This window comes from Rosa rugosa, chromosome 2 (assembly GCF_958449725.1).
Source record: "Rosa rugosa chromosome 2, drRosRugo1.1, whole genome shotgun sequence".
Classification (NCBI taxonomy): Eukaryota; Viridiplantae; Streptophyta; class Magnoliopsida; order Rosales; family Rosaceae; genus Rosa; species Rosa rugosa.
Window position 1 is genome coordinate 25,856,905 of NC_084821.1, and position 144,179 is coordinate 26,001,083.

Sequence of the window (144,179 nt, forward strand, 5' to 3'; positions counted from 1 at the left end):
GGGGGAGTCATATGGTTTTGGTGATCTATCTTCAACCAAACTTTATTGCCTTTTTTTTTTCTATAAGTAAGCCAACCACTCGATGATTATAGGATTTGATGCACACTTTAGTTCAATGACTGGTGGAGCCAATGCCTTCTCCAACATTCATGAGTCTACCTAGCACTCTAAGATTGTCTCTGAGCTCACTCATTTTTAGACCCGCATGACACTTGAATCACTTATTCACTTGTAAACTTGCCTTCATTGTGAAGATTAGCCAACAATTAAACCGAAATATTGTTCTTTATTTGTTTATCATATAACAGCTAAAAAAATATAAAATTAATTTATGGGTCGAATTTAGGACGTACTTATTACTTACAAAAAAGAGACTAATCTAACTTATCAAATTATAGCTAAACAATGGTTAAATTCATAAAATTAAATGCTTAAACTTTTTCCATTCTAAACCCTAAATCCTATGCTTCAACTTTATCCATAATAATCATTCAAAATGCGATTGAAACTGTCCACAAAGGATCGATGTCTTTTTATAAGGCTCATGGCTAAGCAGTTTTGCAAGCATGAACGACGTACATCGTCGTTCCCTTTATAACACCTCGAGCCACCAGTCCTAGATCCACAACGACTCCTTCCTCTTCCCATCAAGTTTCATAGTTCCATCCTGAGTAAATATTTTCATATTTTCACATCAAATTAATAAAGTATTTCAGAGTCATGTCTAAATAACACATTTAATTTGAAAAATACAAAAATACCTTGATGTGCCTAGCATGGTAGGTGAGACGTCAAGAGGTAAATCGACTGAAATTAGAAAAACTAAGGTGCAATTTTCCAACCTTAAAATCAAGGTGATAAATTAACATACCCGAAACCACTACATATAGTTGAGTTGGTAAGAGCCTTCAAATATAGAATCCCAACACCCGAGTTCGAATCCCGCCGACATTGATCGGAGTTTAGATCCCTATCTATTCTTGGTGGTGGCCACTAGCCATGGAGAGGAAGACGTGAGTCAGTCTCTGAATCCAGAGAGTCTTTAAAGATTCAGTGTGATATCGATGAGATAAAAAAAAAAAAAAAAAGCCGGAAGCAATTTGACTATTTTACCAAAAAGAAAAAGGACAATGAGTGGACAAGTGGAGAGAGAAGACGAAAGAAAGGAAGGGGTAAAGCGGTAAACTGTTCGTTTAGCATAGGACGCGTGACAGGCGATCCCAATCCCCCTCATCCAACGGATTTCGCGTGTCACTGAAACCACTGCATTTCATAAAGCTATGGCGACACACACTCCTCTCTCTCCTCTCTCCTCTCTCCCCATATAAGTGATGCTATAACTAAAGGACAATAGAGACATGGAGAAAGGAGCATAGAAACCCCAAGCTGCTCCAGCTACCAAAAAGCCATTTCTTTCTTCTTTCCCATACACAAGCCTCAGCCTCAGCCTCAGCCTCAGCCTCAACCTCAACCTCAACCTGAAGAAGAAGAAGAAGAAGAAGAAGAAGAAGAAGAAGAAGAAGAAGAAGAAGAAGAAGAAGAAGCGCTTCTCTGCAGAAAAGCCTGCAATGTCTGTTCTTCTCTCTCTCTCATTTTCCGCAGTGTTTCTCTGATTTTTTTTTTTTTGTTTTGTTTTGGTTGATACGGTGCGATTGGAGATCAATGCGGTGTGATTAGGTTAGATTTGGCGTATGGATTCCTTTTCGGTTTGATTGTTGAGAGAGTTGAGAGTAGAGCAAACGAAATTAGACGGCTGTTTTGGATCAAATGCTTCATGATCTCATTTCTACAGCCGTTTCTGTTGAATTTCTTTCCAATCGCAATCGGCATTTTGTTTTCCTAGTTTTTCGTTTGGTTTCTGAATGACTGTGTTTATTTTTGCGGAGAAAACTATTCCATTAGAGATTTGTGTGGTGAATATAAGGAACAAAAAAAAAATTGAAGGCAGTAGTGATTTGGTGACAAGGAAAAATGTAGGAGTAGGTGACTGGAGGCTTCGTTATTACGCATCTTAGATCTAACAATGACATTTGGATGTAGGAATCTGGCTTTTAATTTTCTCTTTTCGTCTAAGTTTCGTCAATGTGTCTTGATTTATTTGCTATTTTGATGTGATTTGATTGTTTGTGAAGTCTTAAATTTATGTCTGGGGTGATTTTGATTTTCAGGACTCTCTCGCAAAACTGACTGGCCTGGAATTGGAACCACATGCTATTGGGAGCTGTAATTTGTCGAAATATCAGGTTGTTTACATCTGCTGATTTCATGTTATGCTTATTTGTTCATTTCATTGTGTCCGCATCGCTGGCTCATTCCTTGTGTTCTCTATTTGTGCTATTTAGATTATTCGTCTGACTTGTAGTAGCTGAAGATGAGTTGGAACCCGCATATGGGAGTTCATTACCCCTACAACAGCTGTCCCTACAGCACGGTGGGTAGCTTTATGGACTATGTTGAAGGCCTCACCTACGAACATGTGAACTTTATTTTTTCAGGGGATTCACATGCTCAGGTACTGTAGTCAAGTATCTATTCATTTTCAGCTGTCCAAACATGGTGATTTAATTTTATTTTTTTTGGCAAGCGGTGATTCTTTTATTTAGTGTTTAAATAGTTGCCAAAAATAATATATAAATAGGTTGAGAATGGAAATCAGATTCAAATATCCTAGTTTGTGGTATTGATTGTTATTATGCTTCCCAGATGTAATTGTTGTTGGATTGCAGTTCCAGTTCTACATTGAAATATGAATGGTTATATGGACTGCCATGATAATCACTCACAGATGGTGTTGCCTTATTACTTACTTTCCTACTGTTAATAATGCAAATCTTTGGACATTGTATGGTCATCTGTGATATAGACTCTGTATAATCTGTTCGTTTCTTGCTTGTAATCAGAAATCACTTCAGATATTTCAATTTCATTGCACATTAGATTTTATTCCTTCTTACATGTGTAGGAGAGCACTTACCCATCAATGAATACGAACTATTACAAGTTTGGGTTAACTGAACCTGGGAATACTTCATATTATGATCTTGGTTTTCGTCATGCCTATGAGTTCAATGATCCTGTCTCAAGAAGTGGTGAAGAAACAAGGCCTTTGCAGTACTCGTCAACTATTCCTAATGAACAGAATGTGGCAAGGGATCCAGCATGCGAAGGAAGTGCAAACACTTCCACATGTGACAACCCCAGAGAATGTATGTTCTATGTGCTTTTCTTTTTGTGATGGGAGATGGGGTTCCGGGAGGTGATATATAATTATAGTCTACTTGTTTTCTTTCTGGCTCCTAACTAAATGAGTGGCCCTGTAGAAGAGTAAAAATATGATTTAGAAGATAAAACAATGAAACATTGACTAAATATGTTCAATGGTCATGAGTTTCCAAACATGGATAGTCAGGTTGCATTCTCGAAAGTAGTTCTTTGCTTGAATTCTACAGAAAAGTTTAATATGTTCTCTCCTGTAAAATAAACTTTCTTTGAATAGAGCGTTGCCTTATAAATTGATCATATACTTGGATCTCTTATTTCAAAGGTTGGAACGATTTCTTCAATTTTATATTTCAACTATGTATATGATTTTGAACTATGAATTGGTTGAATATTGTCCTATTTTTTCAGTCATGTCTCTTCTTTAGTTTGGGTCTACTGGTTGTGGCTGCTATTGTCTCTTCTGCTTGGGTCCTTGTTCGATCCTAATATCATTAGGTGTTCTCATCAATGTAATATATGTTTGACATTTGACAACTTTTCATTCATGCTGAAGTATCCTCTTATATTTCAGCCCCTCGAAGATATCAGAACTCCCATGATTATCAGGTAATGTAGCTTATCCACTGTGTTTGTAATCATAGCTTTCGTTACTAGAAATTTTGCTCTCGCTATTATTGCCTTAAAACTATTTTTATACGTTTGTGTTTATCTAAGAAGCATCACGATAGTTTAAAATGTTAATAAATATGCAGGTTATTTTGGAAGACAACATTGATCCTGATAGCATGACTTATGAGGTTAGAGCTAGTAGTTCCACACTTTCTCTTAGGAACCAATTAGATGATACAATTCTATTATCAATTCATCTGATCTGAATCTATTGATCTATTTGTTTCACTACATTCTCTATTCCATAGGATACTATGGTTCCAATAATAAAAAAAAAGGATATTATGGTAACAAGGGAATGTTTTAGCTAAGGTTTGTACTGGAACGAATTGATCTATCATTCAAGAAACCTTGGAATTTAACTGTGTGCTGCGGTACCTTCTGTTGATGGTACAGATTAGCTTCATTGGTAGCAGCATTTCTTGTTTGCTAAACAATCATAGAATGAGTCTATCAAATTTATTGGTTTGTGCTAATGAGGGAACTCTTCCAGATTTCATGAACTCTAATTCTCCAGATGCCTGGAACTGGGAATATCCTTGAGTTCAAATTTTATTTTGTTATTTTAAGTGCAGTTTTGTTTTCTTACATGCTACATTCCATGCATAACATTGTAGGAGGTTCAGTTTCTTGCTTGATACCCAATTACGTGATGCTTGAACATCTCATTAGCGTCTTTCCTCCCACTCCTCAAAATCATGTTAGAATTGATGGAATAGTTTATGGTGATCATGATACAAATAATATGTAGTCATTTCTGACTTTAGATGTTTAGTTCTTTTATAAATTGGATTGTATCAATTTATCTAGTGTCTGCTGGAATAGAAGTTTGAGTGAGTAATTTATATACCTGGCTAGTCTCATCAGATTTTACTCAAGACTTTGAGTTTGGATCTGGTGTAGTGTTAATCCATGGGAGGGATCTGACTCCATTATCATTAGTGAGTGAATTGTCAAAAGATAAGACTTACATTCTGTAGTACTTGTTTGCGGTGGACGTATCGTATGGTTACATCTAGTACTTGTTATGAAAATTTATTTGATGCTTATATTTATCAATGCTGCATATACTTTGAATGAATATCTGACAATAATTTTCTGTTCAGGAGTTACTAGAATTAGGTGAGGCAGTTGGAACTGAAAGCCGAGGTCTTTCCCAAGATATGCTTTCTTTGCTTCCAATCTCGAAGTACAAGTGCAGCTTTTTCTCAAGAAAGAAATCACGGAGTGAGAGGTATAATTGCCCTTATTTATTGTTCTTTTGCGGAAATGTGATAACTTTCTCTCTCTCTCTCTCTAATAATTGAAAATCAATGGTACATTTATGGTTTGTTTTACAGGAATAGCTTGCTCTTTTATCTATTTTTGAATAAATTTACCTGTAAAAGACAAGGAAAATGGTTTTTCATTGTTTTCATTCACACAAGATACTGTAGGGAATTATTTGGGGAATCATAATATTTTGTATTAGTCCGGAATCCCCTTCTTGCACAACGGTATACATTTTTATTTTTCTAAAATGTTTCTGCAATAGAAGAAAGATGTAACGTAGAAAGTTGGAAATCACATACTTGTAGTTCATATTGCTGGCAATGTGTATCAATGTCAAGTGTTAAAAGTATGGACATGTTATAATTAACATTCTTTGTTGCGCCCCTGCTTGGGTTTACGCAATCTTGAGCTTTTCCATCTGTGGTAGGATTCTATGTCCAGCCACTCATCACTACAGTAGACTATTCTTTCGTTGTTAGAGGTGAGAAGGTATAAGAATACGTTGGTCATGTTTACTTGTTACTAGGACAAGCCTTAAGCTGCAAGACCAAAATGTCCTTTTTACTTTTCTTGTAAATATGCATATCGTATAACTCATGTCTGACATTTCATGACACCTTTTAATATTTTTAAGATAGCTTTTTATCATTCCTCAAGAAGCTAATTAATCCATCCTTGCATCAGATCAAGTTAGTTTAGATTGCAAAACTCTATTAGTTGGATTGAAATTTTTTCCCTAAAATGTAATGGTTTCAAATCTATCAACACTATTAATTTAGTACTGATTAGTACTTTTATTTACTTAGCTTCTATCCCCTACTAGAAGTTTTTTGGATCCATCTCTGTTTACAGCAAGAGGCTTTCTACATGCATGAATTGCAAAAATCTATGTCTGTAACTTTCCATTTCATGTATGTGGTAGATTTTTGTGCTGTCTGTTTTTGTTTATTTGTTTATTTTGGTTTTTGTTTTCTTTTCTTTTCATCGGCTTAACTACTATTCTTGTTGGTTGCAGGTGTGTTATTTGCCAGATGGAATATAAACGAGGGGATCGGCAGATCACTCTACCGTGCAAACACCTCTATCATGCTGGATGTGGAACCAGATGGCTTAGCATGAACAAGGCAAGCTGTTTTTAAGACAAATATGTTTACAATCATTTTGGCTTATTGACCCAAGTTTGGCTGACACTATCTTTCCTTGCCAGGCTTGCCCAATATGCTACACCGAGGTATTTGGTAATGGATCGACGAGCAAGAAGTAGTTCTGATTTTTAAGAAGAGGAGCCTTCATATACTGTTCTTTTCTCTTCAAATTTGGTTTATATAGAGATGTTTTTCTTTTATTGTCCACGCTGTTTTTAGAAGCACTTGGTTAGGGTAGTGTTTGGAAGCATGAAATGACTTCTTTCATAATTTGTCTGATTTCTATGGTGCTGATCCTAGAAACAAAAAGCTTAGCTTCCGATTTCGAACATATTACTAAAATAGGAAGATTATCTTTTTCAGAAATCTGGTGTACTATAATGCCAGATTATCTGAACTGTTATTCAGATGATATCTTATAGCATTGGCTTTGGAGCTCTAGCATGTTGGAAGGCATTTGGGCAATACGGAAAACAGTGGCCTGGCCAAAATACTATAGTATCGATTCGCATCCTTAGGGTTTAATTCAAAAAGTTAGCTGATCTTTGTACCGAAAAAAAAAGAAGAAAAGTTAGCTGATCTGCATCCCCAAGTTATTGTTGCTTGAGCTTCGTCAACCTGATTCATCTAGCAACAAGTATAGTGTGTTTGATTTCTTTAACTGACTTTATACATCCATTCTTTTTTTCTTGGGTTCGGTGGTAGTGGGAGGACTAGAGGTTCATTATCAATTGAATTTTTTGTTCCTCTCTATTCAATCTCTTTGACGCTGGTGATTGTGCGGAGGAGGGCAACCTTGGAAGTTAAGTTTGATGTGACAAATTAGGAGAGGTCCAAGTGTTTGGCCGCGGAGGAGGGCAACCTTGGAAGTTTGATGTGACAAATTAGGAGAGGTCCCAGTGTTTGGCCGAAGAGTTAGGAGAGTTCCAAGTGTTTGGCCGAAGAGTTAGGAGAGGTCCAAGGTCCACCTGTATTCTGCGTACTATTCAGGCCCTGCTTACTATTCATGCTCCGAATTACACTGTGGTTCATGTGCACCTTGGTCCATACTAGAATTTTCAGTGTTTGCGGTTTTGAATAGAATTACTCTTAATGTAATGAAAAGACTACAAATCTAAGATAGTAAAGTTAGGGGAGCTCCCTCAGAAGTCTAACAGGTTTGTTAATGGATTGAATTTGGAGCGGATCAACTTAAATCTAAATTTGTTTACTAAAAAAGAAAAGACATAATTGTCAATTTGCTATCTTAGATTTCACCGTAGTGTTAATTTGCTATCTTAGATTTTATTTCAACCAATTTACTACCCTAGATTTGCTATCCTAGGTTTTATATTAGCCAATTCGCTACCCTTCCGTCAAATTGACACCAAGATGAAACTTAGGGTAGCAAATTTGCTATTAAACTTAAAGAAAATTCAGTCCAACTCGACTTGATAATCCGGTAGATCATTCGTAGTCAAATTCAAATCCGTATCCAGCGAATTAATAAGATGTTTAGTATACTAATTTGACCCCGTTTAGTATGTTAAGTATTAAATAAGAAATATTAAATTTTTATCATGATAGGCAATAACACAATGAGCTACAATTAAATATTCAAACAATTTTACAATTTTATATTAAAAAAAGAATAACTATGTATAAAAAAATACAAATTTATATTATTACTGTATAGTGAATGATTGGGTTATTATTGAATTGGATATGTTGATTTCTATTTAATCTATTAAACGATCCGAATCATTAACAGATTAATGATTAACAAATTGAATTATTAAATCCAAACATCTTAATTAACAACGAATTAGACGTGCGTGTCTAAATATGAAATATATGAGTGCACATGAACTATTTGGACATTGGAGTACGTTAGAGTGATCTCGTATTACTCGGCTATCAATTTGATGATATGATTTTTTTGAATTTGTCAAGAGGAACCCAAAGGCTTCCTAGGCCCAAGATGTCCCTTTAGCGCATGTGAAATGGTCCAATTATGCATTGCAGCACAGTGTCTGGCCACTTTGACAGCTTCGGGATTCGAACATAGGTTGGGGAGCACACCCAACTAGGCAAGAACCACTAAACCACTTGCAGTGGTTTTTGATGATATGATTTGATAGACGGCCAATTTCTAGTTCCTTGCAAATGTTGATTTACAATATGTCAACTTGCACTCTACTACCAGACCTCAAGAATTTGGTACCCACCCACCACTGGAGAATTCATCCTCCTCTAACTTGCACAGCCTAAAAATAAAATTACATATCTTAGAACTTAATTAAGAAAAGTAACACAAACTGAGGACCTATAGTTCATCTGACATCCTTAAATCCTCCACGGGTAGCAGCTGAGCTAGTGCACCACAAAAAGAAACACATTACGTTTGTTCTTAATCGGACCACGTGCAAACCAACTCCAAGCTCTAACTGGCTGACCAGCACGCCACAAACTCGAAGACTCGAAAGGTGTTGGAGACGGCCAAAGCGAAAACTGAGATAATCAGACTCGAGCCCTGCGCAATAAATCAATAGCATATATATAATTGTTTCAAGCATTTGCATTTGCATCATTTCACATTTTCACATTCAACTTCTTAACCGGCTTTCTCTTCATATATATAATTGTTTGAGACAAGTTTAAACCTTCATTTTCTTCCCACACGCTTTTACATCTTCACTCCCCTAAATATATACAAATGGATATTACCCAGCCGTACGACACCTACTTACCTACCGTATATGAACCTTGACTCATTTATGGCCTCCACTAAATAATAAACAACCTTGACTCAACCTATAAGAAAGTGGGCGTTAAAGTATACCACATTTAATTCATTATCTTCCAACAATATTATTTGGAAAAATTGCAACAGTCCAGCCTGTTATTATTATTATTATTTTTTGGTAATACAGCTTGTTATGTTGAATAAACAAACATGACCAAATTATCAAGGACGAGTAATATCTATACTATTATTAAGAGAAGAGACTTTGTTAGTCAAAGTGGTTGTGAAAGTACAATAAAATCCTTAGACCTTATATTAATTTTAAATAATTTTTAATAACTTAGTGGTAGTATAGTAAATAGCAAAATAAAAAATCCTATAAAAAAGAAGTTAAATAATTTTCAGAAAGTTAACTACCCATGTCTGCAATAACCACCTACAATTCAGATAACCTCCCACTTTCTTTTTTCTCAAAATTTTTTTTTCCTCAGTGTAATAATTATAAAAATTTTACACATGCTCTACACATGCATGTGAGCAGAAAACTAGTTTCTCTATATAAGAGCTGAGCTCTCACCCTTTCTCAAACACAACTACTGCTGCTTACTTCTCACTACCTACAAGTTCTTAGAAATGGGAGCCTTGGGACAGCCAAGGCCTTATTGGCTCATTTCAGTGTTTTATGGTTTGGCATTGTGCTTCTTAGCAAGTACTACTGTTCTTGCTAACAATCCTTACACTTATTTTTCACCACTACTTCCTCTATACCCTCTTCCCAAGTATCAATTACCACCACCAAATTATCCTACCCACCCTCCACAGCAATACAAGTCACCACCACCCCCGCCACCGCTAAAGCATGTGATACATCCCCCGCCACCCTCACCTTCACCTCCACCTCCTTATGTCTACAAGTTACCACCACCCCCATCACCTTCACCGCCACCTCCATATGTATACAAGTCTCCACCACCCCCATCACCTTCACCACCACCTCCGTCACCTTCACCTCCTCCTCCCTATGTCTACAAGTCTCCTCCACCCCCACCCCCATCACCTTCACCGCCACCTCCCTATGTCTACAAGTCGCCACCACCCCCATCACCTTCACCACCACCTCCATCACCTTCACCTCCTCCTCCCTATGTCTACAAGTCTCCTCCACCCCCATCACCTTCACCGCCACCTCCCTATGTCTACAAGTCGCCACCACCCCCATCACCTTCACCACCACCTCCATCACCTTCACCTCCTCCTCCCTATGTCTACAAGTCTCCTCCACCCCCATCACCTTCACCGCCACCTCCCTATGTCTACAAGTCGCCACCACCCCCATCACCTTCACCACCACCTCCGTCACCTTCACCTCCTCCTCCCTATGTCTACAAGTCTCCTCCACCCCCACCCCCATCACCTTCACCGCCACCTCCCTATGTCTACAAGTCGCCACCACCCCCATCACCTTCACCACCACCTCCATCACCTTCACCGCCACCTCCCTATGTCTACAAGTCGCCACCACCCCCATCACCTTCACCACCACCTCCATCACCTTCACCTCCTCCTCCCTATGTCTACAAGTCTCCTCCACCCCCATCACCTTCACCGCCACCTCCCTATGTCTACAAGTCGCCACCACCCCCATCACCTTCACCTCCTCCTCCTCCGTATGTTTACAAGTCTCCACCACCCCCATCACCTTCACCACCACCACCATACATTTATAAATCACCACCACCACCATCTCCGTCACCACCTCCTCCTTATGTTTACAAGTCTCCACCATCACCATCTCCATCACCTCCTCCTCCTTACGTCTACAAGTCTCCACCCCCACCATCACCCTCACCACCTCCACCATATGTATACAAGTCCCCGCCACCTCCTTCTCCATCACCGCCACCTCCTTATGTTTACAAATCTCCACCACCACCTTCTCCATCACCGCCTCCACCATACGTCTACAGGTCCCCACCTCCTCCATCTCCATCACCGCCTCCTCCATACGTCTACAAGTCACCACCACCTCCTCCTCCCTATATTTATAAGTCACCTCCACCACCCTCACCGTCACCTCCTCCTCCTTATGTATACAAGTCCCCACCTCCACCTTCCCCATCACCGCCACCTCCATATGTCTCTAAGTCTCCCCCTCCACCATCTCCCTCACCTCCTCCACCATACTACTACAAGTCCCCTCCATCTCCAAAGCACTACTAAGCTTACGTACGGCTACAGTTACGTAAAAAACTTGAATCCGTTGGAATAACTTCTTCGCTTTTGGATGTGGGTTTACAATTTATTCGCTTTTTTAGTTTTGTTTCTCTTACCAAAACAAAAAGTGTTTACTAATGAATGGTTATGAGGGTACGTGTAGCTCGACCCCTCGTGTAATATCATATATATTTGTTGTAACCTCACTGTATTACTTTTTTAAATAAATGAAAGCGAAGCAGATGAATCTTTGTGTGTGTACTTGTTTCATGTTTACTTGTTACATATGATCTTTAGGTTTTCAATTATGTATTGTGGTGCCTAATTAAGTGCAAGTGAATGATGTTGCATCCTCCTCTACAATCTTTGGTATCAAAATTTATTTTAGGAGAATTTGATTCTACACCCAAATTCACACACACCTTTTAGATTAAACCCATCTATAAGATTGTTTTAATATACACCCAAACCTATTAATTAGGTTTATCTAAAAAAAAAAAACTATTAAATAGGATAAATATTAAAACTCATTGTTGTTAAGAATTACTAAAGCTGCCACTATCCCCAAACTTTTTGCAGATGCAACTCTTGAAACGGTTGCGCAAAGACATCGCCCAGAATAAATCAACTCTTGATTCCAGCAATTGAAATCAATACCTGGGTTGGAGGTTATGTAATCTCCATATTCAAAAGCTGGAATTATAGGTGCCTAAGTCATTCTCGAAATAATTTAGGTACAAATTGTGAACTCCCTGAATGATAGGTACCTAAATCATTTGCTTATGTTAAAACCCACACGATGTTTAACACCTGAATGATAGACAAAATTATGCAATTTTACCTATGGTTCATTCTACCTAAGTTATTCCCTGATTGATAGGTACAAAATGTGAACTCCTAAATGATAGGTACCTAAATTATTTGCTTATGTTAAAACTCACATGATATTTAACACCTCTACGATAGGAAAAATTATACAGTTATACTTATGGTTCATCTAGAAATACCAAAATTAGCAAGTGAAAGTTAATGACAAGGGTGTTGGATTATTCTATTGGGTTAAATATTGTTTACTCCTTGAACTTTTGCCCGAAAAACACTTCAGTCCCTCACATTCTAATTTCACACGTTTACTCCTTGTACTTCAGAATTTCGAAAAAATAGGTCTTTTCCGTTAGTCTCCGTAAAAAAACTCTGTTAAATCGATGACGTGGCAATTCTTCCGCACCAAAATGTCTATTCTACCCTCACTTTCTTTTTTTTATTTATTATTATTTTATTTTTTATTTTTTTTCTGTTTATATCTTCTTCTTCCCCATCTCTCTCCTCCTTCTGCTTATCCCTTCTCTCTCCTTTTGTTTATCTCCCTCCTCTCTCAAATGATCATCCCGAAGCTCTATTTATTGCTACTTCTTCGATTTCGCCGCCATGAGGCCGCCTCCGCCTCCGCCCCTACACTATTCGTTCTCCGACTTCGCCATTCGCTACACATTCTCTGATATGGTACTGAACCCTTCGAGAGCAAAGATAGAGAGCAATAAAAGAAATGAAGAAGAAATAAATTAAAACTGGATTTTCATTCCTCGTTGCTGCCGGCAATACAAGGTTCCTAATATAGCCAATCCAAGATGGATACGATCTTGACATTTGGCAACCATCTAACTAGTTAACTAAACCCTAGGAAACCAGAACAAAACACGTGCAAAGCATGTGCACGCCTAAGCATAATAGGAGACTAATTCTGGTCAAACAAAGATAAAGTAAGGTGGATTCATAACATTGCACCCTGCTGCACGTGAAACTTGTCCTCAAGTTTCAGAATCAAAGTCTGGGAACCTGAGAAGAATATCATCAGCATATTCCCACGTTGCTTCTTCGGGGGTGGTGCCAAACCACTGCACAAGCCACTGAGTGGCAGCTGCTCCATGCCTTTTAACAATTCTTCTCTCAAGGACAGCAGAAGGTGTCCACTTGGGGTTGGCTGGATCAACAATAGGAGGGAGCTGGGTGGCCACACAAGCATTATCTCCGATCTTTTTCTTAAGTAATGACACGTGAAACACATTGTGGATTTTTGCATTAGCTGGCAGTTTAAGTCGATAAGCCACTGATCCTATCCTCTTAGTCACAACAAAGGGGCCATAATACTTGGCTGAGAGCTTGTGAAAGGCACCTTGATGCAGAGTTTGTTGTCTGTATGGTTGCAGCTTGAGATAGACCATATCCCCGACTGCAAACGTTCTTTCCGAATGCTTCCTGTCATGAAACCCTTTCATTCTGGCTTGAGCCTTTACTAAATTCCTTTTAAGTAAGGCCAATAGCTCATCTCGACTTCTTAACTGCTGATCAATCTGAGCAAGTGTGGAGGACCCTGGTGAATATGGACAGATAGGAGGAGGAGCATATCCATAAAGAGCCTCAAAAGGGGACATCATAATGGCAGAGTGGTAGGCAGTGTTATACCACCACTCAGCCCAAGGTAAAGCCTGCACCCAGCTCTGTGGCTTTTCCCCCACAACACATCTTAGATACTGCTCCAGAGTTCGGTTTAAATTTTCAGTTTGGCCATCAGACTGAGGGTGGTAAGCAGAGGACCTGCTGAGTTTGGTTCCTTGTAACTTGAAGAAAGCTTCCCAAAACAAACTTAGAAACACAGGGTCCCTATCTGATATGATGTTTGCTGGCATCCCATGTAGCTTGAAAAAATTATGCACAAACACTTGAGCTAGAGTAGAGGCCGTGTAGGGATGTGCTAAGGGAATAAAGTGAGCATACTTGGTTAGCTTGTCCACTATCACCCATATTGTTGTCTTACCTTCAGACCTAGGTAAAGCATCAATGAAGTCCATGGAAATGTCACTCCATGCTTTATCAGGTATTGCCAATGGTTGCAGTAAGCCTGGAGGTCTGATTGTTTCATAATGGTTTCGCTGACAAACTTCGCATTCTGCCACAAATGCCTTAATATCTTTTTGCATCCCAGACCATGCAAAATTTCTGCAGATTCTCTTGTAAGTTCTAGATCTGCCAGCATGGCCTCCAGTTAGCCCTTCATGAAACTCAGCAATAATCTTTTTTCTCCAGCCATCAATCTGAGGAACAAAAATTTTGTTTTTGTAAAATAATTGGGAATTGATGATGGAGAAGTGCTTCTTACCATTAGGGTCCTGCTGTAAAGTTTGCAAAATGCTTTGAGCCTCTGCATCTTTCAAACAAGCCTGTTGTACTTCAGATACATACGTATGAACCGGTTGTGATACCCCAGTAAGTGTGAAAATTGAGGGGTTTCTGGAAAGAGCATCGGGTGCCGCATTATTCATGCCAGACTTGTACTGAATAGTGTAGTCATACCCTAGCAACTTCAACAGCCACTTTTGTTGAGCAGGTGTGGTTACCTTTTGAGTCAAAAAATACTCAATAGTCCTGTGATCTGTAAAAATTTTAAAATGATGTCCGAGGAGATATGGCCTCCAATGTTGAACTGCAGCAACAACTGCCAACATTTCCTTATCATAGACTGATAAAGCAAGATGCTTTTGTGCCAGGGCCTTGCTCATGAACGCAATCGGATGGCCCTCTTGTGACAACACAGCCCCAATGCCCAAATCTGATGCATCACACTCTATAACAAACTCCTTAGAAAATCAGGCACAGCCAGGACAGGTGTAGAGGTTAGTGCCTTCTTTAGCTCCTCAAAGGCAGATATGGCTTGTGCGGTCCAGTGAAACGCATCCTTTTTTAACATGTCAGTTAAAGGTTTGGCAATAATCCCAAAACCTCTAACATACTTCCTATAATACCCTGCTAAGCCAAGAAATCCTCTAAGCTCCTTGAGTGTTTCAGGTTTTGGCCATTTACTGATGCTCTCAATTTTTGTAGGATCAACTGCCACTCCTTCTGCACTTATGATATGGCCTAGGTATTCCACTTGAGGCACCCCAAACTTACACTTACTTCCTTTGATTTTTAGAGTGTTGTTGTAGTCTCTGAAAAACTTGTTCTAGATGATGCACATGGTCAGACATAGAGGAGCTATAAATCAGGATGTCATCAAAAAAAACTAAAGCAGACTTTCTGAGGAAATCTCTGAGAATGTCATTCATTACTGATTGGAATGTGGACGGTGCATTGGTGAGGCCAAACGGCATCACTAGGAACTCATAATGGCCTGAGTGAGTCCTAAATGCAGTCTTCCTGACGTCATCTTCACTCATTCTTATCTGATGGTAGCCTGATCTTAAGTCTAACTTAGTGAAGATCACTGCTCCCTTGACTTCATCCAGAAGTTCATCCACCACTGGGATTGGGTACTTATCTTTCACAGTGGCTGCATTTAAAGCTCTATAATCTACACAAAGTCTCCATGTCCCATCTTTTTTTTTTACTAACAGCACAGGGGAGGAAAATGGGCTCACACTAGGTCTGATCACCCCATTGTCTAGTAGTTCTTGAATGATTTTCTCAATTTCACCCTTTTGGAAGTGAGGGTACCTATAGGGCCTCACATTAATCGGGGCAGTATTAGGCAGCAGCTCTATCTTGTGGTCTTGTTTTCTAGCAGGGGGAGATGTTGTGGAGCTTCAAAAATCTCAGGGTACTTGGATATCACTTCTTGGATTTCTGGAGGGGCTGCCATGTCAGGTTGAAGGATATTGCTACTACATAATTGCACCAACACTGCTTCTCTTTCCTTCTTCAGTAATCTTGTCATTGCTTTACACCCAATCAAAGTGGCTTGAGTTTCAGTCTCACCATGTAATGAATAAATGTGTTCTCCAATATAAAATTTCATAGTCATGAATTCAAAGTTCCAGATGATATCCCCAAGTGTTTTTAACCAGCTTGCTCCCAAGATAAGCTCACAGCCAGAAACCGGCAGTACATAATAATCTGCAGTAAAAGTGTAGCCTTGCAGGTTGAGTTCAAGCTGTGCCAACTTGGAAGTTTGCCTAATTTCCCCACTGGCTAGTCTTACCTGCAATGGTTTGATGACCTGTGTACAAGATTTCACATTTTTTAATACTGTGGGATGGACAAAATTATGGGATGCACCTGAGTCTATCAAGACATGTAAGTTTTTCTTCTTATTGCATGATCCCTTTAGCTGCATAGTGGAGTTGCAACCACCATCTCCCACTGCATTGAGGTGGATATTTGGGGCCTCATTTTCCTCTAACCTACCAACATGGTCTCCGGCTTCCTCCTGGAGGTTGGGGTCGAGGATGTCCATTTCTTCCTGCATTACTTCCATGACCATCATAGCCTGGCCTCTCCTACAATTATGGCCAGGTCTGAAAATCTCATCACAGAAAAAACATTGGTTCCTGGCCCTCCTTTCTTGATACTCAGCCTGAGTCAGTCTTCTGTTACCTCCCCCCATATTATTCCCAATAGCTGGCTGTGGATTGTGTGGTGGCCTAGCTTGAGCAGCTGGTTGAGGAGGTCGAAAAGGAGCTGGATTATGGACTGGAGGGGTTGGCTGCCTAGGAACTAGGCCTGTGTTTTGCCTGTTCCCAAAGGTGTTCCTGGCATAACTTCGATGTTGTAGCTCCTTTTCCTCATAAATCTTTGCTAGTTCACATGCCTCATACAGGGTCCTAGGCTTTTGAGCCTTGACATCAGCTCGAATGCTGTCTTTCAATCCCCCAAGAAAACAAGACAAAAGCACCTGTTGTGGGAAACCTGGGGCCCTCCTAGAAAGTTTGGTGAACTGGTCCTTGTACTGTTCAACAGAACCGGTTTGGGACATCCTGGCTAAGGCAGCTTGGTAGTCTAGTACATTGTAGCCACTGAATTCCCGCATCAGAAGATCAGCTAATCCTGGCCAAGAGTTAGGAAATTCATGTTTAAACATGAACCATCTGTCCGAGGCCTTCTCTGTGAGATGCATAGTGGCAATGGCTAGCTTTCTGTTAGGTGATGGATTGTGAAGGATTTTAGGACCCTCGGTATAAATAGCAAACCCTTTCAGAAATCTGCTCTCTAGAGCTGAGCTTTCGACGTCTTCCTTTTTTTTTTTCTTCCTCTCTCTCTTTCTCTCTCTCTCTCTCATTGAGAAGATGAAAATACGAACGACAATATGGAGAAGACGATCAGATATGTCCAGCTCTGCCGCAGTTGACCGTGTCGCAGCTACCGCGCTCTGCTCAATTTTCTACCCCATCCATCTCAGCAGAAAAATCCAGTCGTCGCGCCGACGAGATCCGAGTGGTGGCAGTGAGCAAGACGAATCTGGCCGTTGTCCTCTACCAAGTATATGACGCCGGCCACCGCTGCTTCGGCGAGAACTACGTCCATGGAATCGTCGAGAAAGCTCCTCAAGTTTCTGCTTTGAGCAAGATAATTGAAATAGGTATGATTTTGATGACTATTGGTTTTGGGTTTTTCAGCTCTCTGAAGATTTAGAGAGGCCTTTTGTTGGGAATTTGCAGAGCAATAAAGTAAAGCCTCTTCTGAGTATAATTTTTCATATGTAACAATGAATTATAGTTGATGTTGATTATTCAGTATCATACATAAAGTTTGTGTATTAAGCATTGGTTTCCAGCGAAGGTAGGAGCTTTTTGGTCTTGTGTGATTGCAATGGTGCTTTTGAGAATATCCCATTTAAATTTCATCTCAATGCTTGACAGTTTTAAGTGTTCAGGACTTTTATTGTACTACGTTATCTTGTTTGAATCATTTTTTTTTTCAAGTGCAGTGTCTACTTGCTAGACTTGATTAGCTTGAGTTGAGGTTCTATCAAGGTCTTTCTCGACAAACTGTTTGCTTCTCCCTTTTTTCTTTAAGCACTTTGCCAGATGCTTCTATTGTGCAGCTTAATGTGTTTATGGATAATGTGTAATCTTTCAGTTGAAAAGGAAAAGCATGGTTTGTTATGAGTAATGACTTTGTATTTGCCAATAACGTAATTGTTTATAGAAGTATTTGAGTTTGCAGACAGGGTATGCTTGCCTTGTTAATTTGAAAGATGCTAAAAAAAAAGTAATAGGTATTTTGCCACCAATGTTTGTTATCAACAGAAGCTCTACTATCTTTATTCTAATGTTACTTGGTTGTTTTTTGCCGCCCCCTCCATATAATCTTTTGTTAATATTGCACAAGATAGTTATAGCTTGATTTACTGATGCAATGATGCTTATTTGCATTTTGATGTATTTGTAGAATAGTTCTTGCACCAGTTCTGTTATTCTCATACTTGTTCGCGAAAGCAGAAACTCTTTTCTATAGGAGGACATGTAAAGCTCTAGATGCTTAGTGCAGTAGATTTTGCAAATGACTGGTTACTATAGTCTTTTTGTGCCATTTTAGTATCTTCTGCCTAATTCTCCAATGCAGTGCTATTTCCATATTGACTCTGATGTTGCTCCCAATTTTCTATGTGATACTTTATTTGCATCAGAGGTATCACTTCGAGCCACTTAGAATTCTCATCTAGATTATGTGGAACAATTTCTTGATTTATATGCAATTTGTAGAAAGGGAACCCAACAGCTCATAGTTGGTTATCTTTGTGCCAAGTTTATTTATTTGTAGTTCATGACAATCATGGATATAACATTACAAAATAAGGAGAAGCATTAACCAGTTCGAGTGTAATTAAAAAGGTAAATAGCTGGGTTGAAATGCTAATACATGTTGTCCAACAAATCTCATCAAGCTATATTGTTTATCTCAATCTCATCATGTTCAATTGTTTATCTGCTTCAAAATTTTCTTTTAGTCGAGCAAAAAAATGCAGGAGTTGAATTCTCTTTTGATGCTATGCAACATGTAAATTAGGAAAGCCCTTCAAAGTAACAATCCATGAATTTATCAAAATTCAAACAAATCTTGCAAAATACAATACATTAGAATCTGTTTAAATCCATATGGAATAAAAACAATCCACGAATTCTGCAAAATCCATGATATATAATCCACGGATTATAAAAAATCAAACAGAATCATTTAAAATCTAGATTGAATACACCCCCTAAAATCTACCTAATGGAGTTCTATAAGGAGAGAAGCAGTAACTATTGGTGTATCCATAACACAATTTACTCTCACACTAGTTTAGTGTATTCAAAATACAATTTTACATTATATTTGACTGTGAACTACATAGACCGATATCTTTCACGGAATCCTATGAATAGACAACGGTTACAGTTACTTGGTGTTGCTTGGATGATGATTGCATCAAAATATGAGGAGATCTGTGCACGCCAGGTTGAAGAGTTTTGTTACATTACTGATAACACATATTTCAAGGAAGAGGTCTTGGAAATGGAATCTTCTGTTTTGAATTACTTGAAGTTTGAAATGACAGCCGCAACAACTAAATATTTCTTAAGGCGATTTGTTCGTGCTGCTCAAGGGGCCAATGAGCTTCCATCAATGCAGTTGGAGTGCTTGGCAAACTACCTTGCAGAACTATCTCTTCTAGATTATAGCATGCTTTCTTATGCTCCGTCACTTCAACTATTCCTAATGAACAGAATGTGGCAAGGGATCCACCATGCGAAGGAAGTGCAAACACTTCCACATGTGACAACCCCAGAGAGTGTATGTTCTATGTGCTTTTCTTTTTGTGATGGGAGATGGGGTTCCGGGAGGTGATATATATAATTATAGTCTACTTGTTTTCTTTCTGGGTCCTAACTAAATGAGTGGCCCTGTAGAAGAGTAAAAATATGATTTAGAAGATAAAACAATGAAACATTGACTAAATATGTTCAATGGTCATGAGTTTCCAAACATGGATAGTCAGGTTGCATTCTTGAAAGTAGTTCTTTGCTTGAATTCTACAGAAAAATTTAATATGTTCTCTCTTGTAAAATAAACTTTCTTTGAATAGAGCGTTGCCTTTAAATTGATCATATACTCTTTTTTTTTTTTGGCAAAGAAATTGATCATATACTTGGATATCTTATTTCAAAGGTTGGAACGATTTCTTCAATTTTATATTTCAACTATGTATATGATTTTGAGCTATGAATTGGTTGAATATTGTCCTATTTTTTCAGTCATGTCTCTTCTTTAGTTTGGGTCTACTGGTCGTGGCTGCTATGGTCTCTTCTGCTTGGGTCCTTGTTCGATCCTAATATCATTTGGTGTTCTCATCAATGTAATAGATGTTTGACATTTGACAACTTTTCATTCATACTGAAGTATCCTCTTATATTTCAGCCCCTCGAAGATATCAGAACTCCCATGATTATCAGGTAATTTAGCTTATCCACGGTGTTGGTAATCATAGCTTCCGTTACCAGAAATTTTGCTCTCGCTATTATTGCACTACAACAAAACTGAGCTATAAACACCATTCACAACGGTGTGGATTGAAGTAAAAGACAAATATGATTGGTGTGTAATGGCAATAGCCACCATCTTAGACACCAAAATTTGAAGGGTTGCCATTGCTGGCGTGACAAAGACTCAAAAAGGCACTATCATATTTTTTGGTGACTTTCAAACTGTGGGCCCCATGACCAGAAAACACACTATTCTAGCAATGGTGACTGCAATATTTCATATTAAAAAAAAATTAAAATTAATATACAAATTCAATTCTCTGAAAAGAACAATTCTTGGCAGCCTTAATTCTAGGCATGGTATCTGCAATTTCCTCTTCTCCTCCATGGATGACTACATCAAATAAAATGAAAGGAATATTTAGAATATATAACACTTACAAAGCCATAATATGAAATATCAACTAAAATTTTTTGTTGTGGAACAATTGAAATTCCGAAAACACAAGCTTAAGGAAATGGGTATATGATTACCTTATATACGTCTGATATCCAGAAGAAACTGTCAAGCAAAGTAATATTCTGCCATACCATTTGGTGGAGAAAGTATGTCACGCAAGTAATATTCTGCCACACCAAAGGCCAAGATATGTAGTCAATGTCACAAAGTATGCTGCCATACCATTTGCCTGCACCTGCAAAATTCACAGGTTATATTAGACAGGAAACTTCGAATATACAAGTGCAACTATAGTACTAAAATATAGCAGTCTAGTCAAACAAAGGAGACCTCAAAACAAAAATCAGTCTCCTTGATTTTCCTGCACTACCAAATCACTAAACTGCTCAAGCTTCCAATAAAACACCAACTTCAATACACAGCTCCACTGGATTAAATAGAACGCAATAGAATGATAGGTTAACTAAAAACATTAGAATGAGCTTCCACCTTCAGTTTCGATGTGGACAAGAGAACCAACCATTGTAAGATGATCAAATATTGCATATTCAACCATTGTAAGATGATCAGATCATGCATAAATAAAATAAACTAAACATTAGACTATTGTTTCAGGGGAAGCTTTCATTGCTGAGATAAGACATAAACACTAGGCTAGCTTTTATTTACTATATTTATTCACAAAGCATGTGTACTATTCCAGAAGTATGTTGATTCACAGGTGCAGTATAGAACCTAAACCCACGAGAGCTAAACAGAAGACTGCAAAAAGTAAAGAATAAAAAGGTGAAGGTAGTGTCATGCACACCTTGAGAGAGAAGCTTAGAAGCAGACCCAGCAGAGAGAGAGTGGGAGAGTAAGGAGGAGAGTCTCCAAGCTGCCATGTCCACAGAGAATAATAATTCTTCAGAGGCCCTTATCCTACTCCTCCTTTGTTATATTACAAAGCCTCAGTTTCTGCGCAAAAAGAAAAATGTTATTGCTGCTTACATAATGAAATCCTAATTTCATTCTCGTCTAACTCAATACCTAGAAAATATATTGTAGAGGGTTCTCTAGTTTTATTGACACAAAGAAATAGAATGAGATGCCTGCTAGACTGCTACCAGGTACAAGTACTGAAAACTACAAGTTTTGTTGAATCATATGCAATGGTTGTAATAGCAATTCGTATTTGCACCAATTACTAAATATAAACCCCATATAAGTTTCATATAAATAGATGATTCAACGTAAAACTTACAATGCGCGCTGCAGCAAGTCGTGCAAAACTGTCTGAGGAGTGGCCCACAAGTGTCATCTCCGAAAACTGTCCAAGGGAACCACGGATTTGATGAGGTAATATACCAAGAGGTTGCTCACTGGTTCCATTATTACTAGAGTTTGCAAATATCCTGAACACATGCAGTTTAACACAAGAATTCCAGGTGAACCATTGAGAAAAACTAAAAAGCAATAATAAAATATAATGCCAAAGACAGTTTATAACTCAGAAGATTACATACCTGTACTGATTGCCTGGAACTGAAATATGCATGTATCTGAAAAGAATATATGGGCGGTCAGATACCAGTATACCAGAAGATCTTGGATAACCAACATGAAAGAAGCCAATAGTGATGAACAACACTGAAAAACTAGTAAAGAAATGAGCTTTTCTGCAAACAAAAAGTGAGCATCAAGGCACATGCATATAGAATCTGCAATACATAGATTTAAGGGATGTATGAGTAAGTTAAGGATTTATGATCCATCCAAGATAAGGGTTTCACATTAATGCGGGCACACTAAGTGGCAGGGAAACTTTACCCAAATTGGTTCAAATCTTTCAAGCCCGGATACCTTGAGCAATCTAATGAGCACTTCACTTGAGAAATTAAATATTTACAATGATCGGAAAACTAAAAGCAGTAAATCTGAATCAAATCAATTTAATAGAAATTGACTTAAGACCAGTAAGCTAACTATTCAAATGTTAATTTGTATCACACAAATACATCTTTGACTCCTAAGTCACAAATGCTATACGTACTTCACATCATGGAAACCTTATCTAGAGAGTTATGAGTTGCAACGAATATAGCTGATCAAATTATAAAATCATTAAAAGATTCGTTATTTTAATAAACCCAAAATTTAGATCTGCCATGAAGAAGGAAGCATGCAACAGCACAAACCAGAATACCAACCAAACATCATCCTAAAATTCAAAAAGAGAGATAATTTGCTGTACGTTTTGGGCGGATCTGAGATTCATTACAAAGATTTTATATGGGTATGAAATTCTCGCCATAGTTTACAATCGATGAAGCCGAACTCTTAAAAGAGGTAGAGAGCAACCCAAATGACGCAAACACTCATCCTAGGAAAGACTTTAGTTCATTCCTCAACTACAAAGTGAAGTTTGTCACATTTGTAATAATCAAAATCATTCCAATTTCAACACAAAGTAGTCGAAACAAAGAGAAAAGGTAAAATGTATAGTACCCATCCGCGGCGGGTGTATACTCCGGCAATCTTCTTCTCGCAATGAACGGCCCAGCAAGACCCGTCTAATATCCCACACCCAGATTTCTCCAAATGCTCCAGCAGAAACTTCACCATCGGAGCAGATCCAAAATCGATAGTGGGGGATCTGCATGGATTTTGGATCTACTACCTTGTTCATGATTGAGAGATCGAGAGATACAGGAAGGAGAAGGAGGACGAGAGAGAGAGATCCAAACAGGAATTAGCGTTTTGTTTCTGAGGAGAGGGCTTTGCCCTTGATTGATATACACAAAGACGCGTTTGGTGAGTTGTGAATAGTTAGACAAATATTTGTTTTAGATTGCAGGGACACGTTTGTGGGCTTTGGTGAGTGTCGGACCAAAGAAAAAAAAGGAATGGTGAGTATTTTTTGGGTGCTGTCACCATTGATGTAATTGTGGGGATTGAATGGTATCTATAGGCCATATTTGTTGTAGTGTTGCCTTAAAACTATTTTATAAGTTTGTGTTTATCTAAGAAGCATCACGATAGTTTAAAATGTTAATAAATAGAAGCTTTTGTGCTGTGAAATATGCAGGTTATTTTGGAAGACAACATTGACCCTGATAGCATGACTTACGAGGTTAGAGCTAGTAGTTCCACACTTTCTCTTAGGAACCAATTAGATGATACAATTCTATTATCAATTCATCTGATCTGAATCTATTGATCTATTTGTTTCACTACATTCTCTATTCCATAGGATACTATGGTTCCAATAAAAAAAAAAATGATATTATGGTGGTAACAAGGGAATGTTTTAGCTAAGGTTTATACTGGAACGAACTAATCTATCATTCAAGAAACCTTGGAATTTAACTGTGTGCTGCGGTACCGTCTGTTGATGGTACAGATTACAGTATAGTGTGCAAGTACGGGGTCGTTCCAACAGAGGATTGATAATTAATTTAAATCCTAACCTAATTAATCCAAACACATAAACAATCAAACTAAAGAAGATATGGTTTTAAGGTTTTCGACTAAACAAATAATGTGAAAATTAAAGAAAGAAAGAAACAAACAAATAATGATAAAACCTAAGGTTTCAGAATCAACCACTAACAATCTTATTTATGTTTCAATGCAATTAACAGATTCTTGTGTTTCTCTAGATGATAATTCCTGTATCTAAGTCCTTCTCAGGTACTCTAGACCATAGTTTTCCTTAATGCCCCGTTCGGTTGGCCGGAATGTCGAAACAGGAAAATGATTTATTTTCCTTTCCAAACTGATATGGAATGGAATAGGTTTTGGAATTTCCATGTGGGTGTTTGGAACATATTGGAAATTAAATTCTGGAATTAATTTTTGGGGAAATGATCATTTACCCAATTTTGGGGTTAATTAACCCCATTTACCCAAACACTCTAAGAGATTGCCCACTTACACAACAATTTTTATTTTTAAACTCCACTTACCCAAAACTCTAAGAGTTGGACCTGTTTTCTTCATATTTTTGGACTGTTTTGCCCTGATCAATCTCTCTCCTCTCAGTCTCTCTCTCTCCCCCACCGATTTCTCTCTCCTCCCCCCCTCACTGATTTCTCTATCTCTCTCTCTCTCTCTCTCCAGACGACGTCGGATCTCTCTCTCCCTCCCTCCATCCCTCCAGCTGGTCGCCCACGACGCCGGCTCTCACCATCGCCGCGCCGAAACTCGTCGTCGTGCTCTTCGCGGCCAGGCTCGACGCCAAACCGACGGTCCTCGTCGCTGAGAAGCTCGGCGAGGCCGGGTTGGACCTTCTGAAGGAATCTACGACCGCCAGTAGAATCGGGTACGTATTCGATTTGCTTCTGTCTCTCTCGCCGGCGACTGATCATCTCGGAAATCGCAACTTGATTGTATCTCCGGTCCCGGGCTGCAACCAGAGTCGTTACAATCGGAGTCAAATGACAGGACCCGCCCCGGATTTCACCCTGAAATCCGAAGAGGCCCTGCGGGGCCCACTTTAGAAGAAATTCTACCAAAAATTTGACAGAACTTCCCCTAAAAATGGACAACCCAAAACCTGTAGAAAAACATCCACACTTCTAAATCATCCATCCTTATTCTCCTGGAGCCACCCTGCTCCCTATATCACAACATCTCACATATCTCATTTCATAAACAATTCTGAATTTAAGAATATTAATCTCATAGGTTATCAGAGCAATCTAATGTACAGGCGAACAAGAGAATAGAAAGCAAGATAAATGACCGATGCTTTTATAATGCGGAAGCTATGACAGCTATGCCTCAACCCCAAGTACGCTCGACCTCAAGCTAAACTGGCCTGCAAACTGGGCATTTAAAACCGAAGGGCCCAGGGGAAAACATTTAAAATCCGTTAGAGTGAGTGGACGAAAAATAAGTAATTTCGAATGAATAAGTAAAACTTAATGTTTTCCCAAGTTATTCTCTAAAATCTCGCATGCAGTAACAATCTTGAAAAATACTTTTAATCATCATCTTTACTGCAATCTAATCGCGTAGAAATAAAACATCTTAAAATCTCATCCTCAATCCTTATAAAAACATCCTTTTCAAGAGGCTTGCTTGATAACTCGAAAGGACTGCTGTCTAGTCATCTCATGCCATCTGGGAGGGACTGCCACCCAGATGACGCATCGGAAGGGACTGCCAACCGGAATAGGAGGCGGTGGTAGAAGGGACTGCCAACTAACCACAGGTAGTAGACGGGACTGCCGACTAACTACCTCATGTCATCTGGAAGGGACTGCCACCCAAATAACGCATCGGAAGGGACTGCCAACCGGAATAGGAGGCGGTGGATAGAAGGGACTGCCAACTAACCATCTCATGCCATTTGGGAGGGACTGCCACCCAAATGACGCATCGGAAGGGACTGCCAACCGGAATATAGTCTGGAAGGGACTGCCAACCAGATTATTACCTAGAAGGGACTGCCAACTAGGTAATATGCGCATGCGCCGTAAATAACCTCCTCAATAAACTGAATAGCCTCCTCAATAAACTGGAAACAGCCTCTTACAATTACCTGCTTTCGGAAATAAACTCGATAATACTTCAATAAATCATTAATAATCCACTGAAAGCATAACTCAGGATTATCCCGCTAACTCATACATCAATATCTCAATAAATCCTCGAAAGCATAAATCAAATACTCTGTAAATCAATAAATGCTTTCGGAAAGAAAACTCAATCTTACTTCAAGGCTGAAAAGCTCAAAACTCAATAAATCTCGATAATTCAACTATGCTCAAATATTTACTAAATCCTTCGTACTCGTATATCATCGTATCAACTGATATTCGAAATCAATAATTCTCATAATATTTTCTTAATCAGTCACTTCCCGAAAATCATTTCTCAACTCAATAACTCCTGAATAACTATCTCAAAAATCTACTAAAAGCCCTCGGGAAGGAATTTCAATACTAATCTCGTAATTCATGAATAAATCCCGATAAATCAACGCTCAATAAACCATAAAACCCAATAATTCAAAACATAATTTAAATCTCAATTGGAAGGAAATAATAATACTGCATGCATAATTAATTTAAAAACAAATGTCCACTCACAGTACTATTTAGGCGATCACGCATACGAGTTCCTTCATCGAGCAATAGTTCGGTATATCGCCCTGTACACAATTATAATTCGTGAATAACTATTCAACAATTAAATACGATTCTCAAAATCAAATCCTCATAAATCATCTCGCCACTTCTTCTCTGATTCAACCCAAATTTTACCACTAATACCATTTCGTTAATTTAAAGGTTCCAAGGCAGAACCGAGAGATATCCGACGGCCGGATTCTCGTAATTCGATAATCGAAACCCTAAACTTCAAAAATTCATAATTAATTCCAAGCTTCTCCAAAATTCACCAAATTTCATATACAAGCTCTACAATATTTATAGGATTTAACTAGCTAAAAAAAACAGAATATAAATCACTGTTCATACACCGCACTATTCACCGTCGCACTATTCATGCAGCTACACTGTTCATGCGGCGGCCAACTCCTCCTCCGGCCACCAGATTTCAACCACAGAATCATCTCAACATTAACTGTGACCAAGTGAGAAAATACCTTGAAATGCTCCAATTTTGCCGATGAACACAAACCCGGAAATCTCCAAACCCACAAATTTGGAAATCCTTCAAATTCACCTTCCAAACGTGGAAATTCCAACTAGAAGTCTTGAGGGAAGATGATCAGTGACCCGAGGCGCTCCTAATAGAGCCAATTTCACCGCCGAAGATAGCCGGAAACTGGAGAATTTCGCCGGAGAAACAAACTGCTACAGTAACAATGCTTGCATAAATTCGGGGTTTGCCGGCCGAATCGCCGATACCCACTGGTACCATCGTGTAGAGGAGGAAGAGACGGTCCAAGGACAACTGGAATCACGTCAATCGGACGCCGGACGGTGAAGAAATCGGAAAAAGAAGGAGAGAGGGCGACGCGGGGGAAGAGGGAGAGAAAATCGGGGAGAGAGAAAATGACGAGTTACCACAGTAACTCGTCCTATTTATAGAAAGTTACCATGAACAGTAATTTTACCTTTTCGCTTATAACTTTCGCATACGAACTCCGATTTTTACGTACCACATATGCACGCGCTCGGTTTAACGTTCTCTACAACTTTCATGAAGAACATTTTCTCAAATTTTGACCCGAACAAAAAGCCAACTTTTAGGGCCTCTAAAATGTCGAAACGGAGCCAAAAAAGTAAATGTAAATGTCGTTTACCCATCGAAAGACTCGTAAACTGGTAAATTTAGGTTCGGGACGTCACATCAAATCAGTGTGAAGGCAAATGGTCAACCAGAATTGTTGCAAAATGACTGGAATTGTGGGCAAAATCGTCAACCGGAGTCAAGATTATTGGGGGGCAATATTATTGGGGGCAATAATCTTCCTATTGAGAGGCAATAATGTGTCTTAATTGTTATAAAGTCTCTATAATTGTGTTCAGTGATATTTTCCTTTGTGATTAAAGACTGCTTCTAATGTGTTTTGGTATTTCTGATATATTATTGGGGGGAATAATCTGTTTATTGCGGGGCAATAATATATTTATTTTGTTATTTTTTGTAGGAATATGGGTGATCCTTTTGTTGTTAGGTGCATTTATTCTTGTTAAGAGGCCACCCGGGAGGCCTAGGGTGAAGCGGTTCAAGTCAAGTGGTGAGTGTGAAAAAAAAGCCAATTCGTTGTGGTCGTTGTGCCAAAATGGGCGCTCATAACCTGATTGTTTGGGGACTTAAATTCACCAAGTATTGAATTTGAATACCTGTACTTTTGTAAACTAATTTAAAACCAAACTGAGTTACTTCTGACCATCTATAAAAAAATTATTGGGGGGCAATAAACTTTTTATGACCCCCCAATAAACCTAATTATTTTGGTTAATGAATCTAGCAGCTTTTTGTTGAAATGACCTGTAATAAATGAACCACAGTTAAGACATTATTGCAGGGCAATAATCTGTCTATTGCCTCCCAATAGACCACCCCAAAAATCACCAGTTTCTATCATTGACAGATTATTGTACTTTAATAAACTCAAAACAACATAAGACTTATCAAAACTCTAATTTCAATGATTAATTAACCACAATTAAGAAATTATTGGGGGGCAATAATCTGTCTATTGCCCCCCAATAGACCACAGTTTTGACGTCGTCAGAGACCTGCAAGCGAAGCCCAGACCCGATTCCGGCGTGGAGCTTCGTTGCTTCCCGGACATCTGACAAACAAAACCGGCGAAGCCCAGACCCGATTCAAGCGTGGAGCTTCGGAGCTTCCCGGACATCTGACGAACAAAACCGGCGAAGCCCAGACCCGATTCAAGCGTGGAGCTTCGGAGCTTCCCGGACATCTGATGAACAAAACTGGCGAAGCCCAGAGGGGTTGGGATCGTGGAGTTGGATTGCGTCATCCTCTAGTGGTTCGACGGTGGGACAGAGCGGCGGCGGTGGAGGCCGACATTGACGGTGGAGTGGTGGGCGTGGTGGCTTAGAGAGAGAGAGAGCCTGAGACGAGGTTAGAGAAAGAGAGAGAGAGAAATCAATGAGGGGGAGGAGAGAGAGATATGAGTGTAATTTGTTAATTAAAATGAGGGCAATACTGTCAAACACTGTTAGATTGGGTAAATGAGGTTAAAAAACTCTTGGTGGAGTAAGTGGGCAATTTTTGGGCTAAAATTGGGTAAGTGGTCACGGCCCCTTAATTTTTCCATTCCTATCGTCGTGTTTGGTAAGTCATAAGAATGAAATAGAAAATTGTAATTTCCAATAACACCCTTTTACTAATTTAAAGTACAAATATAACATCAAAACAAAAAACCACAGAAATTGCTTACGTCTATCATATTGTATATAGGGACTTGACCCAATTGTATGAGCTGAAAGTTTGGAACACAATCAAACTCTCATACAAGAGATTAACTACATAAGCAAGTCATCAAGCCATCTCGATATCAACTCATCAACTTCATCATATATTGAACTTGTCACGTAAAAACAGAAAGATAAATATGCCAAGTAAACATTATTTTATTAAACAGCAAAAGCAATACATTTGTGTTCAATCCAAGTGGAAATAAGAATGATCTCAATTATAAATAACTAAAACCAACCAAAACTTCATGTCTTGGTGGCTTGAACCCAGCAAGAGGCTTTATTCAAAACTCAAAATAATTTATTGAAGCAATTCTTCCACCCATTCTTTTTTAACATCTCCAGCTAGGAAGACTAAGAAGAAGACTCACTTTCATTGGATCAGCCATGATAATCTGACTTACTTTCAATTTAGAAGAGGTACTTAAACCTTCAACTTTGGATACTTACTTTCAATATTTTCTATAATGTCTTTCTACGGCAAGACACATCATACACATATATAATATTGAATACATTGATCATGAATGTTAATGCAAGCTTAACTTTTTCCCTTCTTTGCATAATTCTACGTGCCATGCTGCAAGGTTAGAAAACATAATTGTAAATAATAGGAAATCAAGATTAGCTGGGCATTACATGATTCACATTCTGATAAACATAAAGAACAAACAAATTAAACACAATAGATAGCCCAATGCAGCTGAAACTAAAGTAATTATAAACACTAGATTATTTCCTCAAAAAGCAAATCATATCACTTTCAGAAACAACAGATTGATGATTTGATGTATATACCAGAAAACCCATATTCTAGTAACTAAGCCCTTAGATTTTGAGATCCCTACGGGCCTAAACAGATGATTCATGTTATATAAACATAATAGTGTTTCTAATCTTGTAATCAAATGAACGTCCAACTCAAATGATAAAGAACAAAAAAAATAGGTACAATTACTCCAAATGAACAGATAAAACAGAGAGAAGACCTTTGACCTCACTTTTCACTAGACACAATAACTAATAAGAACTCATATTCACTGAAACAAGTATTCTATCATTCGTAATCCAATAACAATCCCACAAAATTGATCGAAACATACATAAAACAATAGATAATCATAAATGAAAAAACTTGTATCTTGTTTGCTCAGATCTGAAGAAGAAAATCATATTCTTGATGTATCATCTTCTTCCTTCAGGAGCAGAAGAAAGGAATTCGAAGAGAATATATTAAAAAATAAAAAATAACAAAAATAATTTTGTAGAAGATTACCTTTGTTAGTAGAAGACTTCGACAATTTGCTTAAAGAAGATGACGGCAGTTGTCGGGAGAAGAAGGGTTATGCGATATCTTATATGCTGATCCAATAGCGAGAACTATGATCCCGAAAAGAATAATGGTGGGGGAATTTAATTTTTTTAGAGGGGCAATTTATGTAATTTTGCCCTTGACAGGGAGAAATGGAATTAGAATACCACCCCTAACTAGGTAATTCAATTCAGGCTTTATGAGGGAGTCAATTTCCAGTCAAATCTCATTTTTTATTTCCTTTCCAATCTCTATTTACAACCAAACAACACCTCTGAATGGAAAATGAAATTAATTCTCATTCCATACCATGATATCCTGTCATCCAAACGGGGCCTAAGTGTATGATGCTCTCCCTCTCGGGTAAAGATCTTATATCCTAACTATGCAGTTTATCCTTCTCAGGTATAAATTTAACATGCAAGACTCATTATGCTTTAGAAAACAAGGGAATCAAGCAAACCATTAGTCTTTCTCAAGTAATAATGTAATTTACCACACTTAATCACAAGAAGCTAATCAAATTATGTTGCATCTCTGCTTCAAATTTGTCTTCCAATTACTATATGCAAACCATTTGTCTTCCAATTACTATATGCAAAGAACTTAAACATAAAGCATCAATTCAAATAGTGATTAAGCATTCAGCATAAAGAAACTATAAATCCATCAATAAAACATCAAAGTACATAAACAATTATGATAGAGCATCATCCTAACCCTAGAAAAAGGTTTAGCAAAAAATAACTAAATAAAACAGAGGAAAAACATGAAAAGAATGGAAAGGGAAAAGAAGGGGAAGATGGGTGAGTCGTCTCCGCTCCTTAGGCGTCTTCAATGTGCTCCAGAGACCCCCTTTTCATGTAAAATTCGTGCTCCCTTATATAGGGAAGATTTCTGCCCATCTTAGGCTTCATGTTCCTTGTAAAACTTGGGTTTAGATTCCTTTCTTCATTTGGAATGGGAAAACCTTGAAATATCTCTTGTACAAGTAGGAATAAGTTCCTCATTGAATCCTCATATGAATTAACTTCCTTGAAACATTAGGATTGACGATCTTGTGCCACGGAACTTGAGTTCTCCACGAATGGTTGTAAATTCCCGAGCAGATTTCCTTTCCGACCTATCTTCACTCAAATAATCATAACTTTCTCCAGAAGTATCGAAATCAAGATCCGTAAAATTCTACAGAAAGTAGACATCCATAGCTTTCCAATGATATAAAGCTAATTGTCTGATTAGATCTGGAACTTTCCCAGTAATTCGGAAAAGTTGGATGTTCTGCAGAGACAGATTCCCAGTCTCAGATTGCACATTGCCTTTCAATCCTACTTAGCTCATTTTGGCCTCTTTTCTTCTTTCTATGGAACAAACCTACAAAAACACTAAAAGATGTAAATGAATCATATATTAGGAGAATTAAACATAAATATCAAGATTAAGAGGCATAGAAATATAGGATAATATGAGCACATCAAATACCCCCACACTTAGACTTTGTTAGTCCTTGAGCAAAACAAACTAAAACAAAGACTAACTAGAACAAACACACAAGAATAAAAGCAAAGTTCCTAATCCTTCCAATTGGATTTGACTATGCTAGAGAGTTTACATCGAAGACTTTCAATGGTTATTGCAATGGGACTGATGTTGGACATCATATTCCCATGTACACACCCAAATGGTCTTGCGGAAACGACTACGATGGTAGTCAGGACATTGGTAATGCGCACCAATCTCCTTATATCCGCTTGAGGTGATGCAATATCGCATGCAGCTATGCTAATTCGTCTACGACCCACCGCCACTCAATCTACCTTTGCGTTACAGCTAGTGACTGGGTACGATCACATACTTACGCATCTTTGAGTGTGCCATTTATGTGCCAATTACGCCGCCACAGCGCTTGATGAAGGGTCCTTATAGACGAATGGGAAACTACGTTGGATTTGAGATTCCAACAATCATCCGCCACTTAATGCCCTTGCTAGGCGATCTCCTTACCGCTAGATTTGCGGATTGTCACTTTGATGAGACAGTCTTCCCGTCGTTAGGGAGAGATAAGAACACTAATGTTTAGCAGGAACGACAGGAATTGTTGTGGTCTGTCCCCACTATGTCTCATCTCGATCCCCACTAAAGTGATGAGATCACACATATCTTCTGCAAATATGCCTGCAAGGATGAATGTCCCTACAAGAGGACGTAGAGCCATGCCACCCTACAAGGAGGTAGGCATGGCGCCAACGCCAAAGAGAGTGGCACTCTGGCATTACAGGTCATGGCCCCAGCTAGGATGCGTGGGAGGCCCGTGGATTGCCCGTGGATTTGAAGGATACTTTGGCACAACCCAATCCTTGGATCATCGACACTCAAAATCCATCTCATGAGAATCTTCCGGATTCTGGTTATCGTTGGGGGACGCCTCAACATCAGAACCTATTCCTGAGAATATAGAGCTCTTTGAAAATTACACTAGTGTACATGAGACGTGGGATAGAAACTTCGTCATAATTGATGATGTAGTTGCTCATTTCGTTGCGCATGAGTTTGTTGAGTCCGATGATATCGAACCACGCTCCGTTGATGAATGAATTCCAACATAGAGAAATCTTGCCTAAATGGAAAGATGCGATCTAGGTTAAGATGGATTCTCTAACGAAGAGGAAGGTTTTCGAGCCAGTGAAGCCAACACATCCTAACCTAAAACCTATTGACGAATGGGTCTTCATTAGAAAGCGTGATGAGAAAAAGAGATGGCAATCTCGCCTTATGGCGCAAGGCTTCTCACAAAACACCCTGGAATCGATTACGATGAGACATATTCTCTCGTAATTGGATGTCATTGCACTCCACTACCCTGTCAGTTTGGTAGTTTCCAAATAACTGAACTTGAAGCTTACAAATGTGGTCATTACATATCTCTATGGGGATCTAGATACGGAATATATATGAAGGTTCATGGTGAACTTCATTTACCAAAGTCAAGAGGCTCTAGACCACGGAGCGCGTTTACAATAAGGTTGAAACGCTCACTAAAGTGACTACTTGATTGGGAAGGGATATGCCCGCGCGTTTCCAAAACAAGTTCTGGATTCTATCCCGGTTCATGTTGGACATGTTTGGTCTACTGGTCATGGCTGCTATGGTCTCTTCTGCTTGGGTCCTTGTTCGATCCTAATTTCATTTGGTGTTCTCATCAATGTAATATATGTTTGACATTTGACAACTTTTCATTCATATTGAAGTATCCTCTTATATTTCAGCCCCTCGAAGATATCAGAACTCCCATAATTATCAGGTAATGTAGCTTATCCACGGTGTTGGTAATCATAGCTTCCGTTACCAGAAATTTTGCTCTCGCTATTATTGCCTTAAAACTATTTTTATAAGTTTGTGTTTATCTAAGAAGCATCACGATAGTTTAAAATGTTAATAAATAGAAGCTTTTGTAATGTGAAATATGCAGGTTATTTTGGAAGACAACATTGACCCTGATAGCATGACTTATGAGGTTAGAGCTAGTAGTTCCACACTTTCTCTTAGGAACCAATTAGATGATACAATTCTATTATCAATTCATCTGATCTGAATCTATTGATCTATTTGTTTCACTACATTCTCTATTCCATAGGATACTATGGTTCCAATAAAAAAAAAATGATATTATGGTAACAAGGGAATGTTTTAGCTAAGGTTTATACTGGAACCAATTGATCTTTCATTCAAGAAACCTTGGAATTTAACTGTGTGCTGCGGTACCTTCTGTTGATGGTACAGATTAGCTTCATTGGTAGCAGCATTTCTTGTTTGCTAAACAATCATAGAATGAGTCTATCAAATTTATTGGTTTGTACTAATGAGGGAACTTGAAAATACTTGGATGAAACATTTTTCTGGGTTTAAGGGTAGGCACGTTTCAATCCTTACTGGGTAGAAATCAAAAATTCAAACAGAACACAGAATTTTGGTTGCGTAGTGAAAACCTCAAATATGAGATTAAAAACACTGCGGGGCTCTTACTCTAGAGAACCCAAATAAAATCAATTACTTATGATGAAGGATATGTTCTTTACAAACACAAGTAGCACTAGCTCAGCTACAATCACTATACTCAACTAATGAGAAGTTTGTCTTCAACCTTGAAATCCTTCTTCACTTGAACGATCTGCAAATATCGCTCCTCTTGTAACACCAATCTTCTCTACTAATCTCGAGAGAATCAATGCATGTATATGAATGTTGAATGAGACACTTTTACATGGAACAAGTGTTTTGAACTTCTATGAAACTCGATCTTAAGCAAGCTAGACTCTCAAAATAATTCTTGCGTCTCTAGTCACCAACTATGACCATTTTCTGAATATATGAGAGACCAACGCAATACTCAATCAACCAAGATTCTACCCTAATTATATTCCTATTAGGAAAAGATCTTTTTGATTAAAGATAACCAATTAAAATAAATAAATCCTAAATCACTTAGGACTTCAAAAGCACGATATTATCAGTTAGAAAATATCTTTATAATATAACATCTAAAAACCAAAAGATACTTTCCAAAATCGGACTGCAAAAAACGTAGGGTTGACTAGGACTGATCAGTTTTGATGAACTTTGTAAGCTTCTTCAGTGTTTTGTATAGGGATGCCAACACATCAAGTGTAAACCTGCTTGTACTTACAGAACTCTTCCAGATTCCATGAACTCTAATTCTCCAGATGCCTGGAACTGGTAATATCCTTGAGTTCAAATTTTATTTTGTTATTTTAAGTGCATTTTTGTTTTCTTACATGCTACATTCCATGCATAACATTGTAGATCGAAGGTTCAGTTTCTTGCTTGATGCCCAATTACATGATGCTTGAACATCTCATTAGCGTCTTTCCTCCCACTCCTCAAAATCATGTGATGTAGGACGAGATTTTAGCCAATTTCAACAAAAAATCTCGAAAAGAAAAAAGCGTCTTCACATTAAGAAGAATAATTTGAATATTGGAAATTGGTATTCAAATAGGCTTCTTAATGATGAAATTAATCATAAATTACTCTTTTAGATATATCAGGATTCTCGAGCAAAATCTTGATTGAAATTTCAGGCGTAATATTCTTTAATATCTAGGATTCTATTTCTGATTTTTATTTAATCAGGTTTAATTAGGTTTTCTAGTTTTAGTCTACAATAAATTGTTCTTTATGTTTTCTAGTTGTATTAGGTTTATGCTATGTGCCTTATATAAGGCACCTCTTAGATTGTAATATTCATTCAAGTTATCAATAAAAAAAAACTAAATATTAGAGAAGTTTCTCTATGTTTCTTACGGCTGTGCCCGTAATTGCTAGTGGATTCTAGCTCATCTTATATGGCTTTCGACGCTTGACCGAGCCTCTTACTATCGTGTTCACGCTTCCCGCATCATCATGTTAGAATTGATGGAATAGTTTATGGTGATCATGATACAAATAATATGGAGTCATTTCTGACTTTAGATGTTTAGTTCTTTTATAAATTGGATTGTATCAATTTATCTAGTGTCTGCTCGAATAGAAGTTTGAGCGAGTAATTTATATACCTGGCTAGTCGGATCAGATTTTACTCAAGACTTTGAGTTTGGATCTGGTGTAGTGTTCTATCCATGGGAGGGATCTGACTCCATTATCATTAGTGAGTGAATTGTCAAAAGATAAGACTTACATTCTGCAGTACTTGTTTGCGGTGGACGTATCATATGGTTACATCTGATACTTGTTATGAAAATTTATTTGATGCTTATATTTATCCGAGAAGTATTCTATGCACCGCCGGTGTGCCAACACCAGCGTTTTGACCGTTGACCATGTGGTCCCGTTGGCTTGTCCGTTATTATTTATTGTTCTTTTGCGGAAATGTGATAACTCCTTCTCTCTCTCTCTCTCTCTCTCTCTCTTTCTAATAATTGAAAATCAATGGTACATTTATGGTTTGTTTTGCAGGAATAACTTGCTCTTTTATCTATTTTTGAATAAATTTACCTGTAAAGGACAAGGAAAATGGTTTTTCATTGTTTTCATTCACACAAGATACTGTAGGGAATTATTTGGGGAATCATAATATTTTGTATTAGTCCGGAATCCCCTTCTTGCACAAGGGTATACATTTTTATTTTTCTAAAATGTTTCTGCAATAGAAGAAAGATGTAATGTAGAAAGTTGGAAATCACATGCTTGTAGTTCATATTGCTGGCAATGTGTGTCAATGTCAAGTGTTAAAAGTATGGACATGTTATAATCAACATTCTTTGTTGCGCCCCTGCTTGGGTTTACGCAATCTTGAGCTTTTCCATCTGTGGTAAGATTCTATGTCCAGCCACTCATCACTACAGTAGACTATTCTTTCGTTGTAAGAGGTGAGAAGGTATAAGAAAACGTTGGTCATTTTTACTTGTTACTAGGACAAGACTTAAGCTGCAAGACCAAAAGGTCCTTTTTACTTTTCTTGTAAATATGCATATCGTATAACTCATGTCTGACATTTCATGACACCTTTTAATATTTTTAAGATGGCTTTTTATCATTCCTCAAGAAGCTAATTAATCCGTCCTTACATCAGATCAAATTAGTTTAGATTGCAAAACTCTATTAGTTCGATTGAAATTTTTTCCCTAAAATTTAATGGTTTCAATATCAACACTACTAATTTAGTACTGATTAGTATTTTTATTTACTTAGCTTCTATCCCCTACTCGAAGTTTTTTGGATCCATCTCTGTTACAGCAAGAGGCTTTCTACATGCATGAATTGCAAAAATCTTTATGTCTGTAACTTTCCATTTCATGTATGTGGTAGATTTTTAATTTAGTACTGATTAGTATTTTTATTTAGGATTAAATTCTGCTTACTACCCTGTACTTTTAAGGGTTCATCAATTCAGTCCATGCACTTCTAATTTAATCATAAAAGTCCTTCTACTCTCCAATTTCATCAAATCGATCTAATCTGTCACCACTCCGTCAATTTTTGCTATTAAAATGCTGACGTGGGACCTTCTCACAGGGAAAATTCCCAAACTACTCACCGCTAGGCAGCCCGCCGACGCGTCAGTGTTGTGAATGCAGATGGGTAGGTTGGGAATTATCAACAAAAATTGACGGAGTGGTGACAGATTGGATCGATTTGATGAAATTGGAGAGCGCAAAGACTTTTCTAATTAAATTAGAAATGCAGGGACTGAACTGATGAACACTTAAAAGTACAGGGTAGTAAGCATAATTTTTTCCTTTTATTTACTTAGCTTCTATCCCCTACTCGAAGTTTTTTGGATCCATCTCTGTTACAGCAAGAGGCTTTCTACATGCATGAATTGCAAAAATCTTTATGTCTGTAACTTTCCATTTCATGTATGTGGTAGATTTTTGTGCTGTCTGTTTTTGTTTATTTGTTTTTATTTGTTTTTTTTTCTTTTTCTTTTCATCGGCTTTACTACTATTCTTGTTGGTTGCAGGTGTGTGATTTGCCAGATGGAATATAAACGAGGGGATCGGCAGATCACTCTACCTTGCAAACACCTCTATCATGCTGGATGTGGAACCAGATGGCTTAGCATGAACAAGGCAAGCTGTTTTTAAGACGAATATGTTTACAATCATTTTGGGTTATTGACCCAAGTTTGGCTGACACTATCTTTCCTTGCCAGGCTTGCTCAATATGCTACACCGAGGTATTTGGTAATGGATCGACGAGCAAGAAGTAGTTCTGATTTTTAAGAAGAGGAGCCTTCATATACTGTTATCTTCTCTTCAAATTTGGTTTATACTTTATATAGAGATGTTTTTCTTTTATTGTCCACGCTGACTTGGTTAGGGTAGTGTTTGGAAGCATGAAATGACTTCTTAATTTCATAAGTTGTCTGATTTCTATGGTGCTGATCCTAGAAACAAAAAGCTTAGCTTCTGATTTCGAACATATTACTAAAATAGGAAGATTATCTTTTCCAGAAATCTGGTGTACTATAATGCGAGATTGTCTATCTGAACTGTTGATCAGATGATATCTTATAGCATTGGCTTTGGAGCTCTGGCATGTTGGAAGGCATTTGGGCAATACGGAAAACAGTGGCCTGGCCAAAATACTATAGTATCGATTCGTATCCTTAGGGTTTAATTCAAAAAGTTAAAACTGATCTGCATCCCGAAGTTATTGTTGCTTGAGCTTCGTCAACCTGATTCATCTAGCAACAATTATGGTGTGTTAGATTTCTTTAATTGACGTCATACATCCATTCTTTTATTCTTGGGTTCAGTGGTAGTGGGAGTGAAAGCAAGCATGAAGAAAATGAAGAGTAGAGAGAACAAACAGATTTCTGTTATTGATTTTTGGACGTAATGAATTTATTACAGCTGTGTAGGTATTTATAGTAAGAGAGATAGCTAATCTAACGTACAGAAATACGACACTTGTCACTTATCTGGAAAATAGCTAACAACCATTCTAACTAACTGTAGCTACTTTATTTTCACTAACACCCCCCTTCAGCTGGATGGGTGGTGAAACAACCATCAAGCTGCTGCACAAGTATGAATGTTGAGGAGAGCAGAGGCCTTTAGTGAAAAGATCTGCAGGTTGTTCTTGAGTGGAGACAAACTGAAGTGTGATAGAACCATCCTTGACTTTATCTCTAGTAAAGTGAATATCAACTTCAACGTGTTTCATCTTGGAATGATGTACTGGATTAGAAGCAAGTGCTAAGGCAGATATATTGTCACAATGCAATGTAGGTACTTGAGAAAGAGGAATTTGTAAATCAGTAAGTAGGTGTTTGAGCCATTGTAATTCTGATGTTGTGTCAGCCATGCTTCGATACTCGGCCTCAGTAGAAGACCTGGAGACAGCAGTTTGTTTCTTACTGCACCATGAAACTGGAGAATTATTAAGAAGAATAACAAATCCAGTTGTGGATTTTCTATCATTTGGATCCCCTGCCCAATCAGCATCACAGTAGGCTTGTAGACACATAGGCACAGTCGATGATTGTTTTCTGAACAAAATGCCATGATTCATAGTACCTTTGACATATCTAAGTATACGTTTAGCAGCATTGAGATGAACATCTGTAGGATTGTGTAAGAATTGACACACAGTATTGACACTATATGCAATGTCAGGTCGTGTAAAGGTCAAATATTGCAAGCAACCAACTAAACTTCTGAAATGAGGAATATCACTAGAAGATAAAGGTGTACCAGCATCTTTGAGCAATTTGACTCCAGATTGGCAGGGTGTAAGATGAGAATGACATGCATCCATTCCTGCTTTGTGTAACAAGTCTTTAGCATATTTATGTTGAGAAAGAAAGAGACCCTCTGCAACATATTGAATTTCTAAACCAAGAAAGAAGTGTAAATCCCCCAAGTCTTTCATATCAAATTCTTGTTGTAGAGCTTCTTTGACCTCTGAGATTAATTGTTCATTGTCTCCAGTAATTATAATATCATCAACATAAAGTAAGAGATAAACCTTTGAGAGAGATGATGTTTTAATGAACAAGGATGGATCAGCATGGGATGATTTGAATCCAATGGATGGCAAGAAAGCAGTAAACCTCTCATTCCATGCCCTTGGTGCTTGCTTTAATCCATAGAGTGATTTCTGTAATTTGCAAACATGTGAAGGAAATTCAGAACTTTCAAAACCACCAGGCTGAGACATATACACTTCTTCATTAAGTTGGCCATGTAAAAAAGCATTTTTAACATCCATTTGATGTAACCTCCAACCATGATGAGCAGCCAAATTGAGAAGTAGCCTAACAGTTGTATGTCTAACCACTGGAGAAAAAGTTTCTTCATAGTCGACACCATATTCTTGACTAAACCCCCTTGCAACTAACCTGGCCTTGTGCCTAGATATAGATCCATCAGCATTTCTCTTTAGTTTGAAAATCCATTTGCATGATACTAAGTTTCTATGAGGAGGTAAGGGCACAAGAGTCCAAGTTTGTTGTTGTTGCAGTGCATCAAACTCTTCCTGCATGGCTTGCTTCCATTGGGGTATGGTCAGGGCTACTTTATAGCTGATGGGTTCAGTCTAAGATGCATCTACATAATCTGTAGAATCAGAAGACATGATAGACAGAAAACATTTTTTCTTGGAGATGCCTCTTTTCCCCCTTGTGAGCATATGGTGAGCATTGTGAAGAGGATTAGTTAGGCCTGCTACTGGATGTAAAACATTAGCCTCTGAAACTTGAGATTGAGATCTAGAGGGACTACGCTCTAGCACAACTGATATGCTGCCTGCACCAGGTTGAGTAGTAATAGCTAGTGAACCATCATCTTCATCAAAGTGAACACATGTATTGGAAGTTGGACTAAAGGCAGGAACTTGAGTTGGATTGGCTGATGTATGTGTGGCAGGTGAATGAGACTGTGTATCACTAGTGGAAGTAGCAGTTGAGACATTGTGATGTTGATGTTGATCTTGGATGTGTGACTCAGTTGGTAAATTAAGAATATTAATATTTTGAGTTTGAGGAACAGAGGACTGACCTGGATTGACGGATGTAGGTGTGACAGGTGCAGGCATCTGATACTGTGTGATAGACTGAGTTTGAGTAAAGCAAGGTGTTGTAGGTGTACTTGAATCTGAGTGAGTGATCATGGAAGTAGACTGAAGAGGCCTACAGACTGTAGCATATGGAAAAGTCTCTTCATCAAACAGTACATGTCGAGAGATTATATACTTTCTGGTATGCATATTATAGCAAATGTACCCTTTGTATCCTGATGCAAAACCCAGAAAAATGCATTTGACTGTTTTTGGTTGCAATTTATCTGATCTGGCAGTAAGTAAAGGGTAGCATGCACATCCAAATACTCTGAGTATGTCAAGAGAGGGCTGAGATTTATATAATTTCTCAAAGGGAGATTGCATGTGAAGCACTGGTGTTGGCATCCGATTGATGAGGTATGCACTTAGAGCACATGCATGGTACCAAAATTGGTTTGGAAGTGATGCAGTTTGCAATAAAGTGACAGCAGTTTCTCTCAAATGTCTATTCTTCCTTTCTGAGATCCCATTTTGTTCAGGGGTATAAGGACATGAGAGCTGATGATTTATTCCTTTTTGATTGAGAAACTTTTTGAAGGCATTGTTAACATACTCACCTCCACCATCTGATCTGAATGTTTTAATATGCAGAGAGAATTGAGTATCCACAAAGGCACAGAAGGATTGAAAGTAAGAAAACACTTCATTCTTATGCTTCATTGGAAACATCCAAGTATACCTTGTACAATCATCAATGAAGAGGACAAAATACCTATATCCATCAATTGACAAACAAGGAGAAGGCCCCCATACATCTGAATGAACAAGTTCAAAAGGAGCTACACTTCTGCTTTGTGACTCTGAAAAAGGTAATTTCTTAAACTTGCCTAAAAGACACCCTTCACACATTGAGGTTCCTGACTCAGTTTTGGAGGGAATATTACACTTATTTAACATTTTATTTACTATATCAGCAGCTGGATGCCCAAACCTTTGATGCCAAATGGACTGTTTGATACACTTTCCCAGAAATGCAGTAGCTGAAGCATTACCAGAAACAGTAGCAGTGGCTGAAACATTACCAGGAACAGTAGAAGTTTTGAGTGATGGCAGATCAAAAGGAATGGGATACAACCCTTGCTTACTCAGTCCTTTGTACAGTATCTTGCCCAGCACCTTGTCCTGAATCACACACATGAATTCATCAAACCAGACTGAGCAATTATTGTCTTTACATAATTGATAAATTGACAAAAGATGAGCAGCTAGCTCAGGTATGAGTAACACATTTTGCAACTTTAAAAATCCCAGCATAGCATTACCAATATGAGAAATATTCATTTGTTTACCATTACCAACTTGAACAGTGTCAACATGTGGGTATGGAGCAATGTTGTTGAGCAGTTGGACTTCATTGGTCATGTGGTTAGTAGCACCTGTATCAGCTAACCAGTACTGAGGTGCTTGAGTAGCTGCTGCCATCATTGCATTCATTGCATTACCAGCCAACATGCCATTGCCTCCATTGGATTGAAACTGAGCTGGTTGAGCCTGTTGCTGTTGTTGATTGGGAAAAGCAGCTTGTTGTTGATTTGGAAATCCAATGATGTGATAACACCTCTCAGCTGTGTGATTGAATCTGCCACACACTTGGCAGCCACCATTGACATTTTGTTGTTGGTTTATTAAATTTGGCAAGATATTTGATAGGGACCTGCAAGTTCTGGCTCCATGCCCATTTCTGCCACATAGTTGACATGAAATTCCACTAGCATTGTTTCTGTAGTTGTTGAATCCCAGATTGATGGGTGGTCCAGCAGTATTTCCAGCATTGGGGTTGAAACCATTGATGAGACCAATGTTGCCTGCATTCCCCCTTGGTCCAAAGTTATTTCTGCCAGTATTAAACCTTGGTGAGCCTCTGCCAGCATAAAAGCCTCCCATGTTGATGTTTGGATCAAAAGTATTAAAGGGATTGAACAAGTTGAAGCCATATGGCATAGCTGGAATTGGAATGTATGGTGTCTGAGATGAGACAGGTGTAAAACCAGGAGGAATAGCAGGAGATGGTGTACTGGAGGATGCAGCTGGAGTAACAGCATAGCTAGCAGGAGATGGTGGACTGGAGGATGCAGCTGGAGTAACAGAATAGCTAGTGCTAGCAGAAGAGCTAGCTTGAGATTGTTTTGGTGCAGACGAGTTGGCAGTAGCCATCATTGCAGAGAGAGGAGTTGATAAAATAGCAGATGATTCATTTTCTATGTCAATTTCTGCAGCTTTGAGTAAAGTCTTTAATTCTCCCACAGAACAGCTAACAAACTGAGCTCTTATGACTGTTTTGATTGCAGCATACTCAGATGGAAGCCCCCTCAACATAGTAACAACTATATCTTCATCATCTAGAAACACACCAACTGTTTCCAAAGCATCTCTAGCTGCCTTAATCTTGTCAAGGTAAGTCTCAATACTATCATGTCCTTTCTTTAGATTCTGTAGATTAGACTTGAGTTGTAAGATATTCTGCCTATTTGGAGCTGCAAACTTATTCTTGAGGTTTGTCCACATTTCTTGAGCAGAGCGACTACCAACAGCACAGGACATGGCAATAGGACTCAAGGTTTGACCAATCATATTTACAATGCTTTGATCCTGAGTTTTCCAAGCTACATATTCACTTGATACAGATCTATTAGAGCCATCAGAGGATGTGACATACTGAGCAGGACAAGGTGTAGTACCATCAACAAATCCATACAGATTCTGACCTTTCAAGAATGATTCAAGTCTAAACAACCAGGTAGGGTAATTAGACTCATCAAGAAGAATATTTGGTAGGTAAACTGTGGTCTGAGTAACAGTAGTGGAAGCCATGAGTAGATCTAGAGAGTATGAGTAAATTTGCAGGAAAATTCACAGTAAATTCTGAGTTGAGTTGAAAATTCTTCAAGAAACTGAATCTTGTAGTACTTTCAAAGTAATCTGAGGCAAGAATGAAGAACGAGACTAACAGTAGCTAAGCTTGAGCTAATTCTTCAATTTTCCCAAAAAAAACTAGGGTTTCTGAGTATGAATCAACAACTTTTTCCTCTACAATTGCTCTATATGTAAATCCAAGTCTTCGACAATGATATTAACAACAAATCTCAACGAATTTGTACTGCTAGATCTGAAAAATTTGATGAACAGCTTTACTTATCTTGTATGATTTGCAGAGATGAAGTAGAAATCAACACTGGAAAAGCTTCAAGAACGAAGAACTGAACTGCTAGAGAGGATGACTGAGCTTTGTGCATGAGATCACCGATCAACCTGAGCTCTTGATACCATGAAAGCAAGCATGAAGAAAATGAAGAGTAGAGAGAACAAACAGATTTCTGTTATTGATTTTTGGACGTAATGAATTTATTACAGCTGTGTAGGTATTTATAGTAAGAGAGATAGCTAATCTAACGTACAGAAATACGACACTTGTCACTTATCTGGAAAATAGCTAACAACCATTCTAACTAACTGTAGCTACTTTATTTTCACTAACAGGGAGGACTCGGGAAGTACTGGAGGTTCATTATCAGTTGAATTTTTTGTTCCTCTCTATTCAATCTCTTTGACGCTGGTTATTGTGCGGAGTGCAACCGTAGAAGTTTGACGTGACAAATTAGGAGAGGTCCAAGTGTTAAGTTTGGTGGTTCTGGATAGAAGTACTCTTAATGTAATGAATTAGAATAGTAAACTTGGGGGAGCTCCCTCAGAAATCTATTAAGTAGACTTGTTAATGGATTGAATTTGGAGCAGATTAACCTAACTCTATATCCGCTTAGTAATAAAGAAAATGCATAATTGTCAATTTGGTATCTTAGATTTCACCGTAGTGTTAATTTGCTATCCTAGATTTTATTTCAACCAATTGATGTAAGGGTGAATTAGCTAACATAAACCTTGAGTAGCAAATTGGCTAATTCTGACACTAAGATGAAACTTAGGGTAGTAAATTGGCTATAAAGCCTAAAGAAAATTTAGCCCAACGCAACTTGATAATCCGGTAGATCATTAGTAGTCAAATTCAAATCTATATCCAGCAAATTAACGAGATGTTTGGTCTACTAATTTGACCCGTTTATTATGTTAAGTATTAAATAAAAAATATCAAATTTCTATCACAATAGATAATAACACAATGAACTACAATTAAATATTCAAACAATTTAAAAATTTTATATTAAAAGAATAATTATGTATAAAAAAATATAAATTTCTATTATTACGGTATAGTGAATGATTGGGTTATTAATGAATCGGATTAATGTTGATTTGTATTTAATCTATTAACGGATCTGAATCGTTAACGAATTAACGATTAACAAATTGAATTATCAAATCCAATATCTAAACCAACAACGGATCAGACGTGTAAATATGAAATATGTGAGTGCAGATGCACTATTTGGACATTGGAGTACGTTAGAGTGATCTCATATTACTTCAGTTAATTTTTTTTTTTTTTTTGAAAGAAGGGCTGGTGCAGCTGCCCTCAAGCCTTGATTAACGAAACTGTTGAATACAAGGGGGGGGGACATTGAGCCTAAACCCCTGATTACAATAAGCAACTAGAGTATGTCCAGAAATAATATCAGGAATCTCTACACAATACTTGTATTCTAACAAGCACCAACTAGCAAAGAGCGCACTACTGGCTGCTCCATTTGCTTTGAAATATATAGCAGTGACATAACGGAAAGATAACTCGATATGTAACACGATTACAACGTAGCATAATTGCCAGCTTTAGCACAGCTTTCCTACTATGTTGCCGCCAGATGACGAATCCGACGACACTTAGTTTCATCCTGCCACTAGGTGGTAGCGACCATTTGACAAAGCAAACAACTCGTTGCCAACCTAGAGCAACTAAGGCACATTGAGTGCATACACTGGCACAAGGCCCTATGAGTCCTACACAACACGTGTAGACACTTATTTCCCGCCAAAGATGCGACCAAAATAAAAAACTGCAGTAAATAAAAGTAAAAACAGAAAAAACATAGCTAGACCAAGCCAGGCCCAAGGGGGCCCAAGCCCAAGCCACAATCTGAGGAAAAAGAGCCCACAAACTACTAGCCAGGTCGGGCCCAACTTCACCACAGCCACTGTCGCCGGAACCCGCACAGCGCCGCCCCTTTGCCTTCGCCGGAACACCGTCGACGACCGGGTATCTCTGACGCACCTAGGGAACCTATGATCACAGCCTTGCAGCAACGCCATCTCCGTCGCATGGAGAAACCACCTTCGTCGCCCAACCGGATCGAGATCTGAAGATGATTTGATAGGCGGCCAATCATGTTGATTTACAATATGTCAACTTGCTCTCTACTACCAAACCTCAAGAATTTGGTACCTACGAACTTTCTCGTCAAGTACGGTTTAGAGAACTCGATCAGCTTCTCTAGAATTTGGTACCCACCCACCAATGGAGAATTCATTCTCCTCTAACTACCTCATCTAGACTAGACTTCACCATATCCACTAAGTCAGGATTACCGTGGGAAGGAACCAATTAAGTCCGGTATGCCGGCCATACAACTCCTCACAAAAAAATACCGAACATTATCTGAATGTACGTATCGAGTCAAATGAACTCCATAATTCTATCAATTACAAGCTGTTAGAAATAATTCCCAAATTCCACAAAAAAAAATTGTCATATGCACTATTCAAGGAATTGTACCATAAGGTGTCCTGATCCTAGGACTTCCACATTTGCTTTGTAGGTTATCATTAGCATACCTTTGACTTTACCTCACAGCTTACCGACCTTCGATCTCAGCTCGCTTCACTCCTCGATTACTCACCAGATCCCTACAATTATTGATTAACAATGTGAAATGTATTGACGTTGGAACATCAAAAAGGAACACATTACGTTTGTTCTTAATCGGACCACGTTCAAACCAAGCTTTAACTGGCTGACCAGCACGCCACAAACTCCAAGACTCGAAGGAGCTGGAGACGGCCAAAGCCAAACTGAGATAATCAGACTCAAGCGAACCAGACTCGAGCCCTGTTCAATAAGTCAATAACATATTTAGGGTTTACTCATTCTCACGCCCATGTTGTTATTATTAATATTTCGTTGTATCGGGGGGGGGGGGGGGGGGGGGGGGGGACTGTTAATACAATAGGGATTCTACTCTGTCAATTCAAATCAATTATATGAATTACTAGCTTCAAAATTAGAATTTTTGTTTCAAATTGAGCTACTACAATGCTACTAATTACTCACCAAAATTTTGATATTTTATCATTTATACCAAATTTATTATTTTGTTTTTCAGTGTTACTAATTTTATCACAAATTTTCTTGCACCATATTGGAGATTGGCCTCTCAGCATTCAAACTCAGTGGCCGTGGGTTGGCCGTGGGTTATACTATGCAACTCATGGCCTTGGATTAATTGACGTTAGGGAGAACTAATCGGTTAGTAAAAGGCAAAATTGATTAACTTTTTACTATGCAATTAACGGATTAGTTTTACAGCATTACATGTATCATAGATGCTCCTTCTAGAGAAGTATCCGTACTGAACTACTCATGCATTGGTAAGAGCAAAAGAAAAGGACTATAAACGCACAAGTCTTTAGTTACATTCAAGCTATTGTTCAAGCATGTGCATTTTGACCACATATGTATTAATTGCATCATTTCACATTCAACTTCTTAACCAGCTTTCTCTTCACATATATATAATTGCTCGAGACAGTCCAAACCTTCATTTTCTTCCCATAGGCTTTTACATCTTCACTCCCCCAAAATATATACAAATGGATATTATCCAGCCGTTCAACACATACTTACCTACCGTATATGCACCTTGACTCATTCATGGCCTCCACTAAACAACCCAGTCGTTGAAGTATACCACATTTAATTCATTATCTTCCAACAATATTATTTGGAAGAATTGTTCCAGTCCAGCCTGTTATGTTCAATAAACAAACATGACCAAATTATCACAGACGAGTGATATTTCTCAATAAAATGGCAGAGCTCTCTCCCTTCTCAAACACAACTACTACTGCTTACTTCTCACTACCGACAAGTTTTTAGAAATGGGAGCCTTGGGACAGCCAAGGCCTTATTGGCTCATTTCAGTGTTTTATGGTTTGGCATTGTGCTTCTTAGCTAGTACTACTGTTCTTGCTAACAGTCCTTACACTTATTCTTCACCACCACCTCCTCACCATGCCCCTCAATACCCTCCTCCCCAGTATCAATCACCACCACCAAAATATCCTGAGCACCCTCCACACCATTACAAGTCACCACCACCCCCGCCACCGCCGAAGCATGTGATACATCCTCCGTATCACTACAAGTCTCCCCCGCCACCCTCACCTTCACCTCCACCTCCTTATGTCTACAAGTCTCCACCACCCCCATCACCTTCACCGCCACCTCCATATGTATACAAGTCTCCACCACCTCCATCACCTTCACCTCCTCCTCCCTATGTCTACAAGTCTCCTCCACCCCCATCACCTTCACCGCCACCTCCCTATGTCTACAAGTCTCCACCACCCCCATCACCTTCACCACCACCGCCATACATTTATAAATCACCACCACCACCATCTCCATCACCACCTCCTCCTTACGTTTACAAGTCTCCACCACCACCATCTCCATCACCTCCTCCTCCTTATGTCTACAAGTCTCCACCCCCACCATCACCGTCACCGCCTCCACCATATGTATACAAGTCCCCACCTCCTCCCTCTCCATCACCGCCACCTCCTTATGTTTACAAATCTCCACCACCACCTTCTCCATCACCGCCTCCACCATATGTCTACAAGTCCCCACCTCCTCCTTCTCCATCACCGCCACCTCCTTATGTTTACAAATCTCCACCACCACCTTCTCCATCACCGCCTCCACCATACGTCTACAAGTCCCCACCTCCTCCATCTCCATCACCGCCTCCTCCATACGTCTACAAGTCACCACCACCTCCTCCCTATATTTATAAGTCACCTCCACCACCCTCACCGTCACCTCCTCCTCCTTATCTATACAAGTCCCCACCTCCACCTTCCCCATCACCGCCACCTCCATATGTCTATAAGTCTCCCCCTCCACCATCTCCCTCACCTCCTCCTCCTTATCTCTACAAGTCTCCTCCTCCCCCATCTCACTCTCCACCACCATACTACTACAAGTCCCCTCCACCTCCAAACCACTACTAAGCCTACGTACGGCTACAGTTACGTAAAACAACTTGAATCAATTGGAATAACTTCTTCGCTTTTGGATGTGGGTATTCAATTTTTTTTATTCCCTTTTTTAGTATTGTTTCTCTTTCCAAAACAAAAAGTGTTCACTAATGAATGATTATAAGGGTACGTGTAGCTCGACCCTTCGTGTAATATCATCTCTGTTGTAAGCACTCACTGTATTACATTATTTAAAGAAACGAAAGCGAAGTAGATGAATCTTTATGTGTACGTACTTGTTTCATGTTCACTTGTTACATATGATCTTTGGGTTTTCAATTATGTATGCGGTGCCTAATTATGTGCAAGTGAATGATGCTGCATCCTCCTCTACAATCTTTGGTATCAAAATTGATTTTACCTAGAGGCCTCATTGGAAGTTATCAATTGTAAAAGTAACAATTACCTAATAGATCGACGTATTAAGACTAAAACTCCATTAGGTAGATTCTATAAGGAGAGAAGCAATAACTATTGGTATATCCAGAACACAATTTACACTCACACTAGTTTAGTGTATTCAAAATACAATTGGTTTCTCGTTCTGATTTAAAATTGAGTGTAACGATATATTGACATACACTGTTTGGCATGTTTTATCGGATATTAGGGCAGAACTAACTTTAATCTACAATCTGCCCCACCCGGTCAATATAAACATGAAGATAGACAATTAGGTCACATCTGTTTTTTTTTTTTTTTTTGGGTATTAATGCAACAAAGATTACAGAATGCCTCGAAAGCCAAAACACAGAAACAAAGAACAGAAACATGGGCTACTGGTCAATCCACCGGTGCGCGGGGCACACCCTGCGTATTGCCAAAGCCGCCATCTATCAGGTCTGCAGCAGCATTTGCATTTCTACTGGTCCAAAGCCAGTTTACACGAATTAGGTCATATCTTTAGACACCCTTCACTGAAAAGCAGGTTGAGCTGAAATTTTTGCAGCATTAATGCACTGCAATAAAATTTTAAGCATATTGACTTGGCTCAAATTTTTTCTTTGGCTAATCTTACAAGCATAGAGACGTAGATTATACATGTAAGAATGAACATATTTCAACTAGTTTGAATAAAGTCAAAAATCTGATGCTTATTGCCATGAGCAAAACAATGCATTAGGAAATCTAATGCAATGGTATATGGTCGGCGTACGTTGTTTTAGTTTTTATCGTAGTAATAATTTAGGTTTACGAGATCTTTTGGGATTTTGTTGTTTTAAGTTGTGTGGGATTACTTACGGTTCAAGAATTATTTTGGTAATATGGGGTTCTAGTTGTTAGTGCGGCTTAACAAATGTCAACTTCGACATTGTTGAAGTTGACATTTCGTCAGTAGTCTTTGCTGAGTTGAAATTGGGTGAAAAAAATAAACAAAGAACATAATTCCAGTCTGGTTCATAAATAATTAGGGTTTTGAAGTATGAAGCAAATTTCTTTTTCTGTTTCAGCCCGAAAATGTCACCAATTACGAAATATCAAATGCAAGTCTATTTTTAACATGTCCTAATGTTAACTTTAGCTACATGCTTAGCTGGTTCCGTTAACAACTACCTTTAGAATTTGTTTTTAATGATGTCAAAGACTAGTTTTCTTTTTTATTAATTATAATACATGATCTATACTTTAATTTATAGTTTTTGACTTAGCTAGCTAGTTATATAGGATCTTTCTCAGGTAAGGACTTGCCTAAGCTTATGGAACGGATTTTCAGTTTTTGGCCACTTTTCGATCACATATTCACATCTTAACCGTTCAGTTTTTAGGTCATAATGTATAGATCACTTCTGTAAATTTTCAGCCAAATTGATGATCGTACGTAAAAGCATCCAAAACTGCAATTTACACGAACGAACTGAATCTGTCGAACCGGAACCGTTCGTTTTCATTGTTGTAAATTGCAGTTTTGAATGCCTTAACGATAATCAATTTGGCTGAAATTTTGCAGAGATGATCTATACATTAGGAGCTAAAAACTGAACGGTTAAGATGTGAATATGTGATCGAAAAATGGCCAAAAATTGGAAATCCGTACCTAAGCTTAGGTAAAGATGTCCCTAGCCAAGAAGGACTATATATATATATATATATATATATATATATATATATATATATATATATATATATATATTTGTTTTTAGGGTCCTTGACCCAAAGCACCAAAATTGACAAAAAATATCCCACTTGCCCAAGTAACAAATTTTTATTCCCACCTACCATGTTTAAAGCAAAATGACAGTTTTGCCCTTGACTTAATTAATTAATTACATCTGCCTCTATGTCTCTCTCCTCTCTCCACGATCTGAACTCTCTCTCTCTCTCTCTCATCGCTCTCCGATCTGCTCTCTCTCTCTCTCTCTCTCTCTCTCTCTCTCTCTCTCTCTCTCTCTCTCTCTCTCTCTCTCTCTCTCTCTCTCTCTCTCTCTCTCTCTCTCTCTCTCTCTCTCTCATTCCTCTCCGATCTGCTCTCTCTCCGTCTCTCTCTCTCTCTCTCATCGCTCCCGGATCTCCAACTCCGGAGAGGTTCGACCTCTCGCCCTGGTTCTGCTGCAACTCGCAGGTGAGCTCGACTGCGTCCAACCGCTGTCGCTCTGACAACGACCGTGTCCAACTGCTGCAACGCCCAGATTCCGTGCAACTCGCCGGTGAGCTCGACCACGTCCAACCGCCTCGCCGGTGCGGGTCGACTTTTGCCAGGATTCTGCTGCAGCTCGCCCAAGCTCGGCCGGCGCTGACAACGACGACCACACGACGTCTTCGATGGCCTCCTGGACGCCGCCGGTGCTCGACCCAGGCTGTGGCAGAGGAGAGAGGTGATTGGGTGCCCAAAACTTTTCTCTGGGTGCCCAAATCAATTTCTAGTTTTTATTTATTTCTTTATTTTTTTTTTTAAGTAACAGGACAGAAGGAAAGAAAAAAAAAGTTTTGAATGTCTATTGCCCTCTAATAGACGTCTATTACCCCTCTATTGGAGGGCAATAGACGGCTATTGGGGGGCAATAGACGTTTTGAATTTATGTAATCTCCTTGTTTTTTCTGTAATCAAAGTTTTATTTGTCTAAATTTAGGGAGATTAGTTCTCATTTTGGCAACTGAAAGTCCTATTGGGGGGCAATAGACGTTTATTAGGGGGCAATACATGGCTGATAGTCGTCTATTCGGGGTCCCTCTATTGGGGGGCAATACATGGCTGATAGTCATCTATTGGGGGGCAATACATGGTTGATAGTCGTATATTGGGGGGCAAACTTCCATTTTCTCTCTCTCTCTCTCTAAGTAACAAAGGGGTAAGGGTAAAATGGTATTAAAAAAAATTAAAAAAACAAAAAATTTGTATTAGGGAAGACCTCCTTAGAGTGTTTTGGGTAAGAGAGAATTAAAAAAACTTAATGGGGTAAGTGGGAAAAAAATCTCTAAAAATAGTGTAAATGGACAAAACCCCTTGTTTATATATATATGCTGATTTGTTTTTGGTCTCTGACCGTCGTCTAATAATAATGTTATGAAAGAGATTTCATAATTATTCTTTGGGGAAGGTTCCAAGAATGGTCTATCTTTGACAATTGAAGTGTAGATAGATTATATAACTATGTGATTCTTTGACAAGTTTTATGTACTATTCTTATACAAGTAATTTTATGATACACCAAATCGAAATATTAAATAGAATTAGTTTAATATTGAGGTTGACTTTTTTTTTTTTTTTGAGAAGAAATAGAATCCATTAATAACCAAAAAAATTACAAAGCATTGGAATAACCGGTTGTGGTATCAACACCACTACACATATTCCTACCAAGATCCCTAGTTATGGGTCCGTCACTAATAGTAACATCCATGAACCGAAAAGGTTCAACCCCTAACCAATTTTTACGCCTATCACCCCAGGCTACGAAGAACGATAACCAATCCCGAGTGTCCCGATACGACCTCGTCACCAAACTCCAGACGAACCACTCCACCCTCTTCCACATCGTGTCCATAAACCGCCAGACCATGTGCAAGGGAAATCCACCTTTCCATTGATAACCAAACAGCATCGAAATTGTAACATATTGTTCCCAGGAGTAACACCATACAGATGGCTCCACAAAACGACCAAAACCTCCAAACCCTAGCTCAATTGAGTAGAGACGTTTTATTTGACCTAACCAAAAACCTGAAACTAAAACCCTAATAAAAAACTTAACGAAACTACCATGATTGACCAACTGCTCAGGCACCGCCACCTCCACCCACCTAGTAACGGCCCCCCAACCACTGCATAGCCACTGCCCTAATCTGTTTAACCACCTGATACCCAACCCACCGTCGGTGACTGACCAAGCTCCATCCATCATCCCAATCCCAAGCCAACGCCCCAGTTTCAGACTCCATGCCCACAGATCCACCAACCACCTCCACGCATCATGAAACCAGACGAGATTGCCACAGATCTCGTCCATCAAAATCCTAGCACCACCTTCACCTCTGCGCAACCTCCATAAGCCAAGAGTCATCCACCTCCACCATCTCCAAGGTATCCCACCATCATCATGTCGATCACCGACGCTCCACCAGACAGAACCACCACGGCAACGAAGGACAGCCCCAACCAAATCAAGTCGCCCTGAAGCCATCCCCCAGCCCGCACCAGATCTGCCCGATCCGGCTCGCAATACCAGCAACGCCGCCACCGAAGAATGGAAGAAAACCATGCCCAAACAGCCAACCTTTTCATAGCAGAGAGCAAGAGAACCAGAGGCCCGTCCGGCTGCTCCTATCTCATGCCGGCGAGGCATGGCGCCGTCGCTTGCACAGAAGGGCCGCCGGACAAGCAATAGAAAACGTTTTGAAAACCCCAACCCTAAAACGCTCCATTTTTCTCTCCTTCCCTCTTTCTGTGAGTTAATTAGAGCTTTTCCAATTTGGACCTATTAAATTTAGCACCAGCAAATGTGAAAAACATATTGAGGTTGACTAGTTTTATACAAACATAGAATAATCTACCAATATATAGAGACAATCTACCTATAAATTGAACTTTAATTTTATGTATACTGTACTTCACACACACACACACACACATATGCGCCCGTCTAGTGAGAGAATTTTTTTTTTTTTTTGTCATTTAAAGTGATAGCTTCTTGCCTTATTAGACCCACTTTTCGATCACATATTCATCATCACCACCATCTCCTCCTTATTAGACCACCATCTCCATCACCACCTCCTCCTTACGTTTACAAGTCTCCACCACCACCATCTCCATCACCTCCTCCTCCTTATGTCTACAAGTCTCCACCCCCACCATCACCGTCACCGCCTCCACCATATGTATACAAGTCCCCACCTCCTCCCTTTGGACGTCCCGGACGGCGTCACCATCAAGGCGAAGGCTCAGCTGATCGGAATCGAAGGTATGTGCGGCGAGCTCGCCTGAAATCATGGAAGCCCATCGAGGTCGACTTCGAACTCTTCATCGACGAATCCAGCGGCAAGCAGAGTCCCGACATCGAGGCCTGATTCGGGTCCGGAAACCGCAGCGCCTCCATCGCTGCCTGATTGAGGCCGGAAGAGGGACGTCTGCACTTTTTATGAGTTGCGGACGCCCGCTTCGATCGGGCATATATATGTACACACACACGTTACTGATGGCTTGGCATGGGATGATGCTGAGTTCCAAATGAAAAACAAAGGATGAGAGGAAGCAAGAGACTAGCTAGGTCGCCATGAACTGGGCTGACATAGCTGGTGGAAGTCGTACTGTCTATCCAAAGACCACGAGCTCAATGCAACAACCACAAATTTTCTAAGTTTCAGATCGAGAAGCGGGTTTAAGTCTTTAAGTTAATTAAATGCGTTTTATTTTGTATGATTATTTGATTTAGTCTCATAAGTCTTTGATGTGTTTAAGTTTGAAATCCTGCATTTTAACTCAAAAATAAATCCGTCTAAGATAGATAAATAGAAAATAAAAATAAAATGTCTTCTTCTTAACTTTCTTTATCAATCATGGACATGTTTGATTATTAGTCGCCTCTCAAGTCTATAAGATTAGTCAACCATATTGTATTTTTTTCTTTATTGAACTCCAGAAATGCAATAGTTTGAGCATCCTTCTTGTCGGTGACAGATTGAACTTCTTATTTAATCAATAAATAAAGGTATTAATAATACTACTGGAAGTTTTTGATATATATCCTTAAACACTAGCCAAAAGCTTATAAACAAACGAATTTGACTTTAGATGGATCTTTCCTCACGTACAATCTCCGATTCCGACATCGATCATTTGTTCATTCTTATTATCTTGTATTATCTGTAACACCTAAAAATCGCTTTTAAATATAAGCAGCAGCCACACACCACCTTTCCACCAACTAATGAATTATTGTGAATAATTGTTCCCTTGAATGTAGTGAAGATGAATGATATTGGAATGAGGTGAAGATAAATAACTCTAAATCAATTTAACTTAATTCGTATTTTCTTACAGGAAACACGACAAATTTTGACCCCACCTCATTCATCTCACGGTGTTAGTGAAAATTAAATCTGTAACCTCTAATTATTAATTTGAAATAACCAACTTATTGTCATATATAAGTCCCCGGTAGCTTAGCTTTGCTTTTAGTTATTGTTTTAAAATGATATCCTGGAATGTTACTTTATGATCATGAAGAGAGTATTATGATGAAGCATAGACTTTACAGAGAAATAACTATAAAAAGATTACGAGAATGAATTCGCCTAAAATCCCAAAGAGTACGTTCCTCCTTCCTCCCAAGCCCCTGTCTGGGTCCAACACGCTTTCACGACTTCATTCTTATTATGCGCTTATAATTCCAGCTGCCGAACACAAACTTACCTACCATGCAAATTAATTGCAACTTGACTGGGATCGTGGCGTCCATGCATGAAACAACAAGACTTGAAATACAAAACTCACTAGTTGAAAGAAATAGATGACTTTTCTTTATTGGCATTTTTCAAATCTTCAAGTTTCATTTAGATGAAGAGAAATTGAAGTACCAATCCAGCCTGTTATCTTGAAAAAAATGAACATGTCACATCCCAAAATGGGTACAGAGATTACTATAAAAGGGTTACCTATCATCCATATAAATCACACCTCTACTCCTACTCATCACTACAAACAAGTTGTACGAAGAGCCGAAATGGGAGCTTTGGGACAGCCAAGGCCTTATTGGCTCATTTCAGTGTTTTATGGTTTGGCATTGTGCTTCTTAGCTAGTACTACTGTTCTTGCTAACAGTCCTTACACTTATTCTTCACCACCACCTCCTCACCATGCCCCTCAATACCCTCCTCCCCAGTATCAATCACCACCACCAAAATATCCTGAGCACCCTCCACACCATTACAAGTCACCACCACCCCCGCCACCGCCGAAGCATGTGATACATCCTCCGTATCACTACAAGTCTCCCCCGCCACCCTCACCTTCACCTCCACCTCCTTATGTCTACAAGTCTCCACCACCCCCATCACCTTCACCGCCACCTCCATATGTATACAAGTCTCCACCACCTCCATCACCTTCACCTCCTCCTCCCTATGTCTACAAGTCTCCTCCACCCCCATCACCTTCACCGCCACCTCCCTATGTCTACAAGTCTCCACCACCCCCATCACCTTCACCACCACCGCCATACATTTATAAATCACCACCACCACCATCTCCATCACCACCTCCTCCTTACGTTTACAAGTCTCCACCACCACCATCTCCATCACCTCCTCCTCCTTATGTCTACAAGTCTCCACCCCCACCATCACCGTCACCGCCTCCACCATATGTATACAAGTCCCCACCTCCTCCCTCTCCATCACCGCCACCTCCTTATGTTTACAAATCTCCACCACCACCTTCTCCATCACCGCCTCCACCATATGTCTACAAGTCCCCACCTCCTCCTTCTCCATCACCGCCACCTCCTTATGTTTACAAATCTCCACCACCACCTTCTCCATCACCGCCTCCACCATACGTCTACAAGTCCCCACCTCCTCCATCTCCATCACCGCCTCCTCCATACGTCTACAAGTCACCACCACCTCCTCCCTATATTTATAAGTCACCTCCACCACCCTCACCGTCACCTCCTCCTCCTTATCTATACAAGTCCCCACCTCCACCTTCCCCATCACCGCCACCTCCATATGTCTATAAGTCTCCCCCTCCACCATCTCCCTCACCTCCTCCTCCTTATCTCTACAAGTCTCCTCCTCCCCCATCTCACTCTCCACCACCATACTACTACAAGTCCCCTCCACCTCCAAACCACTACTAAGCCTACGTACGGCTACAGTTACGTAAAACAACTTGAATCAATTGGAATAACTTCTTCGCTTTTGGATGTGGGTATACAATTGTTTTTTATTCCCTTTTTTAGTATCGTTTCTCTTACCAAAACAAAAGGTGTTCACCCTTTCAAAAAAAAAAAAAAAAAAAAATGTTCACTAATGAATGATAATTATAAGGGTACGTGTAGCTCGACCCTTCGTGTAATATCGTCTCTGTTGTAAGCACTCACTGTATTACATTATTTAAAGAAATGAAAGCGAAGCGGATGAATCTTTATGTGTACGTACTTGTTTCATGTTTACTTGTTACATATGATCTTTGGGTTTTCAATTATGTATGCGGTGCCTAATTAAGTGCAAGTGAATGATGCTGCATCCTTCGGATCCTCTACAATCTTTGGTATCAAAATTGATTTTGCCTAGAGGCCTCATTGGAAGTTATCAATTGTAAAAGTAACAATTACCTAATAGATCGACTTATTAATTAAGACTTAAACTCCATTAGGTAGATTCTATAAGGAGAGAAGCAGTAACTATTGGTGTATCTAGAACACAATTTACACTCACACTAGTTTAGTGTATTCAAAATACAATTGATGTGGTTTATCATCCTGATTTAAAATTGAGTGTAACGATACACTGACATACATTGTTTGGCATGTTTTATGGGATATTAGGGCAGAACTAACTTTAATCTACAATCTTCCCCACCCGGTCAATATAAACATGAAGATAGACAATTAGGTCACATCTGTTTTTTTTTTTTTTTTGGTATTAATGCAACAACGATTACAGAATGCCTGGAAAGCCAAAACACAGAAACAAAGAACAGAATCGAACATGGACTAAAGGAAACAATAAGGAGGGGGAGCAGCAGTATGATAGAGTAAGATGAGCATTTTCGGGTTGGGGGTGGGGGGGATTGGAAGCCAAATCCACCGGTGCGCGGGCCACACTCTGCGTGATGCCAAAGCACCCTCCACACCATTACAAGTCACCTCCTCCTCCACCTCCACCAAAGCATGTGATACATCCTGCATATCATTACAAATCCCCTCCACCGTATGTCTATAAATCACCACCACCACCTTCACCATCACCTCCTCCTCCATCACCGTATGTCTATAAATCACCGCCACCACCTTCACCATCACCTCCTCCTCCGTATGTCTACAAGTCTCCACCACCCCCATCACCTTCACCACCTCCACTATATATCTATAAATCACCGCTACCACCATCCCCTTCCCCGCCCCCTCTTTATGTTTACAAGTCTCCATCACCATCACCACCACCGCCTTATGTCTATAAATCACCACCGCCTTATGATTTTTTGTAGACATCATTCTTGCATAGAAATCTAAAGGATCAACGGTTGAGATAATTGATTTATAAATGTCACATACTTGTGTAAAATAACAAAAATCCTCAAATTCTTAAAGTAAGGATGTCCTCTCTAGAACGGGCCTATATATATATATATATATATATATATATATGTATACATACATACATAAATACATATAGATCTTATCCAGTGCGGAGTTTGTATTTAGGGTCACTTTTCGGTCGCATGTTCATATCTCGACCGTTCAGTTTTTAGGTACTAATGTATAGATCATCTCTGCAAATTTTCAGCTAAATTGTTGATCGCGAAGGCATTGATGACTACCATAAAGCTAGTATGGTTCAGGTTGGACAGATTCAATTCATCCATTGGTTGAAAATTTGCAGAGATGATCTATACATTAATATCTAAAAACTGAACGGTCGAGATATGGACATGCGACCGAAAAGTGACCCTAAACAGTAAAAAGTAACCCCATCGATCTTGCCGACTTCCTCCATCCATCTTCTCTTATTCGACTCTTAATCTCCAAGTAGATCCAGCAGATGTTGATCAAGGTTCAATTGCTGACAACTCGCCGACTTCCTCCATCGATCTTCTCCGATTCGACTCCTTATCTCAGCCACCATGAACGATGCCAATGTCTCCAAGCACATCCAGTAGATGGTGAGGTTCATTCCCCAAGAAGCCGAGGAAAAGGCCAACAAAATCCAACATATGGTGAGGTTCTCCATGACGCCGACTTCAGCGACGATGCCTTTAGGACTACATTGCATATGGCGGAGGAAGAGGAGGCTACGGTGCCTTTAGGACTACATGCAGAAGGTGCCAGAAAAGCTTCCTCCGGTGATGGTGCCTCCTTAGATTTCGGCCCAGAAGGAAAGAAAAAAGAAAAAAAAAACTTTTTATTATCTCGTAACAAAGGTTTATTGGGGGCAATAGACGCCTATTGGGGAGCAATAAATGTTTTGAACTGATGTAATCTCCTCTTTTTTTCCTTAATCAAAATTTTATTTGTGTAATTTTAGGGAGATTAGTTACCATTTCGGCGACGGAAAGGTCTATTAGGGGGCAATAAACATCTTCAGCCCTATATGAGATTCTTTGACAACTTCTTTGGAGACTTCCGGTGAGGTTTCATAAACCTCTATTGCCCCTCTATTGGGGGACAATACATGTCTATTTAGGGGCAATAAACCTTTCCGGCGACCTATGAGATCTCTGATAACCTCCTTAGGGGACCTCCGACGAGGTTTTTAGAGAAGTCCGGCGGGTGGTAGCAGGTAACCGGTGGTGGGAATCCGACGAGCGGTTATCGGATTCCTGTGATAGTTGGCCAGAATCTGGCGACCAGTGAGGGGACTCTGCGCGAAGTCTCCTATGGCTTCTCTCTCTCTCTCTCTCTCTCTCTCTCTCTCTCTCTGTGACAAAGAGGTGAGGGTAAATTTGTCTAAAAAATAATAAATAAAAAAAATTAATTAATTGGGTATTAGGGAATTCCTTATTAGTCTTCATTAGTCTTTATGGCAATTGTAGCTGGGCCTATTCGGATCGAGATGGCTTTGGGGATGGAGGTTTCATGCGCGCCGGTTTCAAGGAAGGTGACGACGAAGGCAGTCAGTTTCACTCTAGACGACGGTAACCTTTGTGGCCACCATTGATAGGTTGGAGGCTTCGATGCAGAGACCCTTACCTGTTTTGGGTTGAGGTCGGCATGTGTTGCAGCTCATCCTTCGTCTTTTGGGTGGTGGCGCGAGATGGTTGGGCGGCTAAACGGGGCGGTGGCGTCGGTGAAGGGTCACAGCGGCAACAGGTGTGCGTGGAGCATGAAAGCCTTTGGGCTGTGGAGAGAAGATGGGCTGGGCTTAACTGTTTGGCCTAGGCATGATTCCTTTGAGCTTTTGGACCTCTATTTAGTTTATTAGTTCCTCTAATAATTCCCTACTTTTCTAGGGACCTATGCTTGTTAGTTCTTAATGAGCGCTAATGAATATAGTTTTTATTTCGCCTATTTGCTAGTTCTAGCTTATAGGCTCACTTTATTAAGTGAGCACTGATTGTATAATGAATGGTTTATACCTATGTACCATGTGATACCTCCACAACCTCTTGTGGAATGGTAGCGCAGGGGTATGTAATGGCCGTTTTGGCTTGAGTTTATTAATGACAATCATTGATAGATATTGATTCAAAAATGGGGAATTAAAATTAATGGGGTAAGTGGAAAAAAATCCCTATAATTAGTGTAAATGGTCAAAATCTCAATAATTATGTTCCAGAAGGAATCCCAAACGTTAATATCTTGCGCATTAATAATTTAGCCATCTACTGATTGTTAGCGATTTTCAATCAATAACGAGCACATGTTTGATAAATAATTTAGACTTTGCCATTGTTACTTGGAGTTGGTGTTGAAAAGACAAAATCAATATGAAGATATTTTGCATTCCCGCTCAGTTATGTGGCCTGGAAAAAGAAGGGATTTGTTTTGTTTTACCGTAGGCTGATTTCACTAGTGTAAAATTAGGACTTAGTCATATGGTTACTCTACTCTGCCATTTGGCTACTATTGGGTCATATTAAATCAAGTAACAAGGCGTTTTACATAACTTGAGGAGGTGAAGCCATGAATGCTGGCTGCTGCTGCTAGCCTACTGCTGGGATGAAGAAACCAGAAAGAAACGAACCTTGAAGCGCAAATTAAGTTCGTGGGGCTCAGCGTGAGCTGAAACTCAATGATGATGAATTGATGAGACAATGATGGTTATGTCTGGTGTCAACCCTGAGGAAGCATTCACTCTGTAGGGAAGTCCTAGGCAGTAGAATTGGAACTTGAATTGCTCAGTGATAACGCTAGTAGCGTCAACTTACTAGTTACTTAAAATTTCATTCTATATAGATTGTACGCTAGTAGGTTATTTTACAGTTTCCTAGGCTGTGGCTCGATCATAACATAGTTTGTAAAGAGTGGATCATTGCGTAATATTACATATCTTAATCTAATATACAATTTCGAGAAAGAAAAAAAATGTAAACAAAAAAAAAAAAAAAAAAAAAATGAGGGTATCATTTCTTGGTATATTGTTATTCCCCTTCACCATATTAAACGAGGTCAAACAGAATTGTTATTATTATTTTCACATCATGCAAAAGATGCATAGATCAGATTTGGTTTTCGGTGAAGAAGATAATGCAGTTTATATCAACTTGTTGAGAAAAACAAAAAAAAACGTCTTATGTAATTTAAAATCAAGATTCAATTGTCAATGCCCAGGTCATTAGGAAACTGTCATATAAGGTAATGATACGAATCCTTAGTTTTTCCCTTAATACTCATATCCTAAACGACCAGGCAGCTTCCATTACATCACTAAATCTGTCTGTAACCTTGCGTGCTGCAACACAAGATGAAAATACTGGAAGCAGAATAACCCTGTCAACTACATGACATAAACGCAGAAATAATGAGACTTCTTCCACGATTTCACACTAACAAGATCCTTACAGAGACAGAATATATTGTTTCCTACTATAAAAAAATTCATGTAGTTGCAGTATATTTTAGCATAAAATGCACTGAAACAAACGAAACGACCAAGTCTTCTCTGCCTTCTGCTGTCTTTTACTGTATCAAAGAGATGAGGAAAGATAATGACAACACCTATAATAATAATAATGATGTAACTGAGAAAGGGAGAGAAAGTGATGGCTTCCAAGTACAGAGTCATTTTGCCGTAACGAAGTTTATTTGAACACTTCTCCTTATAATGGCTCCCTTTTATTATTGAGTATTGACAATCATTTCATGATTGTCATCATAATGAATAACAACTGTGTGGTACTTTTCTAATGTTACAGAAGGTGTAATTTGTTACATGAAGGATGTGAATGGGTCCAGGACAACTATATTGTGGGGTATTCCGAGTCATATCGGTAGTTTAGCACTAAGTAGAGAAAAGAAGCAACTTGCAATCAAACACTAAGCTTTGCGCGAAAATCTGAGCTCGCAAATGCAGCGGTAAATTCATCCAAACAAGCCATCCGTATACGTTCTGGTGTTGCTGGATTATCAAGTGGAAACCACTCGTTACACCCTACTTCAGCTCTTGCAGCTATAATGGCATCTTTGATAGCAAAAAAGACAGCTGATGCCAAGAAAAATGGGGGCTCACCAACAGCTTTAGATGAGTGGATGGCCTTTACATTTGGATGTCCCTGTGTCAATCAGCAAAGAGAACGCAAACAGGTCAAGATTGTTGCTTTAGATTTAAAAATGAGTCATCAACTTATGCTCACAAGCCAAAGTCGATTCCATTTCTAAAAATTGAAATGCAAACAAAGATTGTGCACTATAGAACCAAAGATGATGACCTATACAATTCATGTTACCCTGTTGTAATTCATTAAGCTGATATAGCATAAATTAGCCACCAGAAAACATAGAAAGAGATAGAATACTCCATTTGATCGAGGAAAAAAAAAAAAAAAGCAGTACACTAATTTTTGATTTGACAACCAGAAGAACAGAGAGACAGAGAAGTTCAAAGCTCTATACTTCCAACAATACCGCAAGACCATTTCTCTTCTTTGCAGACTGCAGGTACAGAACAATTCGAAACATAATCTCACATCAAATACCCATTATAGTACCCAGTACGTTCCCTTTGGCTTGATTAATGCGTTCCACTAGAAAACCTGTTACCTATGCTCCCATGTGACCAGTCCATTAAGTCATGAAATAGTGGTATACAACTATTAAGGCCAAAATCTGCCAGTAATTTGGGGTAACGAGTGTATCTTGTTTTAGAATTTTAACCACCAAGTTTCTTTCATCATGACCTTGCAGCTTAGTTAGATAAGGGAGACGCCATATTCACTTTATTAATTCTGGCAGATAGGGATCAGAAAACACTTGTATCGACAAATACATTTTATTTCGTTAATATGCAAAATTACAACATGCTTAATTGCTTTTTATCCATCACAGATACAATATATAACGTATAACATGCCCTTACTGGATTAATGAGCATACCTTTATTTCGTTAATATGCAAAATTACAACATGCTTAATTGCTTTTTATCCATCACAGATACAATATATAACGTATAACATGCCCTTACTGGATAATGAGCATACCTTCAGAAGTGAAACATTGAATTTTAAGGGAACGTCATTTATGGAAGGAATTTTGTAGCTTCCAGGCCCACTAGTGTAGAGGGAACCTGGTGCAATCCACTTATGAGCAGGATCTCCCCATTTTAGTTCTTCTAGGGCAACCCATCCCAAACCTTGTATAAACGCTCCTTCGATCTGCATCAGAAGCAAAAAGATTAAGCTATATCTATGAGAATGAAGATTAAGAAGACTGAAACTAACAAAATATAATTACAGTTCTAGGGTTTTTTGTTCTGTAGCTTCTTTTCTTCATCGAAAAAAACTATAATTACAGTTACCGAAAGTTCTACTACCCCTTCCCCAATATAAAAACTGACACCAATAGAAAGCGAGTTTTAACAAAATATAATTACAGTTCTAGGGTTTTTTGTTCTGTAGCTTCTTTTCTTCATCGAAAAAAACTATAATTACAGTTACCGAAAGTTCTACTACCCCTTCCCCAATATAAAAACTGACACCAATAGAAAGCGAGTTTTAGATTCACAATCATGAGTTTGTTGGCACATCATGTTTAGATGACGGAAGAAATAGGAGACACATTTACCATCTAAATACTTAACATCTGTAGCAGCTAATACAAGATACTCAATAACACCAGCAGACCCGAAATAAACATTCAAATCTCTGATTATTTTAAAATGAACAATGTCATTTCCATAAGTTCCACCAATACTGCTTCTAATCCAACTTTTGTCAAAGTCACTTTTCAGTTGATACATGTGAATTTGATTGAAGCATGTTTACAGTTTATCATAATCCATAATCTTGCTATAAAACAGATATCCTCATATGTTTTTCATTCTCCTAAGGTTCTGCCCTATAATAATTTATGTCGGGCACGCTCATTTATGGAACGGATTCTTCTAGGTTCCCCAATATTGTGTTCCCATAAATGTAACGCATAGGTTTAGGTGTATTATTGAATCTTAAGCCCCAAAGATAGATTCTCTACCACAAAGTAAAATAAAAAATTCAATTCAGTAAAATAAAAATAAATAAATAATAATGATAATAATATAAAATAAATGTAAATAAAACATAAAAATAAAATCAAACAAAAATAGTAGGGATAAGGGAGAAAAGTACCTGCCCAACATCAATTGCTGGGTTGAGAGAGTATCCAAGATCCAAGAATATATTTGCCACCCTAGTGTGGAAATCTCCAGTCAAAGTGTCAATTTCAACCTCAGCAAAAGCAGCTCCATAGGTAAAGTACCTGAATGGGTTGCCTTTACCAGTAGTCCAATCAAAGTCGATTTCAGGTACAATGTAAAATCCATGGGCAGAAAGATCTATCCGGGCCACATAGCATGCACTTGCCAGCTGACAATGAGGAATATGAAGATTACATAAGTTGATTCCATCATCTAAGAGTAAAACTGCTCATGGCAAAAGAAGCCCACCATCCACAACCTCTAGTGGAAATATCACATGAATAAAACACTCCAACATAGAACTTCTATAAGATACAAAAAAATTCTTCTTATTTAATCACTTTTGTCAATTCCCTATTTGATATAACTATGTTATCCCTCTCAGTAGAAAGGTTAGCTATCCCTCTCAATTTTCCGATGAGCTGGGACTTTGGGTTCAGAAGAAACTTAAATGACCAAGAGATTGAGGAGTTTGCCTTGCTGATGGTTAAGCTAGAAAATGTCCGATTAGTGGAGTCCAAACCAGATGAAAGGAGGTGGAAGCTTGAGCCTAATGGGAAATTCTCTTGCAAATCTTTCCAGAGCTTCTTAATCAGTGGTGGATCAGGTCCAATTTTTGCTCCTGCCAAGTTTATTTGGAAGGTCAAGGTCCCTACTAAGGTGAAGATTTTGGGATGGCTTGTGGTGCTGGGGAAGACGAATACATGTGATGTTCTTCAAAGGAGAAGACCGGCAAGTTGTTTTTCTCCTCACTGGTGCATTTTATGCAAAGCTCAAGGGGAAAGTGCTGATCATGTCTTCATGCATTGTGAAGTGGCTAATTTCTTATGGAAAAAATTATTTAGGGAGGCAAGAGTGGACTGGACAACTCCATTAGAGAGAAGTGACTTGCTAAGAGAAAACCCCATAGCTTTTGGTAAAGGTAAAAAGGCCAGAACCCTTTGGGGTTGTGGGGTGCTAGCTGTAGTCTGGGTGGTCTGGATGGAAAGAAATAAAAGATTATTTGAAAACTATGGAGGGGTGGAGAAGGAAGACCTGTGGGAGTCAAGTTCTGGGCATCCTTATGGGTTTCTATCTCTAAGGAATTCAAGGATTATAATCTTTCTTCCATTATTATTAACTGGCAAGCAGCTGTAGTATAAGCCCCTAAGCCTTGATTAGTATTACTAGACGAGATGTTAGGCCTATTGCCCTAGCTGCTCTCTTTAGATCTTTAAAGCGGACTCCTTGTCCGCCTCCCTGTAACTCTATTTTTGCTTTTTTAATAAAAAGCTATTTCTTCTCAAAAAAAAAAAAAAAAATAACTATGTTATCTGTAGCCTCTTCATTGACCTGTTGTAACTTTCTTAAAAAATCAGCAAGTGATTGGAATACTTCACAAAGAGGATGAACTACACTGAATGTTCTTAAGCAACTGAGAGAAGCAATCATGCTCATTCATTGGGTTGGTTTTTGATAGTGCACATTACACAGGACTTGAGAGGTAATCATAGTATGGATGAATGTCAACAAAAAGGATTCTATACTGAAGTTTGTGATTGGTGAACTCCTATATTCCATTGACCATTTAGGTATATAATCAGATTTGTGAATTCATAACCTTATGTAAACAACACTGTCTTGATTATTTGATCTTTTCCCTTTACCATCAATTTCAGCTTATTTCGTGGCTTATTACAATTTTTAGTGCCGTAAATGTAAACCTGAAGATAATTATTTCATCAATGCTCTTCTTTCAAAGAAAAGAATCATAAACCATGATAAAAGAGAGTAAGTACCTCAGCAAAAGAGCTGAAATTGTGCTGTGAAGCAATAGGTTCCATACGCGCCTTGATTTGCTCACATGCATCCAAGACTGCAGCTCCATACATGTCAGAACTTGCAGACGCTGCTGTTGGGGAAGCATTAGGAACCTAATTTGGCAGCAAACATGACACAAAAATTACAAATTTTTTTTTTTTTTTTAAAATAAATAATAAAAACACGGGCATTCAAATTAGTTAAAATGACCAAAGAATTTGATAAAACATGATTATGGAGCAACTGTCTTAATAGTTTTCCAGCAAAGTTGAGACCCACTTAATAGATGCATTTTCTCAAATTTTAGTCTCGCCAAATGTTATATCAACGCGGTGCTAGCAGCAACACCCTATCATGTAAATGCAATAAATTTAAGAATCTCTGGAAGGACAAGCACAGAATTCCTAAAGAATCTTCAGAAAGCAGAAAGGGGAACAACCCCTTGGTAGTTTGGTTGACATGTATGCTTCTCAACCAATACAGAAAAAAATTTATGGGATTGAATTAGGTTTAGTTTAGATGAATTCCCATACATATTACAATACTTCAATCCAACATTGTTCCACAGAGAGTTTAAAGCCTATCAGGTTAGTCCTATATATGGTTTTACTCAATATCATTTGAGTACCGTATTTTTCTAATGTTTGATGCCCAGAAACAATTTGTGTACAGATATACCAAAGTGCTCCATTTACAATTAAGAAATTTTAAATGAACCTCTGCAGTTGCTGACAAGAACGTAATTATTTCCTTCAAAAATCCCCATTTCTGTAAATCTGGATCAGGCAGTACTCAATGGCTGGTTAAGTGGACTCTATAGTGTTAGGTGCTTGGCTACCAAATGCTGTTTATGGTGCCAGGTGGTTGCCTACCAAAACTCTCCAAAAACAACCTAAAGGAGCCCAGACTAGGCAACCACCAACCAGTATGAATAGTGTTCGGTAGGCAGCCACTAAACACTAAGAGTGTACCGTAGACAAATTGGAAATTTTGGCAGTAAAAATTGTTGGTGGTCTACTCAGCAACAAATATATATATATATATATTCCCTTTTGTGGGGTGGGGGGGGGGGGGGGGGGGGTGTGGGGTATGTCCCTTTTCTATATCAGTATACTGTCAAGTGTCAACTACCTTGTCGGTACTTGTCTCTGATATGAAGACTGAACTGAGAGGAATATTGAAGGCAGAAGCAGCCACCTGAGCAACTTTTGTATGCAAACCTTGGCCCATCTCAACTCCTCCATGTGTGACTAGAACAGTTCCATCTGTGTAGACATGAACAAGAGCACCTGCCTAAAAATCATTAAATAGTACACAATCAGGGTTGCAATACCAGAATAGGTAGTATATAAGAAATGAAAAACAATATAAAATAATTCTCGGTGCCAATTAGGTCTAATAATCTCATTGTTAATTGGCCTAAAAAAACTAGAAAACTATTAGAAAAAGGTTAACCAAACTACCAAAAATCAGGGGCTGAATTTGGATTAAAAATATAAAAAAATAAATAAAGAAATTACCAGAATGGAACATTACTCATTTATATAACAGAAGGGTCCTTTTGGTTTATGTATTTGGAACTTAGAATTACAATAGGTTACAGAAAGAAACTCCATTTAACATCTGGATGTCATACATCTTATACTAGAATAAACTCTTAAACTATCCTGTAATTGTGAAAGCTTTAAGTTTGTAGCTTGTTATTCAGGTGAAAATACGACAAAATCCTGCATGTCTGATCACTCTAATTTCGTAAAGGTTAATAAGAGGAGCAATTATAATTTAGAAAAATTTCACCATCACATTCTAAGACCATTACCTGGTTCATGAGCTTTAATGTAAATGATATGCCAAACTTCGTTGGTATCATGGCTACACCACGCTTCCGCCACCGATTATGAGTATTAAATTGGCACACTTCACTGCGAGCCTTCGAAAATTCACAAGATAGTTTTAGTTCGTTCCAAAGCGGGGCCAGTGTACAGTGTTGAAGTTTCTGACCATAATGCAATATTGATCCTTCACCTTGAAAATTAATCTCCTGAAAGGAAATTAAATTACCAATGCACATAAGCAGGAATACAGCCGTTATAATCTGAGGCCCAACTGCAACATAAGAACTCATTCCTCATGAAAAAGTTTAACTTACTCTTATCTCTTCTGGGCTTTTATTCAGTTCTACGGCAATTCTTTGAATCCAATTTTCAGCAATAATCATCCCTTGAGGACCACCAAATCCTCGGAAAGCAGTGTTACTGGGTATATTAGTGAAGCAAACTCGTCCCACAATTCTCACATTTGGAATCTCATAGACATTATCCGAGTGAAACATAGCACGCTCAAGCACAGGAAGAGACAAGTCTAGTGAATTTCCAGCACTATTATAGATGTGAAGATCCAATGCCAACACCTTTCCCTCATTTGTAAAGCCCACCTATGTCAAATAACATATCCCATCAACAATTATTTTGCATCACATATATCTCTCTTTACAGAGTAAAAAACTAAAATCCACCCAAACAATAATAGCATAATTATTACTTATATTCTACACCAAAATTCAATAAGTTCAGGAGGTAAGGCCCTTCTCTTTCCCTATCTCCTCCTAAATTTTCTTTGCTTCCAGAAAAATAATGGAGTCGTCATATTTCTCCCCACCTATCGAAGACATTCTCTTTGCACTAATAAGACTAAAGGAGGTTACACAATTTTGTTACAACACGCACGGTGAAGAGGCCAAACTGTTTCTACTTGACACTAAAATCCATAAACCAATCTTAATCTCCCTTTTAGCTTATCTTGTAAATGACAAACAATTTTCATAACAACAACTATGTCAGTTAAGATCCTTCCAACACCGATTGCAAAATTAAAGAACAAGACATAAAATGTCAACATCCAAAAACAAGAATCAATAATAGGCACAAGCACCTTGTATTTTCCAAGAAAGCTATGGCGCTGCCCAGTTATCATCATGTCCGTATCACGGTCTAATGTAATTTTGACTGGTCGATTCAATAGATATGAAGGAACAGAAGCTGCAGCAGCAATGAAAGCTGATCTTGTCTCCTTGCCGCCAAAACCGCCGCCAATACGCTTCGTTTTACAAATTACTTTTGACATTGGAAGACCAAGAACATGAGAAACATACTTCTGGTGCTTCTGAGGAGCCTGCACATTGATGATCTTATGTTACATTTCTACTAAAACTGAAGTTCCAAAAAAACGTGAGACACTAGATGAAAATTTATCGGACAATCCTGTCATATATAAACTGATGCAAGCATAAAACTGTTTTAGAATTATAACATACTTGAGTGGATGAGATCATATGAACTTCATTGCCACCATCCACTGTCCATATCACACTGCTCTGTGGCTCCAAATAGAAGTGTTCCTGGCCTCCCACTAGAACTTCCCCCTCTATGACCTTGTCACATTGACATGATTGAAAGCAAAGATCCACATCTCCTTTCCTAAAACGCCTCTCAGTATTAGGATGGAAACTATAAGCATTGATGGCATCCTGTATCGATAAGATGGCTGGGAGCTCTTCATACTCAACGTGAACTTTCATTGCTGCTAATTTTGCCTTTTCATGTGTATCTGCAACTACCACTCCTATAACCTGCATAGGATATACAATAACACCATGGTCAAACTAAACACTAAGAGAGAGAATGCAGTAACACAGCAGTTTTTGGGTAGGTGTGTTTGGTGGGGTGGTAAGGCAGTGCCTTCGCATTTAGAAGGTCATGTGTTCGAACCCCATCAAGGGTGGGGGTGCAGTGGGGTTTAAAAATATAAAAAAAAAAAAAAAATGCGGGAACACAGCAATATGCCATGGAAGGAATTAGTTCAGCATGACCAAATAGCATTTGACTCATGTGAGTCCAACATATGGATCAATGGTATTTCATGACGACTAACTTTCTGGGTTCTAAAATTATCTTTAACATACTGCTAAGTATCAAGCAAATAATCTGACAGCATTCTCAGAAATTAATGGATGATGCCGTTAGATCCGGAATCTGAGAGAGAGAGAGAGAAATTTGTTAATCATCGTACCTGACCTACACAAGTGACAAACTCTGAAGCAAATAGTTCCTCGTCAACAACAACGGGTCCAACTTTATTATCAGCTGGAACATCCTTGGCAAAAAATATGCCTGCAAACCCAGGCGATAACTTTGCTCCTGAATCATCAATGGAAAGTATACGAGCATGAGGTTTTTTGCTCAATATTAACACGGCATGCAAGCCATTGGGAGGCAATGGTGTATCATCAGCATAATCTGCCTCTCCTGAAACCTAGTAGAAATTGTCATTTGTGATGTTAACATCATACTGCTATACAACATACAGAAACTCATCCACCATGCACAAACGTAAGATTTTGACGAAATCAAAATTCATATAGAGGGGAAAAACAAGTCTCTATTGGAAGTTTGGAACAAGAACATATCAACGTATTGTATGTTCAAATCAAATCAACATACCAATTTATACAGGATTTCAGACATAAACTGCTCTGTAACTATCCTAGTTATCCTAAATGCCCAATAGTCAGCCATTAAACTAAATGCACAATATCACCTGACATATATATGTATGGCATTTTGGAAAGATGTTCCACTTGTATGGAGTAGTGTACATGAAAAGGAAGAGTTGAATTTTGGTGATCATGAGCTACCTTCGGCCCCTATCCTTGTGATAACTTTATTACACTAAATATTCAAGGTCCTCTTGAAAATGTTTGGATCCTTTGAAGTTTCATGTTTATAAGGATGACCTTCTCTGTACTTCCAGAAGCCCCTCAAATAAACATTGTTGTATTGGCTTCTGCTTTGAAGATCAGATATCATGGTATGCATATCTTAGCAATTTCAAATCTTATGGGGAAAATGCTTAGACCATAAAATTCAACACAGTTGCAAGCTTGCAATTATTTGCATTTCCATTTGAAGAACTACTTATGACTAACCCAAACTTTATATGCATACACAGTCTAGTCTAGTAACTGATCTTTTCTAGCCCCTTATACAACATACGTGGTAAAAATAAACAAGCAAAAGGAGAAGAAAAAGGAAAGGACATAACTAAGTTATTAATTTATATATGCAGGGTCCAAAAAGTTATAAATATAAATAAATAGCAAAAGTAAAAATAATATTATTGCCAGTATGTATGGGACAAACCTGAAGTCTCGATGATAGATGAACCTCAGGAGACCCAACAGCTGTCCCATGTTTTGTAATTTCATAGTCTTGAGTTCCTATAACAGATGGCCTGTCAAATGGTTGTATAGCAGAAAGATGAGACAATGGTACACTCCCCTTAAGGCCTTTTTCCCTTTCCAGCTGATGAGAAACCCACAGAAAAAACTTGAAGAAAAAGCTAAGTGTCAAAGACTTACGAAACTCCACCATCCCACCAGGAGCATTATCCCCGAGCAATACATCCTTCTGGATGATTTTCAGAGCACCCTGCAATAGCTCCTGGTTCCAACTCTTCCCAGTGAGAAAGTCTTTTGTTCTTGTTGCAGAAAGAGAGAGTGGAGCTACACCCCCATAAACAATAGATGCATCAGAAACAACAATGTTTTCACCTCTTTCCTCAAGATGAACACGAATTCCAGCATTCACAATTGCAATATCATCATCCCTTCTGTGAGCTTGTTTATATTCTTTCACATACTCAAACGGCCTAGTCCAAGGTAAAAATACAGAAAGTAGAATTTCACCACTCCCCAGATCCACCTTACGGTAACCGAGGAAAAACTTTTCTGCCGGCGTCGTTCTAATGTTCCCTTTGGAATCAACAATTCGAAAAGTTGCTCTGGCAGCCATCCAAAGGGGGTTCAAATCTGAAATTGGACTGGCTGTACAGATATTTCCACCCACACAAGCAACATTTCTTATTTGCATCCCAGCAAACCATTTTAATTGTTCAACAAAAGCCTTACAGGAAGAAGTTTCATGAGCTGCACGTTCTGTTATGACCTTTCTTAAGAATTTAAGTAGTTCAGAAAGTCTTACCGCAGAACCTATCTCAAGTCCATCATCCTTCAGATTCAGTATACTAAGTTCAGGTACATGTGTAACAGAAATTAAAACCCGATATTGAATTTTTTTCAACCTCATTTCAATTCCTACCTCAGTATTACCTACTAATAACTTTGCATCTGGGTATTTTTCTTTTAACTCTAGTACTTGCTTAAGTCTCAAGGGTCTGAACCACTTTAACCGACTGAATCCATTCAAATGTAAATAAGTTGATTTTCTCAATATGAGCTCAGGAGGAAATATAAGTTCCTTGTCCGTGTATGTGCTTCCATCAATTTCACTATACGATACAGGTGCATACCTCCCGTCACAAGTACCCGTTTTGTGACGGTTGCTTGATATCTCACTTTTTAATCCACACGAACAGGGTTTACCAGTTGAAGGGCACACAAATTCACCTCCTTCAAGACTTAGAGATGATATGTCAATGTACAGTTTATCATCTGTTTTGGCAAAGACACGAAAAGCATCAACAATTGGTCTGTAACCAGTGCATCGGCACAAGTTTCCTGCTAAACATTCTTCAATCTGCTCCTCATTAGGTGGGGTCTGACTTGACCTTAATAATGCATAGACGGACATGATAAAACCCGGGGTGCAAAATCCACATTGTGAGCCATGAGATTGTGCCAATGATTCCTTCAGAATATAAAATCGTATTAGGTGAGAATCTTAATAAGTACTAGACAGTATGGTATAAGTAGGCTAAAAAACACTCTCCCTAAAGCGTATAACCACTATATGATGCTGCAAAAATAGTTAAAAATCTGTTGGAGATCCCAAAATGGTTATGCGGTAGGGTGAGAGGTAGCATTTGTTAGATTTTAGAGTTAATATCTGGAGGAATGTAGGCTAAAAGCCAGCTGGGTAATTTGATTTGAACAACTTAGCTGCACTAAATGTTTATAACATCTCAGGTCAAATGACATTATTTGACCTCACTGACTTAAAAACACAATGAAAACCCTGTTTCCAAAAGTGTGATGTGAATTGCACCTAATCAGTAAGGGTGATTCTATCAGACCTTGATTGGCTTTTCATATAACAGGTACACAGTAAAAGGTTCATTTAACTAGGTAACTCAAGCCTCTTGTATTAACAATATCTAATTGTTAGCTATACCTTTTGAAATAAAAATAAAGAAACATAAAAGCACTCCTAATAATGAAATAACAGATAAAAAGATGGGGAGGTTGGGGGCGGGGAAAGGAGAAGGAAGCAGCATATTTTACTTGAATTGGGTGCAGGCCTTGTTTATGGTTCCCAAGTCCTTCCACTGTAATTACGTGCATCCCTTCTAAAGAATACAGTGGAGCCAAGCATGCATTAACGGCGTAGTGCCTGCAAGAAGAGTATAAATAGTTCAGTTTGATTTGAAAGTACAGAATCCAATATCAAGAAAGGTCGATACAGTTTCTGTGTCTGTTAACATGCAAGTGCCCTCATTCACATGTCCATGATTATCAAAGAAATAGAAACTCACAGGCATTTCTTCAGTTTTTGGTCATAATGCGAAACCATTACAGTACACGCACCACAACCACCTTCACCACAACCAAGCTTTGTCCCCGTGAGACCTATATCTTTATTGCCACAAAGACAATAGAGTTTCTAATTAGATGTTCCGCATAAAGACTGTAATCCTAAACTTTATATCACGTCAAAAAGGAACATTATATAAAATAAAATAAAAAAATACAAGAACAAAATCAGTAAAAAAAAAGAAACAGACCAAATACAAGAGATGTTATCCAGAGCAAATACATCAACCATTTCGGACATGGAGACCAATCAAATCGATAGTTCAAGAATACTAAACATCATTCCAGGTAGAACAAACAGTATAACACACACACACACACTCACATATATTGACAACAATCAACCATTCTGATATAGAAATGAAAGCTTCCCACTAAGCAACACGATCTCATCCTACCACTCAAAAACAATAGTTGACAGATTTCTCCACACAAAAACAGCGCAAAACAATTACACATGCAATCAAATTCCATCAACACAAATCCATTAATCCAATTCAAAAACTAGAGGTTCCAAAAAGTCCACATCAAAAACAAGTCAAACCGGAATCGAGATTACAAATTCCGAAAAAGAAAAAAAGGAAGACTTGGATTAAGCAAGAGCGGAACCTCTGAGGTACTCAAGGAGGGTGAGGTGAGCCAATCCATCAGGCAAGACTCGACGAATTCCATTAACATACAATATGGCCTCGTTCGACTCCTCCTCCCCGGCCTCCTCTTCGCTCTTCAACAACGACCCCATTCTTCTATCTTCTCTCTCTTCTTCTGATTCCTTACAACAGCTTTCAATCACTACACTCCACTCCTTGTAGCTCCAGTTTTTTCTTCTCGCAGAAATTTCAAGGCTTTGAATAATCTAAAGTCGGTTAACCAAATTTGAAATTTTCTTTTTTTTTCCTTTTCTTTTTTTTCCATATTAGGAAATGGAAACTGAAAAGTTACCTCTTGGGCATCGCGCCAAATGAGGGAAAGTAAATACTCCTTTTTTCTTTTTTTCTTTTTTTCTTTTTTTATGAGAAGAAGGAAAGTAAATACTCCTTGGTCAGTGGAGTATATATACGGAAATTTTTAAATACGTCACAGTATTGGTGAATAAAAATAAATTTTTTTTTTAAATAAACAAAAATTACCAATGATTTTCTTTTTTTAGACATAGCGTTTTAATAATAACCTTTTCTAAAAATATAACCAAATGAAACTTTACGAAATATTGCAAAATCAGTTCAGTCTAGAATGAGTGAACGAATAGCAGTTTGTAAGTATGCGAGTACATAATGCATACTTCAATCTAGAACAGTGAATGGGCTTACTAGAAAAAGAATGTACTACCACAAACCACATATTATCAATAACTTCTAAAGTGATGAAAATTCAAACAAGCATCCATATTAAGTTTACCGGATACAGAGTTCATAATGCATAGAGATTTAACAAGAATTTTTTTTTGAAATCCCTCAATACATACTTCCACGAATAACCACGAGCAGCAGAACAATCTTCTTCTGATTCTGAAGGGTCATTGATGGGATTTGGGCAATGGGCATCCCAGTGGTCACCATCCTTGCCACAACGGTCACAAGACATGAAACCAATCTCATCCAGAAATCTCTTCATGGTAGTGACCATTCGTATACACACCTATTGACGAAGGAAGGTAACCATATCCCTCCGGTAAAGGAGGCTTTTCAGTTCTAGCATAGGCTTGGTTTCGGAGACGAACACAATATTCACACATCGGAGCCTTCAATTTCACTGCCTTCCTACGTGGTGGTTCCGGTTTCCCTGTTAAATAAAGAAACAGGTAACGATGAGATGAGAAAACCAAAAAACCAGTGATGTAACAATTATAATGCTAGCTGCAGATGGATGCAATGACATTATCTGTGATCCCATTAAAAAAATAAAAAATAAAAAATAAATAAAAAATGTCAATATCAAAGCAGAAGCTTATTGAAGAAGAAAATCCAGAAAACTAAGGGACAAAACGAGAGAAAAATGAATCACTACATTGTTACTGGTTGGTTACCAATTACACTTACACATGTACATACAAGTGTGTGTGTGTGCCTGTCATATCATATCTGAGAAGTACTTCAAATGAAAACTCAAAAAGAGCAAAGATACAAGAACAGTAAGCACAAGCGCAGCAAAAACCACAAACATAATAGAAAAACACAGCAGCAAGCTGCAAAAAAAACAGTCCTAAGGACGGATAAAATCTCAGATAGACCTATGTGGACATAGGAGACCATCATTCACCAAAACATCCATCACAGAGGTTGGAGGACCATTGGTCCAAACTTGTGTTCACAGCCTCTTTCTAGCTAGCTTGGTCGCGGCATTAGCAGTGCAGTTAGCTTCTCTTGAAATCCAATCCCAATTAACACAGGAAAAAGAGCTTTTGAGATTATGAAACTCGTTGAGAAAAGGATAAATCTTCCAATTTCCTCTGGAAATCTTGTTCTTCAGACCATTAACTATCTCTTGACAGTCACTCTCCAATATCAGCTTGTCAATATTTAAATCTCTAGCCAGTTGCAATCCATGAATAATTGCAGCTCCCTCACATTCAATTGCCGAATTGGATGCGATATGGGTACTAGAACCAGCTACCCAGTTACCATTGGTATCCCTGACCACAACACCAATACCAGCCTTTCCAGAGGTCTCATCCCAAGAACCATCAACATTAACTTTCTAACCAATTTGATCTCTTCCCCTGAGCAAATTGATAATCATCCCTTTGTTTGTTCTGATGATTGTGGCCTCTAGAGATGGCAGGACACCATTAAAAGCAGCCGAACATCTTACTTCCTTATTTCCCATAATACCAAGTAAGTGAAGGTCCAATCGATCCTCCCAATATGATCTGAAAGCTTTCTAACAGTGTTTACCAACCAAGTATCCAGAGTGGTAATCTTCATAGCCAATCTGCACCAAACTAAACCAGGCACTGTACACCCAAGCGTATGTTTGGAACAAAGAAAACCAATGGAAAACAAAACCCCAGCAGCATTAGGGAAGACAAGGCCTTCAATCTTCAAAAGCATTAGCTCAGTGGGAATTGTAGTAACAGGGCGGACCCTATCAACTAATTCAAAATTCAACTCAACTCTTCTTCTTCAAAAAATCATTCAATTCTTCTTGCTCAAACTACATCCACTTATGAATCAAAAGTTTTCAAAAAGTCATTCATCTTCTTGTTCAATCTCTAACTCAATATGAATCAATAAGTATTCAAACTTTTGGGTGAAAATTGGTTTTTCAATCCTCCAAACATGATATACAATTCTAAAAAGTAAAATGACCAATAGCATACCTTTGAAATCCCTCAATACATACTTCCACGAAAAACGGCGAGCAGCAGGATCTTCTGGTTCTGGAGGGTCATTGATGGGATTTGGGCAATGGGCATCCCAGTGGTCACCATTCTTGCCACAACGGTCACAATACATGAAAGCAATCAAATCAGAAATCTCTTCATGGTAGTGACCATTCGTATCCACGCCTATTGACGATGGAAGGTAACCATATCCCTCTGGTATAGGAGGCTGCACATATCTGGTACAGGCGTTGCTACAGGGAAGACCACATTCGGAACAGCGAGGACCACGACGACGCTTTCGTTTCAACTTCGAATTCCCACGTGGTGTTAGCGGTTCCCCTGTAATATAAAGAAAGGGTGATGATGATGATGATGAGAAGAACAAACCAAAAGACCAGTATCGAAACCTAGGGAAGCTAGAGGCATGGATGCAAGCAATTACATGGTATATATATGATCCAACCATCAAGTCAAGGCAGTAGCCATCAATCAATCAACAAATAATCTATACATCAATGGAACATCTTAAAGGCCCAAGTATACACTAGGGCATTAAAATACATGTGGTGAGCTAAATGCGGCAGGGAATGTCTTGATATTTTCAATACAGAAAGGAGATTGGTGCCTCAGAACAAACCAAAACATGATATATACCGTGCCTTTATGAGTCTCGATCTCATAGGAGTCATCAGAACGGACGGACCCGTCTTCAATACGGCGGCGTTTCCTGCTGCAGTCCTCTTCGATTTCGCGTTTTCGCTTCTTCGTCATACTCTAGGTCTCAGGGATATTGAGAACTGAGATTTTTTTTTTTTCCTCTCTCTCTCTCTGGTAAAACAGAGGGAGATTCGGCTTTTATATTTTGTTCGAGAAAAGCCCAATAAGGCAAAATGTCTGTAACCAGTGCAATCAACACAAGTTTCCTGCTGGACATTCTTCAATCTTCTCCTCATTAGGTGGGGTCTGACTTGACTTGCTTAATAACGCATAGACGGACATGACAAGACTCGGGGTGCAAAATCCACAGTGACTGTGAGCCATGAGATTGTGCCAAGGATTCCTTAGGAATATGAAATTGGTATTAGGTGAGAATCTAAATAAGGACCTGACACTATGGTGTGAGTAAGCTAAAAAGCACTATAAGAACCCTAAACTGTATAACCACTATATGATGCTGAAAGAAGAGTACGTTAGAAATCTGTTGGAGATCCCAAACAGCATTTGTTAGATTTTAGAGTTATATCTAGAGGAATGTAGGCTAAAAGCAGCTGAGCGCTTTTTGATTTGAACAAACTTGGCTGCACTGAATGTTTATAATTAACATCGATCCCAGTTCAAATGATGTTATTTGACCGGACACAAACCCTGTTTTCAAAAGGCAAAGGATATTTTTTTTTTTTTTTTTTTTTTAGAGAAAATGACAACTACATTAATTTCATTAAAGAAAACTTTCTGGCGATGGATGTTGAGAAAATCCTCTCTATCCCTCTTTGTGAACGAAGTGGGGGGATGTGGCTATTTGGCATTTTACGGAAGATGGGTATTATACAGTGAAATCAGGGTATTGGTTTGGAATGGAGTTGAAGCAGGTGGGTTTGAGAACAGAGTGTAGCGGGGGGAATGATGATTCAAACTCCAAAAATGTATGGAGTATTCTTTGGGGTCTAGCGGTCCCTAACAAAGTCAAGCTTTTTCTATGGAGAGCTTGCCATTCATTCCTTCCTTGTGGTGAGCGTTTGTTTAAACGCAAAGTTTGTTCTCATGATGAGTGTGGTAGATGTGGCAGAGCGAGTGAAACAGTCTTACATTGCCTCTGGGAATGTCCAAAATCCCAGAAGGTTTGGAAGAAGACATGGTTGAGAGGCTTTGTGAAACATTGGAAGGAGCTCTCTTTTACCGATCTTGTGCTTCATGTGGCTGCGGTTGGATCTCAAAACGAGTTGGAGTTATTTGGATTGGTTAGTTGGTGGATTTGGAAATGCAGAAATGATGTGGTTCATGGTAAGTCAGAATTGGAAGCCGGACAGATTGTGCAAAGGAGTTTGGAGTGGCAAATTGAGCTTTCACGAGTGCATACCAGTAGCGTTACATTGCAAGGAGGCCAGAATGGGGGTGGCCATGAAACTGGTCAACAGTTTGAAGGAGCAGAACCCAGGTTGTTTTTTGATGGTGCAGTTGACGTATTAAAGGGCTGTGTTGGGCTGGGTGCTGTTATTTTAAGTGGTACAGGTCAATTAATGGGTGCGATGTCCATTCCATTACCAGTTCCTATTAAACCTATAGCAGCGGAGGCTTTGGCTTTATGGCATGCACTAAAGTTTGGTAGAGAATTGGGTGTGAGAAATGTGAGAGTGTATTTTTTTTTTTTTGGTCAAGAAAGATTCATTAAAAGTGCAAGGCCCAAACAAAGCCCAGCAATAACTGGAGCCCGAAATACAACTAAAGACAGCTGGGATCTCCTTCTCAGTCAGAACAGAGAGAGAAAAGGGAGACCAGCAGCTCAAAAGGAGGGGGAACTGAAGAGTTCCGATTAGCTAGACTCAAAATGTGGACATGGTAATCCGTCATTCCTGAGAACCAAAGTGAGGGACGGTGGTGGCGTTTCCGCCCATCTGCAAAGACCCATCGTCCGATATCCAAGCAATGCAGCTGCATGAGCTACACAGTTTGCTTCCCGGGGAATCCATTCCCAGTACACCTTATTAAAGTAATTCTTTCTCCATCTGATTTCCTCTATTATCTGAGAAGTCCTCCAGTTCATGCACTTTCCTTTTGAATTCAAATCTGTAATTAGAGCAAGAGAATCCGACTGAATCCTAACATTTTTCAGATTCAACTCAAGAGCCCGGTTCATGCCCAGGAGAACCGCTCGAGCCTCTGCCATTTCAGCCGAGTTCGAATGAGAATTTGTAGCCTCTCCTCCTACAACTCTTCCATCATGATCACGGATGATAACGCCCAGACTGCTTGAGTCAGGAGAAAGCCATGCCGCATCGCAATTCACCGCAAACAAACCCGGAGGGGGGGAGTCCACTTCGGAGGGGCACTAATCAACGGCTTAGCCTTGGCTTCAGTAGTGACCCTCAAGAATTCCAAAGCTGAATTAGTACTGGTTTGCACCAGAATCGCAGGAGATGGCCTCTTATGCTCATAGACAAAGCTACACCTCGCCTTCCAGATGGTCCAGCAGATGAAACTTATGAAGGTTAGTACCCATTTCTTCTCCTCTAGATTATGCCGAGAACAAGCTAGCTCATAAAGCCAACAATCTAGTGTCGTTACTCTTTGTTTGTCAATTCTCAACCCCAGCGGGGACCCAAACCAAACTGGTTCAACCCAAGAACAAAGCAATAGGGAGTGCTCTATTGATTCCTCAGCCTCACCACAAAGGGGACAACGCGGAGAGGCTGCAATCTTTCTTTTGAAAAGGTTGAGAAAGGTTGGGGTGGCCTTGTTCAGTGCTTTCCAAAAGAAGAACTTGATTTTAGGAAGTGTAGCAATTTTCCACACCATCTTCCAGCAATTGCGGTCAATTGTGTGGGAGGTGCCCCCCGATTCCGGACCGAGATTGCAAGCCAATCTATGGTGGATCCAATGGTATCCAGATTTCACAGAGTAGTCCCCGCTCTTTGTTAGAGTCCAAATAATCCTGTCAGGACCATCGCCCCTTCCGATAGGGATAGCAAGGATTCTACTAATCTCTGATGGATGGATTATGTGTAGGATACTGTCAAGTACCCAAGACCGATTATCTTTGTCAATAATCTCTTCGACCCGGGTTGGGGCATTGTTGGGGACATTTCTGGTAGTTAGGATGTGACCAGTAGTAGGAGTATGACCATTGTTTTGGGGAGGTAACCAAGCATCAGACCAAATATGTATCGAAGAGCCATTGATGACTTGCCAGCTGTAATTTTTTGTAATGAAATCCCGGGCTTCTAGCAAACTCGACCAGCCCCATGAGGCTCGATACCCTTTGGTAGCTTCAGCAAATCCACAGTTCGGGTAGTAACGTGCCTTAAGCACTCTAGCCCACACAGAATTAGGGTCTTGGATCAACCTCCATACTTGTTTAGCTATGAGGGCCAAGTTGAAGTGATGCAGATCACGAAAGCCTAATCCACCACTCTCTTTCGGCCTACCCAAGTGTTCCCAACTCTTCTAGTGTAGTTTATTCCCATCCTCAAAAGATCCCCACCAGAAGTTGCCTAGGGCTGCATTTATGTCATCACAAATTCCTTTAGGAAATCTGAAGCAATTCATGGGGTAAGCAGGGACCGCCATAGCCACTGCTTTAATGAGCACCTCTTTCCCAGCAGGGGAAAGTGATTTTTGTTTCCATCCATCAATCTTGTTAGCAAGTTTCTCCTTTATGAAGGCAAGGGCCTCGTTTTTGGATCTTCCCCAGATAGTGGGCAGGCCAAGATAGAGCCCAGGGTTATCAGTGACCTTGATTTTTAGAAGGGAGCACATCAGCCTTTGCATCTGATCTGGAGTATTAGGAGAAAAATAGATACTTGACTTTTCAAAGTTGATGAGTTGGCCCGAGGCCTCACAGTACTCATGAAACAAAAGAGCAAGGTTCCAACAGTTCTGGAGAGTGGCTTTCATGAAGAATAAGGAATCATCCGCAAAGAATAGGTGAGAAATGACTGGGCACGATCTAGCAAGTTTAATCCCACCTATCTTTCCTTCTCCAATAGACTTGGTTACTCTCACAGAGAGTACCTCACTTACTATAAGAAAAAGGTAAGGGGACAGAGGGTCTCCTTGCCTCAATCCTCTGCTCGGGTTAAAGAAGCCACCCGGATTGCCATTAAGAACGATAGAGAAGGAAACTGTGGATACGCATGCCATGATGAGGTTGACCCACGTAGTAGCAAAACCAAAGCGATAGAGAGCAGCCCTCAAAAAGTCCCATTCCACCCTATCATAGGCTTTGTTCATGTCAAGCTTCAACCCAAATTCATGATTTCCCCCTTCCCTCTTCAGTCGTAGATAGTGAAAGCCTTCATGAGCTAGCATAATATTATCCTGGATCAATCTTTCCGGGACAAAAGCATTTTGGTTGGGGGAAATCAAAAGGGGAAGTAAGGGTTTGAGCCGGTTAGCAAGGAGCTTGGAGAGAATTTTGTAGGAGTTATTGCATAGGCTGATTGGCCTAAAGTGTGTAGTTCTCTCAGGATTGGGTATCTTAGGGATAAGCACTATATGGGTCTGGTTTATGTTCTGTATCTGGATCTGCCCTGTGAGAAAATCTTTGGACGTAGCCACCACAATATCATTTACTATTGTCCAGTATTTTTGGTAGAAGAGGCCAGGAAATCCGTCTGGGCCAGGGGCTTTCAAAGCTCCCAGTTGGAAGGCAGCAGTCCGAACTTCATCCATGGTAAAAGGGGCCAATAACTCCGCATTCATATCCATTGTGACCAGCCCAGTCACACCCTCAAGGGCCTGTCCCCACGGTCGAGGTCCAGCAGTAGTGAAAACTCGTTTGAACTGGGCTTCAAACTCTTCTCTTATCTGGGGTTCTCCAATCATCCAGATATCCGAGTCGTTTTGGATCTTGAGAATGCGGTTTCTCTGTCTCCGGTGAATTGTAGATAGGTGGAAGAATCTGGAATTGGAGTCACCCGTGGTTAACCAATTGACACGAGATCGTTGATGCCAGTACCGCTCCTCTCTCAACCACAAGGTACCCAACTTATTTGTTAGCTCCTGTTGCTTAACAACCGAGTGAAGGGGAGTTGACTGCTGTAGGTCCTCCAATTCAAACAAGCAGTCTCTAATCTCTGCTCTAGTACAATTAGGAAACCTGTTTCTGCTCCAACTTAGAAGGTTTGTCTTGCAAGCAGACAAGTTAGCCTTCCATTTTACTAGACATGGGTAGTTACCCCTAGGTTGCCAACTCTTCTTAATAATTTGAAAAGAGTCAGATTCTTCGGCCCAGTAAGCTTCAAACTTAAAAGAGCTCATTCTCTTCGTGACAAGGGGATCGGAGCTGAAGAATAGTGGGTTGTGATCAGATCCCACTCGGGCTAGGTGAGTGAGACATGAATTGGGCCACTTTAGAAGCCAGCTTTCGTTCACCAGGCTGCGATCCAGTCGCTCTTGTAATGTCGTCACTCCATCTTCCATTCTGGCCCAAGTAAATCTTTGACCTTTGAAACCTGGGTCTAGTAGAGAATTGGAGGAGATGAAAGTCCTCAAATAGTGCCTTCGACTGGAATTCCACTGGGATCCACCCTCCCTTTCATGCTGTTCCACTAGCTCATTAAGATCACCAATCACCAGCCAAGGAACAGCATTATTGTCTTGTCGATTAGACCAGTAATCCCAAAAGGCTGCCTTCTCCTCCCCATAAGGAGGGCCATACACCCACGTAACTCGGACAAACTCATTCGATCCATGTGCTCGGATACGTGTGTCAATGAAATGTTTAGAGAAATCAGTGACTTCTACCGAAAACCCAGGCCTCCACCATAAGCTTAGCCCACCCGCAGTATTTACTGGAGACACATTGTACCCTTTACTGAAACCAAGTTGACGGCGCACCCGATCCACATAATAATCACTTTTGTGTGTTTCTGACAAAAAAATAAAATTGCAATCATGGGAGCGAATTATCTCCCTAAGTGCTTGAACTGTCAAGGACCTACCCAAACCTTGACAGTTCCAAGAGATGCAATTCATTGGTCCCTTGCAGCTGCACTCGGCCAGCTGCCACAACCGTGGAGGGGGTTAGGTCCTCCATACCTCTCGAGCAAAAAACTTGCTTGTTTTGATCAGAACTTGTTAATTCTGGAGGGGAATCTGAGATCAGGATTGTAGGATCATCAAATGATACCGGATTGGGGTTCTTTCTCGGTCCATCTGTAGAATTTCTACCTTTTCCCCGCCCCCCTCTGCCTCGTCCTCTTCCTCTTCCACTAGTGCTTGATAATCTAAGCCCTGGGCTCTGTATAACTTTGGAACGCTTTGTGATTTGCTTACTGTTTTCACCTTCCTCTTGTAACTTCTTTGGTTTTCGCTTCCTTTTAGGCACCCCAGAGAAAGTAGTATTCTCCTCCTTCTCCGACACATACGTGTCAATCGAATTCAATTCAATTAGCTGAACAGAGGTAGGCCCAGCTTGCTTAATCACAGGCCCAGCTTGCTGAATCACAAGTCCACCACAGTTGTCGAGCTCAGTGGGGACAGGAAAGTGTGGGTTTGAGTTGTAATACTCGTGCTTGTTTTGGAAGGCCCATGGTGGAATGCATTCCGGGTCAGCCCAAGCCCCATCACTTAAGCTCAAACCACCCAACGCTCGAGTGACGCTGCCATTCCTGAAAAAAGCTCCATGTGCGTCCGGATCCCAAAGATGGGGTCCATTCAAAGGTATTCTAGGACGTTGTAGCCTCAAAGGTGAAAGGGACTTGTTACATAATGACCAGGATGGGCCTGCTGAATGGTTCTTGGCAGTCAAGTCACCATCAATAGTTGAACTGTGTGTCTTGACAGGTTCATTGTGCTCAGAGGATCCCAACTTCCCAGAATTCAAATTTTTGGACAGAATTGCCCCCCTCTTGTTCCGGCCAAAGATTCCGGTTGTCGGAGCGTAGGGAAATTCAGCAGGGTAGCTGGACTGTGTGAAAACAGGCTTTTGTGGGGGTTCTGCGATCAGGGAATTATCATACTTAACTCCCATCGAAATCAGAATCGGGTTAACTTGAAACCTACACGAGGAGATCATGTGCCCCAAGCGGCCCCAAATCAGAGTGTATGGTGATGCGCTTAATGTGCTAAATGGCCTGAATGCTTCTGGATGGGATTTGAGTGCTATTGGAGGAGTATTGGATGCAGTTAGATTGCTTATGAGGGAGTTTGATATAATTTCTTGGAAGCATATGAAGAAACGATCCAACTTGGTGGCTCACAAGTTGGCGAGATCGACTTTATCATTGGTACAAGCTATGTTTTGCAAAGATGTAGGGCCTCCTTGGCTCCATGATTTAATTGATGTTGTTTAGTCTGTTAGCTCTGTGGGGGTTCTCTGTTGAGAACAATTGTCCCCATATTGATTCATTTATTTGAGTTAATAAAATTCTCTTTCAATCAAAAAAAAAAGAAAAAAGAATACAAACAATAGATGTAGAAACTAAATCATAAATGAAAAATTCGAAAATAAAACTTCGGAAATAAGACCTAAAGGACTATGATTGGATGCAAAAACGCATCTGAAGACGCAGCGGTTGTAAACCGAGCTATTTAAAGAATTACTAATGGTATGACCGACCATAAAAGGGCAATCTTCCATCAAAGTAATCGGTGATATGACCGACCAAGCATATTCTTTGTAGATCATACACCGAAAAGAGAACAATCTTCCACCTATGTTATCGATAGTATGACTACCCATAAAAGAACAATCTTCTAACAATGTAACTGGTGATGTGACCATCCATGCATTTCCAATGTAAAAAATACGCCAAATAGAGGACAATCTTCCACCTAAATGCTTGTACCACAGTTCCAGGGCCAGCCCAAACAACCAACATAGGCCCAAAGTAAATCAGAATCCCTAGCCCAATTCCAAACCCGACCCAGATCCCAAACATGAGCTCGGATCCAGACCCAATTCCTATCAGGATCCCAGATCCGAGTCCACCCCCAGCCTCCCGGCCCGACATGCCCTTCTTTAGCCCAGCCCAAAATCGAGGTCCAGCAATAGACCTGCATCCTAGCCCGTGCCCCACTCCTGCTCTTGGCCGCCGTCCACCATTGCCGCACCGGCCAGCGGCCAGGAACCAAGTCAAGCCCGCGACTGCTACATGGAACCGCCGCGCCTGCAGCTCCACTTTGACTCATCCTGGATCCATGCTCTGCAGCCTGCCAGTGCCACACGCGACGACAACCGTGAATCGAGAGCACTGTTTGTTCTCCACGGCCGCGTAGTGGAACGGCAGATCAGATCAGCAATCCGCTCGACCTACTCCCACACCGCCTTGCTGTGTCCACCAGTCCCCGTCTTTCTGTCGTCAGATCCAAATGGCGAAACCACCACCCAAAGAACTTCTGACTCCAAACCTCACAACAACGATCCCACCGTGAGAAAATAAGTTGGTCGACGCACAAGCCCGATTCGCCCAACATCTCCTCAACACGTCGGCATCCCAGATCCTCCATTCTCATGGAGGAAGGTTTCAGATACGACCACCGCGAAGCGGCCGCTCTCTACCCTAGCAGAGCGCTAGGTCGACTCAAAAGGGCAAAGGATATGAATTGCACCTAATCGACTATCATGCCTTGATTGGCTTTTCATGTAACAGGTACACAGTAAAAGGTTCATCTAACCAAGTAACTTGAGCCTCTTCTATTAACAATATCCAAGTGTTAGTTATACCAATCAAAAATAAAAACTTAAAAAGCACTCCTAGTAATGAAATAACAGATACAAAGATGGGGAGGTGGGGTGGGGTGAGGGGAAAGGAGAAGGAAGCAGCATATAGATTGGGTGCAGGCCTTGTTTATGGTTCCCAAGTCCTTCCACTGTAATTACGTGCATCCCTTCTAAAGAATACAATGGAGCCAAAGCATGCATTAACGGCATAGTGCCTGCAAGATGAGTATAGATATAGTTCAATTTGATTTGAATGTACAGTCTTCGATATCAAGACAGATAAATGTAGTTTGTCTAAATAACTAAAATATAGAGAACAATCAACTCCATGCTAAAACAATATTGACAAATACGACCAGAAACTGACTAAATACAATAGATGGTATCTAGGGGTAATTTATCAACCATTGCATAGAGACCAATCAACTCCATACTTAAAGAATACTAAACATCATTCCAGGTAAAACAAACAATATATATATACCATTCGATTAATATGACTACCAACCCACACATCTTGACTTCTATTAATTAATTGCAAATCTAAATTATGTATTTATTATGGCCTACAGGGCTGTAAGTGGAAAGACGATACAAATTCTACAGAAGTCTTCCTATTTTTGGTAATGGTTCTTATCAAGTAGATCTATCCCCTTCATACAAACCTAGCTAGAGGAGAAAAATGAGTGTTGTGAATGAAAAATCAAACGGGTAATGACAACTCACCAATTAATCAACTAATCAATGTAGGACATATGAGAAAACAAGTTAATTAAAAGCTCCAAGTATCCAAGTACTCGTAACAATGTGTAATGTAATGGACTCATAGAAACACTTGCAATCAAATATAACACACAGGAGATTGACCAATTTCTAAGTACATTCAATTTTCGTCCGAAACTAAAATTCCATCCCTCTTTTACCCTTCTAAATTTCTTTATAATAATTTCCAAGTTTGTAAATGGCATTTATTGATTCATCAGCTTGTAAATAATATTCAAGTATAGACAGTTCTGTTCCTGAATGTTGAATTAATAAAATATGTAATTACTCCCTGTCATAGACTCATAGTTGGCACTTTCGCTTATGGCACATTAGAGCAGATGACGAAGGAAATGAGCTAAAGAGGACATGAGAGGCAAGAAATGAAAAGCAAGAGGCAAATGAGGCGCATAACTTAAGAGAAATGAAGAGATGGAGCATTTTTGATCCTGTCAGGAAAAGGAGTCCTTGTTGGAGTTGGATTCCTAATCTGACTCGAATTGAAACTCTAAGAGTCCTATCCTAACTAAAAAACCTAACGGACTAGGGGTCCTTGTTCATAAGGAGTACTCAAGAAGGTTCCCGAATCTTGCTGCAAAGAAGACCTGATTGCATAACGATGCTTGATGACACGAGGATACCTGAGTGGACTAGGAGAGCCTAAGAACATTCAAGAAGCATTAGAAGAAGTCCAAAACATCCTACACAAAGGTGATATGGATTGGAAGTGATGTTGACAAGGAAAGATGAATAAGATCAGATTTGGAGTTCTGATTGGACACATATTGATTTTGGACAAATTTACAAGAATTTTTCTAGATAATGACGTCTCAATCTTACCCTAAATGAATCTATACCTAATTGCGGCCAAGAGGTGAGTCTTAGAGATAATGTTGGACAACAAAGGAGATATTCAAGGATTTGAATTCGTTTAAATGATGCAGAAAATGTGACATGACATTGTTTCATTGGTTGTTGCACACACGGACCAATCAGAAAATTCCTATGACACAGAGATTGGCTTGGAAGCAAAGTAGAAAATGTATACAATAACAAGTCACCTACACTTGCCGTACTCTATATATAGAGAGCTCTAGACGTCAAATTTTTCATCTCTCGACCCTGAATCAAATCGCAAACTCTCCCTTTTCTCTCCTAATTTTGATATCCTCATCTCAAGTCAAGAAGCTGTCCTCCTACTCCTTCATAGCTGTCATCCATAGCCGTGAAGACACCTATTGCGTTCTTGAAGACTTCAAAAGTGTAACCATGACATCCCTCTTTATATATACAGTTTTCTTTTCTTTTAAGTCAGAATATGTTTTTTGTTTTGGTAGTTTGGATTCAAAATTTTGTGAGATTAAAGTTTTATAGTTAAAGAATAGTTTTCGAACCCTATTCATGTTTGTGATCTTTTGATTTATGGATTCATAGTTTTCAATTTCACATTTTGTTTAAGGATGATTGTTAATTTCGTGCATATTGATATTTCTTATGCGTTTATGTTCTTTGGGTCAACACTTAATTAGGATATAAGCATATAATTGTAACTAGTTTTAAGAAAGCAGCGTTCTGTGATCTTAATTCATAAGTAGTATGGCTTTTGGATGAAAGTTAAATCAACAATTAGGATTGCATGTAAGGTAGGCGTTCCACACTTATTTGTTTTTCTAAAATTGAAGAAAACTTTCATTCAATCTTAATGCATAGAGAATGATTCACTATATGTGATACTGATAGGATAACGTTCCATACATACCTTGATTGCATATTCAATAGGCTTAGTAATGGTGCGTTCATCTTGCTAAGTAACTAAAAGATGTAAAAGAGATATTGAATGCGTTCATCTTTGTTAGATTATAACTGAAACACCCCGTTATCTTTATTTTTGTTTCTATCTCTTTATCCCATTGTATATTTTCGATAATTATTGTGAATAAATACTTAGTTTTGACGTTAACTTATAGGTTTACTCTCAATCCCCAGCTTGAACGATTCATACTTATCTTTTACAGGGTTAAGTTGTGAGCCAATTTAGGCTGATCTTTGTATAGTATAGGAGCTTGCATATAATGGTCAAGATTATAAGATTGGGACGTTTCATATAAAGTCATTCGTAGGGGCCACCATGTTACGAGAAAGTATCATTCTTATGAACAAGACAACACACCTATACATATATAGAAGAGCTTGTGGCTATGAATGTGATTGATTATCAAAAATCCAGTGCCATATATATAATTAGTCATATCTCCATTTTCTTACAAAAACAGAGTCATGTCTATGAATTTGATTCCCAATTACTTAACCCCATCTATCTGTTACTCATTTCCAAAAAAAAAACCCTAGTTTCCTCAGTCCAAAATCATACTAGAGCAACCCTAGCTAGTGATCAAAATCAGGCTCATCCAGTAAACGAAATGTAGATAAACAGATAACTTGACCAATGCAAGTCTTGCTCAAGACCATTCATCCTTGAGCTCCTGTCCATCTTCATAACCACAAATCAAATTAGCCACGGGAGTATGAATGTCATGCAACAAAAGCCTGTGTTGTCCTGGGAATCTAGCTGATCCTTAACAGCTTCTTCCTCTAAGCTTCAAATTCCATGAGGATAGCTGTAAAAGAATAAATGCATGATGTAAGTTTCATGTGAATAAATGTGTATAACTGCAATGCAAACTTATATTCGTGGAAGGTCGATACAGTTTATGTGTCTGTTAACATGCAAGTGCACTCATTCACATGTCCATGATTATCAAAGAAATAGAAACTCACAGGCATTTCGATCTTCAGTTTTTGGTCATAATGCGAAACCATTACAGTACACGCACCATAACCAAGCTTTGTCCCCGTGAGACCTATATCTTTATTGTTGTTTGAACCCAAAATTAACATTTTTTCCTGACAAGGGTGACTCGAAGAAAACCGGGCCAATATCCGTTGCCCAAGCTATATATTTTTGATGAGTTGGAAATATATTGTTTGGAGGCTATATAAAGCCTACTTGGAGGTTAAGCAATCCTGAAGCAAATCTGGATATTCCTTGATATACTAGTAATTATCAAATATTTGATAATTAATGGTAATTTGTTTGCTTGATTACCAAGATTATGCAAGACAGAACAATAACATCAGCCATATGCGGTCAGAAAGGTGTATATATATATATATATATATGGTGGCTCATGCATGGTTCAATTAAGGAAGTTTCCCATGCAATTAAACATGGCAACGTGCTGTCCTAGTGTCCTTCTCCACCTATAATAGTAAATAGCATGGTGGGCCATCATTCGCTACCAATTATGTGCAAGCAATCAAGTCTCCCATGCAATTAAGGAGTGAGGTGGACGTGGAACATATGGAAGGAAGGATATAATTATCCTTGAATTACAATAAACAGATCCCCTATACATGATCTTATTATGATTGCATGCAAACTACGGAATGCTCGCGAAGGCAATCTGTGCATATCCAGGAATCAGTCCTTGAGGTAATTACGTTGCCTAGAGGAAGATTACGTCCAGGACTCTAAAAGGTAATTAACCTTGCTTAGAAGATTGCTACAACAGAGTTAATCTTTTATTGCCTACGATAGTTATCGAAACTATTAAGAATTTTGATTTGATTCAAGGCCAATAACTGTGGCCTAAAATATAGTATTGCATTCCTATCAGGAAGGAGAATCTACAGCAAGCAGCCTATATATAGAGGCTAAAGACGAACAACAAAAAACAACTCTTCAATCAACTAATCGCACAGATTATCAAAGTCTATCCGGAGCAAACCTACCTTCAACCTAGTTGAAAACCAGCGAAGCAAGGGTAACGCCCTCGCAACCCAGCGAAGCTAAAGTCACGCATTAGCAAAACCCGTGCTTTCTCTTACTTCCTGGTGATTGCTCTGCTCAACCTACAACGTTGAGTATCGACTTGGTGACGCAAGAGATCACAACACAAGCCCTTACCCGTAAGGCAAAAAGTCATTTTCCAAAAGGCATAGAGAAGAATAAACCTGGTGACGAGGTTGGTGCTCTCCTCATCCACAGCGTTTGAGAAGAAGTCAGGTCAAGGGACTCCCCGACGACTGCACCCCACGGTGCTGGCATGCCTGCGCACGTACTCAAAAGAGACTGTTTGCAACCAGACTGGTTTTGGAGCCAAACAATTGCCACAAAGACAATGGAGTTTCTAATTAGATTTTTTGGCGACTGTAAACCTAAACTTTTTTTTTTTGAATAAAGGGCTGGTGCGGCTGCCCTCAAGCCTTGATTAATGAAACTGTCGAATACAAGGGGGGGACATTGAGCCTAAACCCCTGATTACAATAGGCACCGAGAGAACATCCTGAAATAATATCATGACCCTCTACTAAACAATTGTATCCAATTATGCACCAACTAGCAAAGAGCGCTCTACAGGCGACTCTATTTGCTTTACAGCGGTGACACAACGGAAAGATAACTCGATCTGCAACTCGATTACAGCATAGCATAATTTCCATACTCACAGCTTTCCCATCATAGCATAAACCTAAACTTTATATCACGTCGAAAATGAGCATTATATATAAAAAAGAAAGAAAAAAAACGAGAACAAAATCAATAAAAAACAGAAACAGACCAAATACAAGAGATGTTATCCAGAGCAAATACATCAACCATTTCGGACATGGAGACCAATCAACTCGATAGTTCAAGAATACTAAACATCAATATTCCAGGTAGAACAAACAGTATAACACACACACACACACACTGACATTGACAACAATCAACCATTCTGATATAGAAATGAAAGCTTCCCACTAAGCAACACGATCTCATCCTACCACTGAAAAACAATAGTTCACAGATTTCTCCACACAAAAACAGCGCAAAACAATTACACATGCAATCAAATTCCATTTAACAGAAATCCAATCCAATTCAAAAACTAGAGGTTCCAAAAAAGTCCACATCAAAAACAAGTCAAACCGGAATCGAGATTACAAATTCCGAAAAAGAAAAAAAGGAAGACTTGGATTAAGCAAGAGCGGAACCTCTGAGGTACTCAAGGAGGGTGAGGTGAGCCAATCCATCAGGCAAGACTCGACGAATTCCATTAACATACAATATGGCCTCGTTCGACTCCTCCTCCCCGGCCTCCTCTTCGCTCTTCAACAACGACCCCATTCTTCTATCTTCTCTCTCTCTCTCTTCCTCTGATTCCTTACAACAGCTTTCAATCACTACACTCCACTCCTTGTAGCTCCAGTTTTTTCTTCTCGCAGAAATTTCAAGGCTTTGAATAATCTAAAGTCGGTTAACCAAATTTGAAATTTTCTTTTTTGTCCTTTTCTTTTTCTATTTTTTTTTCATATTAGGAAATGGAAACTGAAAAGTTACCTCTTGGGCATCGCGCCAAATGAGGGAAAGTAAATACTCCTTTTTTTTTTTTTTTTTTTTCTGTTTTTATGAGAAGAAGGAAAGTAAATACTCCAGTGGAGAGTATATATACGGAAATTTCTAAATATGTCACAGTATTGGTGAATAAAAATAATTTTTTTTTAAATAAACAAAAATCACCAATGATTTTTGTTTTTTTAGACATAGCGTTTTGATAATGACCTTTTCTAATAATATAATCAAATGAAACTTTACAAAATATTGGCAAAATCAGTTCAATCTAGAATGAGTGAACGAGTAGCAGTTTGTAAGTATGCGAGTACCAAGTGTTCAAGTGTAGCTTATTCATTAGAGGCATACAGTCTAGAGTAGAAGAACAGTATGAACGATTGCTCTCAGGTTAATTGCCAAAATTTTTGCAATGGAATTTGCCAAGCTTTTCTTTCACTTTTGGTAATATAGGTTTGAGCTAGAAATGCAGGATGAAAACAAGATCCACGACTATAGCACAAGAAACAAGAGCAAAGATGGGTAATAGCTGAAAAATACAATCAAAGATATGAACAGTGAATGAGCATACTAGAAAAAGTATGTACTACCACAAACCAAATATTATCAATAACTTCTAAAGTGATGAAAATTCAAACGAGCATCCATATTAAGTTTACTGGATACAGAGTTCATTGTGGTTAGAAATTTAATTTAACGGATAAAGAGTTGATAGTGCACCACATAATGCATAGGGATTTAACAAGAATTTTTTTTTGAAATCCCTCAATACATACTTCCACGAATAACCACGAGCAGCAGAACAATCTTCTTCTGATTCTGAAGGGTCATTGATGGGATTTGGGCAATGGGCATCCCAGTGGTCACCATCCTTGCCACAACGGTCACAAGACATGAAACCAATCTCATCCAGAAATCTCTTCATGGTAGTGACCATTCGTATACACACCTATTGACGAAGGAAGGTAACCATATCCCTCCGGTGAATGAGGCTTTTCAGTTCTAGCATAGGCTTGGTTTCGGAGACGAACACAATATTCACACATCGGAGCCTTCAATTTCACTGCCTTCCTACGTGGTGGTTCCGGTTTCCCTGTTAAATAAAGAAACAGGTAACGATGAGATGAGAAAACGAAAAAACCAGTGATGTCACAATTATAATGCTAGCTGCAGATGGATGCAATGACATTATCTGTGATCCCATTAAAAAAATTAAAATAAATAAAAAATGTCAATATCAAAGCAGAAGCTTATTGAAGAAGAAAATCCAGAAAACTAAGGGAGAAAACGAGAGAAAAATGAATCACTGTTGTAAAACGAACATAGAAAGTGTTTCATGCAGAAAATGGAGAGAGCTTTGCTTCAAAGAACTTGAGAGAGAGAGAGAGTTTAGATGCAGAGAAGGAGTGTAGTATTTTCTGTATTCATCTCATAACATGGATGAGAAATGGACTACATATAGTGGAAGATAGGGAACATGTAGCCTAAAGTCCTCCATAAAACAAGGACCCCTAAAGTCCTCCATAAAACAAGGATTCCTAAAGTCATCCATAAAACATGGAAAGGGTAAGCCTATAACAACATAATGATTTACCCTATATCTATTTACATGATATAGCCATAATGATTTACAACACTCCCCCTTGGATATTTCATGTCAATAGTGTTGCATGGGTTGTGCGCTTCTAAGTTGTCTCATCAAAAACCTTGCCAAGTAATAAAAACCCTGTGGGAAAAAAACAACCTTGGTCGAAGGAGAAAAAGAGCACAACGCGCATGAGTGTGGAGTAGTAATATCACAGCTTCGGAGATAAGTGGAGTCTTCTTATTAGCATCATAAGTAGGTAGTATGTCTACGAGAGGGATGCATTTAGATTTGCTACACCAAAACCTTGCCCGGTAAACCCAGTGGGAAAAACCCGTGGTCGAAGGGAAAAGATGAGCAAATGCATATATATTGAATCAAAACATCTTCAGGATGTAGTATAAGTGGAGCGACCATGCTAAAGATGTGCCTCGTTAAAACCTTGCCAGGTAACAAAACCCAGTGGGACAAAATAACCCTAGACGAAGGACAAAAAGAGTACACGATGGTCAAGTGGGTATGCTTCTGGATACTCCCCCTGATTTCAACTCCCCCTGAAAATTACATGTTAGGTAATTCAGATAATTTACGTAGACCAATACCTTGTACATGCTTCTGGAATGTAGACTTTGGTAGTGACTTAGTGAAGAGGTCTGCACGATTGTCTTCAGATCGAATCTGCTTGACTTTAATTTTCTGATGCTCCTATTGTTGCTGATTGAAGAAGAACTTTGGTGCAATATGTTTGGTGTTGTCTCCTTTGATGAAACCCGTCTTCATTTGCTTGATGCAAGCAGCATTATCCTCGTGGATAGTGGTTGGTTCATCAATGGTGGAATGCAGCCCACATGTGCCTTGTGATGGCTCTCAACCATATACATTCACGTACTGCTTCGTGAAGAGCTAGAATCTCAGCATGATTCAAAGAGATAGCAACAAGGGTCTGTTTTGTAGACCTCCAAGAAAATTGCAGTATTCCTAATGGCAAAGACATAACCAGTTGGGGAACGCGCCTTGTGCGGGTCTGATAGATAGTCTGTATCAGCATATACAACAAGGCCAGCATCATTCTGAGGATCAAGTGGGTTTGATTCATTCCTTGATGCATAGGGATAGAATAAGCCCATATCCGCCGTACCTCTAAGGTAGCGAAAAATGTCTTTTAGGCCATTCCAGTGGCGGCGTGTTGGCGCAGAGCTATATCTAGCTAACAAGTTCACATCGAATGGGATGTCCTGTCTAGGGCATTGAGCCAAGTACAATAATGCGCCTATTGCACTTAGATATGGGACTTCTGGCACCAATATCTCTTCGTTATCACCAGTAGAACAATACGGTTCTCTCTAGACTTCGGACGACCATGAGTGTGCTTGCTTTTATCCTGATTAAAGCATATTAACATCTTCTGGATGTAATTTGGTTGATGGACCAAAATTTCATCTGCACTTTGCTCGGGCTCCAGGTCGAGACAATAATTTGTTCTCCCAAGGGCTTTCATCTCAAATTCCGACTTCAGGTGCTTTGCAGTTTCCTTGATCTCTTCAGGAATATCAATCAAATTCATGTCTTTGACATAGACCGCCATAATTGCAAACCCGGAATTTGTTTCCTTAATAAACACGCATAGGCGTAGTTTATTATTCACATATCCCATCCCGATCAAATATTCACTTAGACGGTTATACCACTTCCGTCTAGATTGTTTTAATCCATAAAGTGAACACCTCAAAACTAATGGAGAACACGTTCCGTGGTCTAGAACTATTTGCATTGGGTACCTTAAGTCCTTCAGGAACTTTCAGGTATATCTCTGTATTATGATCCCCCTAGAGATAAGTTATGACCACATTCATAAGCTGCATATTCAGTTTTTCAGAAACTACCAAACTGAAAAGGTAGCGGAACGTTATGACGTCCATTACGGGAGAATACGCCTTCTCGTAATCAATCACAGGGCGTTGAGAAAATTCTTGCGCCACTAGACGAGCCTTGTGTATCACAATCTCGTTTTTCTCATAACGCTTCCTTACAAATACCCATTTAAATTCTACAGGTTTAACATGGGAAGGTGTAGGAACAACAGGCTCAAAGCACCTTTCTCTTTGTTAAGGAATCTAATTTGACCTGGATTGTTTATTTCCTTTTTTGGCCAGTCGTCTCTTCGTTGATATTGATCAACAAAGCAAGGTTCGAGATCATCGCATATTATAGTTTCGGTGGCCACCGCAAATACTAATATATCATCGATGATAATCTCATTCAAATTCCAAATCTCACAAAATTTACCGAGATTTCTCTATTCTCGGGAGTGGGTTCAAATGTTGGAGCGTCCCCCAACGTCGTCTCTTCTAGGACGGACCCATAATCCGGATTTATCTCGTGAGATGAATCAGTTTGAGATTGCGATGTCAAGAAGATTCATTTGTGCCGAGTTTACCCTCTTCTGGGGATAAGAATCCTTCGAACCTAGTGGTCTACCTAGCTTCTGGGCAGGGATATGTGACTGGTTAGCCGCCATGGTCGTACCTCGTCCATCTAGGACGACGCGTCCTACAGGGACATCTATCCTTGCAGGCACATTTGCAGCAGGTATATGTGATCTCGTCACTTTAGCTAGATCAGAGAAAGCGTCTGGCATATTTTGGGCTACACTCTGTAGATCTAGAATTCTCCGCACTTCATTATCACATTGTGCGGTTCGGGGATCAAGATGAGACATAGTGGGGACATTCCACGTCAATTCACGTCGTTCATCAGGAACGGTAACGTTCTTATCTCCCCCTAACGGCGGGAAGACTGTCTCATCAAAGTGACAATCCGCAAATCTAGCGGTAAAGAGATCGCCTGTCAAGGGCTCTAAAAAGCGTATAATGGATGGGGATTCATAACCGACATATATGCCCATCCTTCGTTGAGGACCCAATTTTGTACGTTGTGACGGCACAATTGGCACGCGGACTGCATACCCAAATGCGAGTAAGTGCGAAACATCAGGTTCGTACCCAGTTACCAACTGTAACGCGGAGTAAGGTTGGGTAGCAGTGGGCCTCAACGGGACCAACATAGCTGCATGCAAGATTGCATAGCCCCACGCAAAAACTAGAAGCTTGGTGCGCATTACCAAGATTCTATTTGCGAGACCATCTTAGGTGTGAACATAGGGAACTATATGTTCAGCATCAATCCCAAGGGATATGCAATAATCATCGAAAGACTTCGATGTAAACTCTCCGGTATTATCAAGTCTTATAGACTTTATGGGATAATCCGAGTGGTGAACCCTCAATTTCATGATATGGGTGAGAGTTTAACAAAAGCAGCGTTTTCTTGTGGACAATAGTGTAACATGTGATCACTTTGTCGATACATAAACCAAAACCATTAATATTTAACTGGTCCACATGGTGGTTGGATATATATGTCCACAAATTTCCCTTGCATTCTGTGCAGAAAAATGGTGGTGTATGTACTAGTCTTTGCATATGATGGTCTAGTATGGCATAGCATGTCATTATATACAAGACCCTTATTCAGAAGGGGATGCACCTGCAATGAATTGAGGATACGGTGCATCATACTTTGACCTGGGTGTCCCAAACGGTCATGCCATAGCAAGTAGTTGCTTAAATTAGTTAGCATCTAGCTAACAGATTCCAATTTCTCCAATGTACGCTTCTGGCCACACACTTTGGAGGTTATGCAAAGATATTACACTCATTTTTCTCAGTGGTTTCAGCGTGATAACCGTTGGTTCGAATATCCTTAATACTCAATAACGTTCTTCTGGAACGTGGAGATTATAAAGCCTCATTAATGGTAGGTTCAGTACCATTGGACAACATATAGTGGGTTTTGCCATAACCCTCTATCAGGTTGGATTGGCCTGATACGGTTGTCACAGAGGTATGAATAGACAATAAGTTTGAAAAATATCTCCGATCTGGGAGTATGGTGTGCGTAATAGCACTTTTAACCAGACAACAAACTTCCCCACAGAATATGCCTATGCATTTATTTAATTCAATGGATCACATGTATGAATAAGTTTATTGAATTAAATATATTCGAACATAACCACATTTCTATAATCCAAAATAATTGAAAACATAAATCACCAAAATCCGAAGATGTTTCATTCATTAAGATGAAATAGATATGGCACAAGGGGCCAATTATACCCATGTCTTCGAGTTCTAATCCTCGGTATGTTCAGTAACTGCCTGAAAATCTGTGATCTCTAGTGTGGAATCGATAGAAAATGACCCTTTAATAAAGTTGGTATTTCGAGTTCCGCGACCGGCGTAATACTCATCTACTGCTTAGGCTATCGCACAACAGGTGCGGGACCAGCAGTCAATTCCTCCACATTGATAACAAAGATCATGCTGATTCTGGTGGCAGCGGGCCGGACCAGTGTTCCTTTCAACTTGGGCTTGCTGAGTTATGGCATCATGGTTCCTACCACGTGGGCCTTGGCCACGTGGAGCCTGATTACATGGCCTCTTGGGCTTTGGCCAAGTGGCAGACGGTCATATGGGCTAATTTCGTTCTGCCAATCATGTCTTGCTTCAAGCAAGAAAATGGTCATTTGATGGTGAAAGTGCTCTTCTAGAGCGACCCAAAGAGTCTGTGTATCCTCTTCATCGGATACTCAACTTGGAGTGTTTTCTCCATATGTTTCCTTTGAAAATTATGGCACTCATATTAAAAGCCTCAATGACGACATTGTTAGCATTGATTGTTGATCTCATCTTCTTTGCAATCAGATGAATTTTCACATCTTGAGTTCACTTTAGATAGTTTCTTCTGGAAACCTCCAAAGCAACAAAGTCAAGTTTGTTGAGATTTGGCATTTCTTACAGGAAAGGAACAAATAATCTTAGTGCTTTGGGTAGTATCGTCCATAAGCAACTAATAGGAATTTCAGGTTCTATAACATGGTATGGAAAATCAGATTAAACATGTAAAATCTACTGGTTTTATCATGTGTGGTGAATTTATGAAGGAAACTTCAAGTTTCTTAAATGGCATTATCGAAACTACAGGTTCGATATGTGAATGAACTACTGGTTCATTTAGAACTTCTAATTCATTAGGTACCTACATTTTCTACACATATATTCTAGTGCGAAAATTTAGACAAGTAACACAATAATATTGAATAGAGCAAATTGAAATAATATCTCACAAATTGAATAAATGGAAATCACAAATCAATTGAGATATTAATTGCATGCTAGTAATATAACATATTAATTGTCACACAATTATGTGAATAAATGCTTCTGGCAATTAATTACACATATGAAATATGGTGAATTTATTTACAATAGCCATAATGACATGCACATTGTCTGGGTTCAAATCTCAGTAGAATCAAATCATTTTTTCTTTTATTTGGTTCTGCTGGACCAAAGAAAGAGTGGGCTTGATAATAAACTCTACGGGGCTTAGCTGTGAGCTCGTGACCAAAGCTTTCATGCACTAGTCAAAGAGTGTGTGAGGCCTGCTGGGCTGCTAGGTCCTGCAGAGGGAGAGTAGGCCTGCTGGGCTCAAACTGGTCTTTGTCATGGCAACACATGGCGAGCTTCTGTTATGGTCTTGTAGCTTGGGCCTGAGCTTCTGGCTCGGGTTTGTTATTGTGGCTTTGGGCTTGATTTGAGCTTCTGACTCAACCACATTTAATATTCACAATTATAACATAACCAAATTCAATATATGTTATTACATCATAACGGAAACAAATTAATGCAGGGGTTATGTACCTAAGGAAATGGGTTCAAATCTCATTAATGCTTCTGACATTTCGTATAGGTAATAAATTGAGTAAATGCTTATCGCATAACTTTATGTAATAATCGCGTAATAATTTAGCCCATAATGCTTCTAGCATAAGGAATTATAATGGCATAATTCAAATTAGTGTAACCAAAAAATTAAGTCCATAATGCTTCAACAAAAATCAAAAACATGATTGCAGCTTCTACTGAATAACAGTCGAAAGACGAACTGAAACATTAAGCAAAACTACCCAGAAAAATACGAAAATTTACAGAGATGCACTAAACACATAAGGGCTCCAGCATACAAAATTTGGTGAGTTTTGGAGTTGATTTACTATTTCAAATAAATACTGGAACACAGAGAACAGAAGGTAAAATGAAACAGCAAAATCGGTTTTTGTTTGGAAAAAACCTACTTGGTTGTAGAGCTGGTAGAGTGAAGATGATTGAAAGATGAACTGCCTCTTCTCTGCAACCCAAGTTATTCACCTCTCCTCTTGTCAATCTGCAATCCGAATCGTAGAGCTATTCGTGCTGATAACGTGTTGTAAAACGAACATAGAAAGTGTTTCATGCAGAAAATGGAGAGAGCTTTGCTTCAAAGAACTTGAGAGAGAGAGAGAGTTTAGATGCAGAGAAGGAGTGTAGTATTTTCTGTATTCATCTCATAACATGGATGAGAAATGGACTACATATAGTGGAAGATAGGGAACATGTAGCCTAAAGTCCTCCATAAAACAAGGACCCCTAAAGTCCTCCATAAAACAAGGATTCCTAAAGTCATCCATAAAACATGGAAAGGGTAAGCCTATAACAACATAATGATTTACCCTATATCTATTTACATGATATAGCCATAATGATTTACAACAATCACTACATTGTTACTGGTTGGTTACCAATTACACTTACACATGTACATACAAGTGTGTAAGTGTGTGTGTGTGTCATATCATATCTGAGAAGTACTTCAAATGAAAACTCAAAAAGAGCAAAGATACAAGAACAGTAAGCACAAGCGCAGCAAAAACCACAAACATAATAGAACCAGCTCTTGACAGTTGCAATCCATGAATAATTGCAGCTCCCTCACATTCAATTGCCGAATTGGATGCGATATGGGTACTAGAACCAGCTACCCAGTTACCATTGGTATCCCTGACCACAACACCAATACCAGCCTTTCCAGAGGTCTCATCCCAAGAACCATCAACATTAACTTTCATGTATCTAGGAGGAGGAGGAGTCCACGAATGGGTTGGAGGAGAAATTTTTTTTTTTTTTGGGGGGGGGGTCTTCCCCTGAGCAAATTGATAATCATCCCTTTGTTTGTTCTGATGATTGTGGCCTCTAGAGATGGCAGGACACCATTAAAAGCAGCCGAACATCTTACTTCCTTATTTCCCATAATACCAAGTAAGTGAAGGTCCAATCGATCCTCCCAATATGATCTGAAAGCTTTCTAACAGTGTTTACCAACCAAGTATCCAGAGTGGTAATCTTCATAGCCAATCTGCACCAAACTAAACCAGGCACTGTACACCCAAGCGTATGTTTGGAACAAAGAAAACCAATGGAAAACAAAACCCCAGCAGCATTTGGGAAGACAAGGCCTTCAATCTTCAAAAGCATTAGCTCAGTGGGAATTGTAGTAACAGGGCGGACCCTACAACTAATTCAAAATTCAACTCAACTCTTCTTCTTCAAAAAATCATTCAATTCTTCTTGCTCAAACTACATCCACTTATGAATCAAAAGTTTTCAAAAAGTCATTCATCTTCTTGTTCAATCTCTAACTCAATATGAATCAATTAGTATTCAAACTTTTGGGTGAAAATTGGTTTTTCAATCCTCCAAACATGATATACAATTCTAAAAAGTAAAATGACCAATAGCATACCTTTGAAATCCCTCAATACATACTTCCACGAATAACGGTGAGCACCAGGATTAATTTCTTCTGGTTCTGGAGGGTCATTGATGGGATTTGGGCAATGGGCATCCCAGTGGTCACCATACTTGCCACAACGGTCACAAGACATGAAAGCAATCAAATCAGAAATCTCTTCATGGTAGTGACCATTCGTATCCACGCCTATTGACCATGGAAGGTAACCATATCCCTCTGGTATAGGAGGCTGCACATATCTGGTACAGGCTGTGCTACAGGGAAGACCACATTCGGAACAGCGAGGACCACGACGACGCTTTCGTTTCAACTTCGAATTCCCACGTGGTGTTAGCGGTTCCCCTGTAATATAAAGAAAGGGTGATGATGATGATGATGAGAAGAACAAACCAAAAGACCCTAGGGAAGCTAGAGGCATGGATGCAAGCAATTACATGGTATATATATGATCCAACCATCAAGCCAAGGCAGTAGCCATCAATCAATCAGCATATAATCTATAGATCAATGGAACATCTTAAAGGCCCAAGTATACACTAGGGCATTAAAATACATGTGGTGAACTAAAATGCGGCAAGGAATTTTCAATACAGAAAGGAAAATTGGTGCCCAGCACAAACCAAAACATGATATATACCGTACCTTTATGAGTCTCGATCTCATCGGAGTAATCAGAACGGACGGGCGCGTCTTCGATACGGCGGCGCTTCCCGCTGCGGCAGTCCTCTTCGATTTCGCGTTTTCGCTTCTTCATCTACTCTCTAGGTCTCGGGGATATTGAGAACTGGGAATTTTTTTTTTGTTTTTCTCCTTGCATGTTAAACAGAGGGAGACTCGGTTTTTATAGTTTGTCCGATTAAAAAAAGCTCAATAAGCCGAAAGGTCTGTAACCAGTGCATCGTCCATCGACACAAGTTTTCTGCTCGACATTCTTCAATCTTCTCCTCATTAGGTGGGGTCTCACTTGACCTGCTTAATAATGCATTGACAGACATGATAAAACCCGGCTGTGAGCCATGAGATTGTGCCAATGATTCCTTAGGAATATGAAATTCGTATTGGTGAGAATCTAGATAAGGACTTGGACTATGGTATATAAAAGTAGGCTAAAAAGTACTATAAGAACCCTAAACTGTATAACCACTATATGATGCTGAAAGAGTAGTACGTTAAAAATCTGTTGGGGATCCCAAAATGGGTTACGCTTAGGGTGAGAGGCAGCATATGTTAGATTTTAGATCTAGTTGATATCTGGAGGAATGTAGGCTAAAAAGCAGCTGAGCATTTTGATTTGAACAACTTAGCTGCACTGAATGTTTATAACATCGATCCCAGTTTGACCTCACCGACTTAAAATCACGATAACAAAAACCCTGTTTCCAAAAGGCAAATGATATGTATTGCACCTAATTGACAAGTATGATTCTATCATGCCTTGATTGGCTTTTCATGTGACAGATACACAGTAAAAGTTTCATCTAACCAAGTAACTCGAGCCTCTTGTATTAACAATATCCAAGTGTTAGTTATACCTGTAGAATTAAAAATAAAAAATAAAAAAGCAACTCCTAGTAATGAAATAACAGATACAAAGATGGGGAGGTGGGGGTGGGGGTGGGGGTGGGGGGATGAGGGGAAAGGAGAAGGAAGCAGCATATATTAATTAGATTGGGTGCAGGCCGGGCCTTGTTTGTGGTTCCCAATTCCCAAGTCCTCCCACTGTAATTACGTGCATCCCTTCTAAAGAATACAGTGGAGCCAAGCATATATGCATTAACGGCATAGTGCCTAGCTGCAGGATGAGTATAAATATAGTTCAGTTTGATTTGAATGTATAGACTCCGATATCAAGACAGATCAATGCTGTTTGTGTCTAAATAACTAAACTATAGAGAACAATCAACTCCATATATACTTAAAGAATTAATACTGATTAAATACAAGCAGAAACTGACTAAATCCAAGAGATGGTATCCAGAGGTAATTTATCAACCATTGCATAGAGAACAATCAACTCCATATATACTAAAAAAAAAAAGTTTTTTTTCTCTCTGACCTAGCCGTTCTCTGCTAGGGTTACTTTTCTAGATTTCTGGAAAGCAAGCTACAAACTGCCATGGACATGGATATAATTAGTTGGAATTGCAGAGGCATCTGTAATGACACCACAACTAGGGCGTTGAAAGATTTGATCTCTCAAAATCGGCCTCAAATAGTTTTCCTGTGTGAAACCAAGATCAGCAGACAACGTGATTTCAATGCTTTGCAGTTGGCGCTAGGGTTTGCGCATGCTGAGACTGTCTTGAGTGATGGTCAGTCTGGAGGATTGGCTATTTTCTGGAATGACGATGTGAAGATCCAGATGGGTACGTACAACTTCTGCACACCACATGGATATGGTGATATTGGGCAATCCGGGTGATCCAAATTGGAGGCTGACCGGTTTCTATGGCTATTCCAGAACGGTCGAACGTGACAGATCATGGAGGCTGCTTAGAGAATTGTCTGATCTTGATTCTCTTCCTTGGGTGGTGATCGGCGATTTTAACGAGATCCTTAATAATGGGGAGAAGTTTGAAGGTCCGGCTAGGGCTGAAAGGCAGATGCGAGGGTTTCGCGATGCACTAGGTTATGGAGACTTGTTGGATCTCGGATTTCAGGGTACTGCATCAACGTGGTGGAATGCAGATACAAAACTCCGTCTGGATCGGGCAGTTTGTACCCCCTCTTGGTGTGACATCTTTGGTTATGCTAAACTGGTACACCTACCTCCTAGTGATTCAGATCACATCCCTATTTTGTTGAGGGCAAGTACGATACCAATTCTCACACGTCAAAGGTATCACAGATTTAAGTTTGAAGCGTTCTGGCTTCAACATCCCGAGTGTGATTCTTTGGTGCAAGATTCCTGGTATACAGATGTCACTGGAGCTCCATTGTTCAGGGTTGCAAAAAAAAATTGCTCATACGAGAATGGAGCTTGATAAGTGGCAGAAGCGTACCTTTCGGGCTAGGCAGCAATCTATGATTGGTATTAGAGCACGACTGGAAGAGCTCATGGATATGAAGATCGATGATGCTGTACAGAGAGAAAAAAAGGACTTTATGCATCGTCTGCAGACTCTACTTTCTCAAGAGGAGGCTTTCTGGAAGCAAAGGTCTAAAGTGACTTGGTTGAAGGAAGGTGATCGCAATACTGGATTCTTCCATAGGAAGGCAGCGAATAGGAAGAGGAAAAACCTAATTCAAGGCCTGTATGATGAGAATGGGGTCTGGTGTGAGGATGATGATGGGATGGAAAGGGTTGTGACCTCGTATTTTTCTAAAATGTTTGCAGCTTCTGACCTTGATTTTGAGGCCATGGAAACAACAATTGCTGCCATCCAACCTTGTGTTTCTCAAGAGATGAAGGAGCAGTTATGTTTGCCTTATTCGGCAGAAGAGATAAAGTGTGCCTTGTTTCAAATGTATCCCACAAAATCACCTGGTCCGGATGGTATGCCACCATTGTTCTTTCAACATTATTGGGAGACTATTGGTGAGGAGGTGACAGAAGCAGTTCAAAGCTTTCTTCATACTGGTCAGTTTCTTAAGCAGATTAATTTTACACATATCTGTCTTATCCCAAAGGTGAATAACCCGGAACATATGTCTGATCTTCGACCTATTGCTTTATGCAATGTGATTTATAAGCTCTGCTCAAAAGCTATTGCCAATAGGTTAAAGATTCTTTTACCTGCTATCATATCACCATTTCAGAGTGCTTTTGTTCCAGGCCGTTTAATTACTGACAATATCCTTGTTGCTAATGAAATGGCTCATTTGGTGCATAATAAGAGAGAAGGAGCTGAACGGCTCATGGCTTTGAAATTGGATCTTAGTAAAGCATATGATAGAATGGAGTGGGTGTTCCTAAGAAAGGTGATGAACCGGTTCGGTTTTCCTCAAAGGTGGATTGATATGGTTATGGCATGTGTAACTACTGTTAGGTACTCATTCTTGGTTCGAGGTAAGCCTAGAGGAATCGTGGTTCCATCTCTAGGGTTACGACAAGGAGACCCTTTGTCACCTTATTTATTTCTTATTGGAGCTGAAGGTTTTTCAGCTTTGTTACAACAAAAACAACGGGAAGGTATGCTTAATGGCATTCAAGTGTGTGGAGAAGCCCCCCCGGTGAACCATTTATTATTTGCTGATGATAGCATGTTATATGCTAATGCCTCTTTGGAAGATTGTTATCAGATTCAGGATGTGATTGAGACTTATGGTAGGGCTTCAGGTCAGTTGGTTAACTTTGATAAAAGTTTTGTGGTGTTCAGCAAGAATGTATCTGAGGGGATGCAGGAGGAGGTATCCAGTCTCTTGGGAGTGGAGATAGTTGAGTCTCATGAGAAATACTTGGGGCTTCCAACCTATGTAGGCCGGAAAAAAACAGCAACCTTTCAATATATCAAAGATAATTTGGCCAAGAAACTAAAGAATTGGCAAAGCAAATTATTGAGTGGAGCTGGGAAGGATATTCTAATTAGGGTGGTTGCTCAAGCTTTACCAACCTATGCTATGAGTGTTTTTCAGCTTACTAAATGTTTCTTTGAGGACTTGGAGCAAATGTGTGCAAGGTTTTGGTGGGGGAGCACTCTTGATAAAAGGAAAATACATTGGAAGTCATGGGATGCTTTATGTAACCCTAAAGAAGAAGGAGGCTTAGGGTTCCGCAGTCTTACAGAGTTTAATTCTGCGATGCTAGAAAAACAAGCTTGGAGGATCATTGATAATCCTTCATCTCTTATTGCTCGGATTTATAAAGCTAAGTATTATCCTACAGGAACGTTTTGGACAGCTGAGCCACATGCTACTCCATCATATTCTTGGAGGAGCATTTTCTCTACTAGGGATCTGATCATTCAAGGTTCTTACTGGCAGATTGGTAATGGAGAGCAGGTAAGGGCGTGTTTGGACCCTTGGGTCCCTGGCCTTCCAAATTACATTCCGACGGTACTTCCTGGAAGTGTGAGTCTTAATTTCAAGGTTAGTGAACTTCTAGTTGATTCTTCTTCTTGGAACGAAGGTTTGATTCGAAGAATGTTTTCTCCTGATGAGGCGGAAGCTATATTGAGAATTCCTCTAAGTGATAGGGCAGTAACAGACCGGTGTGTCTGGAGGCTGCAAGGTGACGGGTCATTTTCTGTTAAAACAGCCTATAGATACTTATTTGGGATTTCTTCATCTCGAAGGCCTAGTACTGTACCAGTTCATGGAGATTTTTGGAAGAAAATTTGGAAGGGGGTTATTCCAACTTCTGCTAAAGTGCATGTGTGGAGGGTGTGCAACGATATCCTTCCTTCACTGGAAAGATTGGTGTCCAAACATGTGCCATTGGAGTCTTATACATGTGTGCTGTGTGACAGTGAGTTAGAGACTACTATTCATTTGTGTCGTAATTGCCACTTTACTAGGCAAGTGTTACACACTCATGGAGAGTTACGTCAAGTTTGCTTTGATTCATAAACTGATGCTCTTGATGTGGTAGGATGGTTGAATTTTTGCGGAAAGAATCTGTCCAAGCAGGCTTTCGAAGATCTTATGTATTTGCTTTGGAGTATTTGGAAGGAAAGGAACAATAGAGTTTGGGACCAGAAAACGTCTCAAGCTTGTGATGTTGCTTTGAGTTCTAGTACTAGACTAGCAGAATTTCGGGCTATTAATATGCACATAAGGGGTACCAGGCAGAGAATAAGAGTGGTGAACTGGATTCATCCCCCAATGGGGGTCCTGAAGGTCAATATTGATGGCTGTTTCAATCCTGGCACAAGGCTGGGAGGACTAGGATTTGTAATACGTGATTCTGTGGGAACTTGGATAGCAGGGGGTGCTAGTCCACTTCGGAATCTTGTCTCAGCAGAGCATGCAGAGGCTTTGGCATGTCAATCTGCTGTAAATTTTGTTCTGGAGCATAACATGATGCCGGTGATCATTGAAACTGATTCTTTACTTGTGCAGAGACAAGTTGCTAGCTAGCCCTCCAGCTTCGAATACTTCTGTATTGGGGAGGATCTATGATGATATTGTGGTCAAGTTGTGCCCATTTTCAAATGTGAAAGTCATTCACACTAAGAGGGCTGCCAATTTGGTAGCTCATCTTCTAGCAGATTATGCTAAGACTGTACAGCAGGTTTCTGCTTTTTCTTCTACACCTAGTTTTTTACTGGCTGCAATTGCAGCAGAAACTATTGTAATGTAATCTCTCCCATCTTCAATAAAGGTTGACCTCATTTTACTCAAAAAAAAAAAACTCCATATATACTTGAAGAATACTAAGCATCATTCCAGGTAAAACAAACAATATACGTACCATTCGATTAATATGACTACCAACCCACTTACCCACACATCTATCTTGACTTCTATTAATTGTAAATCTAAATTATGTATTTATATGGCCTACAGGGCTGTTAGTGGAAAGACGATACGAATTCTACAGAAGCTAGTCTTCCTATTTTTGGTAAAAGCTCCAAGTATCTAAGTGCTTGTAACAATTTGTAATGTAATGGACTCATAAAACACTTGCCATCAAATATAACAAACAGGAGATTGACCAATTTCTAAGTCATTCAATTTTCGTCCGAAACTACAATTCCATCCCTCTTTTACCCTTCTAAATTTCTTTATATTAATTCCCAAGTTTGTACATGGCGTTCATTGATTCATCAGCTTGTAGATAATATTCAAGTATAGACAGTTCTGTTCATGAATGTTGAAATTAAATATGCAATTACTTCCTGTCATAGACTCATATAGTTGGCACTTTGGCTTTTCCTTAATTTCAGAGAAAGAATAAAATGTATTTCGGCCTTCATTAGCATGGTCAGATTATTGTTTACCTTTAAAGCCAGAAAATGAAAAACATATATGTAATTACTTCCTGTCATAGACTCATATAGTTGGTACTTTGGCTTTTCCTTAATTTCAGAGAAAGAATAAAATGTATTTCGGCCTTCATTAGCATGGTCAGATTATTGTTTACCTTTAAAGCCAGAAAACGAAAAACATGTTAGATATTTTAACTATTTCATTGAACTTTTTTTGACCAGAAATTTCACTAAAGTTCAGCAGTACTGCAGTAGTATATGGATGAATAGGTTCTGTAATTTTCTACAGATTTTTCTTTCTCATGAGATTAATTTCAAGTACAAAAGCATATTGTCAACGTCAAGTTTGATTAGCTTAAACTATGATCACAAAAAAAAAAAATATTTACATAATCTCCGTAGGACTCCATAGTATAGCATAGTGATGGAAATCTTGGGTGGGATCAAACCATGCATAAATGAAACTTTATCTCACTTCCAATAATTTCCATCTCCACTTCCTCTGATGTAATCATTGGTCTGTAAAGTATAGGGCTTCCCAAATGTAGTCCCCAAAAACTCGATGTCCACTTCATCATGACACCTTGGATGAGATTCACTGTATGAAAGCTGCAACAAATTTGATCAATTCATGACAACACAATTACTTGAAGCAAAATCCACTATGCTTGATGAAAATTATGAAAGCTTTAGTTTCCTTAAGCTGAAAGTAAGCATGTGAAGCAACTTAATAAGCTCAGTGATCTTACATAGAAAGCTGTTATAACTTCTACAGTATAACCAGGTTGAAGCTTAATGGCGGAACCAAAATTACCGGATCTAAATGGTCGAACAGACTTGAATCCACTTCCTGTTGCAATAAAATGAGCAAGCATGAGCTAATTAGAGGAAGCATTAACATGATGAACTAATAGAAGTGGGTGAAGATGGGACCATGGGCCTGGTACTGGAATACTAGAGGCCCAAAAGTCTCCGGCCTGCGTGGGTCAAGCGGAGAAAAAGCTCGTCCAGTCGAAAGCTAGCATCCACAGCAGCTTGTGCGGCTTGTTGGGCTGCCACACGAGCTTGGGCTAGTTCTTGGGACAGCATCTCGAAGGCAGTAAGGGGTTGTTCTAATTGAGGCTCCGCATGGGCAAGCCTAGCAGTGACATCAGTCAACCGGGCCTGAAGAGCCTGAATCTGGGACCTCAGATGGTTCCTCTCGAGCGTCAGATCCCTGATGAGATTAGCCTAGTCACCCAAGAAATCACGCGCAGTGTCCGTTTGATGAGTAAGGGTCTGGTAGTGTGTTTCGGTCTGCCTGGCTTCCGCGTTCGCGACCGCCCTCTCATTGAGCCCTTGCGGGAGATTCTGCAGCAGCTGGTCAACCTCTTGAAATTGATCTTCAGTGATAGCACTCTCGCGGAGAAGCACCCTCAGATACTCCAAAACTCTCGCGGGCGCGCCAGGAATCAGAATATCAGGACCCAAGAGGCGACGAAGGCCTTCTCTGGCATCATCTACGACCCCAGGTGGGGTCACTTCGAGCACACGAGCTAACCGTTCTAAAGTGGATGGAGTAGGTTGCTCAGCAACAGGGGCCTCAAGAGGCTCCGCGACAGGTATTGCTTCTGGCACTGGTTCAGGAAGTTCTCCTATTTCCTCGACTTCAATGACTTGGGGGGCATGGGGAGCAGGTTCCTGACCAACCACAGTGGGAACAGGTTCAGCAGGATCCTTGTCCGCTATTTCTCCGGCTACCGCTTCCACGTTTGGACCCTAGAAAGAAACATCTTCAGAATGATCGAGTCAAGGGTAAAGATAAATTATGTTTTGTTAAGAGAGGTACCTCTTCAACTGGTAGCTCGCGGAAATTTGTTGTTGGTGCTGGGGCAGTCTCACCGGAAGGTGGACCCGAATCAGGCACTGTTGACTCCAGAAGGAGAATTGGTTGCTCGCGGAAGGTATGAAGGAGCGGCATCCTTTCTTCAACATCAGGCGAGCTGTCATCTATGATCTGCGCTGGAACTACAACCAACTGCATGTTGTTTGCAGCATTGATCGCAGAAGGAGGGTCACCATTGGGTTCTTGGACTTGTGTGCCAGACACACCTTCGCCAGCAGTGGAGGATCCTTCCCCAACTTGCCTCGAAAACCTACGACGAACCTGAAGCGGAGAAACGTTATAAAGCCAGATATAGCAAAACACAGTATCAATGCTCACTTTAGAGGAGTACTACCAGTCGATCAGGACTGGTTCATCTTCTGCCCATGGATCAGTCCGGAAGTCAGCGTGACTGCGTTTGCGTGCTAGAGCATCAGCAATCTGTCAGGATATAAACAAAGTCAAATTAGACTTTAAAAAGGCTGCTAAAATATACGTTCTAAGAAGAGAATCCTTACAGTTTGAGGGTCATCATCGTCAGAGGAAGAGTCCTCTACCTCAGGCCTGGTCAGTTTTGCTTTCTGTTTAGCGGCCGGACCAGTGGCCGAAGAAACACCCACGGCGCGATTGCTTGAAGGCGGTGCGCGTCCCTGCTATAAACTTTGAGTTAAGGGAAAGAGTTGGAGGTGAAAATGATCAAGGAATCAACGAAACACGCTAAGGCAATTACCTCTGGAGGATGCTCGCGAATTACAATTCCAGCCTGAACCAAGCACGGGGCTCGCGCGGGTCGCGGAGCAGGTTCGAGTGGTGGAGGTCTTGCTTCATTTTCATGAAAGCGAGCAAGTTCTTCAGTATCGGCGTCATAAGGATATCTCAGTTCTTCGAATATGGCCGCAAAGAGTTTGTCATCCTTTTGCCTCCAGTAGTTAACAGAAACTTCTTTCCACCATTGGTCGTAATCTTCAGCGGTCCCATCCACGGGGATGATATTATTAGCCCAGTCAGGGAGATCGACCAGTACAAGCATGCTTTGTGCTGGCGGAGGTCCATTTAAGGGGCCAATTCTGCGCCAAGAGGTATTGTAATTCCAAGCATCATAGAGGGGAAATGGCACTAATTAGATAAGACCAAATTGGCAAGCAAAGTGGTTGGGAGCATAAAGCTCATAACTAAGTTCGTCAGCAGTGAGCCTAATGTCTGAACAAGAGATCGCGCGACGAAAAGCCAAGCACGCGCGATCACTATAATTAGGAGCCCCAGGAAGGAACCCATTTTCAAGAGGAGCGGGGAATCTCCTATTAAGTATTAGATCGCAGTAGGACATCTCGTGCAGGAGGTACAAATATGAGAAACACTCAGAATAGGGTGGAGATATGTACCTCGCCTCGCGACAAAACCATTGACCAAGAAGGGCATCAGCTTGTGGTAGCAGTGAAATGTCGTCGCGGCGGAAGAATGGAAAGTAAGTTTGAATCCAGAAATCAAGGATCCAAAAGGGGCCAGAAATGCTAGTCTCAAAAGGATGCATCGTGGCCTGGTACAGAGTACGGTAGAGGGCACCCAACACTGGTTGTCCTAACCCCACGCGGCGGCCGTTGTAGAGGGCCGTTGCCAGAAGAGTCCAAGCGCCAGTGGGCTTACACGAAGAAGTACAAAATATGAACTTGCAGAGCCAATACTCCAGAAAAGCGATGCCACCAGTCGCATTGCGCTCTTTGCGATAGTAAGCCAACCACCGCGGATAGGAGCCGCTATGAGCACTGCGACCAGTTTGGTCCATAGTTGATGCGAAGGTGTCAGAGTCGAATTGGCCATGCAGGTAGGGTTTGCCATCGATGGGCAATCCAGTAATGGTGAGGATATCCAACAATGTTATACTCATTTGACCAAATCGAAAGTCAAAAGTATTGGTAGCAGTATGCCAAAAGCAAAGGAAGGCAGCGAGTGGTGAGCGATTCCCACCGTGAGGGAGGCGAAAGCATAAATCGATAGTGTGGGTAATACCTGCCACGTTCCAGCGAGCCAAATCTCGTGCTCTTACTTCGCGATACCAGGAAAGCTCATCTGCGCTAATTTTGGACGGCCAATGCCCTATTTTTGCCCGATGATTCTGCGCACCCCAACTACTGAAATCTGCAGGGGTCCTCCAGAGGACCTGAATGGGTCGGCGAATGGGCAGGCTATAGAGGACGAGAGCGTCAGCGGGAATGGAATCTCGCGGTGCCGGACCCAGTCCGGCGTGGTGGTTTGGAAGCCTGAGAAGCAGAGGTCTCTGGACGGAAGTATGGATGCGACAGCAGGCACCGATGTTGGTTCCCCAAGTACGAGCGATGTTATCAGTAAGCACTTCTTCCTGATCGATGATCACCTTCTTTGGGGGAGCCATTTCTGGGTTTCTATAGAGTGGGTATGGAGCGAGAGGTTTTCTGGGTTTAGGAGACTGGAAGGGTTTCTGATGTGACAGGTCTGGAGTGGCTACGGTATTTAAATAAAAGATTTTGTGAGGGAAACGATGCGACGAAAGGACGTTTTGCCAAGCGAATAGACGCAACCTTCATTAATTACATCATTTCGATCATCAGACGTGTCGTTTTAGTCCCCTTCAATCAGTTACATTTTCGTGGGCCTGATATCGGGGCCTGGGGGGCAATGTTTGAGCCCAAAAGTAATTTTGGCAAGATCCTTTAGTGGATTTAGCACAGCGGGCCGATACCTGCGGCCCAAAAATAAGCCTACTCGGGTTTGGGTTACAGCTTCACCCATTCCGTGATCCATAAGGAAAACGAAACCTTATTGGAGTCGGGTAGCGGGGATTGAATAGGAAACTTCAATCAATATTCCTTCTATGACAAGGAGCAGTCGAAACCCTAGGTATATATACCAGGTTTCAAGGACGAATCAATGACCTCTCTGAAATGAATCAATCCCAGCGATTACAAAGCCTCCCCGGAGCAAACCTTCAACCTTGTTGAAACCCGGTGACCGCGCGCCAGTCCCAGTCTCTCCAAGAGCCGACTGTCAGCATCACCAGATCAACCCGGCTACCGTACTTTCAGTTCTAGTCTCCCCAGGAGCCGACTGCTAGCGCAACTGCCACCGTTACTACTAGCGAAGCAAGGGTAATGCCCTCGCAACCCAGCGAAGCTAAAGTCACGCTTTAGCGCAACCCGTGCTTTCTCCAAACTTCCCAGTGATTGCTCTGCTTAGTCTACAATACTAAGTATCGATTCGGTGACGCGAAGAGATCACACCCAAAGTCCTTATCCGTAAGGCAGAAAGTCCTTTCCCGGAAGGCTAGAGAAGAACCTTGTGGCGAGGTTGGTGCTCTCCTCGTCCACAAACGCTTGAAGAAGAAGTCAGGTCAAGGGTCTCCCCCGACGACTGCACCCCGCAGTACTGGCACGCCTGCGCACACGCTCAAAAGAGACAGTTTGCAAGCCAACTGGTTTTTGTGTCAAACAGATACTTCTTGAGGGCCAAATGAGACAAACCTTATATGGATTTGAAGCCCCAGATGTCTACTTCATTCCTACCAAAGGGTTTCTGAATGTAACCCCTGTAGCTTCTGATATTCAGATTTGAATGGACAAAGGTCATTCTGTCAGCATTCTGCTAGTTTTCTGTAATTTTTTTTTGCTAACTTTGCAGGTCTCTAGTTTTCACATCCCTTGGACTTATAATTCGTGCCACATATGTATGGAAAGCCCTGAATATGAACTTTCATCTCCAAGTAGGACCTTTGGATTCCGGTTCTGAATGGATGAGCTATAAGCCTCAAAAGTAGGGCTGCTGCAAGGTTTTAGCTGAAATCAGTTTGTGAAAAGTGATGTTTCCTATTGTTTTGAGCATTATTGGAGTATTTTTGGAGTGATTTCAGCATGGAGCTTACGTTAGGAAGTCAAGGCATAATAGCCTTGAGGTTGGTGTCTTTAGTTCGTCTCCAAAGATCGTGTGCTTTGGGAGGTCTACAAGAGGGGGCATTCTCTACTTTTCTTAACTATATTTGTTTTTGTTGTTTTTTTTCTTTCTCTTTCTATACTTAATTCTATTCATTCCATGTTATCATTTGTCAAACATTGAGGGCAATGTTTGGTTTAAGTGTGGGGGGAAGGAAATTGAAACTTTTTGTTATTTTTAGGTTGTTAGTTTTTGTCTTCTATATATATAAAAAAAATAAAATAAAAAGAGTCTAATTTAGTATTTATTTTTGTTGAGTCTTTAGGAGTCTTCCAACACTATGATGATCGAGCTTGAACTTTTATTTAAATTATATGGTTACAAGATGATTGCAAGCATGATTTTGGATTCATAATCTTAAGTAATTGCTAATAGACTTTGATAGTTATTATGCTTGATTTGTGGTGCAATAGATAGTTAGGGCTTATGTGATGACTGAAAATTTGGCTGAAGCATGCTAGAATGAGTTAAACTTGATTTTAACCTTGTGAGGTATTGAGCCAGTATGTGCTATTCTTTTCTGAGTGATTTTAATTTAGATCATCCTATTTTCTTGACGAGGAATTGTTGATTTCACATTTTGTTTCATCTTGACTATGCATATTGACCGCAGCTTTTAATGTGACTAGAGAATGCTAGAACTTGTTTTTCATGCCTATTGAAACTTTTTGCCAATCTAATGCTTGAACCTCTGAAGGGATGAAGGCACTAGGATTTACCACCATAGACAAATTAACCTGTGTCCCTTTTATGCACACAAGATGTGCAATCCTCTAGTTAACCCCCTTGAGCCTACATTAAGCCTTTTCTTTCATCATCCACAAATTCTTACCCTTAAAGCTTAGTATAGATATATCCTTACCCTATCCGAAGGAATTAGTGGAGCAAATATTTTTAGAGATGTATTTATGTTCAAGGTACTTTTGTAAGCAAGTGTGGGGGTAAGCCTTGTCCATAAAAAAAATATATGTATGCCGAAAAGAAAAAGAAAAAGAAAAAGAAAAAGAAAAAGAAAAAGAAAAAGAAAAAGAAAATAATAAAAAATAAGTATAAGGCAAAAGAGAAAAAGAAAAAAGTGTGAATGGATTTTAGTCCCCCTTTGTGAATAAGGAGTTTATTTTGAATTGAAGGCTTGTTCAAGAAAATTTGGTCTTTGTCCTATTTCACAAGTGTTAAAAGAAGGTTTGGAATGAAGCAAAGGCCCAAGAAGATGACATCTGGTCTTGAAAAAAATTGCTTGCTTCATGTGTTCGAAGATTGATTACCTTGAGGAGTTTCAAGATTTTTTTTATCTCTTATGTCTAGTGCTCCACTAAGTTCTTTAGGATCTTTGAATTTTCCTATCCTTTCTTTCCATTAACCTCAACCCTTGGCCCCATTACAACCCTGAATAAAAGACCTATTTGATAATTGGGGACGGCAATTGGTTTGTGGAGATTTGTGCATGGAGATGAGCCTATGGCTTAGGTTCATTTGGTCTTATGCTAGTATCGTTCGTGAAATCTCTATAAAAAAAATGTATTATCAGAAAGAGCTTTCCTTGTCATACTATCTACATGAGCTTTTTGTTGCCTTATATATATCATCTCTCTCAAGTAGCAATATTTAGGATTGTGTGCATTAAAGTCAGAAAATCATGAGTGAAAAGAAATTGAGAGCATCTTTGTGAGAAATTAAGTTGAAGCTTGTTTGAAACATGAAGATGTTGAGTTTTCTCCTGTTGCATTGGTTTTGATTATCTCTGCATTATATTTTGAGTATGATGGTTATCAAAGTAAATTAGCTCTTAAGTCTGATTATGAGTTTGATTTCATGACTGCTTGAATCTTGTTGACCATAGTTGTGGGCATTATAAGTTCTCTGAGATATTTGGAAGATATTAGGTCCGTGTCTTTGTTCTAGTTGTTCTTTGTTTGCTAGGGACTAGCAAAGCTTAAGTGTGGGGGTATTTGATAGGAGCATAATTATGCGATATTAATAACGTTAATCTCTATACTTTCTTTGTTATTTTAGTGTATTTTCTCGTTATTTACGTTGTTTATTTGTTTATAGGTATCTTTGAGCAAAGAAGAAGAAAAGAAGTAAAAGATGGCCTTTCAGGAAATCTGCCTGTGCAGATCAGTCAATTTCGACAGATCACTGAGACCATCTCACAACGATCCAGAGGATGATCTTTATATTTATTGAAAGCTTCAGATGTCTAGTTTTCAGATCTTTTTACGGATCATCAATATCATTTTTCTAGAGGAAGTTATGGCCGATTTTGTACAAGAAGGTCAGGCTGCGCGTGAATCTGGGGTTGGACGGGAATTTATGTTTCGAAGCCCAAATCACACCGAAAAGCCCGAGGACGAGTTTGTGCTTCATATTTCATCTTAATATGGACAAATGGCACGATGTGAATTGTTGGAATAAGTTATCAAGTTCAAGAGCCAATAGGAAAAACTCCACCTAAGCATGTGAACCCTAATTCTTTTAGGTTTTGTATTTCCTACACAACAAGAAAGATGAAAGCAACCTCAAAGCATATAAAAGGAGATCAATCTACAGCAGCTCTCTCTCTCTCTCTCTTCCTCCCCTTCTTTATTTGTTTTTGTTTCTTCTATGTTTAACTAGTTTTTATTAGTTAGGGGGCTATTTGAAGCCCCTAGACATGAACTACAAGATGATTTGACTTTTGATTTTATTTTCTTTTAATTCAAGATGAGACTTTAGTTTACTACTTTTTCATTGATGAATGCTTGCTTGTATGCTTTGAGCGCACACTTAGTATGCATGTTAGGATTCTACCGCTTTGATTGTTTGATGCCTGTGTCAATAGTTGGACTCCTCAAACCTTCTAGAGAAGCAATTGTTAGTTTTCACTATCAAGTAAACTAAGTCCTAGGTTTAGCAAGGCGCTAAGTTTATTGCGATGCCTAGTGATGTCTCAAACTCTTTTAGACCTTAATGATCTCTGCATATTAAATCTAATAAACGTACCTTTAGGTTGCATTGCTTGGGAATAGTCTAGGTGTACGTAGAGCACTTCCTGCCTAGCGTACGAAGTAAGAAAGGGTAATAGGTTGTGTTCAAGCGTACCGAGCCAATTTGAGCATCTTTATCTAGATTAATTGAATTAGGATTGAACAAATTATCTTGTGTGTGATTGTCCGGGGTGGATGTGTCACGCCCCGAATTTTGAATAATAAATTCAAATCCGAAACCTGAATAATTACAATTACAAAAAAACAAATCTCGAAACTTCGAGTTCATTATTACAATTCACTCTCACAATATATTATAAAGCTCAAATGAGCATAACACACCTCACAACTTACAATTGTTGTAAAACTCTAACAATTGCTCTAACCGCACGATCACCGTCCTGGTTCTCCTGTCCTGTAGGATTACCCGCTACACAATTTGAATAGTGTACCGGGAGTTGCAACAACACAAAACCCGGTAAGCTTTTTACAGCCAGTATGAGTAAACAAGAAAGAACTGTTGATTTATTAGATTTCAAGACTACCACAAACCCACGTTACTTTCTCACTCTCATATATATATATAGACACTTATGAGTTACTCTCAATTTAGCTCATAAGATCACTCACTCTCATATATATATGTAGACACTTATGAGTTACTCTCAATTTAGCTCATAAGATCCCTCACTCTCATATATATATATAGACACTTATGAGTTACTCTCAAATTCGCTCATAAGATTTCCCAACATTTGGTAGACAGACTCATATATATATATATAGACCCTTATGAGTTACTCTCAATTTCCCTCATAAGGTTACCATATATATATTGACACTTATGAGTTACTCTCAATTTCACTCATAAGGTCACTCCACATTTGGCAGACAGACTAGAGCTCTAACTGAACGTAACCACTCGTCCGGCCACAGACGTGATTACGATTTAATACTATTAATAACCACCAGCCCGGTACGAGAGCGTGATTCACTAATAGATGCCATGGTCACCTCGTGACCTAGTGATCTCCACAGATCACAACAATTTATTGTTCCTCAACAATAAAACTCAACACCTCTCACAATATATTGTTTCTCAACAATAAACTCAATACCTCTCACAATATATTGTTTCTCAACAATAAACTCAACACAACTCCAACAATACATATTATTTCACGTAATAATATATATACAGACATTCACACAGGAATGTCTAGTAATACCAACAATAGTTCATATGATTGCAACAAAATAAGCAATTAATTGTATTGGGTTCGTAATATGAACCACGTGAGGTTTACTCACCTCGATAATCCCGCTGCGTCTTCAATTCAGCTCAAAATACGATCCACAATCGTCCACCAACTCAAACCGTCAATCACCTAGTCCAATAATGATCTTGACTTAGCCAACAACTCAAATATGAAATTAAACGACGATCCAACGCTCAGATTCAAATTAAACGATGATCCAACGGTCGGATCTGAATTTAATGATGATCCAACGGTCGGATCCTCACGGATCGCCTTTAGGATCATCCTCCAAAATTATCACGAAGATCCAACGGTCAGATCTTCCTGAATCGCCTTTACTAACATCTCCACAAAATTATATGAAAATCCGACGGTCAGATTCTCACGAATCGCCTTCCGAATCACTATTTCTCAATTATACGAAGATCCAACGGTCGGATCTTCGTCCGTGACCTCACAAGGTCACCGGGACAGTCATACGATCAACATATCCAAAATTGAAGCAAAACCGATGGTCAGATCTTCACAGATCGTAAACCGAAGATAAACGTAAAAACGTTAAATAGTAACGTCAAAACGTAAATCCACTATTTATCAACTTTTTCTAACATGACCATGTTATATATCAAAACGCTCGTATGGATGCATAGATCATCGCCTAGATAATGAAAACTCGAAATATGGTCTGATGCGCCGCCACAAGCGGTGGTCAGTGGGCGGTCAACGCGGCGGTCAACGACGGTCAACCACCTCAGATGGCAAAGTGACCAACTACAAACTGGTTCAAAATGAAAGGGTGATCGACTTCCATACCTGGAGCTAAGTCTGGTTTGGCCTAGATCGTCCTAGATCAAGCGTTGAAGTTGGATTAATCTCGTGCGTCTGATCAGATTCAGATTAAATCAGGGACGTCGAAAAAGTCAAACCATGATCTAGCGTTCTATACACAAAATCGTGATGAAAGGCTTACATGGGGATGATCAGCATGAGGAGGAGATCACGAAAATGGGGACGATCGGCCCATGCAACGCCGGAAAAGTCGTTTTCCGGTCGGGTCGGGTTCACATGGCTGGGGCGTCTTCGATCTCCATCTGGGGGCAGCGGCGGGGCAAGACGGTGGCAGGGAGCGGCTGGGCGTGCGACGGCGAGCTCGGGGAAGGCCGGGTCCGTGGCCAGAGGAGGCCGGAGGAGGGCCGTTCGGCCGGGTCGGGTCGAGCGGTTCGGCCGCGTGGGAGAGGAGAGAGGACGGAGGGTTTCGGGGGACTATTCCGCAAAATCTCCATTTTTTTGTCCTTAATGAATAAATCAGAAATTTTTCCTATTTATAGAAAATTCCCAATTTTCAAATATTCATAACTTAATCATACGAACTCCGAATAATGCGTTCCACATGTCCACGAACTCGTATCGACGAGCTCTACAACTTTCATGAAGGAAGTTTTCCCAAATTTTGAACGAATAAAAAGTCAACTTTGTTGACCCCCTAAAAACGTTCGTTTTCGAAAATAAAATCGTTCGAACTAATTCCACAACTTCTCCAAGCTTCGTACTCGCTCCTACTATCGTGAAATCATTTCTAAAAATCCACGGAAATTAATTTGGATTTTTCGGGGTATTACAATCTACCCTCCTTAAAGAAATTTCGTCCCGAAATTTGAGCGTAAGTCAATTCCTCTCGATTAAGGTTGACCTAATCATAGAATCTCCATCTTTTCCAAATCTGTAGTAATCTACAAAGCCACAATCCCTTTGTATAAAAATACATTCCTAGGGCCACTAAATCCTTTCATCACAATGTAAATTCACAAAACAACTGCTCAACAACACTCCACATCACATACACAAAATCGTCACATGGATCATCTCATAGATCCTCACATAGATCTTCACATAGATCTTCACATAGATCATCACTCTGTACTGGCATACAAGCACAGTAAACACTCCCACAAAGTGTTTCGCTACTCAATTAGCATCACGGTAAATCTCCATAGTAAAACTCAAGCATGCACCTTTCTTCACAACAATAGAGATGCATCACTCAAAACAAATCATCCCCAAAAGCACGCCAATAAAATATGTCACCCAGTGACGATGACTTGGGCTTGTTCAATCCTTGGGCTAAGCATTAGGGCTGGCCAATTGGGCCTGAAGAAATCGGACCATCCACATTTCGAACCGGCCCAAACCACTTTGGGTTTAACATTTGGGCCTACTATTCGGGCCGAACAATTGGGCTTACCATTTGGGCCTACCATTTGGGCCTACCATTCGGGCTTACTATTTGGGCTTACTATTTGGGCCTACCAATCGGCCCACCAACTTCCAGCTCGGCTACGGTATGAAATTGTACATACCGTATATACGTATGCATACCGTACAGATCGTATATACGTATGCATACCGTACAACTGTATATTCGTATGCATACCGTACAGACCGTATATACGTATGCATACTGTACAACTGTATATAAGTATACATACCGTACAGACCGTATATACGTATGTATACCGTACATACCGTATATACGTCCGTATATCAAGCATATACGAGATCCAAAAATATTTGTAAGAGGTAAGGTTCGAACTCCCGACCTCAAACACGAAGGTTTTGCTCCCAACCACTGAAGCAAGAGCTGCCTTCATTAATATATGCTCACGTGTTATATTTATTATGTCATAAGCGACATAAATAAAATAACGGGGGAGGCAAGGTTCGAAACCTTAACCTGCTGCACAAGGGCTTTGCCCACCAACCACTGGAGCACAAGCTGTGCTTAATATAATGTGTACAAATGTTTTACTTATTATGTCATAAGCGAACATAATAAAAATAAACGAGAGGCAAGGTTCGAACCTCTGACCTCTTGTACATGAGCCTTGCTCTTCAACCACTAGAGCACCAGCTGCTCTCGTTACTATCCATGCAACTTCTTTTATTTATTCTATCATAAGCGATAGAATAACAACAAACTGTCGGTACACTCCACGTGCCACGACACGTCTCTTCCGTGATTTACGGAAAGCAAATCACTTTCGGCTAAAGCTGTCTGCCACAGCGTCTCGAGGTTCGGCCTGTCCCCTTACACGCTCAACACGCGCCAACAGCTTTTCCGGGTTTCGGGGCGACTTTAATCCAACGCGTGGATTCAAATTCTGAGATCGTTCATCCAACGGTGGAGATCTGCTCACCTTGTTCTATAAATAGGTGCATTCTGGAGAAAAACTGTTCACTCCAAAAGAAAAGAAATTTTTCTTCCGAGCTCAAGTCTTTCTCTCTCAACTCTTCAGCCTTTCTCTTCTCAAATCCTTTCTTCATCAATTTCAATCCTTCTCTTCTGATCTTCTCTCCCATCTAGTTGATTCAATCCCATCTTTCCTCTGAACTTTCAGATCTTCAATATTTTCCTCCAAATCTTCAATCCTTCTTTCTCAGATCTTTTCTTCCATTTGAAGATTCGATCTCATCTTTCCTCTGAGAATCTCAGATCTCCAATCACCAGTTCAACAACTCCAATCCTTCTAACAAAATCTCCCTCAAACACTAAACCATGTATTCCTCGATTTCCACATCCTCTCACCCCATGACCCAAGAGCCACGAACTCTGCAACTAATGGAGCTCCAAACCCCGCAACAAATGGAACCACAACAACAGCAACCAACAGAGGAGGGAGGAAACACCCAAGCAGCTGGAAGTAGTGCCAACATGGATTTCTGGCGAAGCCGTACCAGGTGGATTCCTACTCCAGAACAAATAAGAATCCTCAAGGATCTTTACTACGTCAAGGGATTTAAGTGCCCAACTACAGAGCAGATTCACGAGATCTGTCTCCAGCTGAACCAGTATGGGTATGTTGAGGGTAAGAACATTTACTTTTGGTTCCAGAACGTCAGGGCTCGAGAGAAGCAGATGAATAGGTGTAATCAGGCTGCTCCAGTGCCCATGAGAACTAGTTCTCTTGGTACTGGTAGATCCATTGATCTCAATTTTGGGTCCACTGGTTCTACTGGTGCTGGTGGATCCATCGACATCAATTTTGGGCCAGCTGGTGGATCCATTGACATCAATTTTGGGTCCACTAGTTCTACTGATGATGGTAGATCCATTGATCTCAACTTTGGTTCCACCTATTCTACTGGTAATGAAGGATTTATTTACTTAAATTTTGTTTCATATTCTTCCTCACACTTCAACACTAATACCAGTCCAACTCTTTTGGCACAACAGGAGGACAAACATCCCTGCAACAACGAGGAGGAGATCACCAGGAGGTTCAAACTCTTCCTCTGTTCCCCGTGCACGGCGAGGACGTCTTTGGTAACCTGAAGACTACTTCCGAGGAAGGTAGTGCACATGATTACTATTTCGGTGGCTCAGGCGGTTACAACCGTGGATCTCCAGTTTCTCTTGAGCTCAGCCTCAACCCATCCGGAGCTGCTGACTAGGCTTAGTACAGCATAGTCCTCGTTTTCCTTTTTCTTTTTCTTTTTTTTTTTTTTTTTTTTTTTTTTTTGTAATATAAACTCAATAAGATGGTGTGCATGTTTTCTTTCCTGTTTGTTTAACCAACAACAACACCAAGGATCGAACCTTGGTCACCCAATACTATTTTCAAAACCATAAACAACTCTACTGCACACATCTTTCATAATGATGCAATAAAAACAATCACTCAAAAAGAATCCAACAATCAATTAAGTCGCATCGAGGTCTAGCTAGTATCCTCTGAGTCAAACCAAACACAACAATTTCATCGATAGGATTAGGGATTTATAAAGCTAAACACATCCTGAGTTAGCTAGGAAAAACCCACGTTTTTAGAGTTACTCTTACAACTCTTATAGAATCTCGATAATTCCATCTATCAATTGCTTCAACAAAAACTCACCACAATTCAATCCCTAACATTTAGCGATTCAGAAATCGAATCAAACTCCATATCACATAGTAATTCACTTGAACCACTATGGATACCTAACAAAGTCACTAAAATCAATATCTGAAATTGCGTTTAACTATATCACCTAAAATCAATCACCAAAGGCAAACCCTTGCCTGACTCTAACATGTCCTCCATGCTTCTTCCTGCACCATACATAGGCCTCAAAATTCAATTTCATTCACTTGAACAAAACTATATTCACAAGTCTGCTATAGACATCAGGGAAAAACTCATACTTTTACTCATAACTTTTCCTTCTAAAAGTTCATCACGTAGTGTATATAAAATCACCACACAGCCTTCTTAGTCTACACTAAGAATTCAATCTCACACAAGGTCAGCATAATTGCCTCAGAGTCACTTTAATCACGTATCACATGTCAATTACCAAAACTCCACTAAGACGTCTCTTTATAAAACAAGATATCTAATCCTTGATACGTACACCTCATCTAAACATCTATACGTCCAACTTAAGAAGACAAAATTTATAACAATTCATACTCGTATCCACACTAGGTACGTGCATAGGTCCACACCATGTCTTCAACCAAACACTTCAACAATCAAAAGAACCTCATTTCCATAAAACAATCCTCGTTGACTTAACAGAGTTGAATCAAGAGGTTCCTATTCCTCAAGGATTGTAACTCGCGGCCACTGAACTTATTCCAATACGAACCTACAAGACAACTGTAAGGTTCTAAGTACAACCCCTTCGAATCTCCATCACCTAAGGAGTATAGTATGCTTGGCTAAGACATGTATAACACTTAAAACACAGTATAAGTCAAATACAAATTCATATTAACCAAGTCAATACTATAGGGAAGGTATTCACGTTCCCTAAACGACCTAGCGGCCTAAACAACTCCCAACACTCACGCATACCCAATGACTTAGCCAATACCGAAGAGCACACGATGGGGATCCGCTGCAGACGGGCCATCACTCGGAAGGTATTGACACATCACCAAATATGCACCTTACGCTCTGATACCAAACTGTCACGCCCCGAATTTTGAATGATAAATTCAAATCCGAAACCTGAATAATTACAATTACAAAAAAACAAATCTCGAAACTTCGAGTTCATTATTACAATTCACTCTCACAATATATTATAAAGCTCAAATGAGCATAACACACCTCACAACTTACAATTGTTGTAAAACTCTAACAATTGCTCTAACCGCACGATCACCGTCCTGGTTCTCCTGTCCTGTAGGATTACCCGCTACACAATTTGAATAGTGTACCGGGAGTTGCAACAACACAAAACCCGGTAAGCTTTTTACAGCCAGTATGAGTAAACAAGAAAGAACTGTTGATTTATTAGATTTCAAGACTACCACAAACCCACGTTACTTTCTCACTCTCATATATATATATAGACACTTATGAGTTACTCTCAATTTAGCTCATAAGATCACTCACTCTCATATATATATGTAGACACTTATGAGTTACTCTCAATTTAGCTCATAAGATCCCTCACTCTCATATATATATATAGACACTTATGAGTTACTCTCAAATTCGCTCATAAGATTTCCCAACATTTGGTAGACAGACTCATATATATATATATAGACCCTTATGAGTTACTCTCAATTTCCCTCATAAGGTTACCATATATATATTGACACTTATGAGTTACTCTCAATTTCACTCATAAGGTCACTCCACATTTGGCAGACAGACTAGAGCTCTAACTGAACGTAACCACTCGTCCGGCCACAGACGTGATTACGATTTAATACTATTAATAACCACCAGCCCGGTACGAGAGCGTGATTCACTAATAGATGCCATGGTCACCTCGTGACCTAGTGATCTCCACAGATCACAACAATTTATTGTTCCTCAACAATAAAACTCAACACCTCTCACAATATATTGTTTCTCAACAATAAACTCAATACCTCTCACAATATATTGTTTCTCAACAATAAACTCAACACAACTCCAACAATACATATTATTTCACGTAATAATATATATACAGACATTCACACAGGAATGTCTAGTAATACCAACAATAGTTCATATGATTGCAACAAAATAAGCAATTAATTGTATTGGGTTCGTAATATGAACCACGTGAGGTTTACTCACCTCGATAATCCCGCTGCGTCTTCAATTCAGCTCAAAATACGATCCACAATCGTCCACCAACTCAAACCGTCAATCACCTAGTCCAATAATGATCTTGACTTAGCCAACAACTCAAATATGAAATTAAACGACGATCCAACGCTCAGATTCAAATTAAACGATGATCCAACGGTCGGATCTGAATTTAATGATGATCCAACGGTCGGATCCTCACGGATCGCCTTTAGGATCATCCTCCAAAATTATCACGAAGATCCAACGGTCAGATCTTCCTGAATCGCCTTTACTAACATCTCCACAAAATTATATGAAAATCCGACGGTCAGATTCTCACGAATCGCCTTCCGAATCACTATTTCTCAATTATACGAAGATCCAACGGTCGGATCTTCGTCCGTGACCTCACAAGGTCACCGGGACAGTCATACGATCAACATATCCAAAATTGAAGCAAAACCGATGGTCAGATCTTCACAGATCGTAAACCGAAGATAAACGTAAAAACGTTAAATAGTAACGTCAAAACGTAAATCCACTATTTATCAACTTTTTCTAACATGACCATGTTATATATCAAAACGCTCGTATGGATGCATAGATCATCGCCTAGATAATGAAAACTCGAAATATGGTCTGATGCGCCGCCACAAGCGGTGGTCAGTGGGCGGTCAACGCGGCGGTCAACGACGGTCAACCACCTCAGATGGCAAAGTGACCAACTACAAACTGGTTCAAAATGAAAGGGTGATCGACTTCCATACCTGGAGCTAAGTCTGGTTTGGCCTAGATCGTCCTAGATCAAGCGTTGAAGTTGGATTAATCTCGTGCGTCTGATCAGATTCAGATTAAATCAGGGACGTCGAAAAAGTCAAACCATGATCTAGCGTTCTATACACAAAATCGTGATGAAAGGCTTACATGGGGATGATCAGCATGAGGAGGAGATCACGAAAATGGGGACGATCGGCCCATGCAACGCCGGAAAAGTCGTTTTCCGGTCGGGTCGGGTTCACATGGCTGGGGCGTCTTCGATCTCCATCTGGGGGCAGCGGCGGGGCAAGACGGTGGCAGGGAGCGGCTGGGCGTGCGACGGCGAGCTCGGGGAAGGCCGGGTCCGTGGCCAGAGGAGGCCGGAGGAGGGCCGTTCGGCCGGGTCGGGTCGAGCGGTTCGGCCGCGTGGGAGAGGAGAGAGGACGGAGGGTTTCGGGGGACTATTCCGCAAAATCTCCATTTTTTTGTCCTTAATGAATAAATCAGAAATTTTTCCTATTTATAGAAAATTCCCAATTTTCAAATATTCATAACTTAATCATACGAACTCCGAATAATGCGTTCCACATGTCCACGAACTCGTATCGACGAGCTCTACAACTTTCATGAAGGAAGTTTTCCCAAATTTTGAACGAATAAAAAGTCAACTTTGTTGACCCCCTAAAAACGTTCGTTTTCGAAAATAAAATCGTTCGAACTAATTCCACAACTTCTCCAAGCTTCGTACTCGCTCCTACTATCGTGAAATCATTTCTAAAAATCCACGGAAATTAATTTGGATTTTTTCGGGGTATTACAGGATGCATCTTCCCTAACTATCTTCATCATATTGTTTTCAAACCCTCTTAAAACCAGTTTTTGTTATTTTCAGCTTCTGTATTCTATATTTTCGTATTTGTTTAGAATAGTAAATCAAGTCATAATAATCCCAAATTTTGTGTGCTAGACGCACTGTGTGTCTAGTATATCTCTGTAAATTTTCATAATTTTCTGAATAGTTTAGGTTAGGTTTTTAATTAGGTTTTCGACTTCTGTTCGCCAGGAACAGTGGTCACTTTTGTGACATTGTTTTGAGTAGTTAGAACCCTAGTCTTCTGCGGGAAAGACCCTTGTTTACCCTTGCTACAATTGACAATCTTAAGTGTGAATAAGGAAAATCAATAGCTTATAAATTTAGCTATCAGTCACCAACTTGGACACTATCAATATGAGTGTCCAACTTGGGATAAACAGGCCAATTATGCGGAGTTGGATGAGACAGAAGGGATGCTTCTCATGGCTTACGTAGAGATGCATGGAGCAAATCGAAACGATGTATGGTTTCTTGACTCAGGTTGTAGTAATCATATGTGTGGTGATTGATCAAAACAAAAAAATAGAATAAACAAAAAAAATAGGAAAGTTCAAAAAAAAAAAAATTAAAAAAAAAACACCAAAGCAGAAGACGATGTCAACTCAAGAATATAACACAATAAAGTACCTTAGAGCAAATGCACCGCACTGATCTTGGACGTCCAAGACCAGCCAAAATGGCAAAAAATGACAAAGCTGCAATGCACCGCAAAATTATTGGACGATCAGATGCCTTCCCGACCAAGCCCAATGGCAAGGCTTGGACTTTGACTTGGTCGACCAAAATGGCACATGGGCCTCACATGTAGGGTAATGGCTGTAGTTAAACATGGTGGGATTAAATATTCAAACATCACCTGCTTCTCCAACGGCTATATCTGACCCAAAAGAATGGCATATGCATGGTTTAGCCTTTTGCCTTTTGACTCTTGGGGTGCAATTGCCTTTTGTCTTTTGCCTTTGCACAAATAGGAGGCAAGACCTTGCCTTTTGCCTTTGCCTATTGACTCTTGGGGTGCATTTGCTCTTAGCAATTAGACTTCTGCTATCTGTGTTCCAAATATCCAAAGTGTAATTACCTAAAAGGAATAGAGCACTGAAAATTAGTAATCTATCCAGATATTTTATTCGAAAATAATTCGTAAACTTCACATATGAATTTCTTCAAAGTAAAAAAGGTAATGTGAGAAAAAAATTCATTATACATATACATGATATTCAAAAAGAAAATTAATTTTTTAAAATACAGACTACAAACATAAACTCACCGGCAGATGCAATCAATTGATGTTGATGGTGCCTATTTGAAAATCTAATTGGGCCTAGGAAGCCTTTGAGGACACCGTGTGATTGACAAATAAAAAAAAAAATCTAATGGGGCCTGCGCATGCACAGACACATAAATAATATATGCATATAATATCTCACAATGAGAAAAACAAATTAGTTTTGAATTAGAAAATTAGAGGTAACCTTGTACTCACCACTAGAAGCTGTCGGTGGATGGTCATAGTTGAAATTCAAGTGTCTATGACTAGATGTGCCATATCCCCTAAAATATATAGTATGACCTGTAAAAAAATGCTACTGATCAAAAAGCAACATAAGGAGTGCAAAATATTAATTATACACAAAAGCAATATAGAATGCGGTATCCAAAAAAACATTGAAGACATCCTATTAATTACCCTCATATATACGTGTGTGCAAATCAAGAGAAAATAAGTCCCCATAATCTGTCCCTATATACACTATATTGTTATCTGAACTTTCAACTATTGCTCGAATAGTACCTGCCAATTTCCCAGGCTTCTCCAAGTACAAATCAAATATTTGACAAGATTGATGCTGTCTAATGTCAAATAAAGAAACCTGTTACATTAAATAATATGTCAAAAGAAATCCTTGAAAAAGTATAAGTAATATGTATTTTTCCCTTTCAAAAAAACAAAAAAAGTAATTAGTATTCAAAAAGTTAAAATTTTCAAACAAATATAAAGTACAACTCCGGTTAATTACATTATGGATGTCAGATCCTACCACTAGTGAATGATGATCTGTTCCAATAAATGCACCAGATGTGAAAGAAATTTCCGGAGGCCACGCATCATTCTAAAAACCAGCAAAAGAAATGTTAGTCATACTACTTGCGCCAAAAAAGAAAAAATAGCGTTAAATATAATGTTATAGTTGCTCACATGTCCTGCAGTCCAAATAGTTTCTCCGGTTTCAAGATTACATGCATGTAGTGCAGCATTCTTCCTAGATTGCAAATAGAAGTCAGCACTTCTTATACCATTGAAACCTAGTGAGAATGTGTAATGTTTAATAAGATGAAATAAGAGTTTAAGGCATATGAACTCACCCCCCAAATATAGAAAGTGTTTCCATTTCATGAATTTTGGAAAATAAAAGATAACAATTGTCATCTACATTCCATGTCATTGAGTCTCCAATAAGTTGAGCTGTTTCAAGTACATAACGGTCTATCTTTGCATCACCATTTTGGGTGCAGGTAAATAATTTGCAAGATCTAACAATAACAAAAAAATATATATTAAATAACAGTTACACCAATAGAAACAAGCATTAGGTTTTCTCCAGACATAATAAACTAATGTGAAACATAAAATTGAAGAACACCCGAGACATATTACCTAGTAGAATTCGGTTCTGATGTGTGATTACTAAATACATGCAGTCCAACGATGGGGTCATCAGGGTCACAATTTTTTTGAAATATTGAAACTCCTTTATGAGTATCAAGAATATTGATCTGTAAGATATGTAATGTACGGGTAAAGATAACAAATTACGATTAGTTGAAAAAAATACTTACCTCAGAATTGCTTCTTGCAACAGCCAATAACTATACATTCAAAAAGAAAACTTATCTAATAAACTTCTTGAACAAAAATCTTTTACAACTCAACTAGGAAACAAAAATCTGCATTATCATTTGCTTGTCTCACCCTATGTATTTATAAGTTATTGAAAGAGTATATTACCCCCCAATGACAAAACATGATAATAATTGTCTAAAACCTCAATTAAGAAGGAAAAAAAAAATCAAAGACTAAATAAATGAATATGTAGAATAATAAGGCAACCCAATTCCCAATATTCCCCTTCTTTTAAAATCCATATTTAAAATCTTAATTTTGCACTAATTTTAATATAGAATTCTTAATATTATACAGTGCTCAATTTTAATTTTATAACTTTTAGTTGAAAAAATTCATCCATTATGCAATTCATCAAACATTATAATAACGTCACATCCACAAGGATCATGATAAAGAGCCGTTACATAGAATGCACACCCTGAAACAAGATACACTATACATCACACCCCTAGCAAACCCACCTTTTAGAGTTACCCCAAAACAAAGAAACAAAAACCCCCAAAGAGGAATAAATGAAACTTCATATATTTTGTTTTGGATTAATTTCAGTTTACCCCCCTGAGGTTTGGGGGTGTCATCATGTCACCCCCTCGACTCTCAATTTTGACTTTTTACCCCCCAAACTTTTCAATTTCAGTCAGTCATGTCCAATTTCTCAGATTCCTTCCAAATTGGACGTTAATTCTAACGATCTAACCCACTTTGAAGCCTTTTATGGTCATTTCAAGACAAAAAAAAACTCATATGTGTCCTTAAAAGGCTTCAAAGTGGGTTAGATAGTCAAAATTAACGTTCAATTTGGACGGAATCTGAGAAATTGGACATGATTGACTGAAATTGAAAAGTTTGGGGGGTAAAAAGCCAAAATTGAGAGTCGAGGGGGTGACATGATGACACCCCCAAACCTCAGGGGGGTAAACTGAAATTAATCCTTTTGTTTTCTTTGTGATCTCTTAACCCAAAAAAGAAAAGGAGTCTGATCATCATTTCCAGAAAAGAAATGGTGGCCCAAAATTAAACTGAAAAATGAAGATATAAGGACCTAAAGTGCCCCAAAACAACCAAGCCTAAGTTAAGCCCAAATTAGGGACCCCAAAAACACCAAACCCTCACGAGCATCTCTTTCGCTATAACAACAGAGTTGTCGGCAACCCCACACTGATCACCATCGCCGAACAGCAAATCATTGACACCTAAGGGTGGCATTTCTTTCCTCTCCTTTCAGTTGGTTATTCTTTATCACCTCTCAGACAGTATGCTACCAAAATCCCAAACCAAGATGGGTTGGAGGACTAGGTAATCCATCAGGATGATATGAGTCCGCTACTCCCCCCCCGGGGGGTCTTCCTTCCCAACACTCTAAAAGGGTAATTAAGGAAACTACGGCAGCAACTATGATGTTGATCTCCCGCCATTGCTGTCACTAGGAAGATACACACAGCTCGTATTCATTCTATCATTCTACCCGTTCTTCATTCTTGGACCTCGTTAAAGATGGGGATAGCACATTGGAGAATGTGATTGTAACCAAATGCGGAGGTGAACCATATGAATTCATGGAATCAGGAGGAGTGTGTAGGCTAGTGCCATCGAAGAGGCTTGATGGGAGGGGACCCGTAATCGTCATCTTCTCCATCTTTTCTGAGTGCTAAGAGACTATAGGCAGCAATGGTAAGAGCTGGTAAACATGGAAACTGTATCAGCGGTAGGGGCCGACACCAGTCTACACCGCCACCATTGTCGTCTCTGCAGTTGCCATAGCCGACATCTCCACCCGCAACCAGAAAGAAGAAGAGGGGAAGAGGAGGCTCGAGATCCACAAGCTAGTTGCACCGCCACCTAACCCACCTTCACGTACACCTCCTACAAGAACGCTGCAACCAGTGAAGGGACGACAACCAACATGCAGAACCAGTTGACTTCAAACAGAAATCCACCTTGTCGCACCAACAATCCAAACATAATCGACATTAATTGGACTCTAATCTCCCCAAGACCAGAACCAATCTGAAAACCTCCACTCAAAAAGCCATCTAGGAGAACCAACTCATTCCCCATCTGACAAGGCACAAACCATTCCAGATCCTCCATCAAACTCCGTCCAAACACCATTAGGCACACCCAATCACCAACACCAGTAAAAGAAAAGAGAAGAAAGGACAACAAGCAGTGGCAGTGGGAAAGAAAAAATAGTGTTAATGTTAAGACTCTGTCCAAATCCCTATCAGGCACACCAACACCCTATCAGGTTCCCATCAATTTTTCTTTCCAATGTTTGGAAAGGCCAGGAATATAGTCATATATTTCATAATAAATACAGGAAACCGGGAGGGAAAGTGAATCCTTAGGGTGGGTGGGGGGAACCATTTTCCCCTATATTTTCCTTTCCTTTGGGAACAATTTTCCTTTCCTTTGTCATCTCAAACACAGTAATGAATGACTTTCCTTTCCCAATGCCCTGACTCCTCGAACCAAACATAGCCTAAGTTCTTTATACTTAACCACGTGGTGTGGCGTGTTGGTCGAACGGCCTAGTCTGGAATCCCCAGGTCTAGCGTTCGAATCCCAGCTCCATCCCGTGGCCAGCAGATTTGAGGGATCCTTTGGATTCGTGCGTCTGCGGTGCAGTGGATTAGTCTGGCTTTCGCCGCAATGTCGGTGCAGGTGTCCTGGCGCTGGGATACCACTGCATGGGTGTGTGAGTTACTAACAGCTAACTACCTGATCAAAAAAAAAAAAGTTCTTTATACTTTATCCCATACAAAAATCCAAAAAAAAAAAAAAAAATTGTTGTAGAGTACGGGACCTACTATGCCCCAACGTGGCTCCGCCACCAAAAACAAGCCTGGACCAACAAAGATCTCCAAAATTATGAAGAAGGTATAGAAACTGCACCCACTAGAGATGACGACTCTAAAAATCTTAGTAGAGCTAGGTCATTTTTGCAACAATATATGGTGCTTAAACTTCATCAGAATGGTTGTACAACTATAGCTTGAAAAAGAAATTTAACTAGTAACATAATACTTTCATAGTTCAAAATTAAAAGAATCCTTGCTCTTAATTTTTGACTTAATTGATTTCAAAAACTTGCTTGACTTAATCAGATTGGGAAAAAGATAAAAAAAAAATTAAAAAATTTGATTTTATTAGAAAGCTTTTAATTAGTTTCTTTTTTATTGTAAATGACATCTAAATGAGGGTAGTCTTGAAATGAAAACAAGTTAGATGAGTAAAGTCTAGTCTATGCTATTGTTTAAGAGATGACTGTTTGTCAACCATAAGAGATTTTGTATTTTACGTAAATTTTCCTAGAATGTTAAAATACTTTGATATTGTTGTAGAGAAACTGAATTTGAGAGGAATTTGCTGTGTATTCTCATTGATAATAGGGGCCTCTTTATATAGAGGATTACAATGCATAGAATCTCAGTCATACAAGGAAAGTAATTCTACATTGATTAGGATTCTAGATCCTTCTAATTAAATCCTATTACCACTAGGTCAAGTAACCTAGAGTTTGGGCTAAACACAAATTAGGTTTTCCTTGAACACTCCCCCTTGTGTTGCCCAAACGCGGTGCTTCTCTCGTTGCCTCATTAAAAACCTTGCCGAGTAACAAAAACCCAGTGGGACAAAAATAACCTCGGTCGAAGGGGAAAAAGAGCACAACACACCCTTCACGTTTCGAGACCATACATGTAGACATCTCCCCCTGATGTCTGCATCTCCCCCTGATGACTACGGTCATGGGAGTTCGGATAACTTCCGTAAACGATGCTACCAACATGTTTCTCGAAAGTGGAATTTAGGCAATGACTTAGTGAGCAAGTCTGCCACACTGTCCTCAAATCGAACCTAGTTCATTTTGATCTTGAGGAGAGTCTGTTGTTGCTGATTAAGCTTGGTGTTGTCGCTTTGATGTAGCCTTGCTTCATTTGTTCAAAACAAGCTGCATTATCCTAAATGCTCGTAGGCTCATCTATGGTAGACTTCAAACCACAATTGTTCGAACATGCGTAATTATGGATCCAATCCATATACATTCACGAATCTCTTCGTGAAGAGCAATAGTCTCTGCATTGTTCGAAGATATAGCGACTAGGGTCTATTATGTAGACCTCCAAGATATCGCAGTCTTTACCCATGGTGAACACTTAACCAATTTGGGAATGACCTTTGTGTGGGTCAGAGAGGTACCCAGCATCAGCAAAACCTTCCAAAACGCTAACTTCGTTTTGGGATAGGGAGAGGGGACGCATGCCGGTGTTGGCGGCGTTCCTGGTGTGTGATGGGTCCGAATCCATCATCTCTCTGTAGGGATAAAGCATGCCCATATCAATCGTACATCTCAAGTCCGAAAGATACCTTTTACACCAATCCAATGGCATCGCGTTGGCGCACAGCTATACCTTAGCTAACAAGTTCACAACATATGAGATGTCTGGTCTTGTGCATTGGGATAAGTACAATAATGCGCCAATTGTACTAAGTAAGGCACTTCTGCCTCTAGCACATCTTCGTCATCATCCTTTCGACGAAGAGGATCCTTTTTAGGATCAAGACTACGGACGATCATGGGGGTGCTTGAAGGTTTGACCTTGTCAAAATGCCTAAGCATCTATCAACACGATGCTCAAGTTCCAAACCGAGACATAATCGTGTTCTCCCAAAATCCTTCATCTCAAACTCGGATTTCTAATGTTCAGCGGTTTCCCTTAACCCTTTAAGGGCTTCCAATGAAGATCATGTCCAACATGAACCGCGATAGAATCTGAAACTTGTTATGGAAACGCGTGGGCATATCCCTTCCCAATCAAGTAGTCATTTTAGTGAGCGTTTCAACCTCTTTGTAAACGCGCTCCGTGGTCTAGAGCCACTTGACTTGGGTAAATGAAGTTCACCATGAACCTTCATGTATATTCCGTATCTAGATCCCCATAGAGATACGTAGTGACCACATTTGTAAGCTGCATGTTCAGTTATTCGGAAACTACCAAACTGACAAGGTAGTGGAGTGCAATGACATCCATTACGAGAGAATATGTCTCATCGTAGTCGATTCCAGGGTGTTTTGTGAGAAGCCTTGCGCCATAAGGCGAGATTGCCATCTCTTTTTCTCATCACGCTTTCTAACGAAGACCCATTAGTCAACAGGTTTTATGTTAGGAGGTGTTGACATCACTAGCTCAAAAACCTTCCTCTTCGTTAGAGAATCCAACTTAACCTGGATCGCATCTTTCCATTTAGGCCAAATCTCTCTACGTTGGCATTCATTCATCAACGGAGCGTGGTTCGATATCATCTAACTCAACAAACTCATGCGCAACGAAATGCGCAACTACATCATCAATTATGATGGAGTTTCTATCCCACGTCTCATGTACACTAGTGTAAGTTTCATAGAGCTCTATATTCTCAGGAATAGGGTTCTAACGTTGAGGCGTCCCCCAACAATAACCATAACCCGGAAGATACTCATGAGACGGATTTTGAGTGTCGATGATCAAAGGATTGGAATGTGCCAAAGTATCATTCGAACCCACGGGCCTCCCATGCATCCTAGCTGGGGCCATGACCTGTAACGCCAGAGTGCCACTCTCTATGGCGTTGGCGCCATGCCTACCTCCGTGTAGGGTGGCACTACGTCCTCTCGTAGGGACGTCCTTCCTTGCAGGCATGTTTGCAGCATATTTGTGTGATCTTGTCACTTTAACAGGGATCGAGATGAGACATAGTGAGGACAGACTACGACAATTCCTGTCGTTCCTGTTGAACATTCGTGTTCGTATCTCCCCCTAACGACGGGAAGACTGTCTCATCAAAGTGACATCCGCAAATCTATTGGTAAGGAGATCGCCTAGCAAGGACATTAAGTGGCGGACGATAGTTGGAGTCTCAAATTCAACGTAGTTGCCCATTCGTCTATGAGGACCTATCATAGTGAGCTGTGGCAGCGCAATTGGCACATAAATGGCTCACTCAAATGTGAGTAAGTACAAAATACTTGTACCCAGTCACTAGCTGTAACGCAGAGAGACATTGAGTGGCGGTAGGTCGTAGACGAATTAGCATGGCTGCATGCGATATTGCGTCACCCCAGGCGGATATAAGGAAATTGGTGCGCATTACCAATGTCCGGACTACCATCGTAGTCGTTTCCGCGAGACCATTTGGGTGTGTTCATGGGAATATAATGTCTAACATTAGTCCCAATGCAATAACCATCGAAAGTCTTCGATGTAAACTCTCTAGCATCGTCAAGTCCAATTGACGGAATAGGATAATCCGGGGAGTGAGCCCGTTGTTGTATGAGATGTGCTAGGAGTGTAGCATAAGCAGCATTACAGGTGGACAATGGCACAACACGGGACCAGCGTGTTTGCATATCAACCAACATCATGAGATATTTAAACGTCCGCAAGTTGGTGGAATCAGTCCACAGAATCCCTACGGATTCTATGTAGGAACATAATGAGTATTTTCATATCCTTTGCATAGGACGGTCTCAGCCCTAATTTTCCTAAGGAAATGGCTTTGTAAAATGAGCGAGAGGCCTTAGAAGCAACCAATGAGGGTTTTGGTTGGGCCTGAGCGTTAGAAACGCATTTTGAAGCGAAGTTTGTGACTACATCACCCATCATGGTGTCAAGACCATGGGAAGTGGCATCCATGGCGTTATAACCATGGGGATTGACATCCATGGCGTCATAGCCATGGGTGACGCCTTCTATGGCGTTGTCAAGGGGGACAGTGGCGTCCCTAGGCTGGCTGTAGACGGCGGCGGTGCCAAAAACAATGGCAGCGACGGTCACACTTAGTCCGGGAATCAACTTTTGATTCATGCTTCGTTTCGCTCGAGAGAAAGGATGTCCATGCGATGTCTTTAGTAGACGGATCATCATATCATGACTAGGATGACCTATCCTGTCGTGACAAAGCCAATATGTGTCTAAATCCAAGAGATCATCTCTCATGACTTTATTGGATTGAATAGCTCGAATAGTGAAATAGAGTCCACCAGAGAGACACATAAAGATCTCTAAGATGCGCCTTTATACGCAATCATTAGAGGTATTACAAAGGAACTCATTTTTGTTCTCCTCATGCATTTCTGCATGGAATCCGTTGGCTATTCATAGGGTGTGATTTGCCCTAGGAGCGTAGAGAGTTTTGTGAGAATAATCAAGGTGCCATTTGGCAAGGGGAACTTGGGCTATTCCATGTCCTTGAATTAATACTGATGGCCCAGCCATCGTAGTCACAAAGTAACATGCTCATGAATCAAAATGGAGTCATAATGAAGAGAACTCAAAATTTTATTCATAAGCCAACGGAGTACATCATTGTCTCTTAACCATTAGGAGAATCTAATCCAAATGCTAGCTAATGCAAAACAATGGTAGTCGTCTGACTTCTTTCGGTAATTCCAACGCAAATGTGACCAGGTGAGTAGAGAGATGTCGGTGGAGCAAAGCTCGATTAATTACCACTTATCTCAAAACCTTCCTAGACATCACATTTACATTGAGTACGCCTACTTTGAAGAAAGACTAAACCATAGGCATCTACTACAAAAATAATACGGCAATTGCCTACATCTCTTGGAAAATAAAGACTTAAACAGAATTGGCGATCTATTAATCCCAGCCGGATTTGTAGTCTTTAACCCTTCACTCTAGATCATCTTCTTGATCTTCTTGTTCCACACAGTGAGCTTCTCTTGCTTCACAATATGCTTTGTAGGCGGTGACAAGTTCTTCACGAGCTCTACAAATGTGTGCCCAATGATCAGACACTCCACATCGAGAACATACATCTCTTTGCTCAAACTCCATTGATTGAGGCGCTTTGAAAGCGTCATTTAGATGGCTCTTAGTGTTGGTGGCGCCACCAACATGGCCAGAGGCGTTGCCTCCCTCTCTCTTTCCACGTTTCCCTCTTCGGTTTCGTGTTCGCCTATTTTGGCGGTTACTTTCCCAAGTAGAGCGATTATATGGACCAGAACGTCCAGAAGTATCCCTAATATTAGGGTTTCGCTCTTGGCGCCCTCTCTTTAGGGCGCGACTATAATTGGATTCCGGAATATGCTCTGTTCCCACGGATCTCGAATTATAGTTCTTCACAAGGATGTTGTCATGCTTTTCAGCGACATTCATAGCTCCAATGAGCTCATGAAACCTTGTGATTCGTTTTGTATTAACATCGATTCGATAGTTCTTAGCAACCATCAATGCAGAGACGGGGAAAGTAGAGAGAGTCTTCTCAATCAACATCGCATTTGTGATCTCTTTACCACAGAATTCCATTAAGGATTTAATGCGAAGTGCTTCCGAGTTGTAGTCAAGAACTGACTTGAAATCACAGAAGCGGAGGCTATGCCATCTCACTTCTAGGTCAGGAAGCAGGGAGTCACGGACGTTGCCAAATCTTTCTTCGAGTGAGGCCCACAGCTTTCTGGGGTCTTCTTCATTCATACACTCGTACTGGAGCGAATCATCCATATGACGAGTCATTAGGATGATGGCTTTCGCCTTATTTGCCTCGAAGGCTGCTCTATTTGCTTCCAAAGCTTGAGCTTGCTCAACAGTTAGCACGTCCTGGCTAGGCTCGAGAATCGTATCCAGGATTCCATTGGCCTTGAGATGCTGGCGGACATCACGAACCCACCTGTGATATCCAGAGCCAGTTGTTCCCAATGGAGTAAAGTCCAATTTGTTCAGGTTACTCATCCTGAAAGAGAACAAGAAATTAGGGTTAGTTTCGGAGCGTGAAAGGCTACCACGAAAACATATAAAATTCCTGAGCGTAGTCGCTTCCAAGAAATTAGGAATTTCCGAGCGTAGTCGCTTCCAAGAAATTAGGGATTTTCTGAGCATAGTCGCTTCCAAGAAAATCCGATTCCAAGAGGGGTTTTGGATTAGATCGAAACAATGATGTATGTGGTCGATCGTTTTTCTTCTCAACAAACTCTAAGTTTGGAGGACTCTACAAGCTCCAAGCTTGGAGTGAGCACGAACCCCCACAGTTCGGCTTTTGGTCTCCCCTATGAAGAAGAAAGGGGGGTAGAAGAAGGGAGGTTGAAAGTCCCCGAGAAAAGAAGAGAAATTGAATTTAAAAACTCTAAAAAAACGGGAACGTTTAGTAAAAAATACCTCGAAATAAGTCGCCGGAAATTTGGCCGGAAAAGTCGCCGGAAAATGGTTGACCGGCGTTGACTGGTCGTTGACCAGAGGGTTGACCTGGGGTGCTGACGTGGCGGTCGGTTGCTGACGTGGCACTCTGACGCTGACGTGGGCTGCTGACTGGACGCTTGCGTGGGCGCTGACATGGCAGGCTGACGTCAGTGGGCTTTTGGGCCTGTTTCTTTGCTTCTTGGGCTCGGCTGCTCCTTCTGCCTTTGGGCCTGGCTTCGTCTGCTGGGCTGGGCGAGGTTGACTGAGGCAGGCGGCGGTTCAGTGGTGCAGTGTCTTGAGGCGGCCGGTTCAGGCAGTAATCGGCCGGTTCCGGTGAAGATTTTTCGGCTCTGGCAATCTGGGATTAGGCTGCAGTCTCTGGTGGAGTATGGCAGCAGGGGGCAGGAAGGAAGGCTTCGAACCGGTCAGAGAGACTTTCGGTGTTTCCGGGGGCCGGTTTGGGTATTTTCCGACCGGTTCTGGATGAAGCGCCTCCGGTTCTGAGCTCCTGAAGTTGAGATCTTCAAGGTGGGCTGCGGTGGTCTCTGGGATTTGAAGGCTACGAAATTATGGTTTCAGGGTTAGGGCTCGTGCTGATAACGTGTTGTAGAGAAACTGAATTTGAGAGGAATTTGCTGTGTATTCTCATTGATAATAGGGGCCTCTTTATATAGAGGATTACAATGCATAGAATCTCAATCATACAAGGAAAGTAATTCTACATTGATTAGGATTCTAGATCCTTCTAATTAAATCCTATTACCACTAGGTCAAGTAACCTAGAGTTTGGGCTAAACACAAATTAGGTTTTCCTTGAACAGATATCAATTTCTAATTAAGGATAAAAATGTCAAATCATAAATAGCAAAAGAATATAAATATTTGCATCGTTATCCACTTTATTTACTCTTTAAATAACTACCTTAACTACCACATTCTTTTTTTTTTTTTTTTTTGGAGAAGAACTATCACATTCTTTGGATGTCAGATTGAAAAGATTGTAATAGAATGGTGAGTTGAGCAGACGATATAAGATGGTAATATATACTATGCCAAAAAGTTAATCAGACGACAGATCATCTCTGTCGTGTGATTGCATGATTTTCTGTCGTCTGAGGCGCTGCCGTCTCTTGTGCAATCAGACGATAGAGTTCGATATAAGATGGTAATATATACTATGCCAAAAAGTTAATCAAACGACAGATCATCTCTGTCGTGTGATTGCATGATTTTCTGTCGTCTGAGGCGCTGCCGTCTCTTGTGCAATCAGACGACGTAGAAACTCTATCGTCTGATTGCACTCAGACGACAGACATGTTTTTGGTCTTCTGTTGTCTGATTGATTCCTCATAGGTATAGGTGTGTGTTATGAAGATTTCAGACGACAGAAATGTGTTACCCTATATATAAACAGACATCAACAATCTTTGTCTTCTATGGTCTAATAGCTATTTCGAAGATACTATTCATGATATTTCTATGGTGTGAATGAATGAAGTATTAAGTGCTAAGAACTTATTTGTTGTCTGTAATGGTTATAAACTACAAATAATTGTGGTCTTAAGTATGTTTGAATTACATATAACTGCAGTCTGAAAAGATAAGAAACATCAGTTATTTGTTGTTCTAGCTACATTTATGATTCGTTTTTATGTTGTCTGAATGTGTGTAAAACAACAAATAATCCAACTATTCTGTTGTCTGTCTATTAAATATAACAGATACTTGTCGTGGTTTTTTAGTTAAGATTACATTTTTCTGTTGTCTTAACCAATATAGGAGGATAGTTATTGGTGGTTCTATGTACCTTTGAGCGACAACTATCTGTTGTCTTAACCAATATAAGAGGATACTTATTTGTGGTTCTATGTACATTTGAGCGACAATTATATGTTGTCTTAATCAATATCAGAGAATAGTTATTTGTGGTTCTATTCTATTGTTTCTCAGCTGTTCCAACAACATTGTTTTTCAAGTTTGTTGTTGCCTTGTATTTCAGATGACACATATAAGTTTGCTCTTGCCATTCTTTGATGTTCTCATTCATTCTGAAAACTCCAATGTCATTACAGCCATCAAAATATATCTACAACAGTCATTAATTGTTACTTGAGACCTAACTGTTGAAGCTGACTAGCAAAATAATTTACAATGTACTCTAGAGCTTGAACATTTGTTTTTTCTTCTCCTCCCGTGGCTTGGCTGTAGAATATATTAAATGCTCCTAGCTCCTTCAAGATGTCAATCATTTGCCTTCAGAGTTTGCATAGAATTTTGCACTGCATATGCTGAAACTACAAGGTATAAAGCAAAACTCAAACAATTATCAGGCTAATGATATCATCAAAAGAACAAAAGATGGGCATGCTTGATGCATTAATTTTTGAATGAAAACCAAACATTGCAGCAACTATTGTTCCATGACAAAGAAATCTACCTAGATATTTACATACACAAATGAAGAACAAATTTAAAGTATAATTACCTGTTGTGGTGGCTTTAAGATAATAGTATAATGAGTTCCTCAACTTACAGGTCTTTAGGTTTATCAAAGCCCGAAATCCCACTCAGAGGAAGGACATACATTATAGAAGTTGACACACATTCTGGCAATTAAAAAACTATCATTTTTGAGATTATCAGCAAATAACGAAAGGAATGAAAGAAAAATATTCCCCCTGACCCATTTCTCTTCCCAAAACCCACTCTTTTCCCATTCCTCATTTACGAATCTTATTCACTGAAGCAGTTACAATTGCTAATAACAATTGAAATTTTCAATCAAGGAAAACTTAAAAGAAACAAACAGTCAACATTAAAGCAACTGCTAACATTCCTTTCCATCACATTATAACACACAGAAGGTGACACACTTTGAAACAGAAATAGAGACTTCTACTACATGACTTTTTCTGTGGGAAATCAGAAAGAACCAAAAACCATTCATATTTACTAAATATGAAAGTCATAACAAACATTGTGGGTTTCATCAAAG

General features: G+C 39.8%; 9 protein-coding genes and 1 long non-coding RNA gene across 17 annotated transcripts; 5 read left to right on the forward strand and 5 right to left on the reverse strand.

Moving 5' to 3' along the window:
• The first annotated feature begins 1,245 nt into the window (after nucleotides 1-1,245).
• LOC133733039 (E3 ubiquitin-protein ligase BIG BROTHER-like) lies at nucleotides 1,246-38,786 on the forward strand. Of its 5 annotated transcripts, none has more exons than XM_062160644.1 (9): nucleotides 1,252-1,570; nucleotides 2,169-2,243; nucleotides 2,343-2,512; nucleotides 2,963-3,206; nucleotides 3,776-3,828; nucleotides 3,975-4,019; nucleotides 4,998-5,125; nucleotides 6,179-6,287; nucleotides 6,371-6,711. In XM_062160644.1, the coding sequence occupies exons 3-9, from the start codon at nucleotides 2,372-2,374 to the stop codon at nucleotides 6,425-6,427; spliced, it is 777 nt and encodes a 258-aa protein (XP_062016628.1). In that variant the 5' UTR covers nucleotides 1,252-1,570; nucleotides 2,169-2,243; nucleotides 2,343-2,371; the 3' UTR covers nucleotides 6,428-6,711. The 5 variants fall into 5 exon arrangements, with proteins under 5 accessions (XP_062016632.1, XP_062016633.1, XP_062016628.1 ...); XM_062160647.1 differs by having other exon boundaries at nucleotides 1,256-1,570; nucleotides 3,794-3,828; XM_062160648.1 differs by lacking the exons at nucleotides 6,179-6,287; nucleotides 6,371-6,711 and adding an exon at nucleotides 38,648-38,786 and having other exon boundaries at nucleotides 1,246-1,570.
• LOC133728727 (extensin-2-like) lies at nucleotides 9,629-11,508 on the forward strand. The gene has a single exon (XM_062156157.1). It carries the CDS (start codon nucleotides 9,667-9,669, stop codon nucleotides 11,251-11,253), a length of 1,587 nt encoding a protein of 528 aa, XP_062012141.1. The 5' UTR covers nucleotides 9,629-9,666; the 3' UTR covers nucleotides 11,254-11,508.
• On the reverse strand, nucleotides 20,542-27,925 carry LOC133731975 (uncharacterized). Of its 3 annotated transcripts, none has more exons than XR_009856879.1 (8): nucleotides 27,542-27,925; nucleotides 27,024-27,085; nucleotides 23,434-25,754; nucleotides 22,452-22,604; nucleotides 22,190-22,340; nucleotides 21,755-21,903; nucleotides 21,021-21,181; nucleotides 20,542-20,880 (listed from the first exon to the last, which is right to left on the reverse strand). XR_009856879.1 is itself a non-coding variant. In XM_062159426.1 (6 exons), exons 1-4 carry the CDS (start codon nucleotides 23,612-23,614, stop codon nucleotides 21,868-21,870), a joined length of 492 nt encoding a protein of 163 aa, XP_062015410.1. In that variant the 5' UTR covers nucleotides 23,615-23,812; the 3' UTR covers nucleotides 20,542-20,880; nucleotides 21,021-21,181; nucleotides 21,755-21,867. The 3 variants fall into 3 exon arrangements, 1 of the variants encoding a protein (XP_062015410.1); XR_009856878.1 differs by having other exon boundaries at nucleotides 22,452-22,487; nucleotides 27,542-27,922; XM_062159426.1 differs by lacking the exons at nucleotides 27,024-27,085; nucleotides 27,542-27,925 and having other exon boundaries at nucleotides 22,452-22,575; nucleotides 23,434-23,812.
• Nucleotides 38,787-48,750: 9,964 nt separating the features above from the next.
• On the forward strand, nucleotides 48,751-50,190 carry LOC133732147 (extensin-2-like). Its single transcript, XM_062159629.1, has one exon. The coding sequence runs from the start codon at nucleotides 48,796-48,798 to the stop codon at nucleotides 49,930-49,932; it is 1,137 nt and encodes a 378-aa protein (XP_062015613.1). The 5' UTR covers nucleotides 48,751-48,795; the 3' UTR covers nucleotides 49,933-50,190.
• Nucleotides 50,191-57,070: 6,880 nt separating this feature from the next.
• On the forward strand, nucleotides 57,071-58,552 carry LOC133732146 (extensin-2-like). Its single transcript, XM_062159627.1, has one exon. It carries the CDS (start codon nucleotides 57,120-57,122, stop codon nucleotides 58,254-58,256), a length of 1,137 nt encoding a protein of 378 aa, XP_062015611.1. The 5' UTR covers nucleotides 57,071-57,119; the 3' UTR covers nucleotides 58,257-58,552.
• Nucleotides 58,553-63,069: 4,517 nt separating this feature from the next.
• On the reverse strand, nucleotides 63,070-76,252 carry LOC133729305 (xanthine dehydrogenase 1-like). Of its 2 annotated transcripts, XM_062156802.1 has the most exons (14): nucleotides 75,966-76,252; nucleotides 75,299-75,398; nucleotides 75,048-75,156; nucleotides 72,949-74,454; nucleotides 71,819-72,061; nucleotides 71,064-71,378; nucleotides 70,682-70,921; nucleotides 69,900-70,184; nucleotides 69,570-69,791; nucleotides 68,882-69,043; nucleotides 67,729-67,863; nucleotides 65,883-66,119; nucleotides 64,758-64,931; nucleotides 63,070-63,832 (listed from the first exon to the last, which is right to left on the reverse strand). In XM_062156802.1, the coding sequence occupies exons 1-14, from the start codon at nucleotides 76,096-76,098 to the stop codon at nucleotides 63,590-63,592; spliced, it is 4,104 nt and encodes a 1,367-aa protein (XP_062012786.1). In that variant the 5' UTR covers nucleotides 76,099-76,252; the 3' UTR covers nucleotides 63,070-63,589. The 2 variants fall into 2 exon arrangements, with proteins under 2 accessions (XP_062012786.1, XP_062012788.1); XM_062156804.1 differs by lacking the exon at nucleotides 75,299-75,398 and having other exon boundaries at nucleotides 75,966-76,106.
• Nucleotides 76,253-76,687: 435 nt separating this feature from the next.
• On the reverse strand, nucleotides 76,688-79,835 carry LOC133733483 (uncharacterized). The gene is made up of 3 exons (XM_062161113.1): nucleotides 79,341-79,835; nucleotides 78,676-79,020; nucleotides 76,688-77,138 (listed from the first exon to the last, which is right to left on the reverse strand). The coding sequence occupies exons 1-3, from the start codon at nucleotides 79,450-79,452 to the stop codon at nucleotides 76,951-76,953; spliced, it is 645 nt and encodes a 214-aa protein (XP_062017097.1). The 5' UTR covers nucleotides 79,453-79,835; the 3' UTR covers nucleotides 76,688-76,950.
• Nucleotides 79,836-94,802: 14,967 nt separating this feature from the next.
• LOC133733111 (uncharacterized) lies at nucleotides 94,803-104,761 on the reverse strand. The gene is made up of 3 exons (XM_062160717.1): nucleotides 104,140-104,761; nucleotides 103,489-103,839; nucleotides 94,803-95,313 (listed from the first exon to the last, which is right to left on the reverse strand). The coding sequence occupies exons 1-3, from the start codon at nucleotides 104,249-104,251 to the stop codon at nucleotides 95,126-95,128; spliced, it is 651 nt and encodes a 216-aa protein (XP_062016701.1). The 5' UTR covers nucleotides 104,252-104,761; the 3' UTR covers nucleotides 94,803-95,125.
• Nucleotides 101,023-102,467, reverse strand: LOC133728359 (uncharacterized). Its single transcript, XR_009855805.1, has 2 exons — nucleotides 102,005-102,467; nucleotides 101,023-101,471 (listed from the first exon to the last, which is right to left on the reverse strand). It is a non-coding gene; the product is annotated as an uncharacterized LOC133728359 (long non-coding RNA).
• Nucleotides 104,762-105,613: 852 nt separating the features above from the next.
• On the forward strand, nucleotides 105,614-109,515 carry LOC133730589 (uncharacterized). The gene is made up of 4 exons (XM_062158150.1): nucleotides 105,614-105,915; nucleotides 105,959-106,256; nucleotides 106,402-108,904; nucleotides 109,028-109,515. The coding sequence occupies exons 1-4, from the start codon at nucleotides 105,614-105,616 to the stop codon at nucleotides 109,513-109,515; spliced, it is 3,591 nt and encodes a 1,196-aa protein (XP_062014134.1).
• The last annotated feature ends 34,664 nt before the right edge of the window (nucleotides 109,516-144,179 follow it).

What these genes read in the sequence shown, in the direction of transcription:
- LOC133733039 (XM_062160644.1), top strand. Translation starts at nt 2,372, where the DNA reads ATGAGTTGGAACCCGCATATGGGAGTTCATTACCCCTACAACAGCTGT. An exon ending in CAGGGGATTCACATGCTCAG is followed by an intron (nt 2,513 to 2,962) that starts GTACTGTAGTCA and finishes TTACATGTGTAG; the next exon opens with GAGAGCACTTACCCATCAAT. An exon ending in AGAACTCCCATGATTATCAG is followed by an intron (nt 3,829 to 3,974) that starts GTAATGTAGCTT and finishes ATAAATATGCAG; the next exon opens with GTTATTTTGGAAGACAACAT.
- LOC133728727 (XM_062156157.1), top strand. Translation starts at nt 9,667, where the DNA reads ATGGGAGCCTTGGGACAGCCAAGGCCTTATTGGCTCATTTCAGTGTTT.
- LOC133731975 (XM_062159426.1), bottom strand. Translation starts at nt 23,614, where the DNA reads ATGAACAAGGTAGTAGATCCAAAATCCATGCAGATCCCCCACTATCGA. An exon ending in TATACACCCGCCGCGGATGG is followed by an intron (nt 22,576 to 23,433) that starts GTACTATACATT and finishes CTAGTTTTTCAG; the next exon opens with TGTTGTTCATCACTATTGGC. An exon ending in GACTTGCTGCAGCGCGCATT is followed by an intron (nt 21,904 to 22,189) that starts GTAAGTTTTACG and finishes CTTTTTGCGCAG; the next exon opens with AAACTGAGGCTTTGTAATAT.
- LOC133732147 (XM_062159629.1), top strand. Translation starts at nt 48,796, where the DNA reads ATGGGAGCCTTGGGACAGCCAAGGCCTTATTGGCTCATTTCAGTGTTT.
- LOC133732146 (XM_062159627.1), top strand. Translation starts at nt 57,120, where the DNA reads ATGGGAGCTTTGGGACAGCCAAGGCCTTATTGGCTCATTTCAGTGTTT.
- LOC133729305 (XM_062156802.1), bottom strand. Translation starts at nt 76,098, where the DNA reads ATGGGGTCGTTGTTGAAGAGCGAAGAGGAGGCCGGGGAGGAGGAGTCG. An exon ending in GCTTTCTTGGAAAATACAAG is followed by an intron (nt 70,185 to 70,681) that starts GTGCTTGTGCCT and finishes TATTTGACATAG; the next exon opens with GTGGGCTTTACAAATGAGGG. An exon ending in AAAGCCCAGAAGAGATAAGA is followed by an intron (nt 69,792 to 69,899) that starts GTAAGTTAAACT and finishes ATTTCCTTTCAG; the next exon opens with GAGATTAATTTTCAAGGTGA.
- LOC133733483 (XM_062161113.1), bottom strand. Translation starts at nt 79,452, where the DNA reads ATGACGAAGAAGCGAAAACGCGAAATCGAAGAGGACTGCAGCAGGAAA. An exon ending in TGAGATCGAGACTCATAAAG is followed by an intron (nt 79,021 to 79,340) that starts GCACGGTATATA and finishes TTTATATTACAG; the next exon opens with GGGAACCGCTAACACCACGT. An exon ending in TGTATTGAGGGATTTCAAAG is followed by an intron (nt 77,139 to 78,675) that starts GTATGCTATTGG and finishes TTTATTTAACAG; the next exon opens with GGAAACCGGAACCACCACGT.
- LOC133733111 (XM_062160717.1), bottom strand. Translation starts at nt 104,251, where the DNA reads ATGAAGAAGCGAAAACGCGAAATCGAAGAGGACTGCCGCAGCGGGAAG. An exon ending in TGAGATCGAGACTCATAAAG is followed by an intron (nt 103,840 to 104,139) that starts GTACGGTATATA and finishes TTTATATTACAG; the next exon opens with GGGAACCGCTAACACCACGT. An exon ending in TGTATTGAGGGATTTCAAAG is followed by an intron (nt 95,314 to 103,488) that starts GTATGCTATTGG and finishes TTTATTTAACAG; the next exon opens with GGAAACCGGAACCACCACGT.
- LOC133730589 (XM_062158150.1), top strand. Translation starts at nt 105,614, where the DNA reads ATGGACATGGATATAATTAGTTGGAATTGCAGAGGCATCTGTAATGAC. An exon ending in GGTGATATTGGGCAATCCGG is followed by an intron (nt 105,916 to 105,958) that starts GTGATCCAAATT and finishes TGGCTATTCCAG; the next exon opens with AACGGTCGAACGTGACAGAT. An exon ending in TCTTTGGTTATGCTAAACTG is followed by an intron (nt 106,257 to 106,401) that starts GTACACCTACCT and finishes CTTTGGTGCAAG; the next exon opens with ATTCCTGGTATACAGATGTC.